Source organism: Aulonocara sp. 'chitande type north' Nkhata Bay, linkage group LG3, assembly GCF_057382095.1.
Source record: "Aulonocara sp. 'chitande type north' Nkhata Bay isolate Kocher_YH1m ecotype deep benthic linkage group LG3, A_spYH_male_GT1.1, whole genome shotgun sequence".
NCBI classification, from domain to species: Eukaryota; Metazoa; Chordata; class Actinopteri; order Cichliformes; family Cichlidae; genus Aulonocara; species Aulonocara sp. 'chitande type north' Nkhata Bay.
In genome coordinates, this window is record NC_141346.1 from 58,992,535 (window position 1) to 59,136,713 (window position 144,179).

The window sequence follows — 144,179 nt, forward strand, 5'->3', positions numbered from 1 at the left end:
GTACACATGTTTTTGTGAAACCATCTCTGGGAACTTGTTCTCGTTTTTAATGTGACTGAGTACATTACACAAACTTTTCTCTTATTGTTGTAATTTTAATATGTGTGTCTGGAACAGGTCTCTCTTGTAAATGAGACATTGAGTCTCAATGAGCCGACCTGTATAAATAAAGCTTCAATTACAAAGTCCTTTGTATAAAAGCTCCTTCAGCTGCCAGTGGGACGTGCTGTGGCACTATCGGTTGCAGAGCCTTTATATTGTTAGTTAGAAACTACAAATATAATGGCTCACTGTATTTCAGAATCAGAGAAACTTTATTAATCCAGGAGGGAAACTGAGTTGTCATAGCAGCAAATATACAAGAAACAACAAGCACTCATATAAAGTGAGTGTAGAAACAGAGTTATGATAAATAAATATTCAGATAAATAATATCAATATATAATATAAATAATCTATAATCCAGTTTTGAGTTCCCTCCCCAGACACCTTAACGCCCACTCACATCCTGGGCCATCTGACCTCAGGAAATCACATGATAGGGTGGGGCCAGGTTTCACAATGAGCTCACCCGAAACCCTGGCTGATTAGGACCCCCACCCGCTTTCACACCTTGGCTCATGTGATTACTTAGAGGATCATCAGGGGGTCCTTTGTCCCTCTTTGGGGGGAAACTCCCACTGGGTTTAAATCTGGGACTCCCCACCAACTGACCCTTAGAACTGAAGAAGCTTCTCAGATGAGAGGTGAAACGTCTTCAAGCAACTCAAAGAAGTCCAGACGCTTTTCTTTGCAAGCTCCTTAGTCTACAATGACCTGGATGACTGAGAACCGTCACAGACAACTCAGTCCCATATTTCAGGTTATTCTGAATAAATCGTTCATGCCCTCTCTTTGGAAAGAAGCTGTTGTGGTTCCTGGTCCTAAATCTAGTCGTCCAAAAGTTCTAAACGACTTCAGGCCTGCTGCCCTCACCTCAGTCTTTGAAAAAATCATCAGAAATGTGATTATGGAAGACACTGAACTTCAGCTTGATTCAATGCAGATTGCACATAAGCCCAATAGAGGAGTGGAGGACGTGCTTTTGATTCTACTTCACCTGATTGTCAAACATGTAGAGAGTAAAGGACTTCAGTTCATCGATTTCTCTGCTTCTTTCAATAACACAGCCCCAGATTTGAATCAAAAGACTTTTAGAACAGTTTGAAATCCGGACAAACCTGAGCAAGTGCAGTCATATAAATATCTTGATGACAAATGCTATTATTTTTCTGTAAAGCAAATTGACCTAAAAGTAAAGTAACCTTGATATGTCAGGATGTAGATGTCCCACCCAACAACGTCACCCAGCCCTGAAACATCGGTACTGTTCAAGGCAGCATTGCTGTCCACACGTCCATCAGAGTGTTTCTTTGGACTTCATGGTGTTGCTGCTCCCAGTATTCTCTGAGACAACCTCTGAGGCCGTCACAGAGCAGCTGTATTTGTACTGACATTACATTACACACAGGTGCACTCTATTTAGTCATTAGCACTCATCAGGCAATGTCTATGGGCAACTGACTGCACTCAGACCAAAGGGGGCTGAATAATAATGCACATAACAATTCTCTTCACTCTGCTGACAAGAGATTCAACCCCCACTATGAGCACCTTCTAAAGAGCACCATTGAAAGTATCCTCACCAACTGCATCACTGTGTGGTATGACTCCTGCACTGGGTCCTGCAGGAAAAATATGACAACGGGTAGTGAGAGCAGTGGAGAGGATTGCAGGGTCCTCTCTTGCCTCCCTCCCCAGGAGATCTACTGTGCCTGCCTCATTCGAAAGGTCCTCTTCATTACAGGTGACTCCACTCATCTCTTCAACAGCGTCTTCAGTTTGCTGCCATCAGGAAGGATACTGAAGAGACCTTTTGACCTTTACATTTTCGTTAATATCTTTAAAACAGAAGCAGCAGAAACGAGAATTTTAGCAGCACAAACCAGCACAAGCGTAGCACAGTTGATTGACACCAGTTTTGTTTGATTTAATTAATGTGGGGGGGCTGGTTGACCTCTGGGGACCTCTAGAAATTTTCTTGAATATCTTTAAAATGATAGCAGCACAAACAAAAATTTTTACAGCACAAACGTAGCATAAACGTTTGATACCACTTTTGTTGGATTTGAAGAAGGTGGGGGGTCGCGGGAAAAACCAGCAAAAGAACTCGAGCAGCCGGGCTATGTAAAAGGTGTAGGGGGGCATGTTTGCGGTCACGTCCAGCGGGTGTGTGGGCTGTTTGAGTCATCTGTTACTAGGCAAACTCCAATGCAGCAGGCTGCTGAACACACACAGGCCTCCTGCATCCTCCTCTTCAGCTCTGCTTGCCCGATATCATGACCTAAGCAGGGTCGGGCCTGGTCAGTACTTGGATGGGAGACCGCCTGGGAAAACCAGGTGCTGTTAGCTTTTGCACTTCCACACACAAACTGCAGAGGGCACTTCTGCTCCTGCTTGTGCTTAGAGGCATGAGAAGTTAACATTTATGGGTGATAAAATCCATTTTCTATATTTTTAACATGAGAATATCAGTTTTCCATCTTGTGTTCCAGAGTAATCGGACAAAAGACAAACGTAGAACAAGGAAAAAAGAGGCCAAGTGTCTCACCTATAAAACAAAATGACTGTTTTCTGAATAGTCTCACACAGATAAACATTTGCAGGGAATACCTTTTCCTTCAAAACAAACGTCACAGACTGTGTTTTTCTTTACTGATTGTATTTGAGTAGAAACTCAGATTAAAATGGCATCAGTGCTCATAAAATGATTTAACTGTAAAAGTAGGTGTAGTGGATCACTTTGCATAGATCTAGATAAAAGTGCTGTAAGCAAAGACTACAGTGGTCATTGAGCAGCTGTTCCTATAATGTGAATCTGGGATAAAGGCACAGATTATTTGTTTGCCTTTGTTTCCTGGTTCTTTCTTTCTTATCCAAATGGAAAAAGAGAGCATAAAAGTACTGTTTACAAGCAGCTTATCTATCTCATTGTGCCCACTATCATAAAATCTTGGTTGACTGAGCACTGAGCCATCTACCACTCGAAACTGAACCTGTGTGGGACAACAACAAAGTCCAGTATACTAAGTTTCAGTAATGTGCAGTTTTTTCTGTGGAAGATGTAAATCTAAATAGATGTCCTATTGTATGCATAATATACCACTGAACTTTATAAAACAACTTCTAAAAGCAAATTTCGATTTATTTTAGATTTTCTCAAATCCAAACAGTGCTAAAAGCATGCACACAGTCAAATATTTTTCATACGAGGTGCTGAAGGTTCTGCAATGTTCTGTCAGTGCGCCCCAGGGCAGCTGTGGCTACAATGTAGCTGCCATCACCAGTGTGTGAATGTGTGAATGATGTATCTGTGGCTTTTTGTCACACTTGGAAACCACGGTGTTGTGCAGCTATTTGCCTTGTTGCAGGGTTTTTAAAAAACTGCAGTTTTGATTTTAGTGAAAGACACCGTCTCATGACTCATTGAATGCCGCGACTGACGAGCCAATCCGTGGCCTGCAGTCTGACGATGTCACATTTCCTGACTGCTTGGAACCCCGACTAAGTCGTCCTGTAGCCCACATCATAATGTTTCCATCTCTCTGCTTGACTGCGGGGATGCTACTTTTTGCATCACACTCCTATTTCAAAAGGTCAGTTAAAGCCACATAATTGGAATTTCGTTTCATCTCCCCACAGCACTTTCTCCAAAGTCTTCCCCGAATCATTTAGATGTTCACTGGCACTTGAGATGGGCCTATACATGTTTCTCCTTGAACAGGTAGCTACCCTATGTTAGCCTAGCTTTCTATCACTGATGCTCTGTGTGTATTGTTATGGTTCAAAATATGGGGATGGAGACAAGAGACAAGAGAAAAAAACCACAATAACAACACTGGTCCGGCCGGGTTAAGTCAAACGATGATTTTAATGATCACACGCGTGGGAGATGGACACTGATGCAGACAGCCTCAGATCTCAAAATGGTGGAGCATTGCTCAAACTCTTATAGCCTCTGGTTCTCCCACCTTATCATAAAAGCCTAAACATTCACATGCTTTTCTCTCACACGGCGCCTAAGCTACGACCTTGGCTCCCTGTTTATCTGCTCCTGCTGAGTTGGGGCAGAAAACTCCAGCATGCTCTGTTCTCTTCTAATCAGACAAATAAGGCGATGACTTTCTGCAGCAGTATAATGCATCATAAAACAATATCATTCATCCACAATAAATCAGCAGTCTACTTTAATGCAAATCAGTTTAACTAATGCAATAGTTATCAGCTTCTTCTAATTCAGGAGAATAATGCAAACTAAAACTACATAATAATTCACAATCTTTAGTTAGGGGTATAACATGGCATAAAATAATATTATAATCTAACAGTATGCTGCTGCCTCTCTCTCATGTTACTTAAAAAATTAACCCCACAGCTTCAATAACCGTATCTAAAAATCTCTCAGTGAAAGTTACGGTTGTAGGTTTGGAAACATTTTGGGGTAGCCAGTGTTAAATAGAGACAGGGCCACATTCTTTATCTAGTCATTGTAATGAAAGAAGCACATTAAAAACTATATGAGAGTTTGCTTTTAACAAGCATGTAATGACTCTACTTAGTTTAGGTAGTCTTAGGGAGTCAAACTGAAAGTAGCATTTTGTGGATGTTTTCCCTGCTGCCCGATCCCATCAGTCTCTTAAAGCATCATTTCTTATGCGCCCTGGTGTGACAGTGGTTTCATGGCGCTACAGGTTACCTGAGCACATCAGGTATATTACGGTTGAAAACCAGTGCCCGGCCTTCCAGTGGGTGTTCGACCCCTCGTGCACAGCTCAGGAGTCTAAACGACCCAGCAGTTATGGACATGTGTGTTTTTGGTGTGCTGTCCCTCGTTCTCCCTGCTTGCAGGTATATCTGTGTGTGTGTGTGGATGCCGGAGTTTCTGAGAGCACCTGTTTACAGGCACCTTCAGGCCTGGTGGGTGTGGCCCTGCCAGGTGGTTGGCCACACTTGAAGACCATCACACAGCTGATCAAGCCTTGTCGGAGGAGCTACTTGAGAATGCGGTGGCGCTCTCTCTGACGCTGGATCATTGCGTGACTTCACGTTAGTCTCTCGGCCAGTCAGTACGGATAGTCTGCCGCATTGTATGTGTCTTACGGCTGCCTGTTTGTTATCTCCCCAGGAGAAGCGTGGAGACGAGAGGGCAGCGAGCACGGGGTGCTCAGACACTGAGGAGCGGAGACAAGGAACACTAGCACTGGGAAGAGGACATTTCACGGGAGTCGGGAACGCACTGCGGATTTATTGTTATTTTCCATTCACTGTAAATAAACGCACTGCTTGCATTCAGAGCTCCGTGCCTGGCTCCTCCTTCCTCACATCCCCACGGTTGACGCTGGCCAACCGTGACAAATAGCTTTTCTTAGATTCATTATTAGTTCAACATTGACAAATAGTAGTTGACTAATATCAGGAGCCAAAAAGAAAACAAAAAACAAACTAAATAAATATTTCAGACACTGAAAATAAATTATTACGGTTGTTTAAATTTGCTGTCAGCAAGTTAGGTCTAATGCATGTAGTCAATCTAATGAATCAATATTACATGTAAAAAGTACAGAACTGAAAATGAAACTAAAATATAACGGTAAATGAACTGGTTCTTGTATAAAACCTTTCTACTCTCTACAACTTGCCTCATTCATGCACTCACTTTTTTCTATGCTTTTTCTCTGTAAGTGCTTTCTATCTAACATTAATACGCATTCATCCTCCCGATGGATGCATCGGAGAGCAACTTGGGGTTAGCGTCTTGCCCAAGGATATTTGGCATGCAGGCTGGAGCAGGCGGGGATTGAACCAGCAACTTTCTGATTAGTAGGTTTCCTGCTCTACCTGAGCTACAGACACCCCAATTTGTGGTGCTCTGGAAACAACACGTTCTCATCCCAACAGGTAACGATGCTATGTGACAAATCATCGGTATGTGTAAATGTGTTTTTTGTTCTAATCATGAATCGCTTTGTAAAACAAGACCTGATAGGGTTAAGGTTAAAGTTATGGTTAGAGTTAATGTTAGGGATAGGGCTGGAATGGACGGCTGGAGCCTCTCCTCCAAGTGTGTGTTACTGCCGCCATCAGCATTCTGTTGTATTCTGTTGTCTGCTTTTCTCTGTAAGCGCTTCGAGCCTGTACTTTTTTGCTTTAGCTGAGTAATGAAGTTGAATCAGTACTTTAACTTTCACTGGAACAATAGTATTTTTACTTCTACTTAAGTGGAGAATGTCTGATCTTTTGCCAACTCTGGCCGTCTCTCAGTCTTGGAATACCCACTTGTTGTCCAGCGGTGTCCTGGGAATATGGGAACTAGACAGACTGGGGAAACAATGGGAGGAGACACAAAGATGGAATCACTTTTACCATCTTTTATGTATTTGCTGGTCGTCTTATTTCTTCTATTTTGCAAGCACAGTGTTGCAATCATTGTCTTTGTGGTACAATGACACAGGTAGAATGCAGGTGTTTTCATGTAACACGATGCCAGAAAGATGAGTAATGTGTTTTGAAGAGAAGATAAAACATCATGTTTGAACAAAGATAAGCAGCAGACACGTCTGTGTGTGAGTTGTTCAGGTTCAGTAAGAAGGTAATATGTCTGCAGAATTTGTAATTCTTATGAAGATATTGCTTGTACAATAAATAAAATCCCTTTAACTTCTTCTGGAGAGTGTCTTTATATATTTAGTCATTTTGGGGCGATCCTTTATTTAGTAGTAACTCTAGTCGGGGATATATATCAGAGTTTACTTTCAGATATGAGCATTGTGTTTCCTGTGGATGAATGAATGAATTATTTATTTATGTAATTTTTGAAAGACTGGCTCATGTAAAATCTCTGAAAGTATGACAAAGCTCTCCTGTTACACTTTATGGACACCTGAGCGTCACCATGAGGGCCTGTCTTTATTCACTTTATTCACTGAAATCCACTTTTATAATGAATTCACAGTAATCACTGACACCTTCAGAGCATTACATTCATTAAAGACGTCTTCTACACCTACTCTTCCAGACGACCGACACATGCTTCAACCACTGCAGGTTAACCAGCCACTCATCAGTAAAGCAAAAACTAAATGTAAATGTCCTCATGTGGAAAAGACTGAAACACAACTCCCATATATCACTAATGTAACAGATCCATTTAGGGAGAGTGAGAACACTAGGCTGGATGTGTTTTAATGCAGGAACATTCATCATGTCTTCAGTTCAACAAATCATTTACATTGAATATGTGAGCTGGATGGCTACACGACACAATGTGATTGTCAACAATAACTGCAATGAACGCTGGTTTGAGGGCGGAGTCAAGGAGGCCATTTACGTGAAAAGGGAAAGACCCTCTCTGAATCAAGGAGGGGGCCTAAGGGTACATCTGTCACCATCTTACAATGCTGTGATTGCAGCCGTTCTCCAACTCTCTGTGAATGGTACTCAGGACCATTGATCAGTGGTTGTTGATCAATGGTCATGAGAATTTGCATAATCATGATTAAGGAACTGACCTCCCAGCCCATTGTTCCTTCAGTCGGCTGGTTTCTCTGACTGAAAACGCTACGTCCAGAAGAACAGAATCAACTTTTGGAGATGATTGAGCACGCATCAAGACCTTTTAATCAGGCCAACAAATATCTTGTACTCAATTTTAGCAGCAGCCATTGTGACACTGATGATAAAACTTGTGTAAAAGTGCGAAGCTGTAAAAAAGTAATTATAAAAAAGCGTTTTTGTAGCTGAATGTTACTGGATAGCTGTTTCATCTGTAACACATCAAAATAACCTGCTAAGGTTTAATAGGCTATAAGGAACACACTCACTTCCTGAGCCCTGGGCAATAAGAGACGTTTTGTGTTTTATGATTTATTGATATGTTTGATCCTTTCTGACCTGCGTTAATGAAGCAGTCATTAGAGCACCATGTCCGCTAGAATAGTTCTGTAGTTTGATGCTTGAGTCGTTGCAGACTTGTTGAAACTCCCTCACCCGTCAAAGCAGCGTCTTTGTTATTCGAGTCCAGCAGATGGCAGTGTTTCACTGTCTGACGGCTGTCTGAAGCTTCAGCTGGATTATCCGTTTTCATGTTTGATTAGAGGTTTGTGTGTGTGTGTGTGTGTGTGTGGGTTTTTAGCCACGAGTTGTCCACGATAAAGCATATTGAATGGCCTGTCTAATATTGTTAGAATTCTCCTTTGGGTTAGTTTCATTACTCAATCGGGACATTTATTTGGAAAAAGAAAAAAAGAGGGAAAAAAAAGAAAAAAAAAAAAAAGAATTAAAAATAAATAAATCCTCATAGTTTACATTTACAAATATCAATACTGAATGTTACGTCCCTCTGCAGCTTCTAATCGTCTCAGTGTTTTCAGCTGGTGCTAATTGGCCACACCTAGTCAGGTGTGGATAAAAGCATACCTGAGGCAAGCTTCCCGGCAGTGCACTAGTCTTTGCCTTGGTGGCACCAGCCATTTTAGCCAACCTGGTTTTCCATTTTAGGATGAAACCTCTTCTCACCCACACTCTGCTATTCATCTCTGTTTTTATGTTGCGGCTTTTGAGCCGGGTCGTAACACTGAAGATTACAAAGATCAACATTAAGACCAGTCTGTGCATTCAAAGCAGTGACAGAAAAGAGTGTGGGGCATTAACCCCCACTCACTTCACAGTTCACGTTCACAGCGAGCTTCGTCGAAATTTACAATGAGACCCTGAGGGACCTTGTGTTCAACGGCAAGTCCAGCAAGAGACCTGAGCATGAGATCCGCAAGACAGCCAGCAACGAATTGACAATCACTAATCTCACCTATGAGCGGGTCTCCAATGAGGATCAGGTACAGCAGACAGACATCTGTAGCTCAGAACAAATTAATTTCAAATCTGCTGACAAATTGTTACCAAACTTTGAAAATACATCAAACTTTATCGATGCTCTATGTTTTAAAACGTTCCCTCGTCCTCTCAGGTTCTCCGTCTGATTGCTTTGGCCAATCAGAATCGCTCCACTGCCCAGACAGCCCAGAATGACCGCTCGTCTCGCTCCCACTCAGTCTTCCAGCTTGATATTGAGGGAGTTAATGCCGGCAGGGATGTCAAGTGCAAATGTATCACACTGGAAGTACCAGCATCAGGAATGTGGTTTCTTCTTTTTGGATCTATAATATTTAGTCTGGTTAGTTATTGTTACTGTAACCAGTGCAAAATCTGCTCTGATGACTCAACGTTAATGTTTGAGCCCCTGAGCGCTAAAAGAAGTGTTTTGTAAAGTATTAAAACTACCTTTAATGGAAGGAAAAACGGATCACTGCTTCCTATAAGAGTTGGTTTTCTCTGTGTGTGTAGCCACTCTGTGCCTGGTGGACTTGGCTGGCAGTGAGCGAATGGTGAAGAGCCAGTCTCAGGGTGACCGTTTCAAAGAGATGACCGCCATCAACAGCTCACTGTCCAACCTGGGCGTCGTTATCGCCGCTCTGGCCAAAAAGGTCTGCAGCTGACTGGTTTTTTAAGGAAGCAAAAGAAGATCAGATCAGATGAGCATGATGTGTCTATTGGAAACAAGTTCAAAGAATTGTCTAATAATGAGTTGCTGTGCATCCACACTGCCTGACATATTTTACCTTTACAAATAAAGCAGGTACAACAGATTCATATACCAAAACAAATGTCAGGAACTTCACCAGATCACAGGGCATTGATCCTTTCTCTCTCTCGCTTTTTTTTTTTTTTACTCATCTCTGGAATTTTTCTTTTGTGTTGATCTTTACTCATACCAAGGCTGCTGGCTTGGGGCTGGCTATGAGCTCTGGATAGCTTTAACTTTAACAACATCTTCTTCTTCCTTACCTTCTTTAAAATATTCAATGTTCAGCTGGGTGAGGGTGATTTAAGGGTCTGTGGAGTTTGATGTTGGAAACACAGTGAGGCGGTTTGCCTCTAACAACAGGTTAGTGTGTGTCTGTGAGTGTGTGTGCCTATATGTCTGTGGCACTGTCCCTGGGACATTCTGAATGTTTTAGACCAATTCTGAATCACTAGAAGGTCAGTAGATGACAACATTAGATTATTAGGGTTAGGAAGAGAGGTGTTTTGGTTTTCTGTCTCTTACAGAGCAAGGAACAGACACCAGACGAGGTCACAGAGATGCGAGGATCCTCCGTAGCAGAGTCAGACACAGTGACTGCCGAGACATCAACTGGGTCCAAGGGTCATGGCGTTTGGGCTCCAGCTAGTCACCACAAAAGGATGGATCCCATAAACACAGCAATAACCATGAAGGGGTTGGCGGAAATCCGGGAACACCAGACCAACGAAGTTCGAGAGGCTTTTGGGCAAAAAGGGGGACGCGTTCCTGATCTTTTTCTGGAGAATACACAGATCGTTGTTTGAAATCGGAGCAGAATAATCCCCTGATCTGTGATACGACTGAAGGGTTGTCTAACCCCTAAGGTTGGAGAATTAAGAGCAGAGGATCACCCAACTGGACGACACTGGTAGCTGCAGCAATAAAATAAAGGTTAAGAGCTCTTCGGACAGAGGTTCTAGTCTACGTCTGAATGGTATAAGGGAACACCAAATAAAGCTGTGGGAGAACAGGGGAGTGTCATCTGGACCTGCTATCCTTGTAGTAATAGTTTGTCTTGCACCTGACTTGCGTAAACAGAGAGGTCATCTTACATATGGTTTGCCCCTCAGGGGGACAAAGGACCTCAGGAGTGAGAAGAGATGAACCCGGCCACACTGGGCTACAGGGTGTTTGTGAGGTCATTATTCTAATGACCTCATCAGGGGGAATTGTAAAATTATGATATTATTTTATGCCATGTTATACCCCTAATTAAAGATGGTGAATTATTATGTAGTTTTAGTTTGCATTATTCTCCTGAATTAGAAGAAGCTGATAACTATTGCATTAGTTAAACTGATTTGCATTACATTAAATTGCTGACTTGTTGTGAATGAATGATATTGTTTTATGATGCATTATATTGCTGAGTTATAAGAAATACTGTTCGCAGAAGGTTATTGTCTAATTTGTCTGAGTAGAAGAGGACAGAGTGTGCTGGAGTTTTCTGCCCCATTTCAGCAGGAGCAGATAAACAGGGAGCCAAGGTCGTAGCTTAGGCGCTGTGTGAGAGAGAGCATGTGAATGTTTAGGCTTTTTATGATAAGGTGGAGGCACCAGAGGTTATAAAAGTTTGAGCAATGCTCCACCATTTTGAGATTTTGAGGCTGTCTGCATCAGTGTCCATCTCCCACGTGTGTGATCATTAAATCATCGTTTGACTCAACCCGGCCGGACCAGTGTTGTTATTGTGGTTTTTTCTCTTGTCTCCATCCCCAATATTTTGAACCTTAACAGCACATATATGAAACTAGCTGGCTTGTAATCAGACATACTGGAAGCTGATCAGCCAGTCACTACTCCATGTCGAGAAGTTGAATATCGTCTGATTCCGATCCCTGGCCAGTTGATTGGTCCATTTGTACTTTGTACTAAGGATCTGACAGATTAAACAACATTTAATGTCGACTTTGAAGGATATTTGAATACTCTTTACGGGGTAATGTGTACAGAAGTTCAGGGTTGCGCTGTATGCATTTAAAAATGTCTTACTTTGTTCATAATCTAGCAGCTATACACAGGTCAGAGGTGGAAGTAGGTGGCACTTAAATTTCATTTAAATGAATGGTCTTTGATTAAACTGTTACTTTTCACATCATCTCTTTTAATCCAAATTACATAAATCTAAAAAAGAAATTTTCAGTGAAAATAATTTCTTTTGTGCATAGCTCAGAAATATGGCCTCACCATTGCCTCCTCATTTAGTTTGCATGGACCTGTGCAAATTAGTCCCCACCTCACCCTTTCAACCATGTGTCCTGCATGACTGAGCAGCTTGGTGCGAGATGCACTAGTAGCACAGCTCATAGCAATGACAAAAATGTAACACCAGCCTCCAATTTATCACTTGTAGCTTACCAGTGCCTGCACTGGTTTCTGGGTTTGATGAGAACATTAATAATACCAACAGCTCTGCTGATTCCTTAGTAGTCTATTAGTTTGCACTTTAGCATGGACACCCAGTCCCCTTTGCAGCATTGCTTATAATCACTAATCGCTTCCTGTGAAGCTCTTCTAATTTTAATTTGCAATCTGACTTGCTTCATCTGCACTATGAGTTAGAACAAAGAAAACACACCTGTGCAGTGTCAGTCACTACTCGTTGTGTGAAACCTTTTGGGATCGAATACCATCTGTGTCACATTATATTCATCCTTCCCCATGTACGTCATTGGGTTTAGACAGAGCTGTATCGGCATGAGACGGCGTTAAGGTGACAGTTGCCACAGTGTGACGTTGTGCTGTATCTGTAGTAATAGCCCTAAAAGACGTCAGGGGATTTACTCAAGCTGACAGGAAGATGGCATAGTCTATTGATGCATTAATTCAACTGCCGTTTCTACTCACAAAGCCTCCAGTGCCTATAAAAATGCTGGGATTCCATTCTGAGTGAGGAATGAATAGCAAATTGTAACTCTATGATGCTGTATTTATCCACTGTTGAACCCCCCCCTTTTTTTTTTTTTTTCCCTGACTGCACTCCTAGACTAGAGGACAGGGTGCCAGATTTTAAACTTTTCCCTTGCCCTTATATTTGTCTGATATTCTTGAACTAATAAGAATATCGGACTTGCTGATGAAAATTATAGTTATGCAGGAGAAAGTAATGCATGCCAAAGCAAGATCCAACACAACAATTTGGATTTCCAATACTCCAGAGTTGACATAAATGATTACCATGATTCAGTCATTCTGCCCCCCAAAGCAATATCATTGCTAACGTGCTGAATAATTTATGTAAGCTGCGATATAGTATCTTCCAGCTTGCAGCTTTGACACCACCCAGGATAAGATGTGCACTGGTGCCAAATGTGTTGCTGTCAGTTGCACGCAATTACGTTACTTTAGTTAACTCAAAATGAGTTTTGTGAGAGAATGCCATCTCTGCAAGTGTGGTTGTTAACTTCAGTAAGCAGGTTTCAGGAAAGTTAGCGAAACGAGCTGGTATGAAGTAAAGTCATGCTGCATAAAACCCAGTTCTTAATGGAAATCGGTGCCTCCGTCTCTCTCAGCTCTTTGCTGTGGTCACAGACAGATTGCTGGGAGGGTGCATTAGCTGCTCAAACCCACAGACCCACACAGACATGCAGAAAGTAACACTAGTTGTGCATCAAAATCTGTCAGTAATGAAGACGTTATGAGCAACTATCAAACACCTGAACTTTGAAACGGACAGAACACAGTTTTGCAGAAATGCAGCATGTGCTATAACTATGGTCAGCTTGTTTTCCTTTCTTGATCCCTAATTCTACGACCCCTTTATTGTACACCCATTACAAACTATGAAATGCCATGTGCATGTAATTTTCGAGTCTAATTAGCTGTGTTTAGCTATCCTTTGAAGCTGTGACTGACTGGCTGCTTCACTGCTAACAGCAGATTCTTGAGCTGTATCTGCAGCAGAGGGCTTTTAAATCTGCAGCAGAGTGATGTTAAATTAAATTGTTACATCGGTGACTATGGCATGCTAGTCTGCTATGTACTTGAGTGGGCGGGTGGAGTGTTTTTGGGAAGGGGGTGTAAAGTACCACTGGTCTACAACATCCCACCCACACTCCTTAATAAAATTGTGCAGGAAGGAAAAGAAAGAACAAAGTCACAGTGCGTCCACAAGTCAGACTGATGCCTGTGATTAATGTTCTCTGTTCTTTGAAGTTTCACTTTGACTCTGATTTCAGAAGCACATTAATTTGGCTTTGTTTTGCATTAAAAGCTCCTTGATGGAATTAGTGAGACTTTGCAATGTCTTAACATTTACAAAACAGCTCCCTCAGAAGGTCCTTCACGAGGGAACTGGACTTGACTGCATGTAGTTGTTTATAAAATAAAAATTCAAATTTTCACTAAGCTTGAATAAATAATTACATATTCTTCTTAGCAAGGTCCTGTAGTTTAGCCAGTCAGATCACGATGACTTTTAATGCCGTGGTCCGAGCAGGGTTTATCGTGACTGCTGCCATGAGAGGACTTCATGTTTGCCCAGGAAACCAGCGCAGGAATCACAGGGTCCAAGATGTGTTTGTTGTATTAATATTAGTGGTGATGCAACGTGCTGCGCCATTATGAAATCCAGATTAGTAGTGTGTGATGCAAACATGGCCAGCTGGCTGGCCGGCTCCAGTCCACTAACAGTGCTGATGTTCCTGTATCCAGCTGCCTGTCATCATGGAGAGTTAGTCCTTTCCTTTGCTTTTAAGATTGTGGTAGGTCGCTGTGTTGGCTCGAGGGGAGATTAAAGGAGTTCTTCTTCTAGAAGAGACACCTGTCTAAACTGAAGGGGTAAAAAAAAAATGTCCATGTTTGGTTTTATATTGTTATTCCTGCTCTTTTGCATTTTCCCCTCCGACTAGTTGTTGCAGTTGCAGTTGCTGTTTGCACTGGATGATTCCAAATCATTCAAACGCTGATTCTTAACAATAACAATACATTACGTTCTATAAATCTGTGCAATATTACTTTCCGAGTTTCACGAGTATAGGAAGACGATCGCTGTAAATATAAAATGAGCTTCTGAGAACTGTTGATAGGGCAATCAGCAAAACCACCAAGCCACTCAAAGCTGAAAGTTCCATTACAGCTCGGTGTCTCACTAGAGATTAAGACGGATAAATGTTCATCGCACATAAAGACCATTACTCAGATATATCTTGTGCCTCTTCCCCTCATTTCACCTCCCTCACTTGCTGAAAATCCCTTCTCTCTCTCTCTCTCTCTCTCTTTTTTTTTTTTTTTTTTTTTTTTTTTTTTAAATTTAAATCTGCTCTCAGCCACCATCACTAGTTCTTCAGAGAATGATGACCGCAGCGGCTCCAGCCTGGAGTGGAGTAAAGATGGCAGCCTAAGAGGCAGCGGTCGCCATGGCCTGGCACAGAGCGTGCGGGCGGACACCTGCTCTCCTGTGGCCGAAGAAGACTCCAGCAGTGCCACAGCAACACCTGCAGACACCCCATCCAGGACAGACCAGCAGCACCCTAACATATCTGCGGGTGCTCCAGGGCCACCACACCCTCCAAGTCACTCACCTGAGGGACCCATTGCGTACCCGCCACAGACATCAGCTTCCCTCATGATGCCGAGGCCAAACTCTGTAGCAGGTAAGACTCCTTGGTTTTTGAGGTCTTGACATCTGGAGCTCAAGAAGTATACAGGAAATGCTCTGTATACTTTTTATCTGTGACTGCATTGTGTTGCCTGTCAAGATCGTAACCGTGAGATACGACCTGTGCCAGAGGCTGACATGTGGCGTGCCAGAGGCTGACATGTGGCATGTCAGTTTAATCCAAGCGAGTGATAGACACCGAAGAGTGAGAGCATCTGTAGTAGGTTTAGAAGAAATAAGAAGTCAATAGTTCAAAGAACGGACTGTGCTTTTCAGAACAGGAGTATCAAGGCAGAAGTTTGGGATTAGACAGCTGCTGTGTGGTGTGGCTCGCCACTGCCTCGCCATGTCAAACCTAAGCACACGCTCCGGTCTGGCTGATCTGTTCTGCATTCCTGCCCTGGAGCCTCCCTGTTGTGGTTCAGCTTACCATATCCACACAGCTGTCACAGTTGTTGATATTTCCCCCTTCACCCCCTTTTCCCTTATGTCTTTTCACCCATACTATTCCCAGGTCTCCTCATACCTTATTGCTTTTGACCTCGGCCTATTTTTGGTGAATCAAACAGCAGTACGTTTAGCATTTTCCTATATATAATTTTGCCTAAATGCAGTTTGTAGCTAAGCTGACAGTATGAGTCATGTACAGCTTTTATCATCCACTCACTCACCCACCTCCCTTCTTTACTCCTTATCCCATTCAGGGTTGGAGGCGTTGCCTGCAGTTTATCCTAGTGGGGTACGCCCTGGACAGGTTTGACTAGAGATGCGCAGGACCCCCCCCAAAAAATTACCTTTCAAATGCAAAATATTATTTTTTATTACAAAAGACATGATCAAACTTTCCCTCAAGCTGCAGTAAGTTGCAAGATCTTCTCACACTTAGTTGAAAATAAAGTGCTCTGCTATTGCAAAGAGGCACAAAGAATTATACCCAGCTTTCCCTGACATACTTCACACTAGCAACATATTAGCATGTAGCTATAAGTTTGATTGCGACTATTTGCCTGCACCGCCGTGTACATGTTCCGCATGGACATAGACTCGGTGCATCTGTATTTTGACATGTAAGTGAATCTTGAACTAATCAGGAGTATATTTTATGGCTCAAATGTTAATGCAAGCTTATGCTAATGATTTTACTCCATAATTAGCAGGGCTGCCCATGCTTGTTGATAGAATGAATGTACACTTGAATAAACGTTGACGGACCAGAGTGGTATGTTAACTGTAAGGCTGTAGAAACAAAAGAGTGAGACTACATTAGAGTCCAACTCAAAGGAGCAAACAGAAAGAGAAGAAAAGACAAACAGTTTAGAGCACAGATGAAATGTTTGTTACATTGAATTTTGAAAGCAGACAATTCTGCCAGTGAGGGAAAATCACAGCAGGGGCAACCTGGGCTGAGCTGTGAAAAGAAGCATAAAAACATGAGTGACTCAGGTCAAACACCTGGCCTAGACAGAGACGACTCAAAGTTTAAAAGACCTCATGAGACTTTTTCCTCTAGAATCTTCCTTGAATATGTTGTTTTGCTTTACCTCTTTAGTCTGTATGTAGCAGCTGCCAATGTTTTGAAGTTCAGATACTTGACTCCTGCCTCCCTTGGGTTTATTCTTGATGAAATATAGTAACAGTTCCCGTGTGTCTACTTCTAGACTGTTTTCTCTCTTTGATAAAATCTAGTCCCAGTTCCTATTCAACATACCAGAGAAATGCAACTGTGTAATGTCCACTCTAGGCCCTTACAATTAGAAGCAGGTAAGCAATTTAACTTGTGAAGGCAGTAATGGAGTAAGATGGGATGAGGACAAGCTATAGAAGAAGTAAGGAGTAGTACATGGTAGGCTCACGGTACTGATATTTCCTTGCATACCATAGCTCATAGCTTGCGCATGTATTTTACACAGTGGCCACTGCTTTGATATTTTCTGCAGCCCACAGTTGGATGTGTTGTTCCCTGATGATTCTATTGTTCCAAGAGTCCGTACCATTTTTACATCTCATCATTATTGTGTGTGACATAAACCTGGACGGTCCAGGCGCACAGTGGCTCATAAAGCTTAACAGACCAGAAAATGTTTGGCTGTTTATGTGTGTTGGTTTGCGTGTGAGCACCGGTGTGCTTGTGTCTGTCTGTCCTCCCAGAGTTTATGGGCTGATGTCATAGTTATGCAGTGTTGCCCTCTGAGACCGGCAGAACACGCACCTTAGATTGGTTCAGGCCATAAATGAAGTTGTCTCATCGCGTCCTTGATGCTCTCTCCCAGGGTTTCGTCACACAGTGTAAAATCTTTCTTGGGGTCACAGCATAGCAGAGACGGCACTTCTGTTCAAGGAAATTGTATTCGGTAAAAACCCCCAAAAAGTAACAAGTCTAAAGAAGCAATGAGAGAAAAGAAGCTACCACGGCGAAACATAATATGTATTCATCATTAGTGCATTCATTCTGTGCCAGAACCTTGGTGACTATTGTTTGTCCTGTGTTTGTGAAACAGCATCTGAGATAATGAGCTGTCTGGTTAATCTATAAATTTCTCTTTATTTTATTGATAGATATTAAATAGGAGCACAGAGATTAAAGGCAGAAGCAAACAAATAATCATGAGTTCATTTAGGGCATAATTGCTTCATGCTACAGTATTGCTATTAGTTTTTAATTTTATCTTATGATTATCTCCACCAAAAAGACAAGGTGCTGGAAACATTCCTCAGAGTGATTGAAATTATGGCATGATATAGTTGCTGCTCATCCATGATGTGAATCTCCTGTTTCACTACATCCCAAAGGTGCTCTATTGGATTGAGATCTGGTGACTGTGGAGGTAGAGTGAGTACTGTAAACTCGTTTTTATAGACAGAAGATGAGTACACTTTGGACACAAGGGATCGACATGGTTAGCAACAATACCCAGGTGGCCTGTGGCATTTAAAACCATGTTCAGTTGGTACTAACAGGCTAAAAAGTGCAGAGAACCACCACCAAGAATGGATCAATGCTTTCATGTTGTTTAAGCTAAATTCTCACCTTAAGCATTCAAGTGTCACAGCAGAAATCAAGACTCACCAGACAGTTGTTTGTAAAATGGCTCGTTGTTGGACAAAGGTCACACTTTCTTAGTGTCAGAGTGTATTTTGGCCATCTGTCTGATGCCGATCAACAGATGCATTGCTGGGCCTCTTGAAGTCTCCGTAATTATGTAGAAGGAATGTCTGCATATTGCTGAGAACTGTCGTTTGCACTGCCTTGATGTTGCATGTAGCGTGGGTGTCCCTAGGTTTTGGTGGGAGCGCCACTTTTTGGTGCCAACATGTCCTGTGACAAATTGCACAAATGTTACAAGAACAACATGAATTCATTTAGATTTGTCTTTAGCAGAGCTTTATATTAGGGATTGTATATTACTGTCCACCTCTTAAAGGAAACTGCTGCTGAGGCAGATTTAAAAGGTTGTTAAAATTGTTACTGATTTTCATCTGGCATCGAAATATTGCATTTAAAGATCTAATACGTGAAATAATCTACGTGTAATCATGTTTACAACAGCTGTTCATTAAATCTAACAAACGTGGCAGGTGCATTGGGTGTAAGATGCACTAAGAGCCTGAAATAAATGGGAACAGCTTTTTCCCGGGCTTCCAGGTGCTTTGTGAACTTCTCTATATCAGTTTCTGTGAAAGTGAAGCCAGTCTGCCCTGTTTCCCCCAAATAGTTCCATCAAACCAAAAAGCAGTGCTGTGGTAAATTAAACTTGATGTCAAATTTCAGCATCAGGATTAGTAATAAGCACTTGTAAATTAACTCTATGCTCTGGTGTTTTCTTTGTTTTATTATTTGCAATCCACTATTTACATCTATCTGTCGCCTCTATTGTAAGATCTTCTGTATAAACTAGAGTTGTTGATGGAATTTCACCTCCTCTCTGAGGTGATATACTCAGTTTATAAGAATCCTAATTTTGAGTAATTGGAGTTGAGCTTTTTTCTTTTTTCCTCTATAAAGGCTTACAGAGTCAAAGGGCCATATTAGTGTTGGCCACTGGAATTCCATGGTTTTGAAATCTTAGCCTGAGCTGCTTGTGGTTGGGTTTCTCAGACAGGGAGATTTGAGTGAGGGTCACCGTGGCGGAGGAATGGTGCTACAATGCTTGTGTGGTGTTTAGCTATTCAGCAGAGCTTTGTGGTTTGAGACAAAGTCAGGTATGGCGCACTCATTGCTCGCTTGTACTCCAAAGTCATACATTCCTCTGGCAAAGCTCGTGCGCCGGGCTCTCTTCACGAATGATAACGGAGCCAAGACTGTGGACTGCTGACAGGCAAATTCGAGGATATGTTGTTTGTCTACTAAAACACTGATGAGGTAACATCTGAATGCTTTTGTGTTTTATTAGAACGACTAAAATCATCTTAACCTTTTCCACATAAATACAACCTATGATTTAAAGATGTTTGCAAAGGTCACACAGTAATTACAAACTCATAAAGTGGCGTAGCCCTTAAATTTAATAATCTCACACTGATTTATCTCATTTGCTCTCATTTGCTGTCTTTCCCGGTAGTTTCTGAGACCATGTGGTCTATTGTATTGTTTTAGGCTGTGTGATCATGTTTAAAGACATGCCAACAGTGTGTGCGATGTCTCCAGGTAGACACGGGAGTCACTTCTGCTTCTGGCTTCATGTATATATTGATCTGTTTAGTGCAGAGTTTAAAATGAAAACAAAAAGAGGAAAGAAAGCCCATTCATTTTCTCGAGCATGAAAAGGTCACAGAGACATCGTCTAACGTGCCCTTTTTTCAGAGAATTGTTTGGTCCAGCTGTCACAGCAGGAGAAAAATAAAATCTGTTACAGATCAATCCGTTTGAAAGCCCCTTTTAAAATTGTGCTCGGCACTCCATTGACAGATTAGGGCTTATCAAATGCCCAATCTTAAAAGGAACAGAGCGTTAGCTAACCACAGAGGCATTTATATATATGAAATAGCTTATGGAGCAGTTACAGTGGTGGTTTGTTTTTTTTAAAGTAAATGTTGTTGATCTTAGCATAAGGCTATGCAATTATTACAATAATAATTATCCCTTAATATTTACCACATCACATTTTGGGTTATTTAGACCAAAATACTCAATTCTGCTCTACAAGGGCCTGATATCCACTTATGAGGACATTATACTGCTACTGTTCTCTCAAAATTTTAAACTAATATCCTCATATGTGGCTCTTATTTTTCAAAAAAAACAAAAATAAGGTTAAAAAGAAAATCTGGTAATTCTTTGTTTTTACATTCATCGGGCCCCAATGTGACCAAATATCAAAGAGAAATTAAAAATGCATGCCGTGGAAGAGTTCGGGTCTTAGGAGTAATAGGCAGACAAATGGACCAAACATCAGTGCGTGCTGATATCAGCCTCTTTGCAAATAAAACAACGTTTATCGATATGAGGGATCAGATTTTCTCATTTGTGTCTGAATGTTCAAACGTTCGTCATGAAAAGCTATTAAGGCGTGTTTATACCAGCAAAATCAAACCAAATAAAAGGAAAATGGGTATTTGCATTGGCTATAAGCCGAGAACAGCCAAGAACTGATTTATTCATACAAAATCACAAAATGGGTAAAGTGTAACTGGCTACTATAAAAACAGGAAGATATGTGAAGGGAGTATTTGACTCCCTTCTCCTCTTTAGTAGATTCACCTTGTAAGGAGGCGAGAGGGAGTCAAGTTGGGGAGGGAGGGTGGGGGTGGTTAGAGCAAAGGAGCTCAGTCCTCTTCTCTGTTCTGTCATGGGAAACACAGAACAGGGGGTTTTCAAAGGGCAGATCTGCCCGAGGAAAAAAGAATCCCATTTTCATCAGAATACAGTCTTGACACATTTGTGCAGCTTCAAAGTGACTGCAAGTGCAGACTTCAAGGTATCATATGTATGTTTTATCAATGAGTAGAGGTGAGGAAGAATAGGAGGGAACTCGGGAGTAAAAAGAGGAGAAGAAATGAAGGGGAGGATTTGAGGGATGAGGAGGAATCGTGTGGGAAATCTTGGCCTTGGGAAAAAATGTTGATAACGACTCAACAAAAGAGAAATGTAGTTATGGTGCTGGGTGCGCTGTCTGCCACGGACGTGAATCAAGGAGTCTATGCAGCTATGCAGCTCCTTTAGCAAGTCAAATTCGGTATTACGTGTCTGTTGAATAAAGCTCTACTGTGCTATTTCTTTTATTCCATGCAAAACAAAGAAGGAAGGGGGGAAATAGACTGACATCTTGCGGCCCTCCTGTGTCAGCATGAGGATTTAGTGGCGATTTGTTGCATAAAGCTGATTTTTCTCTTTATTCTCTTTTGAGTCTTGTCCATACCTCCCACAAAATCCACGTGATACTCTTTGTTGCACTCATTTATGAGTCTGCTGCTTTTTCGCCTTCATTTTTTTCCACATTCCCCTCTTTTAACCCCATCTCTGTGCAGTCTGGATTGTTGATTAATACTGCAGCCGTTGGATAACAAACTTTAATCAACCACTGCGAAGTGAATCTCTTGGTTTTCCGTTTATATTTCCTCTAATATTCTCAATTTCCCCCTCTGCTGCTTGCATACCGAGTTATTTATGTGTGTATGTGTACGTGCAGCATGTGGACAGAGATGATGTACGCATACGTGTTAAAATTGTAGAGAGGGTGATGCTCTGTTGGAAGGCAGCGCGTTCATTTAGCAAGTGCCTAATGCTGTGGGTGCTGTGACTGACTGAACACTAGAGAGGAAGCAGCCAAGCACTCGGCTCGGCTGCCAGAGTGCCGGCATGGGAGCACCGGGGTGGAGGAATCGCTTTTGTGCCCTCGTCCACTGGGAACACTCTCCAGAGATTTAGCTGTGAGTTTACACCCTGCCTACTTGACTGTATGCCTGCCCAAGTATCTCGTCACTGGGGAGATAGAGAGGGCTTTGAGAATTCCCACCATCCTTCCTTGCTTTGGTCTTAGATGTAAGTAGTTGTAGCTGATGAAAAGTGGCATTTGCTTTACAGCAAAAGGTCTTCCAGGTCATGCGCGTTTGCTTTTATTGTTTTCTTTTCTCTTTGTTTGCAATTCCTTAAGCTTTATCCAGTGTAGGTGTTTGTGTATGCACAATGCACTGCAGTAAAAGTAACATCAGGCCCTTCTCCTGTTCCAGTCAAAGTTGCGTTGATGGCAGCTTCCTCAGTTCCCGTTGCCAGCAGACCGTTTTTAATTAGCGGGACATTCCGGAGAGTAAGTTAGCGACCGAGTGAGGGAGTGAAGTGAGCGTTAGTGACAGTCTTTCCCAGCTGATATTGATAAAGAAGAAGAAGAGAGGCTTTGATTCTGCTCTTCACTAAGCCCAGGAGAGCGTGGATCGCAACGGCGATAGCATAGTTGAAAAACGAGCAGCAGTTGGAGGAGAGGCCTCGCCGCACTAATGCACATTTTTACTATGTTAACAGACCGTGTCTTAGACTTCAAATTAAAAGCTGAGTTGTAATCACTGGCTCATCAAGTGGTTTTAATCTGTAGACTAGTAGTTTCAGGAGATATCCTGTGTTTGGGGATAGAAATCATTGCCTGCTTTGAGACTTGTTCTCGCTCTGCTTCAAAATGAAGCTAAATCCTAATGAAATCTCAGTAGATTTGAACTCCATAACAACTCAAGTTGTGATCTGGTTTTAATTAATTTTATTATTTCATTTCACGTCAAATGACTTACAGATATTGTAGTTTGTAGTACACAAAAGTCCTGAGATTACACCTGTGCGTCCTGTAGATTGACAGTGATGAGTGCCAAACCCGCGGTGAAGCATTTCTATAACTCGTTGTAGTTTTATGAAAGGTAAAGGTAATCTGCCCTCTCCGTACAGCCTAGCAGGCGTGCTTGTGGGGATGGACCTCTCATTGCTATATCGTGTCCAGCTGTCAGCTCAAATCAAAGAGAATCGGTGCATATTGCTCTTGACTTTAGAATACTGCTATTCTTCCTGCCACAGTATATGCTGGTAGCTGCTCACACTGCCCCTGCAAATGTCAGAGCGCACTGGCTTTGTTCTTTCCTCACTCATCCACCCTCAGACATGGCATAAGTGCCACAAGGTTTTACTCTAGTGTGTGTTTCTGTCTTTCTCTTTATAGTTGTGATGACAAATGTACTCGGGAGGTACTAGACTGTCAGCTTCACTCTTTGTGTGTGTGTGTGTATGTCTTCTCTCTTGTCTACAGCCACCAGTTCCACAAAGCTTGAAGACCTGAGCTTTCTTGATGAACAGCGCAATACCCCCCTCCGGACATCCATTCGCCTACCCTGGCATAATACAGGAGGAAGGCCCCCTCAGGACGCTAAAGGTGACTGGGCTATTCATACTACTGCTGTAGGCACTCAGGGGAGATATTTGTAAAATAAACGTGTAAAATATCGCAGTACATGTTATGTGGTATGACTCTGAAAAACCCTGAAGTTAATAGGCAGCCAACGGTAGTTCTGAAGTTTCCAAAGTACCACGTCTGAGTGCAGAGCCAACAACAAAACTGTGCAAATACTTGAACACTGCAATGTAAACAATGCAGCACTTATGGGTATTAACATTATCCTCAAAAGCCTTTTTTTGGCTTTTAAATCATGCCTTTTTTCCCAGCTAACTTTTATCTTGGTTATGTGTTTTGAATCCTCTGAGAGATCCTGCAGATTAAATATTTCATGGGAACATGAATTACTGAATAAGTCATCACTGGATATATACTCAGACTATTTAGTCTTCCTTTTGAAAATGTCCTCTTTCATTTTCACTCAGTCTCAAACATGAAGCTGATACATAAGCATATGGTCAGTGGTTCTGAGCAGGTTTTTTCTACATGAATTCGTACATACGCAACAATCTTAAACAATTGGATTCTTTTCTATAAATTTTATGGGAGATTCAGTTCAACTCAATTCAGTATTATTTATGCAGCGCCAAATCACAACAACAGTCGCATCAAGGCACTTTATACTGTAAGGTAGACCCTACAATAACGCATACAGATGAAAACCCAACAATCATATGACCCTCTATGAGCAAGCACTTTGGAAATAGTGGGAAGGAAAAACTCCCTTTTATCAGGAACAAACCTCTGGCAGAACCAGGCTCAGGGAGGGGCGGCCATCTGTAGCAACCGGTTGGAGAGAGAGAAGGAAGACAGGATAACATACATGCTGTTGAAGAGAGCCAGAGATTAATAACAAGTATGATTCAGTGCAGAGAGGTCTATTAACACATCTTGAGGGAGAAAGGTGACTGAAGAAGAAATATTCAATGCATCATGGGAATCCCCCAGCAGCCTACACCTATTGCAGCATACCTAAGGGAGGATTCAGGGTCAGCTGATCCAGCCCTATCTATATGATTTATGGTATTTGTTTTTCAGATTTGGGTGTGATGGCACCACCTTTACCTAAATTTTGCAACAGTAGGTCAACATTTCAGTGCAGTTCATTGCAGTTGTATTCATATATTGCAAAAATCCCAACATGTGCCATCTTAGGAAACTCAACCTAGTACGCTGAGGACCTTACAGTTCTGATTTGAGCAACATTTAGTGACTTCCTTTTTGACTGGGCGAACCCTCCGACAGAACTAGACTCGGGATGAGCAGCACTCGTTTGATTGCCATGAGAGGAGAGTGAAAAGAAAGGGGGAAAAAAAGATGAGAAGGAGAAAAGCTTCAACTGTGGGAGAGAGAATACACAAACTGACATGCATGAACAATGAAATGGAGAAGAGGTGAGGATGTCGGTGCACCATGTGAGGCCTCCTGAAAGCAAAGGCCTGTCGCAGCATAATAAGTAAGGGGTGATTCAGACGTTAGCTGAGCGAGCTTTAACTATAAATCTATGAAAGGTTTTGAGGCTAATCTTAAAATTAGAGATTGGGTTTGGCTCCCAACCCTAAACAGCCAGCTGGTTCCACAGGAGCGAAGCAGCTTTAGCCTCTGCTTGTCATTCCGGCTTAGGATACTGAAAAAGCAAGTCATGGTCATTAGGGGCTTTATATTCAAGAAGATGGATTTGAAATCTAAGGGGATCCAATAAAGAGAGGTTAATAAAAGATAACTCTTTTTCTAGTTCCCGTCGATACTCCTTTTGCTCAAGTTAGAGTTTTTCAAACACTGTACTTATTTTGCTGGTATAGTAGAAGGTGGTGATCATTTCAAGTGTCTCAGAACCAGCTCGTTCGCTTTTTGGTTTCATTGTAGGGCACTAGAAACATAAACAGACCTACACCTGCCAATATAAACACTCTCAACTGCCCCTCCAATTACAATAGGCTTTTGTGAACACAGGCAAACTCGCAAGGTGAAAACACTAGCAGCTAACAGCAGTGATAGTTGTAATGTTGAAAGGTGCATTAGCACTAAAGGTAGCAGTCATTTAGTGATGTTAGTTAACAAGTGTTATGAGATCTAATTAGTGCTGAAGTAGACCAGATAAGAGTCCTCTTTCAGGTCTTCACTCTGATTCCACTTAATTGAAAATGTATCCTCTACAGTGTTCAGGGTTTTTCATGTATGTGGCTCCTTCTGGGAAGAAGAATGCGGGAGATGCTCAAAGCATGTTTGTAGGTTAACTGCAACGGAAAACGATTTATTACAGTAAAGTTTCCAGCATTTAAAAGAAGTAATCATTTGTTAACTTCCCGGAGACATGGGGAAAAAAAATAGAAGTAGTGTAAACAATTTTAATCTGTTTCATTTCTTTTCCCGTTTCCTTCAGCGCGTTTTGCTCCCTACAAACCCGTGGACATCATGCTCAAACCTTTGCTGTTCGAGGTTCCCAGCATCACCACAGATTCTGTGTTTGTGGGCCGAGATTGGCTCTTTCAGCATCTGGAAGATGTCCTGAAGGCCGGCGAGTCCACAGAGAACCACGGTGCTGTGGTGGTGGGCAGCGTGGGGTATGGGAAGACGGCCATCATCTCCCGACTTGTGGCGCTGAGCTGCCATGGAGGACGCATGCGTCAGATCGCCTCCAACAGTCCCAGCGCCTCCCCGAAAAGTAATTAGTTTTAGTATTTGCCTTTGGATGTGAGCACTACATTAACTGCTCGTGTTTAGCTAATGTTATTATAATTTCATTTCAACATTAGCTTGCAAAGTGTGGGAGGGAAGTAATTATATATTCGTTGGCAATATAAAATCAAGTTGACTAATATTACATTTACCTTACAAAAGAATGCCCTCACACACAACTAATGTTATTAATGCTAGCATATACATATATAGAGAGATGTTAGTTTATATTAATGTAATAACTTTATATATTGGTGACCATGTGCATGTCTTCCAGCTGGCCCAGGACAAAGCACAGAACTTCCTCTCAGCCAGCCTCCACAGCCCACTCCACCATCCAGTGCTGCCAACACACTGAGGACCAGCAGTTGCCCAGGAACTCCCGAGATGCAGCGGCACAGGGAGGAGGCTGTCAAACGCCTGGCTGCAAAGGTGCGCCTTTCAACATCTAAGAGAGCTCACAGTAACAAAGAAGCAGGAATCAAAGAAGCTGAAAAAAGATTGCACTAGTTATGGTGGTGTTTACTCAGGGAAAAAATGTTTGGTGTGTGCACTGGATCAAAAAAAGTAATTTTAACAATTTTCAACAGTGAGTAGATTATTTTTTGTTTTTGATGGATGGATTTGTTGTTTCTTCCTTTCTTTTTAAAAAAAAAAAAAAAAAAAAAAAGGAAAAAGAAGGAAAATCGACCAAAAAGCATCTCAGGTTTTACCAAGTACTTCTACAACAGCTTCAGTCTGACTTCTGAAAACTCCTCTTTAATAGTGACCACAGATAATTGTGATATATTCTGTTGAATGATGCATAAAATTATACATAACAATAAGGGTAGGTTGCAGTTTACTAGTCAGTGATTAGAACCTCCTCAGGGAGCAACAACCCACAGCGAGCCCTGTCAGCCATGACCTGAGAGCACAGAATGTAAACACACACCAACGTCAAACAGAGCCAGCTTCATCAATATTAGACGTCATTTAGGAATTTACAAACATCAACACACATTTCAAATAGCAACACCATTTATCTAGGCGGCTATCAGTTATACCGACATGTATGGCACTACTACTGCTTAATTACTGGTTGGTATCCGTTCCTGTGTCAACTTCAAATAGGTGCTTAAATATATTGTAAGGCCGCCTGTTCAAGTGTTGAACTGGGATGTTTGAACATGATAAGGATCCTCAAAATTCCATGAAGCGGAGCAACACTGACTACTGAGGACAGTGCTTACTTTTTTGACAGATGAATATTCCATCTGTTGATTTTTCTGGCGTTACAAGGATCGCAAAATAAAGTCTAAATACTGCCTCTCTGGGAAGTTTACGTGTCAGCGCTGTTGAGCAGAAGATTAAGTTTTCTTGTATAAGCTTGTCAACATTTTTCACAAGATATAAAGTACTGCACGGTAACAGCTTTACATGTGTTCTGTTACTCCCCCACACCGTCAGTAACATTGTTAACCACTTGTCTGTGACCGAACCCCCCCCCCCCCCCCCCCCCAAACATGCATACCAGACACTGAGCATATTTCTGCACATCTTTCTCTTTCAGACTTGTGAAGTGGACAGACAAGTCCTCGATGTTTCACTTTAAAATGTTCCTCTCTCGATGCACGCCGACTAAGCAGTGTGCGGTTTTTGCCTACGACTCTTTTATTTTAGTTTTGGAATTGTTCGCTCTGTTTCCACTGAAATTTCTCTGTCGATTTTTCACTCCCACATCTTTACTCGCACCACCTCTTCTTGTGTTGCTGAGGGTTCAGTCACATAGCAGGTGCACGTTCACTACATTTTGGAAATACTGCTTGCTAAAAGCACCATTTGATGACTTTGGCACTGCTATTGCCTTGTAGCAGGTCTAATAAAGATGATTGGGGGCCACCGGGATTCAGAGAAGATTTGTGATCCACTGTTGTAGTCAGTTGAGTTTGAATAGTGCTGTGATGGTAGGTTGTAAGGTAATTTAATAGGTGGCAGCTTTGTGAAGGACTTTCTCAGTGGATGTGACGTCTCCTACTGATTCTGCTGCGTTTAATGGTACTGATTACAACCTGTTGTCCTTCTAACACCTTTAGAATTTAATACTCTTATCCTGTCAGGGAGGCCTCCTAATTAGTGACCCTGTCAAAGGGGACAGTTCATGCACCAGACAGCTAGGGTAATGCAGTGAGCTTCATGTAAATGTCTGTGAAACTCAAGCAGTATCTCTTGAGCCAATTATGGTGAAAAGTGTTTCCAATAGGCGCCTTCACAGGGGCTCTGTTCCTGTGATGTGTGATGCAACGCTGAGCAGCTTCTGTCAGATTCTGCCAGTGCTTTTTTAATCATTGATTTAAAAGTGGTCTCATAACAGGAGCACTGAGGCTACTACCCTTTCTGCTTTATTCTTATTATCGAGACGTGCCTTTAGGTAACATTTCTGAAAATGCATTTATTGTTTTGCCAGCAGATGAGCTACCGAGGTTTGACTGCAGAGCCTTGCATCATCGTGTGTCGAGATTCGTATTGCTCATTGATGAGGCGGTAGTCTGCGTGACTTGTATGCTAAATTAAATCATCACTGCAGTAGGGGGCTTATTAAGAGTTGTGTTCATGCACACAGCAGGTTACTTGACTTTGTACAATAATAGGCATTCAATATATCAGTTTCCCTCTTTGTTATGTCACATTTGTGATGAAGCTCAAAAAACGCGTGACGCAAAAATGACAGAAAGGAGTGTTCGGACTTCTCTCAGACGTTTGCTGCTTTTAGGGTAAAGCATAACATCAGAGAAAAATTCTGGTGGTCGTGATTTTTGACAGTTTCTGGAGAAGATGTGAATCAGTGGTTGTGTTATTGTTTCAGTTGGTCCATCTTCTGACTGGATGTCACATGTTTTCCTTACTAAAGATGGGTTATATACATCCAGGGAGTTCAGCTATAATTTTTAAAATCTTACCTCCCTCTTTTCTAATTTGCGCTAGCTTTAATTGTGCCTTTATTGGCATGTGAGTTATATGTTATTATTTGAAAAAGAAAGAACCATAAATATGCATTTAGATCTGTGCTGTGGGGAGAAGTTTGGGTCCAAAACATTTATTGATGCTAAATGTTAAAAAAAAAAGTCTCATATCTTGAGGCTTTAGTCATTTTTCTAGAAGCTGGTCATCGGTTTTCTGTGGAGAACTAAACAGCAACAGCTGAGGTTGAGCCATCAGAGGAACCGATCACCTGCTCCTCCTCCTGTGGGCCTGGAAGTGTGTCAGCTCCTCCAGGTTGGACTGTAATTAGTACAGTCATCTTCCTTCTTCTCCACCTCTGTCCCTACATTTTCCTTTTAAATCAGACCTCCTTTGAATGCTGCGGAAACCTGCTCAGGTACAGAAGATTCTACCTTTAGATATCCACCTGGGATCTACTCACTTCTTTTTATAGCTTTTCATCCGTTGCCCAATCTCTTCATCATCCCTTCTGTGTGAAATAATGAAAGGATAAAATCATGTCTTTGACATTGTAGAGATAATATGTAGTTTTATGGAGGCTTGTTGGTATCAAAAGCCTCACTTACTTACTTTGTCATGGTAGTTTTTCAGTCACCAGAGATGTTGGTGTTTGTAAACGCTTTAAAGTTATCAAATGTACCCATCAGTCAGTGAATCATATTTTTAATTCTTCCTGATTCTCAAAAAGCAATGGCTTCACTCGCGTTTGTTCTCGTTCCTTTTGTCTTCCAGGTGGTGGCTTATCATTATTGCCAGGCAGATAACACGTACACTTGCTTGGTCCCAGAATTTGTGCACAGCATCGCAGCCCTTCTGTGCAGAGCTCATCAACTGAGTGCGTACCGGGAGCTGTTGCTGAAAGAGCCCCACCTCCAGAGCATGCTCAGTCTGCGCTCCTGTGTCCAAGACCCCATGGCTGCTTTCCGGAGAGGAGTCCTGGAACCGTTGGCCAACCTTCGGAAAGGTAAAACACTGTAGTTGTATATTGCACTATTTCATTTTCATCGTGTATGAGACCACTAATCTCATTTCATAGTATTTTAATATTAATTTATTTGTAAATGTCTTTGCAGAGCGAAGGATTCCAGAGGAAGATTACATAATCTTAATAGACGGGCTGAATGAAGCGGAGTTCCACAAACCAGACTATGGAGACACCATTGCATCCTTCATCACAAAAATCATTGCCAAGTTCCCCTCCTGGCTAAAACTGGTTGTCACTGTTCGAATCAACTTGGTGGTAAGAAAGCTGTAAAAAAGTAATTATAAAAAAGCGTTTTTGTAGCTGAATGTTACTGGATAGCTGTTTCATCTGTAACACATCAAAATAACCTGCTAAGGTTTAATAGGCTATAAGGAACACACTCACTTCCTGAGCCCTGGGCAATAAGAGACGTTTTGTGTTTTATGATTTATTGATATGTTTGATCCTTTCTGACCTGCGTTAATGAAGCAGTCATTAGAGTACCATGTCCGCTAGAATAGTTCTGTAGTTTGATGCTTGAGTCGTTGCAGACTTGTTGAAACTCCCTCACCCGTCAAAGCAGCGTCTTTGTTATTCGCGTCCAGCAGATGGCAGTGTTTCACTGTCTGACGGCTGTCTGAAGCTTCAGCTGGATTATCCGTTTTCATGTTTGATTAGAGGTTTGTGTGTGTGTGTGTGTGTGTGTGTGGGTTTTTAGCCACGAGTTGTCCACGATAAAGCATATTGAATGGCCTGTCTAATATTGTTAGAATTCTCCTTTGGGTTAGTTTCATTACTCAATCGGGACATTTATTTGGAAAAAGAAAAAAAGAGGGAAAAAAAAGAAAAAAAGAAAAGAATTAAAAATAAATAAATCCTCATAGTTTACATTTACAAATATCAATACTGAATGTTACGTCCCTCTGCAGCTTCTAATCGTCTCAGTGTTTTCAGCTGGTGCTAACTGGCCACACCTAGTCAGGTGTGGATAAAAGCATACCTGAGGCAAGCTTCCCGGCAGTGCACTAGTCTTTGCCTTGGTGGCACCAGCCATTTTAGCCAACCTGGTTTTCCATTTTAGGATGAAACCTCTTCTCACCCACACTCTGCTATTCATCTCTGTTTTTATGTTGTGGCTTTTGAGCCGGGTCGTAACATGAGTATAATCACACTGGAAGTACCAGCATCAGGAATGTGGTTTCTTCTTTTTGGATCTATAATATTTAGTCTGGTTAGTTATTGTTACTGTAACCAGTGCAAAATCTGCTCTGATGACTCAACGTTAATGTTTGAGCCCCTGAGCGCTAAAAGAAGTGTTTTGTAAAGTATTAAAACTACCTTTAATGGAAGGAAAAACGGATCACTGCTTCCTATAAGAGTTGGTTTTCTCTGTGTGTGTAGCCACTCTGTGCCTGGTGGACTTGGCTGGCAGTGAGCGAATGGTGAAGAGCCAGTCTCAGGGTGACCGTTTCAAAGAGATGACCGCCATCAACAGCTCACTGTCCAACCTGGGCGTCGTTATCGCCGCTCTGGCCAAAAAGGTCTGCAGCTGCAGTTTCTGTAGTCTTAGATGTCACACCTGCTTTCTTTACATTTACAGTATTAATGATTTTTTTGGCCTTTGTGTTCCAGGAGACTTACGTAGCTTACAGGAACTCGAAGCTCACGTACCTCCTTCAGGGATGTTTGGGGGGGAAACGGCAAAACGTGAGTTTGTTGACATCACAAATCTTTATAATGACGACACATAAAACTGAAGGAATTTATCCCCAAAAAATATTTAACAGCGTTTGATCTCATCACTTCAGATTGTGACTGTTTATTCTTTGGCACTAATTTTGGATGTCTTTATTTGCAGCTTGATGTTTGTTAACATTGCTCCGGAGCCCGACAGCTTTGGGGAAACTCTGAACTCATTGAGGTTTGCCAGCAAGGTCAGTGCAGTCTTGTTTCCAGTGTTCATTGGACAGAGTACATTAATGATGTCCTTACATCAGCTGTTTATGGTAAACCAAAGCCATACTCCATATCCATTTTAATACCTTGGTGTGTAATTCATACTCACATTTTGTCTGAAGAGTAGGGATGTTCCTGGCGTCTTATTTACTAGTCGACTAATCGAGGGGGAAATAATTAGACTAACCAACTAATGTAAAACTAAGGAACATTCAGATATTGAGTTGATTTTCAGAACTGATTAATAGAAACTGTCAAACTAGACGCAGAGGTATCTTAAACCATTTATCACATTCTGTTAAATACAAATGAAAATGCATTACTACAAAAGATGTTCTATTAAAATATGACAATCATTTGAGAATCTAAAAGTACGTCTAAGTGTGGCGAGAATGATTCAGGTAATACATTATACAGCTGTTTTCTAGTCAGGTTGTGGGGGCAGCAGGAAGGACTACTCCTGACCACAGCTGATAGATGTAAACTGGCTAGCATGACCAAGGATGCTGGGGCCTCCTACTGGTAGGACGTGCCCAGCTGGAACAGCCTCCTGGCCAAGGTGGCTGTCACCTTTTGATGTGAAGGAGTAGTGACTCTACTCTGAGCCCCTCCCCCATTGACTTAACTGCTCTCCTAAAGGAGAGGTTTTCCACCTCTCAGGAAACTAATTTCCTCTGCGTGTATCTGCGATCTCAGTGTTAACAAGAAGATCAGGGTAGATTAATAGATTTATGGCGTTTCTCAACAACAGTGCACCATCTGGTGGTAGATCGCTGCCTAACATTTAGAACACAATGTACCAGCATTGGGCATCAATTAAAATGTTAACAATTAGATTGAACGACTGGTAAGTCTGATACAGACTAGTGACAATTAGTCGACTAGTCACATAAATCCCTGATAGAGCCCACAGAAGTAGCCTGCACCATGTGCGTGGCTTGCTTTGCAGTTTAACCCTCAGTAGGACCTACAGCCATTTTTCATCCCCAGCGTTTTTTAATATTAGGCCATTTTCACTGTGTTGAATAGAATATAGCCAAACCTTCCGACCCTTTTTTTTTTTTTCTTTAGAATTGCAGTCTCCGTTTATTAGATTAGCTTAAAGTGGCTAAGCTACAAACCGCCATCCACATGAGGTCCTAGAGCCATAAATCGCCCCATTGAAACCCATTATAAACGCTATTTTTCACTGCAGAATTATTACCATTAACGTATGGGTGATGGCTTCTGTTTCGGTTCCGTGTTGGACAAGGGGCCTTAGAATTGTAATTTTTTTTATTTGGCCACCGGGTGGCGCCCTTGTTCCACATGTGACGCCTGCTGGAACATAGACCTTTTCCAGCGGGCTGCTCGAGACATACACCCGGGAAAGGCAGACTCATTCCCCGAGTGCAGCAGCAGCTTGGCCCGCTGCTCGTTCGGGACCATTTTCTGCCCTTAGGGCTGTTAGAGGGTGCATTTTGACCTTTATATTTAAAAATAAATAAAATAAAGGTCTCTCTGCCTAAAAGAAAAAAAATTTGTCTGTCTCATTCTAAGTTTAGATAAAAGCCTTCCCTCTTTGAAGTACACCCTGCAATGCAAACAAATCTAACATGAAAACAAGAATAAAAAACAAATTAGACTTTATTTTGTCGCCAACCTCAGCTTGTTTATGCAGGTGCAGGCAGGAGAGGTTATAAGAATAAGCCGTAGCGCGGGAGTAGGCATTTTCACGATGGCACGGTACCGAGGAAGTAGTGGACATCCTGATGCGCTCTGACAGCGAGGATCTCTCCTCTTCATCTGCCGAGAGTGACTCTGATTCCGGGGGTGACACGGATGATTCGTCTCTCGACACTGATCACCAGGAGTCGTCCTCTGATTTTTCTTCTGAAGATGAGAACGAGGGGAGGACGCCGGAGGAAGCAGCGGCGTGGACCTCCAAAGATGGGAAGAAATGGTCCGCAACAAACGCCGAGACGCTGCGCTACGTCGCAGCACCCACGGGGCTTATTCCGGGACCGACCCACTACGCCGTAGCCCGAATTACGGACCCACTCTCCAGCTTCAGGTTGTACATAACTGATGGGATTATACAGCATATAGTTGCAATGACAAACCTTCAGGGCAGACGCTACATCTCATTCTGGAGAGATTTAGATAGCAACGAAATGCTCGCTTATGTGGGGCTGCTAATTTTGTCCGGTGTATACCGGTCAAAGCACGAGGCCATCGCCAGCCTTTGGAGTGAGAAAACGGGAAGGAAGATTTTCCGTGCCTCAGTGGCTGAGAAAAGATTTTGTCACATAACCAGAGCGCTCCGATTTGATGACAAACTCACCCGACCTGCACGACGTGCGGACAAATTGGCTCCCATTCGGCAGATATGGGACATGTGGGCACACCGCCTGGGGATGTTGTTTAGTCCAGACCGGGACCTTACGGTGGATGAGCAGCTGGTACCGTTCAAGGGAAGGTGCAGTTTCCGCCAGTATATCCCCAAAAAGCTTGCGAAATGCGGCATAAAGGTCTGGGCAGCATGCGATGTCAAGACATCATACGCCTGGCGGCTGCAGGTTTACACCGGGAGAGCAGCGGGCAAACCGGCCGAGGTAAACCAGGGGATGAGGGTCGTCCAGCAGATGACTGACGGGCTCCATGGGCATGTCGTCACAGTCGACAATTTTTTTTCACCTCATCTGAACTGGCAGAGGAACTCCTCAAAAATAAAATGGCTCTGGTCGGCACAATCCGCCAGAACAAAAAAGAAATCCCACCCGTTTTGCGCCAGATGAGAGGGAGAGCCGTCTACTCCTCGATCTTTGCCTTTTCAGCGAAACAGACCCTAGTGTCGTACATTCCCCGACGGGGCAGGAATGTGCTTTTATTGAGCACGAAACATCGCAGGCCGGAGGTCAGCGATGACGAGAGAAAAAAGCCAGCGATCATCACAGACTACAATCGATGCAAAGGAGGTGTCGACAACCTTGATAAGGTGGGTGTCATTACGCATCAGTTACGCACACCTTTATTCATTTTTCTTCATATATTCTTGTGTAAAATATACAGAGGTTTTATGTTGTTTATTTTTTGTTAGGTTGTCGGCACCTACTCCTGCAGGAGACGGACCAATCGATGGCCAATGGCCCTTTTTCATCACATCATAGACGTCTCCCTCTACAACGCCTTCATGCTGTGGACCTCCGTGGATCAGGCCTGGCATCAGCAGAAGCCACACAGGAGGAGGATGTTCATTGAAGAGGTGGGAGAAGGCCTGATCACGCCCCATTTGTCACAAAGACAGCGTCTTCCCCGCTCATCAGCCGCTGCTGAGTTAGTAAGAGATGCGCAGGATGGTGCTGCTGCAGGCCCCTCTGGAGTGACAAATCCCAAGGGCAGGAAGCTCTGTGAGCTCTGTGTTGGGAAAAGGAGGCGAGTGGGAAACACATGCAGCAAATGTGGAAAATTCAGCTGCCGAGCCCACAGCAAATTTGTCTGCAGCCACTGCTCTACCTGAGCAAGACATTTACCCCCCAGCCACACACACGCCCCCCACCCTCTCACTGCTTTCTCACTTTCTCACACTCTCTTTCTCTCTCATACATTTCCCCATTCCCAACAACAATATACATAATTACATTTACCATATACATGTTCTTGTTCATTGTTGAAAAATAAATGTTTATTTGGTTCAAACTGATCTTGTATTTTTATTTACATAATGCTTTTTATTTGATTTTAGATGGCAACAAGGTAATATGCATTTATTGGGGCAAGAGTGAAAAACGTTCTCCTGCAAAAAAAACTAACGGCCGATCAAAATGAAGGTCAGTAGTAATTTTTAGACCATCCAAAGGCCTAATTAAAAGTACAATAAAATATAACTTTCAAATGTATTTTATGGAAAATATTTAATTTTTTCATTTTTTTTGCCAAAAAAGGCAGTGTGCTCATGTGACAAAACCGGGATATAAAAGGTTAAAATCGCGAAATATAATTAAAACTTTATATGAATATTTCAAGGAGAAGTAGGTCTAAAATATTGGCTAATTTAAAGTGGAAAAATATTAATGTATAATCTTTTTATAGCACTTTTTATGGCGTGGTCGATTTTTGGCTCTAGGTCTTCATAAGGGGTACTTTTTTTTTTTTTTTTTTTTTTTTTTTTTTTTTAGGACTTACCAAGGGTTAACCACCAAAACACTCGTCTGCAGTGGAATTTCTTTGAGCTAATCGATTCATTTCATCTTCTAATTAATGTGGAAAATGGTGGCAAAGGTGGATGAAATGAGTGATTCCTAGAGTTACATTTTATTGCCTTTTTTCTTTCCTTTTCTTAAAGTTATGAAGGCATCTTGGATGCCATTTCAGTGAGTGGGGGTTAATGCCCCACACTCTTTTCTGTCACTGCTTTGAATGCACAGACTGGTCTTAATGTTGATCTTTGTGATCTTCAGTGTTACGACCCGGCTCAAAAGCCGCAACATAAAAACAGAGATGAATAGCAGAGTGTGGGTGAGAAGAGGTTTCATCCTAAAATGGAAAACCAGGTCGGCTCAAATGTTCTGTGAGTCATAGGAGTCTACTAACATTTCCATGATAGAACAAGGCTGCAACCTTTGTACACTATATAAGGCAAAGAACTAATTGGCCTCATTTTGTTTTCATTCTGAGGCTTGTTTTTTTAGCACATACAAACAACTCTTCTTATGAGAATATTAGGACGCGTCTTGTATATATGATCGGCTCGCACATGGCCCGAAGATTGGTTTACCTTCTGCCATGTTGAGGCCAAAAACCCTGAGGACAGAAAAAAACAAAAAAAACCAAATGGTAGGTTGTCTCTGTGTGAGAGACGTTGGCATTATACCCGATATTTTTTTTAAAAATGCAATGTGTGGATTTCTTTTACAGACAACATCTGCCATGTTGTGGACCGCTCAGAGTCTCCCCCTCCAGCACTGCTAATCCAGATGTTGGATCTGTGTTTCCACAAGCCCCGCGAATTCTAGAGACTTATTCAACATGAAGAAAACAAGACAGTCGATCGATCGATTATTTGCGCAAGGGAGGCCACCATGAAAATGACCTCTAGATCCTCCTCCTGCTGCCTTTATTGAGAGACCGTTCACACAAAACACGTCAGAACAAAGCCACGCCCAGACAAGGGTGGGTGTGTGTGTGTGTGTGTGTGTGTGTGTGTGTGTGTGTGTGTCAGACCTCCTGCTGACCAAAGGGTCATAAACGCAGGAAGGTTACATCAAAAGAAGCACAAGGATGTGTCTGTGATAAAAGACTACAGCCCACCACCTTGATCCTCGAGAATCTGGGGGGAAGGACAGTGGAATTTCTTTCATCAGAGTTAAAACAATGTACAAATGGTAAACATAAAAATGACAAACATTTAACAATTCACTCTAACACCAGACCCCACCGACTCCGCCCCCCTCTCCAGGATGCTCACAGGACTCTGCAGGATCACACCCGTCTGAGGAAACGGAACTCAACATTAAACTCGCAACCTTCCACCTGCTGTCGATGGCACTGAATGAGTATGTGCAGGAGATATGTTATGGATGCCAATCCGGTCACCCCAGCCAGTTACAACACAGTTGCCTGTTTGAGCTGCCTGTGTTTTTCTTCGAGACCTGCTATGATGAGGTGATGGAAAAGCTCCGGACGCCCCGATTCATCCCGGCCATCCGTCTGTTTGTTTGCTCATACAGTGTCAGTGAGGCTGAAGCACAAATCATCAGCACTGCAGAGCGTCTTCTGTGTGAACTGAGATCAGTGCCGCACATTGTTTGCACCACTGATGAGAATGTCGGATACCTGCTAAATACCAATCATCACACCCGCGGAGTTAAATCAGCGCTGCTCCACATGATTGGAAACTACTGGTCTGGGAGACACAAGATTTAATGCACATCTGTTATAAAAACCTTACTGTGCACTACACAGAAAATGAAATAAAAACGTATGCTAACACTTTTTTCTGGTCATTTGTATTTGTGTTTGGTCAAAGTGATTATGGAAAACACGCTGAGAAAAATATATCACAACCCTGCACACCCAGGGGGTTTAGGAAGTGTAAAGAAGCTCCGTATCGCTGTCAGTGAGGCAACAGGCTTAAAGCCGTCATTACCTGACGTGGAGCGTTTTTAAAAGGAGATGACACATATACTCTTCATAAACCTGCAAGGATAGAGGACACAGAAATGCAAGGATACAGAAATGCAAGGATACAGAAATAGTTTTGGTTAACGGGACTGACAAACAGTTTCAAGCTGATTTGGTTGACATGCGTGAATATTCTGCGGATGATGATAATGTTAGGTACTTATTGACATGCATAGATGTGTTTTCTAAGTATGCATGGGTTAGGTGCCTTGAAACCAAGACAGGACAGGCTGTTGCTGAGGCTTTTGGTGATATTCTGAGAGAGGGCCGTGTGCCTGAAAAACTCCAAACAGATTTAGGGAAGGAATTTTATAATAAACATTTAAAAAACTAATGGAGCAGCATAACATCACACATTTTTCAACCTTTAGTGAAATGAAATCATGTGTGGTAGAGCGTTTTAACCGCACCTTAAAGGGGAAAATGTGGAAATACTTAACATCAGTTAACTCGCCAAGATATGTTAATGTGATCCAAGATCTTGTACAGTCCTATAACCTGTCTTATCACAGCTCTATCAAAATGACCCCACCGAGGTGTGCAAAGATAATGAGAAAGCAGTCTTTAACACCCTGTACAAAATGAAACCCCAAAAACCGGTGACTTTTAAATTTAATGTGGGCGATACAGAGAGAATATCTAAACTACGAGGCATATTCTGAAAGGGTTACCATCAGACCTACACAGACGAGTACTTTACCATAAAGGAGCGTTTAGGAAGAGACCCTCCCGTATACAAACTGGAGGATCTCACAGGAGCTGCAGTGAAAGGTGTAATTTACGAACCTGAGATACAGCAGGTGACTATTGACAAAAACAAAAGGTTTCAAATAGAGAAAATACTTGGCAGAAAAAAGAGGACCGAAAAAAGTTAGCGCTGGTCAAATGGCTCGGTTGGCCTTCTCATTTGAAAATCATGGATCCCTGAAAAAGACATCGTTGAAGTGTGATTAACAGAGACGCCGCAGCTCTGCATACTTTCATTCTGCACTAGACAAAGACTGATAAAGGAAGGAAGGAATGGATAAAACGAACAACAACAACGCAGGCTTTTATGTGAGCCTCTTCTCGAATGCTTCAGCACATGTTTATCCAGGCAATAAGAAATCTAATTTTAGAACAAAGCTAGCAAAACCTGTTGTTTTAAATGAACCGTATGAGGTCGGTGTTATAGAATTTCAATACCCAAGACTATGGTTGTCTTTTCCACAATCAGATTCGCGAGTGGAAATTTATGATCCAGTCAAAGATGGAGCATTGTCCATAACCGTGATTGAGCTGTCTGTGGGGCATTATGCATCTGTGGCGCAGATAATAAAACATTAAAACATAACACCGACATTAAAACACAATACAGTGAAGTTAGTAACTATGTTAGTGTTATGGGCCCTAGGGGCACAGTTCTCACATTTAGAGGGAGACTGGCAGGAATCTTAGGATTCAAATCAGAAGACCCGTTTGTACTTCATTATAAAAACACATACGCACCACATCCTGCAGACGTATACGGCGGAAAATAGAACATTTTTATTTATGCAGATATCGTTGATTACCAGCTTGTAGGTGACGCCCATGCGCGGCTATTAAGAGCAATAAATATAACAGACGATGACCGTCGGGGAGCCATTCTTCAATTTGACAGCCCACACTGCACACAGGTCTCGAAATCCTTAATCCATGACATAGAAATTGATTTGATAGACGACCAAAATCAACACATACCCTTTTTCAGGCTGGTGGCGAATTGAATGGTTATATTGGGACCAGCACGCAATGTGGCGCAGGTCTGGGAGGTTTGTTCAGCAGCCTGTTTAGAATTGCTGTACCATTGTTTAAAAAAGGAGTCAGCACAGTCAAACCCCACCTAAAAACAGCAGCATCAGGCATAGTGTCTGATGTGATATCCAACATAACCAAGCCAACATCTACTAAGCAGGATGGCAACGGCTTGTATGTGTATACACCCAAACCTTCTAAGACCCCTCCCACTGCACTTCTTTTTTAGCTGTCTGTACTGTTGATCAGTCATTTTGATCAGTCAGTCTTTACTGAAGAAGTGTTTTAGAATATTTTCCCTAACAGTACTGTTGATCAGTCAGCGGGATAACACCTTTCAAAACATTGAGCGATATCTCACACAGAGCATTAATAAAATCCATGCTTGCATTACAAATAATATTCCTCCGTACGCTGGGTGGGGATTTATACAACAACTCCAACAGTGCAATGTTTCTCTGCATCCGTGAATACGACATCCTTTTTACCGCTTTAGCCGTTTTTTGGGGATATAAACAACTTGACGATCTGACAACAAATTGGTTCTGAGTCTTAAATAGTCAGGCGTCTTAGATTTATAATCGATTAGAAGATACCCGTATGGGGTGGATGTGGCATCATTAAAAGCTTCTAAGAAGTATTTTGTATTACCTGGAAACATCTGTCTACCTAAAACTGAAATTTGATATTTATCTCTGGGGTTGTTAAACAGAGTTAAATAATTAGTGTTCAACGAAATTGTTGCATAAACAAATTCTGAACTAAATACATGCAGCTCAAGTTCCTATGATGAACGTATTGTGTGAACACATTTTGAACTTCTATGCTGTCAGACGCAGTATTCATCACATCGTTCTTATCCGGAGGTAAAAGGACATCGTCACTCAGAGACTCCGGTATACCATTCACAAAGGTGATTTTTCTTATATATATATATATATATATATACGTGCGCAGGACCCTCAAGCTCCCAGGCCTCTGGTAGAGGACCCGAGCTTGAAGGATAAACCGCCCGCAGGGGCGTGCTGGTTTTTTTTTATAAATATATATATATATATCTATATAGATATATAGATATATATATAACTGATTGTATCTGCAGTTTACAGTGAGCACTGAGGGAAGTCAGAAGTGGGTTTAAATTGGGATTCTGGGTAAAAAAGGGGGTGTAGGAAGTAGATTTAGGACATTTCACATTTCACAGGTGCTGTCTTAGAGCTTTATTTATTTGTTGTGGATAGAAGTAATTATGACAAAATAATAATGAAACATTGAAAACATAAAACCCGTTGAGGGGACAGATAGGGTTGGGCAATTGAAAGGTTTCATTTTGTTTAGCATAATCTCTTTTGTTATATTTTAGCCTTTTAACATGCAGGTAAACTTAATGGGATAAATTAGGAATTATGTCGTGTTTCTTAGGAAACACGAAAAGGGAAGAACTGTCATGTAATTAATATATTCTTAGTGCTTATTTTCTAATTATATTGTTTTATGTACTTTAATAATGAAGGTTTGTAAAGCAAGGCCACTTTTGACTCACAAACTAAGTGCTCAGCCAGACTGAAAAACAGGAAGTTAGTGTAGAAATATACAAGCATATTAATAAATACAGGAAGCCAGATAGAAAAAACAAACTTGTACCATATAAGGAGTTGTTGAAACTGTGTGACGTGTAAAGTACCAAAATAACACCTATATGAGACACATTTTTAGCTTCTAATGTTAGAGATCCTACAACTGCCATTGGGCCCATCTGATCTCTTCCGGAAGATGATTGAATAAAGAATTATAAATGTTTTGACCACTATGAGTCGGGTTTTCTCTGTTCTATCATGGGGATCAAAGAATCGGGTTTTAATACCAGTCCACTGCTGCCACCTGTGGCCAAGTGCCATAGCCTACTACTAGATGAACTTGTGACACACATCTGCAGTAGAGGCTGAGTGGCTGCTCTCACACCTGGAGCATCCAAATTGACCCACAAACACGCTGAAAGATGCAATGCCATCAATGTGGATTGTCCAGACTGAGAGACCTCTTCCCTCTGACCCCTCCCCAAACCCTCAAACCCTCCTACCCACCTCGACATACAAACTCTGTGTGGCTTCACGTGTTTTGTTGATGTTTACATGATCGAAATAACTTGAACACAAACACAAACAAACAAAGAGGAAGACCACACCGGAAGGAAACAACTACAAGTCCCAGCATCCTCTGTGTTTAGGGAGGTGCAGTGAAAGTGAAAGTATTGAGCCTCCGTTCAGAGCAGCAGGAGGAGGAAGGTGGAGCTGAGGCAGGTGAGTGTTAACATGAATATGTTTCTTCTTATGACATAAAATAATTCCACGCTGTACACTGACTTCATTTACTGAGGTTATATTTATCGAGTTTTTATTTCCTGATGTTCGTATGTGTCATACGTATTCCAGTCGCCAATTCTGAATTATAACTAACACTAAAAACACATTTAAGGAGGAGAGAGAGCAAAAAATTTTGATTAACATCTGATGTTTGGGTTGTAATTATTACAAATATGGTCGCAGCTGTGGTTCAGGTTAGAGTGAGTGTCCATGGAATAAATGTAAGTCAGTGAACTGGAAACATGACTGTGTTCAAACGTTTTTTCCTTTTTATAATGAGTCTAATCAAAGGTGGACAGAAGTATCTCCACTGTGACTTTTCTGTGTCACCATCAGAGCTTCTGCACAGTGTTTCTGGGGCAGATAACATTGCAGCATTATGGAGACATTATGGAGACAAAAAGAAAAGCGTCTGGACTTCTTTAAGTTAAACTTAAAGAAATCCAGACGCTTTTCTTGGACTGTTCAGTGTTGAGTCTCATTCACACACTCCCTCAGACTCTTCACACACACTGATTTGCTGACATAAACACACTCCTGTGTGCTTCACACACACACTGAGGACCATCTACAGACTGTGAGCTCCGTCTTCTTTGTCTTTGGAGCCGAACTCTGACAAAGTTAGGAACAAAACTTGCTCCAGCGTGTGAACTTTCCTCCTAGACTCAGTCTGAGCAGTCAGACCACATATTTCTAAAGCAGCACATGAAGGTGTGGCTCACACACACACAGGTGAAGGAAACAGCTGCAGTATTAAAAACTGCTTCACTGTCTACAAATATATGAACTGAATGTTTCTTTCAGGCTGTAAAAACCTTATTTATCCTCCATTACAGTCCTGCATTCAGAGCATTACTTCTGTTATATTAGTACATGTATTTTATTCTGATGAACACATGAAACTCTGAGCTGGATTGAATCCATTGAATCAGAGTCCAGGACTCAGACTAAACACACTGAATGTGTCCTGAGCTCGGCCGCTGTTCCACAGTAACTGCTGTCAGAGTCACTGTTACTGAGTTAGCTTAGCTAGCAGAGCAGCTAGCAGTTAGAGTATGAACTCTGTAAGCAGTCAGCTCGGTCCTGGACATGGTTACTGACATAAAGCTGCTCTCTGCAGCCATGTTTGACCTTTGTAGGACTACAGTAATGGAGGATTTGGAGGCTGAACTCGGCTCTTTGACACTTTTTGTAGTGAACTGATGAAAGCTGCGTCTCAGATGGATGTTAGTCCAACACATCAGACACGACCTCTGCAGCTCTCAGTTGATGTGCACATGAATGATTTGTGTTTCCTCTGCAGGTGAAGGTAGAAAGTGTGTGTAAGCTGATGTGAATTGAGCAGCATGGATCAGTGTGAGGACAGAGAGGAGGGAGTCCCTCCCTCTAAAAGCACTCTGTGTGGGGAACATGAGAGCCAGACCAAAGCTCAGAGGTGAGATGACCATCTCTAACTGTCCATGACTCTTCTCCATGTCACAGCTCAGCACTCACATCACTGCTGCATCATTATTCACAGGAACCAGCCTGGACCTCCACCCAGCTCTGTGTCCTCTAAGAGCAAACGGGTGAAGCATTTCTTTCGTAATTTAGGGCAAAAAAAGTCATCTGACAAAAAGTAAGTTCATGTCAGTATTAAAATGTTTTAAATTTTAATCAGCTTTTTACTATTTAACGATTTAAATAATATACTATTTACATAGTTTATACTTTTTATGTAATGTATTGGTCACATTGGATGTGACACATGTTTCATGTTCACTTACTTTTAGCGTCAATCAGAAACCATCCAGCTCTGTGTCCTTAAAGAGTGACTGGTCCAATCATCGATTCATTGATTTTAAATCCCAGCCTGTGTCTGCTGCAGAGAGGTGAGCTGTTAGTAACAAGAACTCTCTGATTTAAATGATTTTGATGTTTCCTGGTTTCTAAAATGCATCTCTGTAGCAGAGCAGTGTCTCCAAGGACACACAGGCTCAGCTGTAACTGTCAGTTTATCTGGTTTAAGACACATTTGGACTCAATTGGCTGTTTTTAACTATGTATTTTAATCAGAGGTGTAAATTTAGACCTCACACATCTGGATCCTAAACTATGATAGAAACAGCTGCTAGCAGTGGGTAGTTTGACTTTGATACGCTGCTCTAGAAAGCAAACAAAGGTTTGTGCAGCTCCTCTTCAGAAAAGTGTTCAGAGAGCAGCTGCTGTATTAGACAAAGGCTCGTCGTGTGAGCCCAGATGTGTGTAACAGCTGGATGAAGGAGAACCATCACAGTCGCGTCTCCATCCCGCCTTTATTAATGAACTTCCTGTTGCTTGCAGATGACAGGAACACAAAGTGTTTGTGCCACGTGATGCTGCAGGATTTGTTAACGTGTCCATGATGGTAACATCTCCTCGTCTAACTGCAAACACATGAGCACTCCTAACGGCAGCTATCACAGCCACACAGGCAGACTGTGTCTCACTGTTGCATTCAGGGACATTTGTTTTCCTGTAAAAAGCTGAACTCTAATCTAAGAGGACTGTTACTGACAGGAAACAGCTGCATTATCTGCAGTCTGTGTGATCACAGCTGCTTCAATCACTTTATCAGAGAATTGATCATTGAATAAAACATGTTTGTGTCTGCAGAGGTCAGAGGTCACAGTCTGCAGGATCCAGCTGTCCGTCTGTGAGGAGTGATGGGTCCAAAGGTTACCCTCCAAACTTCAGTGCTGAACCTGAACCAACGAGGTCAGAGACCTGTGATGACTCCTTTACATGTTTGTGTTTTCCCAAAGAGGCAGCTTTATTTCAGCTGTGAACATGCAAACAGCAGAAATAAGAAAACATAACTGTAGGTTTGCAGTGAATGAAGCCTCAGCTCGACGCTCCACTTTGTCCCTCTTTTCCTTCTCCAAACAGCCACATCAGGAGTCTCTGATGGAGTTTTAAAATATTTAATTACAAATGTCCAAAGATGGGTTCAGGATACCTGAATCCACAATTATTAAAGCTAAAATAGTTCACAGGGTTTGGACTTTGTTAGGTGACGAGAGAACATCAAAGTGTTTTTTATCTTTAAACAGTATTTTTATCACTTCAGTTGCTCTCACAGCCCTGTTTGTTATTTTAGTAAGTAAGTAAGTAAAGTTTATTTATTAAGCGCTTTTCATAGACAGGTAGTCACAAAGTGCTGCACACAGAGATTAAAATAAACAGTATGATAAATAGCAAAATGCACAATATACACAATATAGAGTTTAAATGTGAATTAAAAATATAACAATGTAAACAGCATTGGTCAACAGAAAGCTTGTTTAAACAGTAAAGTTTTTAACTGTTTTTTAAAGGATCCCACAGAGTCAACCAAACGTAGTTGTAGAGGTAGACTGTTCCACAGTCTTGGTGCCACAGACTGAAAGGCTCCGCCCCCTTTCGTCTTCAGACGTGTTCTGGGAGCAACCAACAAACTCTGAGTCTGTGAGCAGAGACAGCGAGCAGCAGTGTGTTTAGTGAGAAGCTTGGATAAATAATCTGGGGCCATTTAGTGCTCTGTACGTTAAAACAATCATTTAAAAAGAATTCTAAAATCTATTGGGAGCCAATGTAAAGAACATAAAATAGGAGTGATGTGAGCTCGCTGGGTAGAGCGAGTTAGTAGTCTGGTTGCTGCGTTTTGTACAGCTTGGAGGCGAGAAAGAGATGATTTATCCAAGCTGGTAAACAGGGAATTACAATAATCTAAACGCAATGACACAAATCCATGGACAATTTTTTCCAGTTCAGCTAAGGAGACCATATGTCGCAGTTTAGAAATATTCCTTAAATGAAAGAAACAGGAACGAGACAGAGACTTTACATGTGAGTCAAGGCCCAAAGAAGAGTCAAATATTATTCCAAGATTTCGAATATTTGGCTCAGCAGAAGAACAGAAAGGGGCAACAACTTGACTGATTTTAGAATATAGATCAGGAGGAGCTATGATCATGGTCTCTGTCTTGTTCTAACAAGGTAGCTGTTAGAAAGCCAGTCAGAGATTTGAGTTAAAGCCTGGACTAGGGTGGACAGCCTATCCAGCTGATGAGGCTTAACCAGAGCTCTTATGTTTCACTCAGTGCTCCCACCAAACACCTTGGAGGACACATTAGTGTGATTTAGATTTCATTGGTGTAAACACCAGTCACACAAGCTAACCCATGGAGGCAGCAGCAGGCTTTGTGTTTGGTAAAGTCTGTTGGCTTAAACTAAGAGAGTTTAGTTTGTTAGTACAAAGAGCTGTCAGCTAAAGCCCCGAATGCACTTTGAATACAGACGAACTGAGAAAAACACTTTAAATACAGCAAACAGTCAAACTGACAACATGTTTTTCTGCTGATCATCCACAGCAGTACGTTTAGCATTCATGCTAGCAGCAGGCTATGACCGTTAGGGTTGCCAACCGTCCCTTAAAAAACGGAATCGTTTTTTTGTAGAAACAAAAGCACACGTCCCGTATTGAGCTAATAAGGGACGCACTTTGTCCCGTAATACAGTGAGAATCAAAAGTGGTCTATAAATGTTTATGGAATTAACGCTTTGTTTGAAAACATAATTCCAGCCCCTCTCCTGATTTGTGACCAATGAGCTGACAGCACACTTATGACAATTCAGATTACCGCTCATCTCATTGGTCGAGGAAAGGTCGCTTGCGGAGAAAATACCGGAAGACAACAGATGACCACAACAAGAAGCATGGCCAACAGGGAAACATACGCCGACACTGCGGTGCAAGTCTCGGACGACAGTACACCTAAAGCTGGGCAGACACTGTGCGATTTTTTCAGTCACGTTATTCAGCTCCTGCTCAAACTGCACGATTGACTCGCAGTTGGTAGGTCACGATGCAGGTCTCACACTATACCGCCCGATGCTCTGATGCGACCTGAGTGCTCACACTGTGCCTCCATAAAATGAAGGTTATAACAGAAAATCTGTCGCTCTCTCTGTCTTTCACTCACACAGACACACAAACCACCACCATCAACTTTGCTAAATTGCTAATGAAAAACATTGATCAGGCAGCTGTGATTGAGCAGCATGTAAATCCAACTATTTTCACGGTTGTTGTGGTCGTGATAATTTTGTGGGGCCACATCGAAAAGGCTCTGATGAGCTTTCCAAAGTTCTACAGTTGTGCCTCCATCGCTTGTGTCCAGATCACACGCTGCACAGCCGTGCTGCTCCGTCTTTTTCACCAACGTTTACGTGTTTGCGCGTGAGCAGTGTGAGCGGCTGTGGTGACACGCTCACGAGCGATTGATGATCGGGAGCTGGTCGTGAGGTGTTAATCGCTTCTCGTTACCCCACGTATACTACACGATGCACGATGAAGGCCAAAATTGGGCCGATCGCCAAATCGGTCGCATGACTCAAAAATCATCTCAAAATGGGCCAAAAATCGCACAGTGTGAGCCCAGCATCAGAGCAGCAATGTTTGTTCGCTCAGAGAAAGAAAAAAAGGCTGCAAAAGTACAGGGAGGAATGGGAAAAGGAAAACACCTGGCTGGGAAAGTGCACGATAACACCTATAAAGCGCACTGCACTGTGTGCCGGCGCACTTTTTCCATAGGCATGCTTCTAATGGTGGGCACATGAAGAACATGAGGGGCGTGAAAGCTCGGGGAACCCTAAACCAATTTGTTGTCCACCAGGCCACGGCAGAAGCAGATATGGTATGTAAACACTGTCTCTTTTTTTAAACCCTCTGGTTAAGGTTAATATGGGCATGTGCAGTGAATATCAGCGCTATGTGGCCAGAAGTGTGATAATATAATTTATTTTGTGTAATAAACAACTGCAAGGATAGATGATTACAACAAATAGATGACTAATACATAAAAGTAATACATAGATGAATAATGATGATGAGTTATGATGCGTAATCATGGGAACAAGTGGGTTTACAAACAGGAGCAGCTGATTAGCATTAGAAAAGCTGAAATAATACCTCAGCTGAAGCCAATTGCACTAAATGCACTATATGTGCACAGTTACAAGAATATTTTTCGTTCTATTGCTTTCTATTAATTTATATAATTTTAAGTTAAGCAGGACAGAGTTCTTTTAAAGAAAGATTTACTTATATTCTCAAAAGTTAAGCATGACAGGCTTCTGTTTAAGAAAGAGACCTGTTTTACTGTGTTAATGTTGTCATTTTGAGCTAAAAATAAATGGCTAAAGGATCATTTGTTTCCCATATGGTCATATCACAAAGAATAGAATATGCATCTGCTTAAATCAAATTCAAGTCAAATGGTTAAAAAAAAATTTCACACACACAAAAAAGAGCTACCACACTGGGAAGGGTGAAGACAACTAGGTTGCCCGGCCCTGGCCACGAGGTGTCCCTTATTTATTTTTCAGGGAGTTGGCAACCCTAATGACTGTCCACTGAGCACCAACACAGGTAGGAGTGAGCAGTGATGAAGCAGGACTGTGGGCAAGTTTGAGCTACAATCCTATTGGCTTCTCAGTTTCTCCAAAGAAAAGGGGAAAAATTCTTGGTGTTGTGAAGATGTGAGTTGGTCTTGTTGTCGTGGGGCTGGAAGGATGCTGGCAGTGAGAGGCTTTTCATACAGTGTTCAGTAACAGAATGAGAAGAAAGCCACTGCACATGAAACAAGGTGCTCGTAGAGTTTGTTTACTGTGTTTGTGCCACAATGTCAGATCAGTTGTAGGTTCACACGCAGACTTGTCCAGTGAAACCAGTGCAAGTACTGCAGTACAGAGCAAAGACTAAGCAAGCCAGGAGAGCTCTCCAACTTTCTGAAAGTATCAGGATATTTGAGTGATAAGAACAAGTGGATCGTGCAACAATGTCCCTCAGCACACAAAACAATCAAAGCAGAATAAATATAGTGTTTTAGATCAAACACTTACAGGGACCTGAAGAGAGAGAACCAACAAAATGTCATGGCTAACAGAGGAACTCAAGCACAGACTGAGTTCTGACAAACAAAAAGGTGACAGTTTATTTACCAAAGGGGTGAACCACAGTGCTCTATATATGCACAGTGAGTTGGGGAGGGGGTCCAGGGCTCCAGGGAAAAGAGGGAAGGGAGTCTGAAGGAAATTGCCGTCCCGGGTTTCCTCCGTGGCGTGAGCGATAAGCAGAGTTTTGTCCTTTCCTTATAAGATTCCTAATTATTTAAAGTAACACTCAGGTATGCCGTTCAGCTGGGTTAGTTACGATATCGGGAGCAGTTAGGAGAACAAAGTGATACAGAAACTGTTCAGATTGCTTTCCCAGAATCAACTCAAAGGTTTATTTGATACACAGCAGTTTATATAGAGAAAAAAAGGTTCGTGTGTCAGCTTTCCCAGTTCAAACCGGTACAGACTAAATAAGGAAACGTCTTCCTGCCTTCTGAGCAAAGTATCCCTTGTGTAGTTTATCAGTTCAGCTATAATTTATGATCATCCCAGCAAAATACACTCCTAGACATAAAATACAGAGTTCTTTCATTAGTGAATTCTGAAACAAACCACCTAGCCTTTAACGAGCCTTTTCCAGGAGATAAAGAAAAAGGGAGGATGGGAGTAAGGAAGTGGTCTCATCTCTGTGGTGTTTTCGACCTTGGGGTACCAGCTTGTGAGTCCTACACATTAATTCTTGGGTCACAGAGAAAGAGAAAAACAACTAGTATATGGGCCTTATTGAGTAACAGTTTTCCTGTATAAAACAATATCCTGTAAATGCTTACCGTGGTATCAAAATATCATAACAGTTCTCCCCTTTTATCATGAAATGATAACATAGTATAAAGACAGAATGTAATAACATAATATAAAGATAAATCATAAATGTGAAACAAATCATAAATGTGAAACAAATCATAAATGTGAAACAAATCATAAATGTAACTAGTCCTTCGAGTGAGCTTAATATCAAAATCTTAAAAAGAAGAAAAGAAAAAGAAGAAAACGTCATTCTCTTCTTGGACAATCGAGTAATGCACAATCTAATGCTCAATACATACATCAGGATCATCATTGATGACATCTGACACATAATCTGGGTCAATTTGTGCCAATTGCAAATACATTGAAGTAGCTGTACTAGTAGCTATACGGGTTATCATTGAACGTACACAGGGTACCACACAACAGACAATAATCATCAAAAACAAAATAATACATGCTACAATGGTTACAAAAGCTACAATTAGTTCCTTCCATTTTCCAAACGTGTCCTGCAGCCACTTGTCTATCCACTGACCGTGACCTGCATTGGCTCTTAGTTCTATCTGCAATTCTTCAAGTTTATTCATAGCTTGTGTGAATGAACCGTTAGGGGCGGTATTATTGGGAATGAAAGTACAACAAACATCTCCGAACATCGCGCAAACACCTCCTTTCTCAGCTAACAGCATGTCTAAGGCCATCCTATTTTGCATGGTCATTAAAGAGGTAGCAGACATCTGTTCTCCTAGGGCCTTAAGGGCCGTATTGGTCAAATTAGTAAGTCTTTGCTGATTGTAATAAACATAATTGATCCAGGCTACATTTTTGTTTACCTGTATATGCGGTATTAGTGAGACAAACCCTGCGGATATGTCCCCTTGTGCCTTCAATTCCCTTGGTATCCCGCGTGGAACCCCTATAGCATCTATGTAAACGTTATGTGAGTAAGTGGAGCGTCTTGTACGTTTGGTAGATACAGGCAGATCTGAGGTTTGTTGTATTAGTAGTTCTTGAGCTAAAGTTACTAGACCGCAGGTACCGGTCCAATTAACAGGTAAAGCCACTCTAAGGGTATTATTGCACATCCAATAAGCATGTGGGATCGGTCTGGTCAGGCGCGAAGCTGTAAAGCCTTTTAATATGCCTCCCCAGTACGAGTCGTTTAGTGTGTTGGGCGAATGCAGGATTGTGGAGTTATCTGAATGCGTACTTATATATGCATATAGATAAAAAAACATATGTTTATGTTGTGTCCTGTCAACACTCGCTGCTAGCCATGTTTCATTACAGCGTGCTCCTGGAGAGTCAGAAAAAAATGTATAGTTTTGCGCGTCATAATTTATGTTTTCAAGTTTTGGTCGGTGTATGCATGTCATCAAGATATTTGGGTGATGGCGCACCTGTTTTGGGGGCGAAAGAGGTTCAGTGCGGTCTTCGGGGCGCTTCATTGGGTTACAGGGGTGGGTAGAGTCGTTAATCATGCTGACATCCTTACTAGAGACTTGTCCTGTGTATATGAGTAAACAATCTAAAGGACTTAGTTCTACTCGCACCGCTTCAATCAGGGTTACTGTTAAGGGCCCCTTTTCATCATTTTTGAATAGCATCTTTGTCAGGGGAAAACCTGAGATTGGGTATCCCACTATAACCTGTTCTGGATTACCCTTTGAACAGACATAACAATTGCTGTTTCCTAAATAAAATGGTTTATTAGTGGCGTCTATGTTGTCATTTACTGATTTTAGGGAACGTGAAGAGTGCATTAAGTAGGTGTCTCGCAAAATAGAGCATGAAGTATCGTCAGCAAAATATGACCTGCAGAAATGTGAACATGGTTGCAGTTTACAATACAAAATAGCAAAGAAAAATCCTAAGGTTAATGCGATAAGTATGATAAATAACCTAAATATATAAGAAAAACAGTTCTTCAGTCGTCTTCTGGCCTGGTCCCAGGTTTGAGAGACATTGAATAAGCGCCGTATGATGACAATGGGCATTTCATTTTCTCCATTATCAGGATGGAGTGAGTCTGGCTTTATCAGGTTAGACATCATGTGGTACTTTTGGCTTTCTATTCCTGCTGGATGTTCGAGTACCTTGCTGTGGCTCTTTCAGACGTTGTGTGTTAATCAGTGATTGCGTGTGTACACTGGATCCGGGCGCTGGCTCGCCTGAGATGTCATCTACCCGTGTGTGTTTATTTGCTCTAGTTCCGGGCGCTGGCTCGCCGGAGATGTCGTCTGCTTGATCCGACGCCTGAGATGGTCCGATTGGGCTGGTCTTAACCCTGCTGGCATGAATCCACTGAGGTTGTCCGTCCGTAAGGATGCTGGTTCTCGTCACTGCCAGTACTGGAAAACGCGGCCTCCCCGAGTGTCCTTGGTTTTAGTGACTTCACTAGTACCGCGTCCCCTGGTCTCCACTTGTGGGTTGGATCTGTGGAGGGGAGAGGCTGGGAGAGACAAACTTTCTGATAGTTATTATTCAGTGTTTCTACCAGATTGTGGACATAGTCGGACAATGCAGTGTCTATGTCCCCTTCCAATAGCGGTGCCCCTCTGGAAGCTGACCATGGTGTTGGAAATGGTCTTCCCATGATTATTTCAAATGGAGATAATTTGGTTGCTGCGGATGGAGTCATTCTAATCTCGCAGAGGATTTGAGGAAGTAGTTTGATCCAGGTCATTCCTGTTTCTATCATTGCTTTAGTCAGGCGATTTTTTATGGTCCTATTCATTCTTTCTACAACTCCTGAACTCTGAGGATGGTATGGCACATGATATTTCCAGTCTATTCCTAGAGTTTTAGTACACTTTTGAATTACTTCTGATGTAAATGAAGGTCCTCTATCACTGTTAATTTGGTGAGGTATTCCGAATCTGGGTATTATTTCATTGCACAACTTTTGACAGACTACTTCTGCAGTTTCTTTTGAGGTTGGATAAGCTTCTACCCATTTACTAAATTGATCCACTATTACCAGTAAGTACTTGATGCTTCCTTGTGCTGGCATGTGTGTGAAATCAATTTGTAATGTATGAAATGGAAAATCTGGTTGTGGTAAATGCTGATGTTTTGCTTTTGATTTTCCTACATTAGTTCGTGCACATGTTAGACAGGTTGCTAATATGCTTTTTACTGCATGTGATGTTTTCTCAATTACAAATCTTGATTTTATTGCCCCTATTACCCCTCTTTGTCCGACATGACTCACACCGTGAAAATGTCGGACAAGGACTGGCAGCAGGGAAGATGGGAGGGCAATCAAACCCTCAAGGTTTTTATATAGGCCATCTCTGTCATCTAAGGTACAGCCATTATTCTCCCAATAAGTGTAATCACATGCAGATGCTTGCTCTTGTATGAATTTTAAATCAACATTTGTTTCTAAATAGTCTGGGAGTGTAACAAGTGGCAACTGTAGGGGCACAGATAATACTTCCTGTGGAGGTGGGAGCTGTGATGCAGCTGCAGCTTTGGCTGTCACGTCTGCTAGAGCATTACCTGTTGCTTCGTCTGTGTCAGCTGTACTGTGTCCTTTCGTTTTTACAACTGCAACGGCCGATGGCAGCTGTATAGCCTGCAAAAGTCTCTGCACAAGATCAGAATTAGCAATCGGTTTTCCATCAGCAGATCTAAATCCTCTTTGTCTCCACAATGTGCCAAAGTCATGTACGACGCCAAACGCATAGCGGCTGTCTGTGTAAATTGTCACACGCTTATCCAAGTGGAGCTCACAGGCGCGTATTAAAGCCATGAGCTCTGCTTTTTGTGCTGAGTGAAATGGTAATGAGTGAGCCTCTAGTATGATGTCAGGCAATGTCACCACCGAATAGCCACAAAGAAATGAGTTGTCATTCGGCCTTGAACAGGACCCGTCCACATAAACCGTGGCTGAGTCTGGGATAGGTGTTTGCTCTAAATCTGGACGTGGTGCCGTGGATTCCTGTATACGTGTCATGCAGTCATGAACATCAAGCCTGTCTGAGCCATCCTGTCGGTCAGAAGAACACAGCATATGGATCAATAAATGTGCTGGCGAATTGGGTGTGCTGCTCGCTTTTATGGTGAGGTTTGCTGTGGAGGTCAGTGTAGCTTCATAACCTGAGCGACGTTGTGCGGTCATGTGTTGTGTAGTTATGTTTGCTAGAATGGTCGTGACCTGGTGATTGGTGTGTAGAATAGTGTCATGTGAGAGTGTAAGCTTCTCGCAGTCCCTTATCATGATAGAGCAAGCTGCTACTGCTCTCAGGCAGGCCGGCATCCCCTGAACTACTGCTGGCAATACCTTTGAATAGAAGGCTACTGGACGGTAGCCACTGCCATGCTCTTGGGCCAGTACACCTGTGCAGGTCGTGCCGTTCTCTGTAACGTACAGATGGAAAGGTAAGTGGTAGTCAGGCAGACCCAAACAAGGGGCGGAGGTCAGCGCTCCCTTCAATGCATTGAAAGAGGCAGTCATTTCTGTGGACCACAGTATTCGAGGAAGCTTGTCTTTTTTGCAGCATTCACGCAGAATGTGGTCATGAAAAGAACAGTCTGGTATCCACTGTCTGCAATAGTTCACCATGCCTAAGAAGGACAGCATTTCCTTCTGTGTAGTAGGCCGAGGGACGGAGGTCACAGCTTTGACCCTGTCTGCAGTCATGGAACGTTTTCCGTGAGACAGTGTAAATCCCAAATATTGAACAGAAGTCTGACAGTACTGCATTTTCTTTGCAGATGCTTTGTGGCCAGTCTTTTGGAGGTGCTGGAGAAGCATGTGTGTAGCAGTTTGACACAATTCCTCACTCGGAGCACAGAGGAGGAGATCGTCCACATACTGGATCAGAGTACAGCCCTCAGGAGGAGTAAAGCTGTCCAGGGTAGCACGGATCACCATTGAGAAAGCAGCAGGGCTGTCTATCATGCCTTGAGGCAGACGAGTCCAAGTGTACTGCTTATTTCTATGTGTAAATGCAAATAACGTCTGTGTATCTTCATGCACAGGCACTGAGAAAAAGGCAGAGCATAAATCCACCACGGTAAAATGTGTGGCTGTGGATGGAATACATGTCAATATGCTGGGGACGTCTGGAACCAGAGGTGGCAAAGGGATAATGACTGCATTAATTTGTCTTAAGTCTTGTGTAAAACGCCATACGCCAGGTTTGTTAGGCTTTGGCACAGGATTGACAGGAGTATTATATGGAGATACTGTAGGCTTTATCACTCCTGTAGTCAATAAATCTCCTATGATGACATCTAGGGCTGAGGCTTTTTCGACAGAAATGGGATACTGCTTGACATATACTGGCGTGTTGTTTTTTAGCTGTGCGTGATAAGGTATACAGTCAATAAATCCTACATCATTCTCACCTTTAGACCACAATGTCATATTCTGGTATTCAGCTGGCAACGTAAGTGCAGAAATAGTACAGTGGATAGGATAGGTTAGATCTATGTGACGACATGGTGTAGTTATGTCATAACCTATGTCTGAGTTATGTGACAAAACCACTGTTTGGCCTTCACTTGTGTGAGCAGTTATCATGTTGTTGAACAGTGTGAGAGAAACAAAAGTGTGGCTCCCAGATATGGGATTACCTGGCAGTGGTTTTTGAACACGTCTTTGGCACAGTGTGTGTCGTGGAATACCAGACAAAAAGGTGTTGAGTTCATTCTCTGCTGAGCCGTCCAGCTGACACAGAGGCTGTTCCTTCTCCATGGTACATAAGGCAGAGAAAACATAGCTGTTATCAGTATCAGCAAACATTTCACCTTTTGTGTTAAATGAAATACACAAATTCATTTTTGCCATTAGATCTCTGCCTAATAAATTCACAGGCGAGTTTGGAATAATTACAAATGGATGATATGTGATTTCATCTGGTTTAGAGCCCCAACGTGTCTTTAGAGAATGAGTTTTAGGGCATTGCACTACAGTTCCATTAATTCCCATAGTGTTGATGCACACAGAGGACACAGGCCCATTATAGAATTTCCCAGACAGTGAACTTTTAGTGGCTCCACTATCCACTAAAAATGGGTATTTCTTACCATCTATTTCTACTTGTAGCATGGGCAAATGTTCTGTGTTAGGGGACAGCTGCAGATGCAGCATCGTGTGTAGTGCTTCACACTGCTGTCCCTCATCCTCACCTGGGCCTCCCTAGTAGCGACCCAGCCGGGGATTATCAGGTGATGGGAAAAGATCATGGTGAGAATTGTAACGCACCCTTTCCCATTCTGATTCATGCTCTGGGTGTCTGCGGTTACTGGAAAACTGAGCTAAATTTGCACCTCTAGCTTGTCTGCCTTGTGGGTTATAATGTGGGTTGTAAGGCTGCGGCCTAGATGTGGGGCCATTATTGCATGTTTCTTGTGGTTGCCAGTTACCTTGACTGGAAGAGCTCTGCTGACGCCTAGTGGCGGGAACTTGTACTGCGTTCTGTGGTCAAGGCGTGTGTGCCCTGTTGGTGGCTGCAAAGCGACATTCTCTGGACCAGTGTCCTACCCTTCCACAGTAAAAACAAACATCTCTATTCTTACCATTCCGTCCTCTGAAACTTCCTTGCTGTGCTGGAGCGGGTGATCCTGCATACATTAATTTCTCACTTTCCTCTGAGCCTTGAACATCAAAATTCAACATCATCTTAACACTGTTAGCTTTTGTGATAGTAGGAAAAAGGTCTGCACTGGCCTTCAGTTGTACAAGCTTTAAGAAAGCATCTTTACTCAATTCGTAGAGATTATCAGTAGCTGTCACTTTTAGCAACTGAGAGCATTCAGGGTGGATATTGTTCAAAAAGGTGGTGATGAAAATCTGATCATTACCATCCTCTGGCATGCATGCCTCATCAGTCCAACAGTGCATAAAGCGTTTTATGAATACTAGGATAGATTCATCAGGCTTCTGTTTACACATAGTTACTGCATTTAAGTCAATTTTGTCTCTGGACATTGTGAGCAGGAATTTCTTTAGATTCTTAAAGAAATCGGCGACTTTGTCATTATTTACCCACAAAAACTCTACAGTTGTGGATGCTTTATCATGCCTTGGGTCTAATTCACCTATCTCTCTTATGAGTTGTGACTCGGTTACTCCAGGAATGCATTGACACAATATGTACCTGTAATCCGGACCACCCAAATGGTGATATCTGGTACTTCTCTGTAGTGCAGAGACAAAGGCTGTAGGATTTTTAAGAGGATTGGGAAGCTCTTTAATAGTTGTCACTAATTCTGAGATTTTAGGGGGCTGAATACAACACTGATCTCCTATTATCATAAAGGGGTAAGCGTCATTGACGTCACTAGATTTTGGGTCTGTTTGTTTACTACCGCGAGTGTTGGCGTGAGGACCTTTGTCATTCCGGCTTTGTTTTTCCTTTTTTTCTTTTAGATAAGTCTTTATTAAAGTTCGGGTAACAGGTATTTCTTTAGCTACCTCTAAACCTCTAGCTACGATATCGTGCCGTTTCATGTGGGTGTCTATTGTGGACACTGCCTGATGCAAAAGTTTTTCTTCATAGACGTCTAAATTGTTTTTCATAAGTTCCTCACATTCTTCTTTCAAAAGTTTTTCTCTCTTTCTATGTTCTGCTAATTCTGCCTCGCGGCGTATATATTGTTTTTCCTGATCTTGTTCAATTAGGTGGCTGAGACCCGTTGCATGTGATTCAGGTTTTGTGTCACTGTCTTTTAAGCTGGTTGGATCAAAGCGCTGACGTTGTTTGCATGCGGCTGCTGCAGCAACTATTAATTCGGTCTCATCTTCGTAAGGCGGCGGGGCTGTAGGCTGAATGGCTGAGCATGCAAGACTAGCTTTTCCCGCGGTAGATTTATTTTCTATGCTGGAGCCTGCACTAGTTTTATTTGATGTAAAAGTATCTACACCTGGTTCCGGTCCCTTTTTCCATAGCGGTAACATTTGATGCATCACGTCGCGGCATTCTATCATATATTTTCTACAGGACTTTTTAAGCAGACTACTTTTCTTATCACAAATGATATTCAACATTTCTACTGACCTGTTTTCTGGCGATAATCGTTCGGGATAAGGCTCCGGAAATAAATTAGAATGCATTGAACTTATAGTCCGTAAGTTGTAAACAAAGTCAGTCACATAAGCACTCCCGCATGTTCTGGATACGTAATCATGGAAGTCTTCGCCGATTCGTGGACGTGGGTTACACGTAACCGGAAATGGGAGTCGTACTGAGCTGTTGTTTGAGACTTTAAATTTAATTTTTTTTGGTTTTACAGGTAATTTTGATTTTTTATCGGACTTGTCTGTGGTTTTTGAATTATTCTGACCCATGTTCAGTGATTTCCAGAGGGGTTTACACGCTTGAAGGATTTATGTTAGTATTTTCGCTGCGGCACAGCTGAGGTCACTTTAAATTTATTGCTAGCAATTTTTTGTTTGTGTGAGCAACTCTCACTTAGCGAGCAACTTCTCGCTTAACGAGCAACTTCTCGTAAAACAACAGGCAACTTCCTGTGTCTTTCTGCTTTTAATTTACTGCTTTTAACCCTTGTATGGTAATCGGGTCTGTGAGACCCGTTTTCAGTTTTCTTTCGTTTTTTTTTTTTTTTTTTTTTTTTTAACAAAATTAAATTTAATTATTTACTAGCTTTCTCTGAGTGAGCAACTTCTCACTTTTTAACGTGCGTTTCAAGACAACAGGCAACTTCCTGTGTCACTTTTTGGTGAGCAACTTCTCACTTAACGAGAAATATTCAAGACAACAGGCAACTTCCTGTGTCACTTTTTCTGAGTGAGCAACTTCTCACTTAACTCTGAGTGAGCAACTTCTCACTTTTTAACGTACGTTTAATTAAACAATTAATTATTATTATTATTATTATTTTTTTTTTTTAAAACAAAATTAAAATATTCAAGACAACAGGCAACTTCCTGTGTCCACCAACACCACACAAGGGTTAATTTACTTTATTCGGGGACTGAGGAAGTCGTCAGTGTATCTCTCTGGATCACTAAGTGAAACTTCGTCAGCATATCCCGTTTTTTTTATGGATCGATCACTGAGAGAGGCATAATACGGTCTTTATATAAATATGAAAGACGTGTATTTACCTTCTGTCAGCCATCCCACTTCTGACACCAAAATTGAAGGAAATTGCCGTCCCGGGTTTCCTCCGTGGCGTGAGCGATAAGCAGAGTTTTGTCCTTTCCTTATAAGATTCCTAATTATTTAAAGTAACACTCAGGTATGCCGTTCAGCTGGGTTAGTTACGATATCGGGAGCAGTTAGGAGAACAAAGTGATACAGAAACTGTTCAGATTGCTTTCCCAGAATCAACTCAAAGGTTTATTTGATACACAGCAGTTTATATAGAGAAAAAAAGGTTCGTGTGTCAGCTTTCCCAGTTCAAACCGGTACAGACTAAATAAGGAAACGTCTTCCTGCCTTCTGAGCAAAGTATCCCTTGTGTAGTTTATCAGTTCAGCTATAATTTATGATCATCCCAGCAAAATACACTCCTAGACATAAAATACAGAGTTCTTTCATTAGTGAATTCTGAAACAAACCACCTAGCCTTTAACGAGCCTTTTCCAGGAGATAAAGAAAAAGGGAGGATGGGAGTAAGGAAGTGGTCTCATCTCTGTGGTGTTTTCGACCTTGGGGTACCAGCTTGTGAGTCCTACACATTAATTCTTGGGTCACAGAGAAAGAGAAAAACAACTAGTATATGGGCCTTATTGAGTAACAGTTTTCCTGTATAAAACAATATCCTGTAAATGCTTACCGTGGTATCAAAATATCATAACAGAGTCCACACTCACTCCTCTTCTGTCACTCTTGTCCTGCTCTCCACTCACACAGCCACACACAGGAATCACAGGTAAGCGTCTGTAACCAGGTCCGGGGAAATATTTACTCAAAGTATACACAAAGTTAACCCAACTGGTGAATTAAAAGAGAGATTTCTTAGCAAGGAGCTGAGATCATGAACACAGGAGGGTCAATGTCCCAGCGACAAACTGCTCCATGCCGCAGCGTTAAATGGTTACCTGTAAGCCCAGGTGAATCAGCAACAGGTGGTGTAATCATCATAACTGTGTGGACCAAGAGCGAGAGGCCATTACAAGCTCCACCCAGGCAGGCAAAACGCTAGCAGGAGAGAGCAAAACATAAAACCTAAAAAGCCATCATGAGCCAGCCAGAGAGACACAGAGTTTATACTAGAAGAGAAACCTGCTCATCTTCATCATGTTTGTTTAAATAGAGAAAATCAGAAGTCTCTGTGTGTCAGACCACGGCTCTACACGGACACTTCTAAGCTGCTTCAGAGTGAACTGACCCAGATAATCTGCACACAGCGGCTGTAAAACAGTGAAAGTCATAACTGTCTCTCTCTGATGGAAAGCTTTTATTGTGAAGTCAGGAAGTCTGCAGGAAGTGTTGAGTTTGTATTCATCGCTCAGTGTTTAATGAGACAGGCAGACAGGAAGAGCAGCTCATTAGTGTTGATGAAATCAAAGGAACTGTGAGGAACTGCAGTTTGGTCACATCTGGATGTTTTTCACTGACAGTAAATGTTTCAGTGATAAAGAAATGTGTTCACAGAGCGAGGAAGAGGAGTGGTGTTTGTGATGAGGAGCAGCTGTCCTGCTGTGCTTTGTGTCAGGACGTCCTGAAGGATCCAGTCTCTACCAGCTGTGGACACTGGTTCTGCAGACAGTGCATCTCCTCATACTGGGACCAGTCTGCTTCATCGGGAGACTCCTCCTGTCCCCAGTGTGGAGAAAGATCCAGAAGCAGAGCTGGACTGCAGACAGCCAGTCAGAGCAGCTGTGTACAAAGTAAGACTGAACATCTGTCTGCTGATGGACTCATTTCTGAAAACTGGACTTCTTGTGTTGTTCAGACATTGAAGAGTTTTCTTTCTCTTTAGTCTCATTGTTTTTCTTTCTTTCAGCAGATGTTGGTCTGCAGGAGGTTTTAGATGAACATAAGATCAGTCTGAGGAGGAGATGTGAACGTGTGACTGAAGGAAGTGATGAAACAGGAAGTAGAACCCTCCTCAACAGGATCTACACTGAGCTCTACATCACAGAGGGACAGAGTGAAGAGGTTCATACCCAACATGAGGTGAGGCAGCTGGAGACAGCTTCCAAGATGGACGCCCTCCATGACGCTCCAATCAGGTGCCAGGACATCTTTAAAGCCTTACCTGACCAACAGAGACCCATCAGAGTGGTTCTGACCAACGGCGTGGCTGGTGTTGGAAAAACCTTCTCAGTGCAGAAGTTCACTCTGGACTGGGCAGAGGGCTTGGAGAACCAACATGTCAGTGTGGTGGTTCTGCTTTCATTCAGGGAGCTGAACCTGATCAGAGATGAGCAGTACAGTCTTCTGGAGCTGCTCCATGTTTTCCATCCAACATTACAGAAGGTCACAGCAGAGAAGCTGGCTGTCTCTCAGCTTTTGTTCATCTTTGACGGCCTGGATGAAAGCAGACTTTCATTGGATTTCACCAACAGGAAGCTGCTGTCTGATGTCACACAGAAGTCATCAGTCAGCCAGCTGCTGACAAACCTCATCCAGGGGAATCTGCTTCCCTCGGCTCTCGTCTGGATAACTTCCCGACCCGCAGCAGCCAATCAGATCCCTCCTACATGTGTTGACAGGCTAACAGAAGTACGAGGCTTCACTGACGCCCAGAAGGAGGAGTACTTCAGGAGGAGATTCAGTGATGAAGAGCTGTCCAGCAGAATCATCTCCCACATGAAGACATCCAGGAGCCTCCACATCATGTGTAGTATCCCAGTCTTCTGCTGGATCACTGCTACAGTTCTGGAGCACATGTTGACTACAGAGCAGAGAGGAGAGCTGCCCAAGACCCTGACTGACATGTATTCACACTTCCTGCTGGTTCAGACAAAGAGGAAGAAGAACAAGTACCGTGAGGGACGTGAGACGAGTCCACAGGAGCTGACGAAGGCTGATAGGAAAGTTCTTCTGAAGCTGGGGAGGCTGGCGTTTGAACATCTGGAGAAAGGAAACATCATGTTCTACCAAGAAGACCTGGAGCAGTGTGGTCTGGATGTGACAGAGGCCTCGGTGTACTCAGGAGTTTGTACAGAGATCTTCAAAAGAGAGTGTGTGATCTTCCAGAAACCAGTCTACTGCTTTGTTCATCTGAGCATTCAGGAGTTTCTGGCTGCAGTCTACATGTTCCACTGTCACACCAACAGGAAGACAAAGGTGCTGAAGAACTTTTTGGGAAAAAAATACAACAAGTCCTCTCTGGATGATTTCCTGAGCAGAGCCATGTATAAATCCCTCCAGAGTGAAAATGGCCACCTGGACCTGTTTGTTCGCTTCCTTCATGGCCTCTGTCTGGAGTCCAACCAGAGACTCTTAGTAGGTCTGCTGGGTCAGACAGAGATCAGTCCAGGAACCATCCAGAGAGTCATCAACAACCTGAAGGAGATGAACAGTGATGAAATCTCTCCTGACAGAAGCATCAACATCTTCCACTGTCTGATGGAGATGAACGACCTCTCAGTACATCAGGAGATCCAAGAGTTCCTGAAGTCAGAGAACAGATCAAAGAAGGAACTCTCTGAGATCCAGTGCTCAGCTCTGGCCTTCATGCTGCAGATGTCAGAGGAGGTTCTGGATGAGTTGGACCTGCAGAAGTACAACACATCAGAGCGGGGACGACAGAGACTGATTCCAGCTGTGAGGAACTGCAGAAAGGCTGGGTGAGTCCAGATGTGATCATTAACATCATTGATCAGTGTAGGTTAGTAGTTTCATTTTGAAAATAAAATCAGATTGTAACCACAAAGTGTTTGTGTCCGTACGCTGCAACCTTCCACACCATTCCTTTATTGTACAGACTCAGCAGCAGCTCCATGGATCCCAAATCCAAGAGTGGAGAACAGATTTGAAGTGTGTCACATCCATGCAGTCACAGCTGTGTCCACCATGTTTCCACTGATATTAATCCTGTTCAATGACACGTTTCATATCAGTGAATATGTTCTTTAGGACGTCCACTGACATGTTTAAGTGTCCTGCTGGAAATCACTCAAATCATCCATGAAATCCATGAAAAATCCTTTTAGTGTTTCTAACTTCACCCTCTGTCCTCTCTCTCTCTCCATCCTCCTCACTGCTTCTTTCACTGATAATCACACAAACATCGTATTCAGCTACAAAATAACACAATAACATCATCTGATGATCATTATTATAAGAGCAGGATCCATATTTGATATCAGAGTAACACACTGCTTGGTTATGTGCAGTCATCATCAGTGACTGTGGGTCAAACAGAAGCTCTCTGATTGGTTGCTGACCTTGGTCACCTGTCCACTCTCACCTGTTTGTGTTTGCTCTCTCTTTGCTGTCTCCATCCTCTCTCTCCTTTCTCTCCCTCTCTGTCTTTGTACGTCACTCAGGTCCAATGGAAACAGTGACATTTACAAACCAATCAAAGACAAACTGATCCATGTCAGGTTATAACAATATTCAAAGTGAATACAGGCTGCTGCTGGACACAGACAGGTAACATCATTTTGACTTGCTGTCACCTGGATCTGGACTCATAAACACTGAAGCCCTGAACAGGAATACAAATCATTTTCTGCCAACTAGCGACACACCGGCAGATAATGGCTCAGAAAGCTCAAATGAGCCAATCATTTCTGTGTTTAGTTCCCCTGAAATCAGATCTGATATCAGCAGCTCTGAGTTCATTCATCATTATTGTCCAGTGATGAGATTTCTGCTCCGTTTGGTAACAGTCAGCAGGTTTTTCCTGCGTGTGGACGTGAACAGTCGTACCTGACAGCAGGTAGCAAACAGAGATCATCTTTCCAGCTGGAACTCTTCACTGAGCTGAACTCATTCAAAATGTTCTGGAGTCAAAACAGGAAACAGTCCAAATGTGTGTCTTCACTCTGACTCTGGATCAGATCTCAGTGACAGACTGTGGACATTATGGAAGCCTAAATGTGACACCATCTTCCTCCTTCATCTGCAGATTAAAGCCAAACAAAGATTCTCATTAAAAGTCTGCAGGTCTGAGAGAGACTCAATCGTTGTGTCATGTCAAACACAGTAAGAGGAGCTGAAGCACAGATGTGAAGAGCAGATTCATCAGATTATGACCTCACTCTGTTTTGTCTTCATATACATTCAGTCTGTGTTTATAATGCAGATTTTCTGCTTTTATAATAACACATTTTATATTTTCTATCATCACAGACTGACTGAGTGTCGACTCTCAGAGTCTCACTGTGAAGTTGTGGCCTCAGCTCTGAAGTCCAGCCCCTCCCATCTGACAGAGCTGGACATGAGTAGAAACTACAAGCTGCAGGATTCAGCAGTGAAGCTTCTGTGTGCTGGACTGGAGAGTCCAAACTGTCGACTGGAGACTCTGAGGTGAGTTCACTGACTGCGGCTGTTGTTGTTTTTCTATATTTCATGTCTTTGATGTTTGAAACTTTCTTTAGTTCCTAAATGTTCAGGATGTGTCTGAAGACAAATGTGAAGAAGTTTGAGTGCTTTCAGAAATGTTGTCTTTCCAAACGACTGAACAACAGTTTTTCCTTTTGGCTCCAAACAGAAGTGACAGACTTGAGCAGGGTTCATTTAAAGGCTGACAGAAGTGGAGTGGTGACGGGGAGATGTTTGACAGGACAGTGTTTCAGCCTCCACAGGTTCATGTTGTGCTCCATCAGTCAGTGAAGATGAAGTCAGTGCTGATGAGGCTGTAGAGTGTGTGAGGGATGTGAATGAGGATGATGAAGATCTGATGATAGCAGATAAAAACAGGCTGCAGAGACTTTGAGCCATACAGGGCACACAGTGTGTGTACAGAACAGCTGAAGTCATTATGGAGGCCTCACTGGGATATGGAAGCATCACAGTACAGCTTCAGTGAAGCATTAAAGTCTCTGATATGAGATGAGAAATGAAGCAGCCAGAGCTTTTTCATGAGTGGAAATCCACTGTGACTGTGAGCTGCTGCTACAGCCTCCAGATTAGCCAGCAGCTCATCCTGCTCAACATTTCCTCACCAACTTTAATGGAAGTGTGATGTTTTCAGCTGGAGTGATGGTCAGGGTGGCCTCCCTCTCCTCTTCTTCTCCTCTTCCTCTTTCATTTGTAAAGCCACTTCTGCTGCTTTCATTCATTTGGAAGTCCTGTAGCTGAGTTTGGGAGAGACTAACAGCCTCGGCAGCAGAGGGGAGAAAGGCTGTAACACCACCACTTTACTCTGTTCTACCTGTCACATCATTTTATCAGGAAACAAATATGCTCATGTTTTTACTATGTTTGTCTTGAAGATGTAAGAAGATCACATGGTGCTTTTATTATTGTGTTGGTTTGTTTGCTGTCTCTTGGATGGAGCCCAGCTGTGCGTGGCCCCTGGGCCTGTGGTCAGAGTGTGTGCTGGATAATCCGGCCCAGGATGAGGCCAAACTGACATGGGATGAAATGTCAGTCACATAATTGAGCTTAGTGTAGTTTCATTTCTGCACAATTTAAAAACAACCAAAACTTTGTTCTGTCTTTTCTATGTTATACTGTAGACTTTCTTTGATACTGTGTCCAAAAGGAGCAGCTTTTACTTTGAAGGGGAGGCGTCTCTGTTTCCTCTTCAGGTTGGATGATGGAAGCAAATTAGTAGCTGTGTCCCAAAACGTCGGCTGCATCCTCCAGAGGCTGCATTTGAAGGCCGATTACATCACAGCCAGGCGATGAAGGCTGTCCGTATTTGTCGACTCCTTCAAATGTGCCCGACAAATGCGTCCTTCATTTCCCCGAATTTGAAGGATTCGTCGGGTGTGTCCTTCGTGGCCCACCATATCCCAGAATTCATATCCCAGCCAAATTTCAGCTGCCAACAATGGCGGCAGCTACTAAGTTTTCAAATTACTCTTATTAATCTTTCTGGGTCACAAAATAAACTTTTAACATATTTTCAGGCGAGAAAGTAGCTGTGTAAACTTCAAATATCTGCTTGGTTTATCAAGACATCACATATTTGCAAAAGTGTGCCGACGTTTTCGGAGACGTCTGTTACCCACCCGCTCGCTAGCAAGCCGGGGGGTTCAATGGTCACTCCAGCCGGCGAGAGCAGCGGACGCCCGGCTTCATCGTTTTCAGACCCCGCTCTTTCGCTACTCAGGTGAAACACGATATATAAGTCACTCGGATAACTTAAAAATGTAATTGTTTGCCTTTTTTCTGTGTTTTATTTGTTCCGGAGTAAATCGGTTTGGCTGAGATCAAAGTTCCTCCGGGATTTTCACACAGCTGAATAAACGTTAAACAGGAAACTGATTAAACAGAAGTGTGAGACGGTCGAGAATTTACGCCAGTGTCCTGTTATATTTTAGATAGCAAGGAGCAGACGGCCGAGTTTATTAAACTCCACCGAGACAGCGGTGACGCAAATCTGAAGGCTAGACCGTCCCATTTCACAGCCTCGCACTTCCAGCCTTTTCAGTCTTTGAAGGACCCGGCCCACGTAGACCGCGAATACCGGGTCCTCCGAAGGATGCAGCCGACGTTTTGGGACAAAGCTAGTGTGTGATGTTCTTTCAGTGTTGCACTTTGTAGACGCTCCCTGAGCACTGGTCTCACAGCCAGCTGCACATAGAGACCAGTGTTGTTAGTCCAGGTCAGAAGATGACTTGTTGGAATGAAAATGAGCTTGTAGTTTGTCTGCTTTAATAATGTGACTGGAAAAAGGTGTTGGACTTCAAATATGTCCATTTCTTTCACACTTCACCTTTAAAAGTGAAGCCTTGTGGTTCCTGGAAGGAAAAACACGACTTTTTCAAGTCTTTGTCCTGTTTTTATGATAAATGTACGACTTTAATGTGAAACATTCAGAGTTTTTTCTCTTGTTGTGTTTGTTTGAAGCTGCTTCCTGTTGGCTTCAGCTGTTTGGAGTTTCCATTTTCTAAACTTCTACATTCTGAACCTTCTTCAGCTCTGAACAGATGATGAAACACTGAATGATTTCAAGCTCACACTTTGTCTAATAAACTTACATCTTTCATTCTTTATACAGATTGTGGGGCTGTGGTTTGTCAGAGATCAGCTGTGATTATCTGGCAGCAGCACTGAAGTCCAACCCCTCCCATCTGAGAGAGCTGGACCTGAGTGACAACAACAAGCTGCAGGATTCAGCAGTGAAGCATCTGTGTGGTTTCCTGGAGAGTCCAGGATGTGGACTTGAAACTCTGAGGTCAGTCAGCATGTTTTAGTTGTGCTGAGATGAATATGATGTGAAAGTTGTGCTGACACTAAACTGCAGACATCAGGCTGATATTATACTGATCCACACTGAGGATCTTCATGGTAAAGTCTGTTTTCTTCTTCTCTGGTTTAGTCCATTGACTGCAGCAGAACAATGTTCACATTTCAAACAGTGAGACTCAACGTATGGCCCGCGGCCCACACGCGGCCTGCCCACCTTTCCTGATTCAGAGAGAGGGGACCCTGATTAACTGTGTAGTGTTCTTCCTCACAGTTCTAAGTATCAGACACAACAATGAATAATCCACAGCTGACTGTCTTTAGCAGGTCAAAGGTCACGGCACACAGCAGACAGTGGGAAATATTATAATTCTGATCATTTATCAGCACATATCCATATGTATAAAAACAAAGCTGACACTGTGAGACTTGATCAGAGGTGTGATCATCACAGCAGAGGCCTTTGTGTCAAAGTCACTGAGGATCAAACAGAAACACATGAAGCAGATTTTCCTGTTCTGGCTTTTTATAGCAGATAACCTTCAAAATATTCTGCAGTCCATCAAAAACTGAAGCAAACCATGAATCAACATGTGAACATGAGCTGATGCTGCTGAAGTGAAGCAAAGTTACAGAGGTTTGATTACAGACACAGCTGAGAGTTTGTAATCTGTCATCATTTTAAAAGGTTTACATTTCTTCAGTATATCCACATTTGCAGCTGGTACCTCAACCTCCACTTGTCCAACACAACTGCTGTCCACTGCCTCCATGACATTGTGATTTTGCTGTTGGTCTTCTGTCAGATCTTCATCAATCACTTCTGCACGGGGCACACCTTCAGACTCTGCAGCTGCATAACGAAAGCCTGTAAGATAAAATTAGACATAAGGTAAATGTACACCAATATTCCAATGACAGGTGTGTGATTCATCTGGAAGTTATGTGCGGATTAGTGTACAGTGATAGCAATTTAGTATGTTTTTAGAGGGGGGGGGGGGGGTTGTTTACCTCCGATGGGTGCTCCTTTTCGCTTCCGTTGCGTACGCCTTGAGTGCCGGTCCGAGTCTGATACAGGTATGTCGTCATGCCCCATGTGCAGTGTTGGTTCCCAGTCTGGATTTGTTACATCCATTTCATATGCTGGTTTGCCTGCAATAATGCCAAATCATAAGCTACTCAGTCGACATGATGTGGTTCTGCAGCATCACACATTAGCATGTTTTATCTCATTATCTATGACCGCAGCACGTTGAAAATCACACTAAAAGCCTTTCAAGAGTGATATGAATTAATTTAGAACTCACCGGAAAGAAAATGCCGTGAGCAAACCAACAAAAAGCTGGGGATTGCAGAGAACTCGATATCCGCTCGTCTCACCGCTGCAATCCAAGCCTGACGTCTTTGTTTAGTAATATCGGATACATGGGATCCCTCACGTTGCCTCCAGGACGGAAAACGATGAAAAGAGAGCCCGTTATCCAGCTTCTTGCCTTCACGATCGTGTGATCTAACGTTGCAACCGACAACACAACACGTACGATCCATAGCTGAAATGGTATCCTTTGGCTGGCCTACTGTCATGGCGGAAGGGGGCATGGCCCATCTCCCGTGACATCACGCTCCAAAGCCCTATAGGTGGGAAAATGTACCATGTCGACCAATCAAAAATGATATGGAAACATGACATTTGGTTGTTTAGCAAAAGGGGGAAGTTTTAGGAGTGACCGGCAAGAGAGAGCGAGTGAGCGAAAGAGAGAGAGAGTTTTGATACGTGAGAGATTTGTGACGTTTACCGTGTTTGGTCTCAAGTTAGTTTGTTGTCTTGTGTATTTAGTGTGTAGCTGTTGTTTTGTTTTGTGTGTCAGTTCTACTAGTGATCGTCACAGTTGCTGCCTTAAAGCCAACAAAGGCAGATTGCAGTGTAAACGCTGAGTGACACACCTGCTGTCAGACCTGCAGGTTTATCCCTGTGCTGTTCTCATATGTGTTAGAGTGACACAAACTATTGTTTGACACCTGATTGTTCTGTAAATAGTTTGAAATGATTATATGAAAAACGTCTGAGCCTTGGCTGCATTTTTTGGTAAATAGTACCATATAACTTTGTTGTTTGCAAAACGTGTGCGTATTTTTAAAAGTGTACAATCTCTATTTGCATTTCAAGTTATGAAGATGATTCGTTAAACATGTGTGTGGTTTTTACAGTCAAAATATCACTTTCTACTTGTATTTTAAATTTTGTCTGAATTTAGATAAATTGTGCTGATACAGTTGGTCAAAATGAGAAAATAACAGATTGGCAAGATAAACTGTTTTTAAAGGTAAAATATAGAGGCCACATCAAAAGTAGTCAAGAAGGGTTAAAGGCTAAAAGCAAAGTTGTCACCAAGTACTGTTTATATTTGTGTGTATTGCTGCAGCTTTTTTGAGTATTAATTTGGTGCCTTTGTGTGAAATAATGGTATTGTGAGTGATCCATATAGTCACAAAGAATAGCCACTTGTTTCTGTGCTACCAAAGTTCCCCGGCTTTCATTCAAAATGTGTTTATCGTCAGCACCTGCACATTAAACTACTTAAACATTATAAATGTCTTCAAGCTCACACTGAGGCCTGTGGGGTACTATCAGCCACTGAGACAGTACACACATTTATATGTGTTTGTATATGAATATTTCATACTTTAAGACTGCCTGTTTATTTAAGGGAGATGAACAAAATACATTGGAATTGTACAAAATAATATCATGGATGATAAATTAAATAGATTTTAAGTAGATGCTTGTGCATTCTTAAAGTCTTATATGTTGAACTGAACTATGTGATCTGTTCAAAGCCTTAATCTTAATTTGAAGTGAAATGTGCATTTTGAGTTTATACACTATGTATATAAGGCGACCGTTTCCTTTTGCAGTATTTTTGTGTGGTGTACTTTTCTATGTCTTAACAAAAGGGGAACAAAGGTGTTTAAGTTCACCTAGGATGATGTGTTTTAATTTTCACATGGTCTTGCTTGAATTTGACCCTGACAAAGGCGTATGAACTCTGTCAGCTGTTTGGAGTTTCCATTTTCTAAACTTCTACATTCTGAACCTTCTTCAGCTCTGAACAGATGATGAAACACTGAATGATTTCAAGCTCACACTTTGTCTAATAAACTTACATCTTTCATTCTTTATACAGATTGGAGAGCTGTGGTTTGTCAGAGATCAGCTGTGATTATCTGGCAGCAGCACTGAAGTCCAACCCCTCCCATCTGAGACAGCTGCACCTGAGCTCCAACAACAAGCTGCAGGATTCAGGAGTGAAGCATCTGTGTGGTTTCCTGGAGAGTCCAGGATGTGGACTTGAAACTCTGAGGTCAGTCAGCATGTTTTAGTTGTGCTGAGATGAATATGATGTGAAAGTTGTGCTGACACTAAACTGCAGACATCAGGCTGATATTATACTGATCCACACTGAGGATCTTCATGGTAAAGTCTGTTTTCTTCTTCTCTGGTTTAGTCCATTGACTGCAGCAGAACAATGTTCACATTTCAAACAGTGAGACTCAACGTATGGCCCGCGGCCCACACGCGGCCTGCCCACCTTCCCTGATTCAGAGAGAGGGGACCCTGATTAACTGTGTAGTGTTCTTCCTCACAGTTCTAAGTATCAGACACAACAATGAATAATCCACAGCTGACTGTCTTTAGCAGGTCAAAGGTCACGGCACACAGCAGGCAGTGGGAAATATTATAATTCTGATCATTTATCAGCACATATCCATATGTATAAAAACAAAGCTGACACTGTGAGACTTGATCAGAGGTGTGATCATCACAGCAGAGGCCTTTGTGTCAAAGTCACTGAGGATCAAACAGAAACACATGAAGCAGATTTTCCTGTTCTGGCTTTTTATAGCAGATAACCTTCAAAATATTCTGCAGTCCATCAAAAACTGAAGCAAACCATGAATCAACATGTGAACATGAGCTGATGCTGCTGAAGTGAAGCAAAGTTACAGAGGTTTGATTACAGACACAGCTGAGAGTTTGTAATCTGTCATCATTTTAAAAGGTTTACATTTCTTCAGTATATCCACATTTGCAGCTGGTACCTCAACCTCCACTTGTCCAGCACAACTGCTGTCCACTGCCTCCATGACATTGTGATTTTGCTGTTGGTCTTCTGTCAGATCTTCATCAATCACTTCTGCACGGGGCACACCTTCAGACTCTGCAGCTGCATAACGAAAGCCTGTAAGATAAAATTAGACATAAGGTAAATGTACACCAATATTCCAATGACAGGTGTGTGATTCATCTGGAAGTTATGTGCGGATTAGTGTACAGTGATAGCAATTTAGTATGTTTTTAGAGGGGGGGGGGTTGTTTACCTCCGATGGGTGCTCTTTTTCGCTTCCGTTGCGTACGCCTTGAGTGCCGGTCCGAGTCTGATACAGGTATGTCGTCATGCCCCATGTGCAGTGTTGGTTCCTAGTCTGGATTTGTTACATCCATTTCATATGCTGGTTTGCCTGCAATAATGCCAAATCATAAGCTACTCAGTCGACATGATGTGGTTCTGCAGCATCACACATTAGCATGTTTTATCTCATTATCTATGACCTCAGCACATTGAAAATAACACTAAAAGCCTTTCAAGAGTGATATGAATTAATTTAGAACTCACCGGAAAGAAAATGCCGTGAGCAAACCAACAAAAAGCTGGGGATTGCAGAGAACTCGATATCCGCTCGTCTCACCGCTGCAATCCAAGCCTGACGTCTTTGTTTAGTAATATCGGATACATGGGATCCCTCACGTTGCCTCCAGGACGGAAAACGATGAAAAGAGAGCCCGTTATCCAGCTTCTTGCCTTCACGATCGTGTGATCTAACGTTGCAACCGACAACACAACACGTACGATCCATAGCTGAAATGGTATCCTTTGGCTGGCCTACTGTCATGGCGGAAGGGGGCATGGCCCATCTCCCGTGACATCACGCTCCAAAGCCCTATAGGTGGGAAAATGTACCATGTCGACCAATCAAAAATGATATGGAAACATGACATTTGGTTGTTTAGCAAAAGGGGGAAGTTTTAGGAGTGACCGGCAAGAGAGAGCGAGTGAGCGAAAGAGAGAGAGAGTTTTGATACGTGAGAGATTTGTGACGTTTACCGTGTTTGGTCTCAAGTTAGTTTGTTGTCTTGTGTATTTAGTGTGTAGCTGTTGTTTTGTTTTGTGTGTCAGTTCTACTAGTGATCGTCACAGTTGCTGCCTTAAAGCCAACAAAGGCAGATTGCAGTGTAAACGCTGAGTGACACACCTGCTGTCAGACCTGCAGGTTTATCCCTGTGCTGTTCTCATATGTGTTAGAGTGACACAAACTATTGTTTGACACCTGATTGTTCTGTAAATAGTTTGAAATGATTATATGAAAAACGTCTGAGCCTTGGCTGCATTTTTTGGTAAATAGTACCATATAACTTTGTTGTTTGCAAAACGTGTGCGTATTTTTAAAAGTGTACAATCTCTATTTGCATTTCAAGTTATGAAGATGATTCGTTAAACATGTGTGTGGTTTTTACAGTCAAAATATCACTTTCTACTTGTATTTTAAATTTTGTCTGAATTTAGATAAATTGTGCTGATACAGTTGGTCAAAATGAGAAAATAACAGATTGGCAAGATAAACTGTTTTTAAAGGTAAAATATAGAGGCCACATCAAAAGTAGTCAAGAAGGGTTAAAGGCTAAAAGCAAAGTTGTCACCAAGTACTGTTTATATTTGTGTGTATTGCTGCAGCTTTTTTGAGTATTAATTTGGTGCCTTTGTGTGAAATAATGGTATTGTGAGTGATCCATATAGTCACAAAGAATAGCCACTTGTTTCTGTGCTACCAAAGTTCCCCGGCTTTCATTCAAAATGTGTTTATCGTCAGCACCTGCACATTAAACTACTTAAACATTATAAATGTCTTCAAGCTCACACTGAGGCCTGTGGGGTACTATCAGCCACTGAGACAGTACACACATTTATATGTGTTTGTATATGAATATTTCATACTTTAAGACTGCCTGTTTATTTAAGGGAGATGAACAAAATACATTGGAATTGTACAAAATAATATCATGGATGATAAATTAAATAGATTTTAAGTAGATGCTTGTGCATTCTTAAAGTCTTATATGTTGAACTGAACTATGTGATCTGTTCAAAGCCTTAATCTTAATTTGAAGTGAAATGTGCATTTTGAGTTTATACACTATGTATATAAGGCGACCGTTTCCTTTTGCAGTATTTTTGTGTGGTGTACTTTTCTATGTCTTAACAAAAGGGGAACAAAGGTGTTTAAGTTCACCTAGGATGATGTGTTTTAATTTTCACATGGTCTTGCTTGAATTTGACCCTGACAAAGGCGTATGAACTCTGTCAGCTGTTTGGAGTTTCCATTTTCTAAACTTCTACATTCTGAACCTTCTTCAGCTCTGAACAGATGATGAAACACTGAATGATTTCAAGCTCACACTTTGTCTAATAAACTTACATCTTTCATTCTTTATACAGATTGTGGGACTGTGGTTTGTCAGAGATCAGCTGTGATTATCTGGCAGCAGCACTGAAGTCCAACCCCTCCCATCTGAGACAGCTGGACCTGACCAGGAACAACAACCTGCAGGATTCAGGAGTGAAGCATCTGTGTGGTTTCCTGGAGAGTCCAGGATGTGGACTTGAAACTCTGAGGTCAGTCAGCATGTTTTAGTTGTGCTGAGATGAATATGATGTGAAAGTTGTGCTGACACTAAACTGCAGACATCAGGCTGATATTATACTGATCCACACTGAGGATCTTCATGGTAAAGTCTGTTTTCTTCTTCTCTGGTTTAGTCCATTGACTGCAGCAGAACAATGTTCACATTTCAAACCTTCAAAGAAGAAGAAAAATCCTCCACTGGATAATTCACTGTGAAACTCTTCAACTCTTCATTCCACCTTAAAGTCTGTCTGACACTGAAATCCAAAGCAAAATGTGCGTTTGCTTTACAGACAGCAGTCCAACACAAACATACACACATCATCCAAAACACAGTCCAACATCCAAATCTCCTCCACTGCCAGCATGAATGATGGGAAAGAGAAGGAGGAACACTCTGACATTCAGGGTTAGAATGAGTTTCATGAAGCAGACTGTGAAGATCAAAGCTGCATTAGAAAGCTTACATGAATGAATGAGTGGACAGAAGTGGACAGAGATCATCTGAAGCACTTCAAAGGCTTTAAATCAGCACATTTCTCTTTATTCTTTATCAACTCTGTTAGTTTCTCTCAGTTTTCTGTGGAATGAAGCTAACAGCAGGCTAATAAGATGCTGACCAATAGGTTTCTATTAAAGGTTGTAATTTGTATATGAAAAAGTGCTTTGGCTCAGCAGGGATCAGCTTACAGGTAGAATACAGCTGCTGGATGGGATTAGCATGTCATAGCTATCTACCAAACTGCTAACTGGGGGATTTCAGGCCATCTATGGATCATTTTTGCTAACTGTTTATTCAGCTTAGGCTCACAGGGCTGCAGCCTGTGCCCTAGCTGTCATAGGGCAAGAGGCGTGGTCCACCTGCACAGGTGAGCAGTCCATCACAGGGCCAACAGAGAGAGACAGAGAAGCACTCTCTCACATCCACACCTACAGCCAATTTAGAAGCACCAATGAACCTAAGCAGCATTTCATTGGACTGTGGGAGAACATCCAACCTCCACAGAAAGGCCAACAAGCTTCAACCTACAACCTTCTTGCTTTAAGGCACTAGTGCGAACCACTTTTCCCCATTTCAGCCCAAATCCTGCATCTTCCTGTTTCTGACTCCAGGCCAGCTCCACTAACACTTTCTCATCAGACACTGCCACCTAGTGGAGGAAGTCTTAGTTCCATTTGAAGCTTCAGATTACAGTTAGTTCCTTTACAAAGAGGTGGAGGTGGTGGGGCCACAGCACCATCATCACTGAGTGCCATAGGACACTTAACCTTTGTTTCCATATGCTGGGAACTTCCTGTTGTTCCAAGGAGGACTGGAAAATGTGTGAAAATCTCCCAGTCAGTTCCTCACAGCACACTTCAATCATTCCCCTCCCACAGCATCAGGACCAGGGCTTTTTCTCTCTTTGGTCCCACTAAGAGATTTCCACACAAACACCTCATCAGTGGGACTCTCAGAGCTACCAGCCCTTTGCTACAATCACAAAGCTCTTCATTGAAATCAATGATATCAAAGCTGGAATCAAATGAGTCCAAGTCTTCTGCTGATTCAGCATCACATTCATCTTTGCTCCTTGTTCTGCATCCCCACCATGGACTTCATTCCTTTCCAAGCCAGCCTTGAGTGTCCTTTATTCAGCTCATCCTCTGCTTTACTTTTACACCTGATTTTAGCTGCTTTATCTCTCTTTCAACAAGTTTCTGTGCCTCAATCTTTTTCTTCTCTCCCTCATAACAAGACAGCTTCTTCTGCCTGAGAACATGTTGGAGTGATTTACTAATCCAGGGCTGCTTATTGGGGAAAATACTTCCTGTTTTAAAAGTAATCCCCATTTTTCCCAGAAAGAGATGTAAGTAGAAATCGATGATCTAAGTGAGAACATCAGCCTTTAAAAAGTCCCAGTGGGTGCAGTCAAAGCAGTCCCTCAGTCCCAGTATATAGTCTTTGGTCCAGACTGGAACAACTGTGTGCCCAGTTTGAGCTCTCTTCAGTCCTGTGACCTGACAGACCCAGAGGGGCCATCACATCACATTTAGAAGCTCCCCTAATGGAGCCACAACACATGTCCAATACTTAGTCTGTCTTGTTGGACCAACTGGAAGAAATGATTCAAGGACTTAGTCACAGAACAGAGATTCAAATCTCCAAAATCCAACTGGCTGCATCAGGACATATAGTCTGAAACTCTGCACAGTTTCCTGTTTGAAGCTGCTTCCTGTTGGCTTCAGCTGTTTGGAGTTTCCATTTTCTAAACTTCTACATTCTGAACCTTCTTCAGCTCTGAACAGATGATGAAACACTGAATGATTTCAAGCTCACACTTTGTCTAATAAACTTACATCTTTCATTCTTTATACAGATTGTGGAGCTGTGGTTTGTCAGAGATCAGCTGTGATTATCTGGCAGCAGCACTGAAGTCCAACCCCTCCCATCTGAGACAGCTGGACCTGAGTGACAACTACAAGCTGCAGGATTCAGGAGTGAAGCATCTGTGTGGTTTCCTGGAGAGTCCAGGATGTGGACTTGAAACTCTGAGGTCAGTCAGCATGTTTTAGTTGTGCTGAGATGAATATGATGTGAAAGTTGTGCTGACACTAAACTGCAGACATCAGGCTGATATTATACTGATCCACACTGAGGATCTTCATGGTAAAGTCTGTTTTCTTCTTCTCTGGTTTAGTCCATTGACTGCAGCAGAACAATGTTCACATTTCAAACAGTGAGACTCAACGTATGGCCCGCGGCCCACACGCGGCCTGCCCACCTTTCCTGATTCAGAGAGAGGGGACCCTGATTAACTGTGTAGTGTTCTTCCTCACAGTTCTAAGTATCAGACACAACAATGAATAATCCACAGCTGACTGTCTTTAGCAGGTCAAAGGTCACGGCACACAGCAGACAGTGGGAAATATTATAACTCTGATCATTTATCAGCACATATCCATATGTATAAAAACAAAGCTGACACTGTGAGACTTGATCAGAGGTGTGATCATCACAGCAGAGGCCTTTGTGTCAAAGTCACTGAGGATCAAACAGAAACACATGAAGCAGATTTTCCTGTTCTGGCTTTTTATAGCAGATAACCTTCAAAATATTCTGCAGTCCATCAAAAACTGAAGCAAACCATGAATCAACATGTGAACATGAGCTGATGCTGCTGAAGGGAAGCAAAGTTACAGAGGTTTGATTACAGACACAGCTGAGAGTTTGTAATCTGTCATCATTTTAAAAGGTTTACATTTCTTCAGTATTGAACAGCAGAAATGAGGCTTTGTTTTCGGACGCCGACAGCAGTGAACACAACAGCAGACTGGTGCGTAATAAGCAGTGAATAATGCAGGAAACAGATTTTTGAAGGTAAACTGTTCTTGAAGTACACTGAGAGAGAGAGAGCTGTGCAGGAAGTAAACGTCAAAGTCAGAGAGAATTCATGACGATGTTCATCAAACGTAAAGCGTAGTTTAGATCTTCTTTTGCTGCTGGTTCAGTCAGTTTTGGTTGGAGACAGATTGTTATGGCCCGTCTAGGCGAGGCCAAACCACAACATAAAGGGTGATCCATCCCCGTCCAACCCCAAGCAGCACGTCACACACTTAATACTTTGTAACAGTGATTCATTTACAATGAGTGCAGTTAAACAAAGGAAGGGAGCACATTGTAACTTCAGGGTGAACCTAAGGCCAAAACAAGAGACATAAGGTAGCCTATCTCAGGAATAAATACAACTTACCTACGCAAAAGAACTAACTCAAACGACAATCACTTTCCTCCCTGCCTAAAAAAAACAGGAGAAAACTGATCAAACAAAAAGGCGGTCCACCCCTACATGCTCTTACATTAACCAACATAGTGACACAGTTAACGGTCTGCCGGTTGGGTTGGGCCAAGGATGAATGACATGGCAGTCCCTGGCGGTATCTGCTTATCTGCTGCCAGCCATCCACCCTGGATGCACCAATCATGGAGGAGCACCTGCACACTCAAATTTACATATAATTACGACAACAGTCGTAACACTGATGAAACCTGAAGCTTCAGGATCTGTGAACTGTCCACTTTCAGCCCCGACGGCGTGTCCGTGTCCGTGCCGTCGAGTGAACGATCCACGCTCTGTGTTTCCATCTTTGTGTGTTTAGCTGCTCTCATTTACTGTTTTATCCTCTAATGCTGGGTAATGTCAGCTGGTCCATGTGCAGCTGGCTGTGAGGCTCAGGGAGCGTCTACAAAGTGCAACACTGAAAGAACATCATCCATAAATATTGAGTAATAACTGGACTCTCATACAGCGAGACTCAAATGCCTTTAAACATCAGCTTATCCTGCTGATCCAAGTCCAACACTGAGTTTGTAAAAACATCTTTGTCAATCATTTTGTTTGGTTTCTGAGGAAAATGATTCAATAACTTGCTGCTAATACACAACATTTCATCATATTTCCTCATAACCCTCTTTTGTCTGACCATTTGATCCCATTTGAATTTGCAATAAAGGATCCACAGAGTTTGGTGACAATAATGACAGTAGATGTTTGTGTGAAAGTGCTGGAAGCAAATGAGTGTGTGATGTTCTTTCAGTGTTGCACTTTGTAGACGCTCCCTGAGCACTGGTCTCACAGCCAGCTGCACATAGAGACCAGTGTTGTTAGTCCAGGTCAGAAGATGACTTGTTGGAATGAAAATGAGCTTGTAGTTTGTCTGCTTTAATAATGTGACTGGAAAAAGGTGTTGGACTTCAAATATGTCCATTTCTTTCACACTTCACCTTTAAAAGTGAAGCCTTGTGGTTCCTGGAAGGAAAAACACGACTTTTTCAAGTCTTTGTCCTGTTTTTATGATAAATGTACGACTTTAATGTGAAACATTCAGAGTTTTTTCTCTTGTTGTGTTTGTTTGAAGCTGCTTCCTGTTGGCTTCAGCTGTTTGGAGTTTCCATTTTCTAAACTTCTACATTCTGAACCTTCTTCAGCTCTGAACAGATGATGAAACACTGAATGATTTCAAGCTCACACTTTGTCTAATAAACTTACATCTTTCATTCTTTATACAGATTGATGGACTGTGGTTTGTCAGAGATCAGCTGTGATTATCTGGCAGCAGCACTGAAGTCCAACCCCTCCCATCTGAGAGAGCTGGACCTGAGTAACAACTACAAGCTGCAGGATTCAGGAGTGAAGCATCTGTGTGGTTTCCTGGAGAGTCCAGGATGTGGACTTGAAACTCTGAGGTCAGTCAGCATGTTTTAGTTGTGCTGAGATGAATATGATGTGAAAGTTGTGCTGACACTAAACTGCAGACATCAGGCTGATATTATACTGATCCACACTGAGGATCTTCATGGTAAAGTCTGTTTTCTTCTTCTCTGGTTTAGTCCATTGACTGCAGCAGAACAATGTTCACATTTCAAACCTTCAAAGAAGAAGAAAAATCCTCCACTGGATAATTCACTGTGAAACTCTTCAACTCTTCATTCCACCTTAAAGTCTGTCTGACACTGAAATCCAAAGCAAAATGTGCGTTTGCTTTACAGACAGCAGTCCAACACAAACATACACACATCATCCAAAACACAGTCCAACATCCAAATCTCCTCCACTGCCAGCATGAATGATGGGAAAGAGAAGGAGGAACACTCTGACATTCAGGGTTAGAATGAGTTTCATGAAGCAGACTGTGAAGATCAAAGCTGCATTAGAAAGCTTACATGAATGAATGAGTGGACAGAAGTGGACAGAGATCATCTGAAGCACTTCAAAGGCTGTAAATCAGCACATTTCTCTTTATTCTTTATCAACTCTGTTAGTTTCTCTCAGTTTTCTGTGGAATGAAGCTAACAGCAGGCTAATAAGATGCTGACCAATAGGTTTCTATTAAAGGTTGTAATTTGTATATGAAAAAGTGCTTTGGCTCAGCAGGGATCAGCTTACAGGTAGAATACAGCTGCTGGATGGGATTAGCATGTCATAGCTATCTACCAAACTGCTAACTGGGGGATTTCAGGCCATCTATGGATCATTTTTGCTAACTGTTTATTCAGCTTAGGCTCACAGGGCTGCAGCCTGTGCCCTAGCTGTCATAGGGCAAGAGGCGTGGTCCACCTGCACAGGTGAGCAGTCCATCACAGGGCCAACAGAGAGAGACAGAGAAGCACTCTCTCACATCCACACCTACAGCCAATTTAGAAGCACCAATGAACCTAAGCAGCATTTCATTGGACTGTGGGAGAACATCCAACCTCCACAGAAAGGCCAACAAGCTTCAACCTACAACCTTCTTGCTTTAAGGCACTAGTGCGAACCACTTTTCCCCATTTCAGCCCAAATCCTGCATCTTCCTGTTTTTGACTCCAGGCCAGCTCCACTAACACTTTCTCATCAGACACTGCCACCTAGTGGAGGAAGTCTTAGTCCCATTTGAAGCTTCAGATTACAGTTAGTTCCTTTACAAAGAGGTGGAGGTGGTGGGGCCACAGCACCATCATCACTGAGTGCCATAGGACACTTAACCTTTGTTTCCATATGCTGGGAACTTCCTGTTGTTCCAAGGAGGACTGGAAAATGTGTGAAGATCTCCCAGTCAGTTCCTCACAGCACACTTCAATCATTTCCCTCCCACAGCATCAGGACCAGGGCTTTTTCTCTCTTTGGTCCCACTAAGAGATTTCCACACAAACACCTCATCAGTGGGACTCTCAGAGCTACCAGCCCTTTGCTACAATCACAAAGCTCTTCATTGAAATCAATGATATCAAAGCTGGAATCAAATGAGTCCAAGTCTTCTGCTGATTCAGCATCACATTCATCTTTGCTCCTTGTTCTGCATCCCCACCATGGACTTCATTCCTTTCCAAGCCAGCCTTGAGTGTCCTTTATTCAGCTCATCCTCTGCTTTACTTTTACACCTGATTTTAGCTGCTTTATCTGTCTTTCAACAAGTTTCTGTGCCTCAATCTTTTTCTTCTCTCCCTCATAACAAGACAGCTTCTTCTGCCTGAGAACATGTTGGAGTGATTTACTAATCCAGGGCTGCTTATTGGGGAAAATACTTCCTGTTTTCAAAGTAATCCCCATTTTTCCCAGAAAGAAATGTAAGTAGAAATCGATGATCTAAGTGAGAACATGAGCCTTTAAAAAGTCCCAGTGGGTGCAGTCAAAGCAGTCCCTCAGTCCCAGTATAGAGTCTTTGGTCCAGACTGGAACAACTGTGTGCCCAGTTTGAGCTCTCTTCAGTCCTGTGACCTGACAGACCCAGAGGGGCCATCACATCACATTTAGAAGCTCCCCTAATGGAGCCACAACACATGTCCAACACTTAGTCTGTCTTGTTGGACCAACTGGAAGAAATGATTCAAGGACTTAGTCACAGAACAGAGATTCAAATCTCCAAAATCCAACTGGCTGCATCAGGACATATAGTCTGAAACTCTGCAGTTTCCTGTTTGAAGCTGCTTCCTGTTGGCTTCAGCTGTTTGGAGTTTCCATTTTCTAAACTTCTACATTCTGAACCTTCTTCAGCTCTGAACAGATGATGAAACACTGAATGATTTCAAGCTCACACTTTGTCTAATAAACTTACATCTTTCATTCTTTATACAGATTGATCGACTGTGGTTTGTCAGAGATCAGCTGTGATTATCTGGCAGCAGCACTGAAGTCCAACCCCTCCCATCTGAGACAGCTGGACCTGTGGGGAAACAACCTGAAGTATCCAGATGTGAAGCAGCTGTCTGATCTTCAGCAGAGTCCAGACTACAGACTGGAGACTCTGGAGTAAGTAGAGTGATGGAGTGAGTGGGTGGTGCTGTCAGCAGTATTGTACTAAACACAGTCAGTATGAAGCAAAGATCCAGTGTTTCCTGTAAAGCTGCAGCTTCTCAGTGAAGCTGTGAGAGGAGAACGGTGACAGGCTTCAGGATTGGACACAAACACTTCCTGTTTCTGACCTTTATGGTCACCATGGTAACGGCTGACACGCTCTGATCAAACACTGTCAACAGCCAATCAGCTCTCTGAACAAAGCAGCACGCAGACCAATGACTGCATTCGTTTCCAAGTTTAAAGCAGTGAAGAACACAGTCTGTAGGTGAGGAAGAATTTAGTGAGAGCAGATGTTTGGATGGAATTCCTCCAGTTAACAGCTGGAACCGTCCATCTGGATTGTTGGGCTTGTTGTTGGGGTTCCTACAGAGCTCAGAGTGGACACACCAAGGTTCTTCTAATGAATGAAAGTCCAAACTCAAACTAGGAGGGAAAAACATTTTCATCAACTTCAATAAAAATCCAAAGATTAGAAAAAGTGAAGCAACAATGAGTCCTAGTACAGTCCCAGCACTGAAGTCCCTGCTGCTCTTTATACTGGATGTGCTGCATCACTGACTGACAGCTGATGAAGAGTCTCTGGAAACACTCGTTTATCTCCTCTGCTCTTCCTTCTTCTCTCTGCAGGTGGAGGCGATGGTAAACAGGACGGTGTGTGTGCTGAGAGAGGAGGAGCTGTGTCCTGATGATCCAGAGAGGTTGAAGCAGCAGCAGCTTGTGTGTAGAGATGCTCTGACTGGGCCATGTTACTGGGAGGTGGAGAGGAGAGCTTCATCCAGCAGTGACTGACAGAGGAATGAGAAGAAGTGCAGATGACTGTCAGTGCTGCAGAGTGAACTGCTCTGAGAACAGCTCCACTGTCAGACACAATGTAGAGTCCAGCATCATCCCTGTGTGTCCCTCTGGATCTGACAGAGGATCATCAGTGTATCTGGACTGCTCTGCTGCTGCTCTGTCCTTCTACAGTCTCTGCACAGTCTCTGTCTGACTCTGGCTTCAGACCCTCCTGGATCAAACTCACCTGGAAAGACTTTCAAACATCACTCAATAGATTTGAATACAGAATATATTTGATATATACTGTAGATGTACTGTAGAGTTGCAGTTTGTCACTTGTAAATACAGTCTGTGAGCAGCTGTGAGCTGAAAGATCTTTCTAGAAACAGGAAATGTTTTCACTCTTCTGTTGCTTTTTCATATATTTCCACAACATTAATATTGATCCCACCTGTCTCACCTGTTTCATGCTTTTATACATAATAACAGGACACGTGTGATCTGAGCGCTGCTGTGGTTGCTGTGCTGCACGTCTTCATTTAGATAACAGAGACATCTAGTGGTTCAGAGGGAGAACTGCAGGAGGTGGAGCTGTGTTTTACCATGGAAAACTTTTTATCTTTTAGACGCAGATACAAATATGACAAGTATCAGTGTGAGATACAAAAGGTCACATCAGTCAGCAGAGGGAACAGTGATCACACAGCAATGTAAGAATAGAAACATAACAGTGAATCTGGACATGTATACAGATGGAAGCAAACAAACAGGATGTAACACTACATTAAAGCCACAAATGTGAAGAAAACAAACACAAAGGAAAATATATTTGATCTCAGGAATCCAAATCAGATGCTTTAGAGCAGGGGTCGGCAACCCTGGGCACGCGTGTCACAGCTGCCACGTGAAGGGTTAACTGATGGCACGACCATAGCTGGACTGGCCATCGGGCATACCGATGGTGATTTTTCATTTTTATGGGCTGATGATGTTTTTTTATTTTTTTGTAACGGTATAAACGATGAAAGGTGGTGGATTGTCCGGATGCTGGTCGATGTGTAAAAATAAGTCAGTTGTTTGGTGGTGGCTATGGCGGAGCTTCCACAGAGGCAGCAGGTGGATGAGGGAAAGGGGAGGCGGGAGGAGCAGAGACCCGAGGCGGCCGCCGGTCCGAGTGTCAGGTGAACTGAACTTCAGGTAAGAAGTTATGACCTGCAGTCTGTCTGGGTCAGATATAAACCAAGTTTAGGTGGAGTTTATTTTCATGTTGCTGACTTTTTACAGTCAGTTACAATAACTCATACTGTGTACTAGCTAGCATGACGGAGTTTCTATACAGCTGGGTGGTGCTATGATGTTACTGATAGTGAACTTTACAGTGGCTTGCAAAAGTATTCGGCCCCCTTGAACTTTCCCACATTTTGTCACATTACAGCACAAACATGAATCAGTTTTATTGGAATTCCACGTGAAAGACCAACACAAAGTGGAACAAAAATCATACATGATTCCAAACATTTTTTACAATAAATAACTGCAAAGTGGGGTGTGTGTAATTATTCTGTCATGGAAAAACACACTGCCATCAACTGTTTTGTTTTTGTCAAAATCACTGTAATATAATCACTGTACCTTTATATACATGTGACTTATATTAATGCTGCTGCCCTCTTGTGGCTAAAGTGTAATTATGTTCTTGTTATTAGGGAAAACATTTGAGAGTAACATGAAGAGAAGTAACATGAAGCTTAAGAAATCCTCATTTTTATGTCATCAGTTATAGTTGCATGTATTCATTATCATAATTTAACCTTTAATATTGATGTTTTAAATAGATTTTGAGTAAATTAGCAATTTTATGGTATTTTATGGTTGTATTAAATTAATACATCACTAATGAATTAATTATTTCAGTAATTAATTTAAAAATGTACATAGTCAATTAAAGAAATATATTAATAATGAATTATCCATTAATTTCATTTAAAATGTTTCATTATTTGTTTATATACAATTCAAATTAGTTAATTACATATTTAATCAATTATTGGTTTGTTTTCTATTTTAATTATTTTACTGACACATTTAATTATTTAATGATGTATTTATTTAATTCACGTTGCTACTCCTGGCCCTGCATCACTGTTCATAAATACATTTTATTTGTCAGCTTCACCCATCAAAGTCAGGGGGCGGGGTTAATGCTGATCAAGTCAAAACCATTGCTTTGGTCTGGTGGGCGTTCTTTTAGTGGGCTTTTCTGTCACGGCCTGCGTGGCAGACTATGATGAGGGGAAGGACGACCCAAATGCTGGACTCTTTGATGAGGTCAGTGCGTTTATTTACAGTGATGCAAAATAATCCAAACAACAATAAATCCCCAGTGCGTTCCCGACTCTGACATGTCCTCTTGCCAGTGTTAGTGTTCTTTGTCTCCACTCCTCAGTGTCTGAGCACCCCGTGCTCGCTGCCCTCTCGTCTCCACACTCCTCCTGGGGAACAACAAAGAGGCAGCCGTCAGCAACGCCACAATGCAGCAGACTAACCTTAACTAACTCGCCAAGAGACTAACGTGAAGTTACGCAATGATCCAGCATCGGAGAGAGCTCCACCACACTCCTAAGTAGCTCCTCTGACGAGGCTTGATCAGCTGCAGGTGTGAGTAATTCTCCTCCGCAGGTGTGGCCAGGCTCCTGGCTGACACACCCACACACACACCTAGATACACAAACATGGAAACAGGAGACAGCAGCACCAAAAACACACATGTCCATAACTTCTTACAGGCCCTGGGTCACCCAGACCCCGGTCCCATGACAATTCCTCAAAACTAAGTAGGCCTACACACCAGGGTTTGGACATGTGTGGACCCAAACTATACTTAAACTTTACCCTTTTTTGTGTGTCACCAAATACACTTTAATATCTTCTAGACAAGAATGTAGTGGCACAATCTTTAACCTCCTAAGACCCAAACTCCTCCGTGGCATTCATTTTTAATTTCTCTTTGATATTTGGGCTGATTGGGACCTGATGAATGTAAAAACAAAGAATTACCACATTTTTTGTTTCTGAGAAAAATGAGAGCCACATATGAGGATATTTGTCTAAAATTTTGATAGCACAGTGGCAGTGTAACATCCTTGTAAGTGGATATCAGGCCCTTGTAGAGCAAAATGTAGTATTTTGGTCTAAACAACCCAAAATGTGATGTCCACATATGTGGACGCCAGGTCCTAGGAGGTTAAATATCTGCTCACTTTGTCAAAATGAACCTAATCATCTCTGATGAGTTCAGTGATGTCTGCCAGCTCACCTTGCAAGTGGTCGAGCTCATACCGCCGACAACGCGGCACACAACTTGTAAACCCCCTGCTGACTATCAGCTCTGGAGTTATTTGTTTATGTTAGTTTCAACTGTTCCTGCAAAAAGTAAGCACGTGTTACTGATAAAAAGTCCAATAGAAGCAAAGTCTAAACTTTGAAAACAAAAACCTGTCTGATTAAGATCTGATCTTTGGGGGGTTTCAATAAGCAGTGTGACCCGTGTATATGCATCAGGGGTGGTTTTGATTATCGATTTATCGATTAAAATCGATTCTCGCTTGGATAACGTGATATCGATTCATTAAAATCCTGAATCAATTTTTAATATAAATTTATTTTGGCCAAAACGCCAGAATCTCAGGTTAAACCTCCCAAAGTTTCAACAACCACCAAACAGCTAAAACAGTAAATGAGAGCAGGAACACGGATTCTGCACAAAGACGTAAACACAAAGCGCGGAGCCGCCGACGCATCAGAATCAGTGAGATGTGACTTTCTCACCTGACTGCAGGGACACGAGCTGAAAGCCGACAGCTCGCTGATTCTGATGTTTCGGCGGCTCCGCGCTTTGTGTTTACGCCCTTTTTGAGCTGATTCTGAAGCTGCAGGTTTGATGTCTCTCCAAACAATATTGAGTAAACCAGCAGCAAAAGAAGATCCAAACTACGCTTCACATAAACATCGTCATGAATTCCCTCTGATTGTTTTGCTGCCACCAGGATAAAATCACACTTCATGCACAGCTCTCTCTCTCTCTCTCTCTCTCTGTACTTCAAGAACAGTTTCCTGTTTTCTGCATTATTCGCTTGCTTGTTACGCACAAGTCTACCGTTCTTACAGCCTGTCGGCCGCTGTTTTTTTTTCTTTTGCTTACTTCTGAAAACAAAGCCTCGTTTCTGCCGTTCAATACTGAACAAATTTAAACTTTTTAAAATGATGCAAAATTGCAAAACGCTCAGCTGTGTCTGTAATCAAACCTCTGTAACTTTGCTCTGCTTCACATCAGCAGCATCAGGTAATGTTCATATGTTCATTAATGGTTTTCTTTTGTTTTTGATGTACTGCAGAATATTTGTATAACATCCCAGGCCAGGAAAACCTTCATGTTTTTCTGTTTGATCCTCAGCTACTTTGACACAAAGGCATCTGCTGTGACGCTCACAGCTTTGATAAAGTCTCGCAAGTGTCAGATTTCTTTTTATAGATATAAAAATATAGAAATGTACTGATGCATGTAGTAACTGTTAGCTTTAACTGTACAAGGCTTGTTAGACATAATGAAACACATCGTGCAGATTTCTGGATGTTAGACTATAATTTTTATAATGATTATTAATCTTGAGTCTAAAAAGTCAGTCAAGTATATCCAGGATATCTTTCTGTTAACTGGATTCACTGACCCTAACACTGGGACCAGGATAAGCGGTCGCATGAAGCTGGTTATCAGCTGACAATCTTATGATTTAATTAATTTAATTAAGTTATTTAATTTTTCTAATTTTTCCTCTACATTTCCCCTGAAATGAAGGGATTGTGTTAAACATGCTTTAGTTCCTCACATTCTTCTGCATCTCTTTGTTCAACCCCCTGAATTAAAGCTGAAAGTCTGCACTTCAAACACATCTGAGTTGTTGCATTTAAAATAGATTTTAGTGTATGTACAGAACCAAAATCAGAAACTAAGTTCTCTCTGTCCAGATATTTATGGACCTAACTGTATAATCTATACAGCACGTAAAAAAATGCTGTAAATAAAGAAGTCTGTGAAAATGTGGCGCTTAAGGTCAATTTAAACTGAAGTGATATAATCTTCTCCCCACAGTTTGAGTTTGTATTGTCTCAGCTGCAGACAGACTATGATATTAATATTATTAGTTATTAATATTATTAGTTATAAAGGACACCTTCCTGCCTTTAGTCTTATTCATGATGATTATTAGTCGTCTTCTAATGTCCACAAGTCTGTATGATGTGTTTCATAGGTTCTAACAAGCCTTTTAAACTTAAGTTACTGCATTGCTGAAACACCAACATCTGCTTATTGAACAAAACAAAAACAACCAAAAGACCACACATCTGATTTCATTTTTATTTTAATAGACTTCCAAAGATTATACCAGATAACTGGCCTCAGAATATAATTGAATAAACATGTTTAAAAACGATAACCTAATCCTGTCTTGACAGGCTGAGCTCTTCAGTATCCACCAACAGCATCGTCATGCTGAGTCAGACGTTTCTGCTCCTGCTGGAAATACTCTTCCTCTTTCCACTTTGTACCAAATGTTTTTAAATGTTAGTTTCAATTTAAAATTAAAGATTAAAAAAGTGTAACACATATAAACATCAGATAATTAAGACAAGCGAATGGTTCAGTTCCACATGTGCTCCGCTGACACATTAAACTTCAGTAAAATGATGCAGTTATGAAACAACTTTAATCTAAAACAAACTGATTTGCTCAGGAGCAAAAACAGTGAAGTCAGTGACTGTAAGTGAGTGAGCTGTGCTGGTGACTGGATATCAGATTTCCAGTCATTAGAGCAGATAAGTGGCAGAACTATATTACTGATTTAATTTAAATGCAAATAGCCCAAATCCTGATTAAAGCATCAGGTTCACTTATAAAGTATTCTGTAGTTATCTTAGTGTCCATCGCCCTTCCCAACATGGGAATAAAGCAGCTGTGAGAGAATTAAACATGAATGAATCAATGGTACGGAAGTGGAGGAAGCAAGAAGAATGAGCTGAGTAAAGTTTGACTCATGCGACATTTTTGTTTCGCTTAATGCGCCTTATAATCCAGTGAGCCTCATGGTCTGTAAAATATGGTGCATTTGCAAATTATGTGCACAATATTGGAACTAAACTATTTTATATTGACAAACAGCGGCCCGCATTAAACTGTGACTGTCACCAGGTAATGTGGGCGTGTTTGCTGAATAAGCAGCAGGTGTTAAACAGCTGACAGGTGAACAGGATGCATGCAGGTAAACTCGAGGGCCCTTCGAGCTGATCGGTGATGTCGTGAGGAGAATTTCAGCTCATTATTCATGTTACAGAAACACAGAGGTACGAGACCAGGCAGAAGACTTTCTGATTATTTGTTTTTAGTTAAAATAATTCCATTGTTGTCTAGTGATGGTGTGGTAAAGCTCTGTGAATGTGTCCAATTTTTCCGGCTTTGTTGCTTCACCCAAAGGCAGATCACACAAAGTTTAACTGCTTATTATGAAGAACTGACATCTGCTGGTCATTTAATGTTCAGCAGCACTGCTGTGAGAATACCTGTAGGACACATACCAGTGGATATGTGAGCACATGCACAGCTGCAGGGCTAGAAGGGCCCAAATGAATTAAATAAATAGATTCTTAAATAATTAATTAAATGTGTTATTAATTGATTAATTACATTTATTTAAAAATCATTAAATTTTTAATTAATTTATTGTAAATGTTGGAAATGAAATTATTTGGCATTAAATCAATGATGTATATATTTAATAAGTATTTTGAACTTAGATTCCTGTCAACTCACAATCGACACAAACACAGTGAACACAAAGCTCCAACTGTCTGACAACAACAGGAAGGTGACACATGTGGAGGAGCTTCAGTCACATCCTGATCATCCAGACAGATTTGATGTTTGTGAACAGCTGCTGTGTAGAGATGGTCTGACTGGTCGCTGTTACTGGGAGGTCGAGTGGACGAGGAGGGCTTGGATATCAGTGAGTTACAGAGGAATCAAAAGGAAAGGAAGGAGTGATGAGTGTGTGTTTGGTGGAAATGATCAGTCCTGGAGTCTTTGCTGCTCTGATCATTATTCCTCTGTGTGGCACAATAACAGAGAAACACCCATCTCCTCCTCCTCCTCCTCCTCTGTCTCTAACAGAGTAGCAGTGTGTGTGGACTGTCCTGCTGGCACTCTGTCCTTCTACAGAGTCTCCTCTGACTCTCTGATCCACCTCCACACCTTCCACACCACATTCACTGAACCTCTTTATCCTGGATTTGGGTTCTGGGATCCATCGACTGGTTTCATGAAGGGTATTTCAGACTTTTTTGGCACACTTAGGTATGAATTGACTCTGTGTAGTTAGTCTTACCTGTTAGAGAAACAGTTCAGTCTGTACATGTCTGTGTCTTTCACTCAGAAACACATGATGAGATTCATGGATTCAGTCAGTTGATGTTTTAAACTAAATGATTCACAAATTATTATTCAACACAAGTTTGGTGAGCAGCAGGGCTCATCCTGCTTTTTGTTTTTGTGCATTATAATGATGAAATAACTTTGTCATGTCTGTGGTGGCCTTTGGAGAATTAAACCATCCTGTAGAAACTAGATATAAATGTCATATTTTCCAACATTGATATTTTTCTGTGTTTCAGACGACAATGAAAAGATAAAGAACAGTCTGTAAATCACAAGTTATCAATTCAAATGATTATTAAAGCCACAAGAGAAGCTTCCTGTTATTTGTACCACTCACCTGGTCATGTGATCCAGCTGTGCAGCCAATCATAACTGCCATCACTTTCTACTTTGATATTTCCATGGTGAATGGACTGATTCTTGTTTAACACGTTCATACTCTGATGGATGCATCGGAGAGGGTTAGTGTCTTGCTCAAGGATACTTTGTGTGCCAGCTGGAGCAGTCAGGGATTGAACCACCAACCTTCTGATCATTAGATGCCTTGCTCTGTCTCCTGAGCTACAGCCATCATCAAAGCTCTTTCTTAAATCCTCTCTGAGAGGAGCTCAAACACGAGGAAGAGACGAAAGTGAGGGAAGAGAGTGGACTCATTAGTAAAATGAAAAACAGCCAGCGTTGATGTTTAAGACAAGTGAGGTAACAGAAACACTATATATAGCAGCGGTCACCATGGCAACATCAATGTCGGTTGCTACGTATTGTACTGATCCTGATCTGTGAGCCTCATATCAGGATATGCTGTTGTTTGTATTTGTTTGCATTGTTACCATTTTTGTGTCTTTTTTAACAAACTACTTTTATCTTGCCATCGTTTGTCAGAGAGTCAAACTACATTTGGTTCATCTTTCTACAATAAAAACATTTCTTCATCTTAATTATTGTATGTGCAGAGTTGTAGTTACTCACAGTGACCACTGGAGGCGTGTGATCCTGATAGTTTCCCTGGAACCGTCCAGTTCATCCACATGAATGAAGCTGTTGGTGATTAACGCTCATCTGTACAACTTTAACAACAATATCAAACATTTAATCGCTCTGCAAACAGCTTGTCTGATGTATAAACTGTGTCTTAAAGGATCAAAGTAAATGTCACATTGAAAGCAGATTTCACTGTAATGTCCTCTGTTTGAAATATTCCAAATATAATCTGGCTTGGTAATGATTTACTCATATATTGTCCACGCAGACTAAAGCAGTAGGAGATGAGATGAAAACAATTAGAAGAATCTTTACTCTTTAATGTCACAAATTCCTCTTTGTATGTAACATAACAACATACATGATACAGCTGCAGCAACTGAGGCGAGGAGAGAGGCAGCAACAAGAAAACTGGAAGAAGGAGACCAACAACACCACCTGTGGAAATCTTTCCCCAATCAAGCGTCATCATATCAGCATTTCATCAAAAGCACACATGCTCCGACCTGACAATGCAGAGCTGTGGCAAAATCATTGAAATCATTTATGAAACAAATGAGTGCATCAAAAATAAGAGTGGAGCTGCAATGAAAGAGAAGTGAACTTTCTTCAGTCAACACAAAGTTTTCCCTGACAGGTGACATTTAATCAAAGTGACTTTATCACCACACACACATTCAGAGGCAGTCTACAGGAGCAGAGCTGCAGCTATTCAGCAAATGTCTCCCTGCAATCCTCACTGCAACACCTACATGTGAAAATGAAACCACCTCTACTGTTCACACATGAAACGTCGTGTGAAGAACCAGTTTTCCTCAGATCTCTGTTTTAGTAACTCTGAAGTCTGAACTTTTGATATTTGCATCCTGTTTGTACTGATAACTGTCAGTGGATGATTTTGATCCCAAAGAAATCTTTAACACACATGTAGTGATGGGACGTGTGCACTGAAACAATGGTTAGGAAACAGAAATCGCCTGAGAATCTGCTCATGTTTAAGATTTCTTCTTTACAAACATTTTCTATGGCTGTTCCCAGTATGACCAGTGATACAAAGCATGGGAAATGGGGATTAGTTCATTCAGACAAATACACTTTTTAAAATGTAAAAATAAAGAAATGAATCAATAAAATAAAAAGTCAAAGAAATAAAAAATAAGGGTCTGAGGCGTCTGTCTCACTGTATCCATGGCAACAATTTACTTCCTGTTCCTTCATATCAGAACCACATCTTTGAAATCAAAACATTTAAGATTCAAATTCAATCACAGATGTGTTCAATTAGATATTAAATGAAGCAGTGCAATGTTTTTATCACTATCCAAGTTTGAACTCTAAGTAGAAGATTTAAAAAAGCAACACACACACACACAGTGAGCCTTATGGTCTGTAAAATATGGTGCATTTGCAATACCAATGTGCACAATATTGGAACTAAACTATTTTATATTGACAAACAGCGGCCCGCATTAAACTGTGACTGTCACCAGGTAATGTGGGCATGTTTCCTGAATAAGCAGCAGGTGTTAAACAGCTGACAGGTGAACAGGATGCATGCAGGTAAACTCGAGGGCCCTTCGAGCTGATCGGTGGTGTCGTGAGGAGAATTTCAGCTCATTATTCATGTTACAGAAACACAGAGGTACGAGACCAGGCAGAAGACTTTCTGATTATTTGTTTTTAGTTAAAATAATTCCATTGTTGTCTAGTGATGGTGTGGTAAAGCTCTGTGAATGTGTCCAATTTTTCCGGCTTTGTTGCTTCACCCAAAGGCAGATCACACAAAGTTTAACTGCTTATTATGAAGAACTGACATCTGCTGGTCATTTAATGTTCAGCAGCACTGCTGTGAGAATACCTGTAGGACACATACCAGTGGATATGTGAGCACATGCACAGCTGCAGGGCTAGAAGGGCCCAAATGAATTAAATAAATAGATTCTTAAATAATTAATTAAATGTGTTATTAATTGATTAATTACATTTATTTAAGAATCATTAAATTTTTAATTAATTTATTGTAAATGTTGGAAATGAAATTATTTGGCATTAAATCAATGATGTATATATTTAATAAGTATTTTGAACTTAGATTCCTGTCAACTCACAATCGACACAAACACAGTGAACACAAAGCTCCAACTGTCTGACAACAACAGGAAGGTGACACATGTGGAGGAGCTTCAGTCACATCCTGATCATCCAGACAGATTTGATGTTTGTGAACAGCTGCTGTGTAGAGATGGTCTGACTGGTCGCTGTTACTGGGAGGTCGAGTGGACGAGGAGGGCTCGGATATCAGTGAGTTACAGAGGAATCAAAAGGAAAGGAAGGAGTGATGAGTGTGTGTTTGGTGGAAATGATCAGTCCTGGAGTCTTTGCTGCTCTGATCATGATTCCTCTGTGTGGCACAATAACAGACAAACACCCATCTCCTCCTCCTCCCCCTCTGTCTCTAACAGAGCAGCAGTGTATGTGGACTGTCCTGCTGGCACTCTGTCCTTCTACAGAGTCTCCTCTGACTCTCTGATCCACCTCCACACCTTCCACACCACATTCACTGAACCTCTTTATCCTGGATTTGGGTTCTGGGATCCATCGACTGGTTTCATGAAGGGTATTTCAGACTTTTTTGGCACACTTAGGTATGAATTGACTCTTTGTAGTTAGTCTTACCTGTTAGAGAAACAGTTCAGTCTGTTCATGTCTGTGTCTTTCACTCAGAAACACATGATGAGATTCATGGATTCAGTCAGTTGATGTTTTAAACTAAATGATTCACAAATTATTATTCAACACAAGTTTGGTGAGCAGCAGGGCTCATCCTGCTTTTTGTTTTTGTGCATTATAATGATGAAATAACTTTGTCATGTCTGTGGTGGCCTTTGGAGAATTAAACCATCCTGTAGAAACTAGATATAAATGTCATATTTTCCAACATTGATATTTTTCTGTGTTTCAGACGACAATGAAAAGATAAAGAACAGTCTGTAAATCACAAGTTATCAATTCAAATGATTATTAAAGCCACAAGAGAAGCTTCCTGTTATTTGTACCACTCACCTGGTCATGTGATCCAGCTGTGCAGCCAATCATAACTGCCATCACTTTCTACTTTGATATTTCCATGGTGAATGGACTGATTCTTGTTTAACACGTTCATACTCTGATGGATGCATCGGAGAGGGTTAGTGTCTTGCTCAAGGATACTTTGCGTGCCAGCTGGAGCAGTCAGGGATTGAACCACCAACCTTCTGATCATTAGATGCCTTGCTCTGTCTCCTGAGCTACAGCCATCATCAAAGCTCTTTCTTAAATCCTCTCTGAGAGGAGCTCAAACACGAGGAAGAGACGAAAGTGAGGGAAGAGAGTGGACTCATTAGTAAAATGAAAAACAGCCAGCGTTGATGTTTAAGACAAGTGAGGTAACAGAAACACTATATATAGCAGCGGTCACCATGGCAACATCAATGTCGGTTGCTACGTATTGTACTGATCCTGATCTGTGAGCCTCATATCAGGATATGCTGTTGTTTGTATTTGTTTGCATTGTTACCATTTTTGTGTCTTTTTTAACAAACTACTTTTATCTTGCCATCGTTTGTCAGAGAGTCAAACTACATTTGGTTCATCTTTCTACAATAAAAACATTTCTTCATCTTAATTATTGTATGTGCAGAGTTGTAGTTACTCACAGTGACCACTGGAGGCGTGTGATCCTGATAGTTTCCCTGGAACCGTCCAGTTCATCCACATGAATGAAGCTGTTGGTGATTAACGCTCATCTGTACAACTTTAACAACAATATCAAACATTTAATCGCTCTGCAAACAGCTTGTCTGATGTATAAACTGTGTCTTAAAGGATCAAAGTAAATGTCACATTGAAAGCAGATTTCACTGTAATGTCCTCTGTTTGAAATATTCCAAATATAATCTGGCTTGGTAATGATTTACTCATATATTGTCCACGCAGACTAAAGCAGTAGGAGATGAGATGGAAAACAATTAGAAGAATCTTTACTCTTTAATGTCACAAATTCCTCTTTGTATGTAACATAACAACATACATGATACAGCTGCAGCAACTGAGGCGAGGAGAGAGGCAGCAACAAGAAAACTGGAAGAAGGAGACCAACAACACCACCTGTGGAAATCTTTCCCCAATCAAGCGTCATCATATCAGCATTTCATCAAAAGCACACATGCTCCGACCTGACAATGCAGAGCTGTGGCAAAATCATTGAAATCATTTATGAAACAAATGAGTGCATCAAAAATAAGAGTGGAGCTGCAATGAAAGAGAAGTGAACTTTCTTCAGTCAACACAAAGTTTTCCCTGACAGGTGACATTTAATTAAAGTGACTTTATCACCACACACACATTCAGAGGCAGTCTACAGGAGCAGAGCTGCAGCTATTCAGCAAATGTCTCCCTGCAATCCTCACTGCAACACCTACATGTGAAAATGAAACCACCTCTACTGTTCACACATGAAACGTCGTGTGAAGAACCAGTTTTCCTCACATCTCTGTTTTAGTAACTCTGAAGTCTGAACTTTGGATTTTTGCATCCTGTTTGTACTGATAACTGTCAGTGGATGATTTTGATCCCAAAGAAATCTTTAACACACATGTAGTGATGGGACGTGTGCACTGAAACAATGGTTAGGAAACAGAAATCGCCTGAGAATCTGCTCATGTTTAAGATTTCTTCTTTACAAACATTTTCTATGGCTGTTCCCAGTATGACCAGTGATACAAAGCATGGGAAATGGGGATTAGTTCATTCAGACAAATACACTTTTTAAAATGTAAAAATAAAGAAATGAATCAATAAAATAAAAAGTCAAAGAAATAAAAAATAAGGGTCTGAGGCGTCTGTCTCACTGTATCCATGGCAACAATTTACTTTCTTTCCTTCATATCAGAACCACATCTTTGAAATCAAAACATTTAAGATTCAAATTCAATCACAGATGTGTTCAATTAGATATTAAATGAAGCAGTGCAATGTTTTTATCACTATCCAAGTTTGAACTCTAAGTAGAAGATTTAAAAAAGCAACACACACACACACACACACACACACATACGTGTTTTCGTGATATATCAGTACGTATGACAAAAATGTGACAAATGGGAACGTGCCTTTCCGAAGGTCCTAGAGGCATGGGGATCTCAAAAAATTTGACCCATGCTTCCAGGAACACACCCATCTGTTGAGATTTTGGCTAGGGCTAAATTTTGGTCAAACCTGAATTTAATGCTACTTGTGAGGACACTGTCAGGTTTATGTGACTTATGAGTACCATAAGGTCACACACAGATATTTCATGTTTAGGTGAATTGTGAAGCCCATGGAAACACATAATTTTCAAGTATACATGACTTATAAGGACCAGGTAACGGTAGGTTCTGCATTTTTAGCTTGGCTCCTTTTGAGATTACAATATAATAGACATGGATGCACAATAGTAATGCTCATCAGTTGGGTAACTTCTGACAGAAATATCAGACATTTATGTGTTAATAAAACAGTAAATCTGAGCTGTGTAAAGACTTTTAAAAAAAAAAAAAGACATGGGTCAAATGTGGTCAGTCTACTTTTTAAGTCTTGATATTGTAATGCATTAATTCATTTTGTAGTGAATGTTCATGTGAATAAAAACGTGGAACATTATCTGCCTTTTTTATCATTTAATTGCAAAAAGCACCCAGCATAAACCACAGATTTATGAGTAAGAACAATGCAATACAGAAAACTGCAATACTGACATAACTGTGGAAGTAACAAAGTATCTCTCTTGCTTGTTTCTTTTTTTCTTGCATCTTTCTTTTAATGCTATGATCCTGTTGTGGCTGTAGTACCTTATGACAACCCAGTCTCTGCCTTTCAGAGCTGCCGGCTCTGCTTGGAGGCAGCAGTCACATTCCTTTTTACCTGGTACTTTGCAGCTTTTTATGAAGTGAAACATGCCGCTCAGCAACCTTCACTTCATCATTTGTCCACTTGCTTCTCACCGTCCCAGCTGTCATAAATGGAAACAAAAGAAAATATCTTAATGTGAATGCAAGAAAAGATAGAAAATATTCTAGTTTATAATGTGAATACAAAATGTTCTTAAACCTTGCTTTCTACTGGAGCACTTTAAAGGAGCAATAAGCACAATTCATCATACTTAGGTTGAAGGAATTAAAAATGACTATGTGAAGAACTAGAGGTGTAATTACATCTGGAGTACAGCATGAAGTCACAATCCCTCTCTCTGTGTTGATCTCCAGCCATAGACTTTGGTTTGGTTCACAGGCAGTGCAAAACAGCACACCTAGCAGTGAAAAGATATTGCTTATTGCTCCTTTAAGGATGCTTGGAATGAACCATTTGAAGTGCTGTGTTCTGCTGGGAATCAAATAAGATGAAATGATTTATGATAAAAGCTCTGAATAGTGTCATGTCTGAAAACAAACTTGTTCTTTGATCACAAGTATATTAACCTAAAACATTTTGTATTTGGGTGCCTTTACCCCTTCTTGGTGAAGTGTTGCTAATGTTTTTGTTGTCCAGGGTGATTGAGGCAGAGGTGCCCTTCATGTTGTCCAGGGCAGCTGAGTAAAGCGTGTGGCTTGGAACCCCCGGAATACTTGGTCCTTGAGCCTTTGAAAAGTAACAGTGAAATATGAGAATCAATGCATGCAATAGGTCTGTTTGCTTTTTTCTCTGCATTGTAGGCAAAGTCAGCGTTGGGCAGTGTGTAATTCTACATTAAGGGGCTAAGGGGCGATCGTGGCTCAAGAGTTGTAATCAGAAGGTTGCCGGTTCGAGCCCCAGCTCCGACAGTCTCGGTCGTTGTGTCCTTGGGAAAGACACTTCACCTGTTGCCTACTGGTGGTGGTCAGAGGGCCCGGTGGCGCCAGTGTCCGGCAGCCTCGCCTCTGTCAGTGCGCCCCAGGGTGGCTGTGGCTACAATGTAGCTGCCATCACCAGTGTGTGAATGTCTGTGTGAATGGGTGGATGACTGGATGTGTAAAGCGCTTTGGGGTCCTTAGGGACTAGTAAAGCGCTATATAAATATAGGATATTTACCATTTGATATGAATATTTTACATGTGAACATAATCTACTAATAATACTCATCACAGTGTGATTGTTTGAAATCGGATAGAGTGTTATTATCTTCATGACAAACATCCCTGCTGTTCAGTTTCAATGTAACACAAACTAGAGTTGTTGGTTCTACCAATTGAGAAAGGCTAAAAACAAAAAAACAAATTCATGTCCTTCACAGCTTAAAACAATCTGAGGACAATGTAACACAGAAATATCAAATTTAGTAGGAATAAAGATCAAGCTGATGCTTTAAAGGGAAAGTTAGGACTAACAAATGATATGCCAATTTCTTTCTCCTAAGATGTTCACAAACAAGTAATGCTAATGTTGAATATGGGAAACTTTCAATCAAACTGATTATTTTAATATAATCAAAGGGCACTTAATTTATGCACTAGGCCCAACTGACACATATACTTGATGCCAAATACAAAAAAATAATGTGTAACCTGTTGGAAGAATGAAGTGGGTGTGTCACTCACCAATTGGTCTGAAGGAGGTTGAGACAGGACCTCGGCACTTGGTGTCTGCAACAAAAGACAACAATATAACGTCAGAAACATTCTCTAGTATAAATCCCGACTATTTAATTAACTACAGATCATATTTGTATCAGTGAATATTATTACAGAAGGATCTGACTTCCTTATACCAGATTCTATAGAAACTTAACACTGTACGGTTCTGCTACCCAACGATATGAGGACATTGTAACACACACTAGAGTTGTTGGTCCTACCACATGAGGAAGGCAACTGAAACACACTCCTGTCCTTCACAGCTTAAAACAATATGAGGACAGTGTAATACACACACTACAATCACTGGTCCTACCATATGAGGACTTCTACTTAAACACACTCCTGTCCTTCAATGCTTAAAACAATATGAGGACATGACGACTGAACACATGTAGAGTTCACATTCCTGACCTCTAACTTCTCCTGCTGTTGTCAATAAAAGCTCTAAACCCAACACTGATGTACAGCCATCTATTTCCCCAGAAATTAAATCATGTAAACTGATCAGCGGGAGCTTATTTTGACAAAAACATGTGTAAAACGACAAAAATATCAAATTTTGTCAGAATAAAGATCAAGCTGATGCTTTAAGGGAAAGTTTGGACTAACAAATGGTATAGACAATTACTTTATCCTAATGCTAATGTTGGTTTTGGTTAACTTCGACTAAAACTGATTGTTTTAGTACAATTAAAGTGCATTTCATTTATGCACTAGGCCCAACTGACACATATACTTGATGCCAAATACAAAAAAATAATGTGTAACCTGTTGGAAGAATGAAGTGGGTGTGTCACTCACCAATTGGTCTGAAGGAGGTTGAGGCAGGACCTCGGCACTTGGTGTCTGCAACAAAAGACAACAATATAACGTCAGAAACATTCTCTAGTATAAATCCCGACTATTTAATTAACTACAGATCATATTTGTATCAGTGAATATTATTACAGAAGGATCTGACTTCCTTATACCAGATTCTATAGAAACTTAACACTGTACGGTTCTGCTACCCAACGATATGAGGACAGTGTAACACACACACTACAATCACTGGTCCTACCATATGAGGACTTCTACTTAAACACACTCCTGTCCTTCACAGCTTAAAACAATATGAGGACATGACGACTGAACACATGTAGAGTTCACATTCCTGACCTCTAACTTCTCCTGCTGTTGTCAATAAAAGCTCTAAACCCAACACTGATGTACAGCCATCTATTTCCCCAGAAATTAAATCATGTAAACTGATCAGCGGGAGCTTATTTTGACAAAAACATGTGTAAAACGACAAAAATATCAAATTTTGTCAGAATAAAGATCAAGCTGATGCTTTAAGGGAAAGTTTGGACTAACAAATGGTATAGACAATTACTTTATCCTAATGCTAATGTTGGTTTTGGTTAACTTCGACTAAAACTGATTGTTTTAGTACAATTAAAGTGCATTTCATTTATGCACTAGGCCCAACTGACACATATACTTGATGCCAAATACAAAAAAATAATGTGTAACCTGTTGGAAGAATGAAGTGGGTGTGTCACTCACCAATTGGTCTGAAGGAGGTTGAGGCAGGACCTCGGCACCTGGTGTCTGCAACAAAAGACAACAATATAACGTCAGAAACATTCTCTAGTATAAATCCCGACTATTTAATTAACTACAGATCATATTTGTATCAGTGAATATTATTACAGAAGGATCTGACTTCCTTATACCAGATTCTATAGAAACTTAACACTGTACGGTTCTGCTACCCAACGATATGAGGACAGTGTAACACACACTAGAGTTGTTGGTCCTACCACATGAGGAAGGCAACTGAAACACACTCCTGTCCTTCACAGCTTAAAACAATATGAGGACAGTGTAACACACACACTACAATCACTGGTCCTACCATATGAGGACTTCTACTTAAACACACTCCTGTCCTTCACAGCTTAAAACAATATGAGGACATGACGACTGAACACATGTAGAGTTCACATTCCTGACTTCTAACTTCTCCTGCTGTTGTCAATAAAAGCTCTAAACCCAACACTGATGTACAGCCATCTATTTCCCCAGAAATTAAATCATGTAAACTGATCAGCGGGAGCTTATTTTGACAAAAACATGTGTAAAACGACAAAAATATCAAATTTTGTCAGAATAAAGATCAAGCTGATGCTTTAAGGGAAAGTTTGGACTAACAAATGGTATAGACAATTACTTTATCCTAATGCTAATGTTGGTTTTGGTTAACTTCGACTAAAACTGATTGTTTTAGTACAATTAAAGTGCATTTCATTTATGCACTAGGCCCAACTGACACATATACTTGATGCCAAATACAAAAAAATAATGTGTAACCTGTTGGAAGAATGAAGTGGGTGTGTCACTCACCAATTGGTCTGAAGGAGGTTGAGGCAGGACCTCGGCACCTGGTGTCTGCAACAAAAGACAACAATATAACGTCAGAAACATTCTCTAGTATAAATCCCGACTATTTAATTAACTACAGATCATATTTGTATCAGTGAATATTATTACAGAAGGATCTGACTTCCTTATACCAGATTCTATAGAACCTTAACACTGTACGGTTCTGCTACCCAACGATATGAGGACAGTGTAACACACACTAGAGTTGTTGGTCCTACCACATGAGGAAGGCAACTGAAACACACTCCTGTCCTTCACAGCTTAAAACAATATGAGGACAGTGTAATACACACACTACAATCACTGGTCCTACCATATGAGGACTTCTACTTAAACACACTCCTGTCCTTCAATGCTTAAAACAATATGAGGACATGACGACTGAACACATGTAGAGTTCACATTCCTGACCTCTAACTTCTCCTGCTGTTGTCAATAAAAGCTCTAAACCCAACACTGATGTACAGCCATCTATTTCCCCAGAAATTAAATCATGTAAACTGATCAGCGGGAGCTTATTTTGACAAAAACATGTGTAAAACGACAAAAATATCAAATTTTGTCAGAATAAAGATCAAGCTGATGCTTTAAGGGAAAGTTTGGACTAACAAATGGTATAGACAATTACTTTATCCTAATGCTAATGTTGGTTTTGGTTAACTTCGACTAAAACTGATTGTTTTAGTACAATTAAAGTGCATTTCATTTATGCACTAGGCCCAACTGACACATATACTTGATGCCAAATACAAAAAAATAATGTGTAACCTGTTGGAAGAATGAAGTGGGTGTGTCACTCACCAATTGGTCTGAAGGAGGTTGAGGCAGGACCTCGGCACCTGGTGTCTGCAACAAAAGACAACAATATAACGTCAGAAACATTCTCTAGTATAAATCCCGACTATTTAATTAACTACAGATCATATTTGTATCAGTGAATATTATTACAGAAGGATCTGACTTCCTTATACCAGATTCTATAGAAACTTAACACTGTACGGTTCTGCTACCCAACGATATGAGGACAGTGTAACACACACTAGAGTTGTTGGTCCTACCACATGAGGAAGGCAACTGAAACACACTCCTGTCCTTCACAGCTTAAAACAATATGAGGACAGTGTAACACACACACTACAATCACTGGTCCTACCATATGAGGACTTCTACTTAAACACACTCCTGTCCTTCACAGCTTAAAACAATATGAGGACAGTGTAACACACACACTACAATCACTGGTCCTACCATATGAGGACTTCTACTTAAACACACTCCTGTCCTTCACAGCTTAAAACAATATGAGGACATGACGACTGAACACATGTAGAGTTCACATTCCTGACTTCTAACTTCTCCTGCTGTTGTCAATAAAAGCTCTAAACCCAACACTGATGTACAGCCATCTATTTCCCCAGAAATTAAATCATGTAAACTGATCAGCGGGAGCTTATTTTGACAAAAACATGTGTAAAACGACAAAAATATCAAATTTTGTCAGAATAAAGATCAAGCTGATGCTTTAAGGGAAAGTTTGGACTAACAAATGGTATAGACAATTACTTTATCCTAATGCTAATGTTGGTTTTGGTTAACTTCGACTAAAACTGATTGTTTTAGTACAATTAAAGTGCATTTCATTTATGCACTAGGCCCAACTGACACATATACTTGATGCCAAATACAAAAAAATAATGTGTAACCTGTTGGAAGAATGAAGTGGGTGTGTCACTCACCAACTGGTCTGAAGGAGGTTGAGGCAGGACCTCGGCACCTGGTGTCTGCAACAAAAGACAACAATATAACGTCAGAAACATTCTCTAGTATAAATCCCGACTATTTAACCCTCGTTTTACCCTAGCGAAAAAAGGGACCCGCTTGGGTAACTTTGGATTTTTGATTCTCAATATATCAGTCATTTTAAAGACTAGTTGCATGAAACTTGGCCAGGATGTGTGTTTTAGGATTATTTTTGAAATTCAATGATCCCCTCTATGGTGTGGTGTATAGTAAAGAAGATTCACATATGTACTACCTCCTTTTACCCTTGTATCCGTTTGGGCCCCATTGACTCCCATTATAATCACATATTTTCGATATACTGTAATCCTGACATGCGATAATGCCTTTCTCGTGAATACCTAATGGATCTAAGCCTCAGCCTTCAAAATAAAGGAAAAATAGGTTTTGGATCAAATGAGCACAATATTAGGTACAGCACCACCATAGACATTTTCAGTGCTTTTGAATGGAGGACATGGTTATCTTACTATGCAAAATACATGACAATAAAACAGCTGACCACCATAAAATAGTCTTGATGTAGTGGAACTGATATAAGAGAGTGGTGTGAATGTGATTGAGAATATATATATATATATATATATACTGTGTGTGTCGGTCACAAACAAAACGGCCCGTAGAGCCGCCTCCTTGAAGTGAACAACGGGAGCCTGCTCCGTTTTTTTCCTCCTTTCTCTGAACCTCTGTCAATGTTATTTTGCTTCACTTTGCACATGAGCCTTGTTTTTGCCCTCAGCAGAGAGGGGAGGGGTGCAAAAGCAGCCACGTGTTTGTTGAGCAGAGGGGGGAGGGGTGCAAAAACAGCCACCTGTTTGCTGAGCAGAGGGGGGGAGGGGCAGTCGTTACTCTCCCAGTGGCATCTCAACAGAGCCGGAGGGAGAGAGAGAGATCGTTTTGGATTCAAGTGCACACTTGAAGTCTGTGAGAATAGTTTGCAGCCTTGTCTTACTAGTCATTTCTGCACAGACGCCACTAAATGCACAGACTCGCGCGCACACAACACGAAGCGCACGGTCAATTTAGGGGAGCTTGGAAGCTGTGCTCATCGTGCAAACAGCGCGTTATTATCGTAACGGCTGCAAAAGTTAGGATATGTCCTGTCTGCAACATCCATCTTCACCTGTTGGAAGAATGAAGTGGGTGTGTCACTCACCAATTGGTCTGAAGGAGGTTGAGACAGGACCTCGGCACTTGGTGTCTGCAACAAAAGACAACAATATAACGTCAGAAACATTCTCTAGTATAAATCCCGACTATTTAATTAACTACAGATCATATTTGTATCAGTGAATATTATTACAGAAGGATCTGACTTCCTTATACCAGATTCTATAGAAACTTAACACTGTACGGTTCTGCTACCCAACGATATGAGGACAGTGTAACACACACTAGAGTTGTTGGTCCTACCACATGAGGAAGGCAACTGAAACACACTCCTGTCCTTCACAGCTTAAAACAATATGAGGACAGTGTAACACACACACTACAATCACTGGTCCTACCATATGAGGACTTCTACTTAAACACACTCCTGTCCTTCACAGCTTAAAACAATATGAGGACATGACGACTGAACACATGTAGAGTTCACATTCCTGACCTCTAACTTCTCCTGCTGTTGTCAATAAAAGCTCTAAACCCAACACTGATGTACAGCCATCTATTTCCCCAGAAATTAAATCATGTAAACTGATCAGCGGGAGCTTATTTTGACAAAAACATGTGTAAAACGACAAAAATATCAAATTTTGTCAGAATAAAGATCAAGCTGATGCTTTAAGGGAAAGTTTGGACTAACAAATGGTATAGACAATTACTTTATCCTAATGCTAATGTTGGTTTTGGTTAACTTCGACTAAAACTGATTGTTTTAGTACAATTAAAGTGCATTTCATTTATGCACTAGGCCCAACTGACACATATACTTGATGCCAAATACAAAAAAATAATGTGTAACCTGTTGGAAGAATGAAGTGGGTGTGTCACTCACCAACTGGTCTGAAGGAGGTTGAGGCAGGACCTCGGCACCTGGTGTCTGCAACAAAAGACAACAATATAACGTCAGAAACATTCTCTAGTATAAATCCCGACTATTTAACCCTCGTTTTACCCTAGCGAAAAAAGGGACCCGCTTGGGTAACTTTGGATTTTTGATTCTCAATATATCAGTCATTTTAAAGACTAGTTGCATGAAACTTGGCCAGGATGTGTGTTTTAGGATTATTTTTGAAATTCAATGATCCCCTCTATGGTGTGGTGTATAGTAAAGAAGATTCACATATGTACTACCTCCTTTTACCCTTGTATCCGTTTGGGCCCCATTGACTCCCATTATAATCACATATTTTCGATATACTGTAATCCTGACATGCGATAATGCCTTTCTCGTGAATACCTAATGGATCTAAGCCTCAGCCTTCAAAATAAAGGAAAAATAGGTTTTGGATCAAATGAGCACAATATTAGGTACAGCACCACCATAGACATTTTCAGTGCTTTTGAATGGAGGACATGGTTATCTTACTATGCAAAATACATGACAATAAAACAGCTGACCACCATAAAATAGTCTTGATGTAGTGGAACTGATATAAGAGAGTGGTGTGAATGTGATTGAGAATATATATATATATACTGTGTGTGTCGGTCACAAACAAAACGGCCCGTAGAGCCGCCTCCTTGAAGTGAACAACGGGAGCCTGCTCCGTTTTTTCCTCCTTTCTCTGAACCTCTGTCAATGTTATTTTGCTTCACTTTGCACATGAGCCTTGTTTTTGCCCTCAGCAGAGAGGGGAGGGGTGCAAAAGCAGCCACGTGTTTGTTGAGCAGAGGGGGGAGGGGTGCAAAAGCAGCCACGTGTTTGCAGAGCAGAGGGGGAGGGGTGCAAAAACAGCCACGTGTTTGCAGAGCAGAGGGGGAGGGGTGCAAAAGCAGCCACGTGTTTGTTGAGCAGAGGGGGGAGGGGTGCAAAAGCAGCCACGTGTTTGCAGAGCAGAGGGGGAGGGGTGCAAAAACAGCCACCTGTTTGCTGAGCAGAGGGGGGGAGGGGCAGTCGTTACTCTCCCAGTGGCATCTCAACAGAGCCGGAGGGAGAGAGAGAGATCGTTTTGGATTCAAGTGCACACTTGAAGTCTGTGAGAATAGTTTGCAGCCTTGTCTTACTAGTCATTTCTGCACAGACGCCACTAAATGCACAGACTCACGCACACACAACACGAAGCGCACGGTCAATTTAGGGGAGCTTGGAAGCTGTGCTCATCGTGCAAACAGCGCGTTATTATCGTAACGGCTGCAAAAGTTAGGATATGTCCTGTCTGCAACATCCATCTTCACCTGTTGGAAGAATGAAGTGGGTGTGTCACTCACCAATTGGTCTGAAGGAGGTTGAGGCAGGACCTCGGCACTTGGTGTCTGCAACAAAAGACAACAATATAACGTCAGAAACATTCTCTAGTATAAATCCCGACTATTTAATTAACTACAGATCATATTTGTATCAGTGAATATTATTACAGAAGGATCTGACTTCCTTATACCAGATTCTATAGAAACTTAACACTGTACGGTTCTGCTACCCAACGATATGAGGACATTGTAACACACACTAGAGTTGTTGGTCCTACCACATGAGGAAGGCAACTGAAACACACTCCTGTCCTTCACAGCTTAAAACAATATGAGGACATGACGACTGAACACATGTAGAGTTCACATTCCTGACCTCTAACTTCTCCTGCTGTTGTCAATAAAAGCTCTAAACCCAACACTGATGTACAGCCATCTATTTCCCCAGAAATTAAATCATGTAAACTGATCAGCGGGAGCTTATTTTGACAAAAACATGTGTAAAACGACAAAAATATCAAATTTTGTCAGAATAAAGATCAAGCTGATGCTTTAAGGGAAAGTTTGGACTAACAAATGGTATAGACAATTACTTTATCCTAATGCTAATGTTGGTTTTGGTTAACTTCGACTAAAACTGATTGTTTTAGTACAATTAAAGTGCATTTCATTTATGCACTAGGCCCAACTGACACATATACTTGATGCCAAATACAAAAAAATAATGTGTAACCTGTTGGAAGAATGAAGTGGGTGTGTCACTCACCAACTGGTCTGAAGGAGGTTGAGGCAGGACCTCGGCACCTGGTGTCTGCAACAAAAGACAACAATATAACGTCAGAAACATTCTCTAGTATAAATCCCGACTATTTAACCCTCGTTTTACCCTAGCGAAAAAAGGGACCCGCTTGGGTAACTTTGGATTTTTGATTCTCAATATATCAGTCATTTTAAAGACTAGTTGCATGAAACTTGGCCAGGATGTGTGTTTTAGGATTATTTTTGAAATTCAATGATCCCCTCTATGGTGTGGTGTATAGTAAAGAAGATTCACATATGTACTACCTCCTTTTACCCTTGTATCCGTTTGGGCCCCATTGACTCCCATTATAATCACATATTTTCGATATACTGTAATCCTGACATGCGATAATGCCTTTCTCGTGAATACCTAATGGATCTAAGCCTCAGCCTTCAAAATAAAGGAAAAATAGGTTTTGGATCAAATGAGCACAATATTAGGTACAGCACCACCATAGACATTTTCAGTGCTTTTGAATGGAGGACATGGTTATCTTACTATGCAAAATACATGACAATAAAACAGCTGACCACCATAAAATAGTCTTGATGTAGTGGAACTGATATAAGAGAGTGGTGTGAATGTGATTGAGAATATATATATATATATACTGTGTGTGTCGGTCACAAACAAAACGGCCCGTAGAGCCGCCTCCTTGAAGTGAACAACGGGAGCCTGCTCCGTTTTTTTCCTCCTTTCTCTGAACCTCTGTCAATGTTATTTTGCTTCACTTTGCACATGAGCCTTGTTTTTGCCCTCAGCAGAGAGGGGAGGGGTGCAAAAGCAGCCACGTGTTTGTTGAGCAGAGGGGGGAGGGGTGCAAAAGCAGCCACGTGTTTGCAGAGCAGAGGGGGAGGGGTGCAAAAACAGCCACCTGTTTGCTGAGCAGAGGGGGGGAGGGGCAGTCGTTACTCTCCCAGTGGCATCTCAACAGAGCCGGAGGGAGAGAGAGAGATCGTTTTGGATTCAAGTGCACACTTGAAGTCTGTGAGAATAGTTTGCAGCCTTGTCTTACTAGTCATTTCTGCACAGACGCCACTAAATGCACAGACTCACGCACACACAACACGAAGCGCACGGTCAATTTAGGGGAGCTTGGAAGCTGTGCTCATCGTGCAAACAGCGCGTTATTATCGTAACGGCTGCAAAAGTTAGGATATGTCCTGTCTGCAACATCCATCTTCACCTGTTGGAAGAATGAAGTGGGTGTGTCACTCACCAATTGGTCTGAAGGAGGTTGAGGCAGGACCTCGGCACTTGGTGTCTGCAACAAAAGACAACAATATAACGTCAGAAACATTCTCTAGTATAAATCCCGACTATTTAATTAACTACAGATCATATTTGTATCAGTGAATATTATTACAGAAGGATCTGACTTCCTTATACCAGATTCTATAGAAACTTAACACTGTACGGTTCTGCTACCCAACGATATGAGGACATTGTAACACACACTAGAGTTGTTGGTCCTACCACATGAGGAAGGCAACTGAAACACACTCCTGTCCTTCACAGCTTAAAACAATATGAGGACATGACGACTGAACACATGTAGAGTTCACATTCCTGACCTCTAACTTCTCCTGCTGTTGTCAATAAAAGCTCTAAACCCAACACTGATGTACAGCCATCTATTTCCCCAGAAATTAAATCATGTAAACTGATCAGCGGGAGCTTATTTTGACAAAAACATGTGTAAAACGACAAAAATATCAAATTTTGTCAGAATAAAGATCAAGCTGATGCTTTAAGGGAAAGTTTGGACTAACAAATGGTATAGACAATTACTTTATCCTAATGCTAATGTTGGTTTTGGTTAACTTCGACTAAAACTGATTGTTTTAGTACAATTAAAGTGCATTTCATTTATGCACTAGGCCCAACTGACACATATACTTGATGCCAAATACAAAAAAATAATGTGTAACCTGTTGGAAGAATGAAGTGGGTGTGTCACTCACCAATTGGTCTGAAGGAGGTTGAGACAGGACCTCGGCACCTGGTGTCTGCAACAAAAGACAACAATATAACGTCAGAAACATTCTCTAGTATAAATCCCGACTATTTAATTAACTACAGATCATATTTGTATCAGTGAATATTATTACAGAAGGATCTGACTTCCTTATACCAGATTCTATAGAAACTTAACACTGTACGGTTCTGCTACCCAACGATATGAGGACAGTGTAACACACACTAGAGTTGTTGGTCCTACCACATGAGGAAGGCAACTGAAACACACTCCTGTCCTTCACAGCTTAAAACAATATGAGGACAGTGTAACACACACTACAATCACTGGTCCTACCATATGAGGACTTCTACTTTCCTGTTGGAGGTTGAGACACGACAGAGGGACAGCAGGGTAGTAGCTTGCACAAATGATTCTATTGACACAACAGGGAAGTGAGATTAATGAACTGAACGCAACAGACTCTTTCAAAATAAAACAGGAAACATGGCATGAAAATACAAACGTGGTAATATACAGCCCTAACATAAACTCCTTAAAACGATATTAATAACGTTAAGCCAAACTCAACTAACCCGCCATTAAACATAAGAAACTCAAAAACCTTAGAATAACATCAGAAACGCTGGGCCAGAGACCCAGACCGTGAGCAAATAACTATAATATTATTGATTTGTGCTGAATAAGAAAACATTAATATTATCATTTAAATCCCCCCAAGCATATCTTGTGTTGAAAAAAAAAGTGTGTTGCAGTTAGCTACACTGAGCTTAGACTGACTGTCTCTGCAGTTGAAGATGCAGAGCACATGCAAGGCCGCAGGTCCCTTTAACTCCGGTGGGAATTTAAAAACAGTTAAATTTAACTTCTAATATCTATTGTTAAAGATAAATCTTAAGTAATTTTTTAGCATTTATCATCATTCACCACTTTCAATTTGTTCAAATCGGTTGTGTATTGTTTTAATTCCGTTTAACTAACCTTAATTAGCTTGTTAAACATACAACTTTACCTCGCGGAGCTTTCGTCGACGCATGGATATCAAAGGTAAATACATACCTCAAGATAAATCTCTCCTGAGTGCTGAAGGTCCCGGATGTGCCGTTCACGCAGAGCTCCGGCGAGTTTGTATCTTGCCGTGACCAGCAGCTCTTTGGTTGACGCTTTCGAACAATCAGATGCATCTTTACTCACTTTTTGACCAATCAGAGACGTCGTTCTATGCTCCACTGACGAAATGCTGCATCCTCTCACCAGCCACGGTCTCTCCTCGTCCATTTAACAACAAAAACACAGCAACACGTGCTGGATTTGAGGTAGGAACACTTGAGAACTGTCACAATGTTTTGCAAACTGCTGTTACAGTTAATTTCGTTCCGTTAATTTGTTTGGTTCCTATTCTGAAGTAACACTTAATACACATGGGGTTAGCTTGCTGGTCTAGTTTAAGTTAGCATGGGCATGCTGTTCACTGATAGAGTAAGGCTAAAATTGTCCTGATATTGTCAGTGTGTTATCATAAACATGCAGCACCCCTAGACCCCCAAGTTAAAATACAGATAATAGATAAGCAATTTAAGAAAATAAGTATAATGTGTATAATAAATGATTTTACTGTCACTTTCCTGGGTCTGTTGACCCAGCGTTTTAAGTTTTAGTTTGTTTAGATGTCGATGTTTATTTATAAGTTCTTTAGGTTTGCTAAGTTCATTTGTTTATTAGATTACCCTTGTGATGTCTGTTTTATTGGGAAAGTCTTTGTCCTAAATGCAGTGAGTCTAGTTTTGTTTCCCCTTGTCCCAGCTGTTCCTCATCCCCTCATTATCTCTCTGTGTACTTGCAGTGGCTTGCAAAAGTATTCGTCCCTCTTTTCCACATTTTGTCACATTACTGCCACAAACACAAATTGTCATGGTCCTGGGTCGGTGACCCAGCGCTTTTAGTTTATTATTATGATGATGATGATGATGATTATTATTGTTTGAGTTCTATGTGTTATATTTGGTCTGCCTCTGAGTCTGTGTCTCTGTCTATGCTGTCACCCCGTCTGTTTGTGAATCTGTCTGTTTAGTTCTGTGTCTTGTTTGGTTCCCCGTGTCTGAGTTTCCTGTTTTATTGTGAAGGTCTCTGTCTGATGTGAGTGTGTTCAGTTTACGTTTCCCCTGTCCCGTCAGCTCTGATTCCTCCCAGCCGTGTTGCCCTCCTGTCTCTCATCCCCTGATTACTGGTGTGTGTATTTAAGCCCTGTGTGTTCTCCTGCCTGTTACTCGGTGTCCTGCTCGGCGGCTGCCGCGCATCCCTTTGTCGTATGCACCCAGGTCTGTTATTTTAGTTCTTCCCAGTTTAGGTGTCTTCAGTTATTTGTCATGCCCCACTGCTTGTTTGCCACTACACCTTGTAAATAAACTTCACTACCATTTTCATCCACTGCTTGCATCTTGGGTCCTCCTTCCTCCACACCACACGGCTCGCCTTCCCAGCCGTGACACAAATCAATTTTAATGGAATCCAATTGCAGCAAAAGGTGGTTCTACAAAGTATTGACTCAGGGGGCTGAATAATTGCGCACACCCCACTTTTCAGTTATTTATTTGTAAAAAATGTTTGGAATCATGTATGATTTTTGTTCCACTTCTCACGTGTACACCACTTTGTATTGGTCTTTCACGTGGAATTCCAATAAAATTGATTCATGTTTGTGGCTGTAATGTGCCAAAATGTGGGAAAGTTAAAGGGGGCCGAATACTTTTGCAAGCCACTGTAAGTCCTGTCCTCATTTGTTCAGTGTCAGGTCATCTGTTGTCTTTGGTGCCACGTTTCCATGTTCCAGGTATCTTTGTATCCATGTCAGGTTTCATGGTTTGTTTGTTTTTTTTTTTTAATAAAAAATATTTTCCCCAGGTTAGGTTATTGTTTAGCTTCACCTCTGCCTTTTGTTTTGTAATCTTTTAATTTCAATTCAATTTTATTTATATAGCGCCAAATCACAACAACAATCGCCTGAAGGCGCTTTATATTGTACAGTAGATCGCACAATAATAGATACAGAGAAAAACCCAACAATCATAGGACCACCTATGAGCAAGCGCTTTGGCGACAGTGGGAAGGAAAAACTCCCTTTTAACAGGAAGAAACCTCCAGCAGAACCAGGCTCAGGGAGCGGCGGGCATCTGCTGTGACCAGTTGGGGTGAGAAAAGGAAGACAGGACAAAGACATGCTGTGGATTAATAACAAGTATGATTCAGTGCAGAGAGGTCTATTAACACACAGTGAGTGAGAAAGGTGACTGGAAAGGAAAAAACTCAGTGCTTCATGGGAATCCCCCGGCTGCCTACGTCTATTGCAGCACAACTAAGGGAGGATCCAGGGTCACCTGATCCAGCCCTAACTATATGCTTTAGCAAAAAGGAAAGTTTGAAGCCTAATCTTAAAAGTAGAGATTAATAAACGGCTTGCTTTCTGTTAATATTCAAATTTTCTTTCACGTTCCTTTGTGTCAGCATTTTGGGTCCACTCCTCAAATTCATACATATGTCTAACCGTTTTTCCCCACTCGGCGACACACCCGTCGGGGGTCAAACTCTGGTAATTGGCAATTCTGTTCTCAGACATGTGAAGCTAGAGACACCGGAAACCATAGTCAATTGTCTTCCAGGGGCCAGAGCAGGCGACATTGAAGGAAATTTAAAACTGCTGGCTAAGGGTAAACGTAAATTCAGTAAAATCATAATTCACGTCGGCAGTAATGACACCCGGTTACGCCAATCGGAGGTCACTAAAATCAATATTGAATCGGTGTGTAACTTTGCCAAAACAATGTGGGACTCTGTAGTTTTCTCTGGTCCCCTCCCCAATCAGACCAAGAGTGACATGTTTAGCCGCATGTTCTCCTTAAATTGCTGGCTGTCTGAGTGGTGTCCCAGAAACGATGTGGGCTTCATAGATAATTGGCAAACCTTCTGGAGGAAACCTGGTCTTATAAGGAGAGACGGCAGCTCTCATTTCTAGAAATATGGACAAATTAATTAAACCCCCCATAATATGACTATCCAGAGTTGGGACCAGGAAGCAGAGTTGCAGTCTTACACGCCTCTCTGCAGCTTCTCTCCTCCTGCTACCCCCCCAAAAACCCATCTCCATAGAGACTGTGTCAGCTTCCAAAAAGACAAAAAACAAACTAAAAACCAGCAACAAACAACTTAAACATAAACAATTACAAAGAAAGAACAATACAGTATCCACATCCTAACTAAAGAGTAAAACAGTGAAATGTGGATTATTAAATATTAGGTCTCTCTCCTCCAAGTCTCTGTTAGTACATGACTTAATAATTGATCAACAAATCGATTTATTCTGCCTTACAGAAACCTGGTTTTAGCAGGATGATTATGTTAGTTTAAATGAATCAACACCCCCGAGTCATTCTAACTACCAGAAACCTCGAAGCACAGGCCGAGGGGGCGGTGTGGCAGCAATTTTTCACACCAGCCTATTAATTAATGAAAGACCAAGACAGACTTTTAATTCATTTGAAAGCCTGATGCTTAGCATTGTCCACTCCAGCTGAAAAATTTTAGAAACCAGTCTTATTTGTTATCATCTAATTGTCCACCTGGGCCTTACACAGAGTTTCTCTCTGATTTCTCAGACTTTTTATCTGATTTAGTGCTCAGCTCAGATAAAATAATTATTGTGGGTGATTTTAACATCCATGTAGATGCTAAGAATGACAGCCTCAACATGGCATTTAATCTGTTATTAGACTCAATTGGTTTCTCTCAAAATGTAAAAGAACCCACCCACCACTTTAATCACACTCTAGATCTTGTTTTTAACATATGGCATAGAAACTGAACATTTAACAGTGTTTCCTGAAAACCCTCTCCTGTCTGATCATTTCCTGATAACATTTACATTTACAATAATTGATTACACAGCAGTGGAGAGTAGACTTTATCACAGATGTCTTTCTGAAAGCGCTGTAACTATGTTTAAGAATGTAATCCACCCACTGTTATCATCTTCAATGACCTGTACCAACACAGAGCAGAGCAGCTATCTGAACGCTGCTCCAACAGAGGTCGATCATCTTGTTAATAATTTCACCTCCTCACTACATATGACTCTGGATACTGTAGCTCCTGTGAAAACTAAGGTCTCAGATCAGAAGTACCTGACTCTGTGGTATAATTCTCAAACACGTAGCCTAAAGCAGATGACTCGTAATCTGGAGAGGAAATGGCGTGTCACAAATTTAGAGGATCATCATAATTGGAGAAATATTTTGCTGATTTATAAGAAAGCCCCCCGCAAAGCCAGAACATCTTACTATTTGTCACTGATTGAAGACAATAAGAACAACCCCAGGTTTCTCTTCAGCACTGTAGCCAGGCTGACAAACAGTCAGAGCTCTTTTGAGCCAACCATCGTTAACTAGTAATGACTTCATGAACTTCTTCACAAATAAAATTCTTATCATTAGAGAAAAAAATTACCAATAATCATCCCACAGATGTAACATTATCTACAGCTACTTTTAGTACCGTTGATGTTAAGTTAGACTCTTTTTCTCCAATTGATCTTTCTGAGTTAACTTCTATAATTACTTCCTCCAATCCTCCGTGTCTTTTAGACCCCATTCCTACAAAACTGCTCAAAGAAGTCCTGCCATTAATTAATGCTTCAATCTTAAATATGATCAACCTATCTCTAATAATCGGCTATGTACCACAGGCCTTCAAGCTGGCTGTAGTTAAACCTTTACTCAAAAAGCCATCTCTAGACCCAGCAGTCTTAGCTAATTATAGGCCAATCTCCAACCTTCCTTTCATATCAAAAATCCTTGAAAGAGTAGTTGTCAAACAGCTAACAGATCATCTGCAGAGGAATGGCTTATTTGAAGAGTTTCAGTCAGGTTTCAGAGCTCATCACAGCACAGAAACAGCTTTAGCGAAGGTTACAAATGATCTTCTTATGGCCTCTGACAGTGGACTCATCTCTGTGCTTGTCCTGCTAGGCCTTAGTGCAGCGTTCGATACTGTTGACCATAATATCCTATTAGAGCGATTAGAGCATGCTGTAGATATTACAGGTACTGCACTCCAGTGGTTTGTATCATATCTGTCTAATAGACTACAATTTGTTCATGTAAATGGAGAGTCCTCTTCACCCACTAAGGTCAATTATGGAGTTCCACAGGGTTCAGTGCTAGGACCAATTCTGTTTACATTATACATGCTTCCCCTAGGCAGTATCATTAGAAGACATAGCATACATTTTCACTGCTATGCAGATGACACCCAGCTCTATCTGTCCATGAAGCCAGATAACACACACCAATTAGTTAAAGTGCAGGAATGTCTTAAAGACATAAAGACCTGGATGGCCGCTAACTTTCTGCTTCTTAATTCAGATCAAACTGAGGTTATTGTACTCGGCCCTGAAAATCTTAGAAATATGGTATCTAACCAGATTCTTACTCTGGATGGCATTACCTTGGCCTCCAGTTATACTGTGAGGAACCTTGGAGTCATTTTTGACCAAGACATGTCCTTCAATGCACATATTAAACAAATATGTAAGACTGCTTTCTTTCATTTGTGCAACATCTCTAAAGTTAGAAATATCCTGTCTCTTAGTGACGCTGAAAAACTAGTTCATGCATTTGTTACTTCCAGGCTGGACTACTGTAATTCATTATTATCAGAATGTCCTAAAAACTCCCTGAAAAGCCTTCAGCTAATCCAAAATGCTGCAGCAAGAGTACTGACAGGGACTAGAAAGAGAGCAGATTTCTCCTGTTTTGGCTTCCCTTCATTGGCTTCCTGTTAAATCCAGAATTAAATTCAAAATTCTACTCCTCACATACAAGGTCTTAAATAATCAGGCCCCATCTTATCTTAATGACCTTGTAGTACCATATCACCCTATTAGAGCACGTCGCTCTCACACTGCAGGCTTACTTGTTGTTCCTAGAGTATTTAAAAGTAGAATGGGAGGCAGAGCCTTCAGTTTTCAGGCCCCTTTTCTGTGGAACCAGCTTCCAGTTTGGATTCGGGAGACAGACACTATCTCTACTTTCAAGATTAGGCTTAAAACGTTCCTTTTAGCTGAAGCATATAGTTAGGGCTGGACCAGGTGACCCTGAATCCTCCCTTAGTTATGCTGCAATAGACGTAGGCAGCCGGGGATTCCCATGATGCATTGAGTTTTTCCTTTCCAGTCACCTTTCTCACTCAGTATGTGTTAATAGACCTCTCTGCATTGAATCATATCTGTTATTAACCTCTGTCTCTCTTCCACAGCATGTCTTTCATCCTGTTTTCCTTCTCTCACCCCAACCAGTCGCAACAGATGGCCGCCCCTCCCTGAGCCTGGTTCTGCCAGAGGTTTCTTCCTGTTAAAAGGGAGTTTTTCCTTCCCACTGTCGCCAAAGCGCTTGCTCATAGGTGGTCATATGATTGTTGGGTTTTTCTCTGTATCTATGAAGCGCCTTGAGGTGACTTTTGTTGTGATTTGGTGCTATATAAATAAAATTGAATTGAAATTGAATTGTACTTCTGTGACATTTACAGTTGCTTAGTTAATTAAGTGACTTAATTACTCACTTTTATTTACTAATTGAATTACTAAATGAAGCTGGAATTGTGCATTCTGCAGTTTTTAATAGTGTGTTATTAGTTTTTAAAGAAACAATATGCATTTTATACTATATTGTAAAAAGTATAAGGTAAGTTGAATTTAAAATATAATTAATAAAGTGTTGACTTTTTTCATCAATTCTTGTAGATACACAGAGTCGAGACTGAGCCTGATGATCATACTGAATCAGATGACAGCGGCAGGAATCTCCAAGTTCAACTGCAGATTGCAGATGCAATTATATTAATGTAGATTAATATAAACTCTTCAAGGGTCAAAATCTGCACACACATCATTCTGCATAGTGAAGGTCAGACAATTTGTGCATTGATCTTGAGAAGTAAGACTCATTAATTAATAGTAATATAATTAGACAAATGTTGAAACTTTATATTTCGATACATTTTGTCAACAACAAAAGAAACCAAGCTGTGCAGGTACTGATAACTGAATCTAAAGACCTTCATTTTTGTCAAGATTTGCCTGATTTAACTGTTGTTACCCTTGCTTATAGCTCACCTTAATATGTATAAAAATGTGAAAAGTTTTTGATGTGTGTTAGAATGATTGTTTAATTGGCAAGGTTTGAACGAACAATTTTCAGAAGCCTCAAAATTCATCTGTTACTATTCCACGAATGATTGAAATAAAGTTCACCTCCATTTCAACATTGAATACGACTTTGGACATAAGAACTAAAAGGTGCTGTCCACGCATGTGTCCGCTAAGCCCCAGAAGGGTATAACCTGGGTCAAATGTGTTATTGTGTCTGACACACCTACAATATGAGGACTCGCAGAGTGACGTCACTGAAAGTGTGTTTAAAGTGTGTTAAGTTCCAAAACTGGCCAGTAGGCGGCGAAACTGAAAGTGAGCAAAAACGCTAAACACACTTAAACACACTTTTTCATAAAATTGTGATGTTTCAGGACTTTCGAGATTTTTGGTTTGGGAGCATGTTGGGAGCCTCTAGAACACTTTAGAAAGCTCAGAAAAATGAGGACCTCAAAAATGTCCTCATTTTTCTGAGCGTCCTCATTTTGTGAGTGTGTTATCATAAAATTGTCCTAAGATGTCATGAAAACAAGTACACACACACACACACACACACACACACACACACACACACACACACACAGTATGCAGACATGATTTAGCTGATGATAATATAACGACTGCACAGACCCGTGGGATGATTCATGTCCTTTTTCTTACTCTATGCAATGATGAACTTCTTGCTTCAGGACCTTCTTGATGAATTTGTTTTCTAATCCACAGTTTTCTACCTGATCTGTGTGTTTGAAGTAAAATGTGTTGCTTCAAATGTAAAAGTTAAACAGACAGAAAGCATCAACGTGGACTTCAATCAGTGTTTTGTGTTCATACAGGTCAGCTGTTGCACACAGAGGTCCTGGATTTACACTGTGCCCTGGTTCCTGTGTTTCTGTATGTAGTTTAGTCTAAAGTGGATCCTCCTCATGTACAGACTGAATTATCTGTTCAACAATCAGCATTTCTGATTCATGGATTTCATTTGTTTTTGCTAGTTTTGACTGAGATTTCAACATATCTGTGGTGGCATCTGTTCAGTGTTATGGAAGTTTTACAGCACTAATCTCACTTCACTCTGTAACATAACAGTGAACAATATTACTATTAGAAAGATTATTAGAGAAGCCACAATCAGATGATCCCCTATGAGGTGTCCTTGGTTATAGTGTGAAGTCATCTGAGGGGAGAGAGAAGAAAGAAACACTTCAGTGTTAATGAAAAAGTCATCAGTCTTCTTATGGGAAGAGACCTCCACCAGACCAAGACAGATAACCATCCAACACGTTCTCATCCCAAAACCTAACAGACCGATGCCATGTGACAAACCGATGCCATGTGACAAATCGATGCCATGTGACAAACCGATGCCATGTGACAAATCGATGCCATGTGACAAACCGATGCCATATGACAAACCGATGCCATGTGACAAATCGATACCTTTCGGTCTCCCTCTCTCTCTCTTGTGCTCCTGCTCCTGCCAAAAGCAAAGCAAAGCATCCACCCTTTTCTTACCGGCGTCGTGAATTGTTTGTCAGCATCTACTCATCCTAACGTTGGTCCAGTCTTTGTCTCAGTGTCAAGTCAGTCAACACTTTAGTCCACATGGTCAGTCCAGTCACAGTCCAGTCACACATCATGCACACACATTCACACTAGATCTTGCTGATAGTGGAGCCTCACGCACAAAGCATCAGAGTCTCCACCCTCATCAATATGAGCTCATTTATTTGTTCTTTCTTTTGTTTTTAGAAAAATAGTTCTTTATGATCTTGGACTGGATTGACTCGCTGCAATCCTTTTAGACAGGAACTGGCAGGTTCCCACAGGTGACCTTTTCCTCAGCCCATTGTAATCTGGAAAAGCTCACCTTATATTTGCTCTCACAACAATGTTTTACAGCGCTGTTAATTCAATCTTGCAGGCCTGCTTAGAACAAAGAAGGAGGAAAAGAGAGCTGATTATTAGCTCATCAGAGCACAAAACATCATCACCAAAGGGGGCGACACCTGACAGTTTTCTCTAAGTGCACTGTTACAGAAATAATGAGCCGCTCCTCGACATGTCCATGTTTAGTAAAACTCCCTCTATTGAAATAAGAAAACAAGCCAAAGCTAACTGACAGAATGAACCCATCACTAAAACAACAACCCCAAAAATCTTCATCACAGAAAAGTTTTGCTTATTAATCCAACAATATGTTGTGGGAATTAGAACTTTCCGGGTCATAAAGCTTTTGCCCGACTCTTGGCTTAACTAATACTGACATAGTCTGAAATCAGACTTAAAGTCACTCCCTCTGTTCATTTAGGATAAATGTATCTATATCTGATTTAGGCTAAGTGCCTTTTGTTTAGATGAACTGCTGGACTTCCAGACCAGCAGGTTTAGGGAAGTCTTTATGGGGTCACACTCTGACCCCCCCCCCCCCCCCCCCCCCCCCCACACACACACACACACACACACGCACGCACAGGCAGGCAAGGTACTCTTTGTTTGTATGTAGACGTCATATGTTAATGAACGTCATATGTATATTCATGTAACCTCAATAAAAGAGCAGTGTTACGGGGGAGCGGACGAGAGCAACTGGGGTGAAGCGAAGGAACGGCGTTTGTCCGGTTCTCTCCCGTGCACGGGAAACATGAAGAACTTTGCCTACTCGTGTCTTGCTTTGCTATGTAATTAAATTGTCCTTAACGTTCCAACGAATAGGTTTATGCTACAAACCTATCACTGAGGTTAACTACACAACCCCTCGCCACCTCCTTATACACAGGAGTGAGTACAAAAGGGTTCGTACGGACGCATCAGCCGGCCGTCCTTCTGCTCGACACTGTTAGCTGAAAGATGATCGGATCATCCTCTGTCCTGTATTTAAGGCTGAGAGTCTTTGTCCAGTCTCTTTTCCACAGCTACTGTCCACAGCACTGATCCACCTGCAGCACAGCCCCACTCAGTTGTTTTATGATTTACATTGTGCACGTTTCCCTTCCACTGAGCTTACAAAACCTCTGACAGGAGAAGTCAGGCATGTATTTCCCCCACCTCCCCTTTTAGGCAGTAATAAAATAGAAAACAAACAATCAAACAGGCTAAAGCTAGAGCACAAGCAAAGACAGCACCGGTGACTAAGTTCTCCCATACTGGACGTACGCTACCACGTGGGCTCAAACAGCAGCACATCAGCTCAGTTTACATACTGTTGACATCTTCATCAGAGGGTCAGCAGGGAGCGCTGCTGAGCTGCAGTGGTCTCCACCAGAGTGACGGAGCAGGAATCACAAACAGCACAAACCCACCGTGTTGTTTCTACCCTGTTCAGGAGATCTGAGCCCCCATCCCTTTTTTTCATGTTGCAGCTCTGCACTGCAGGCCCTGAACGCCTCCCGGTTACCCTCAGTGTGCTTAGAGTTTAATTTACAACCGACGAGCTCACAGATCATCTGCAGGCAGGTGAACGAACCCTTAATGTGAGGATAATAGCAGAGCTGAGCTGAGGTCAGAAATAGTCAGGAACGGTGTCGACACAGTGAAGTCAGGTGTTTGGGAATTTGTCTGATTATCAGTTTGGGGGGGGTCGGTGTTAAATAACAAAGGCGGTGTAGGATGGAGAGAGGAGGAGGGAGGGAGCAGTGATGATATGAAGTCAGAATACACATGTGGCAGACATAAGGGGGTCAGACAGGAGCAGCATCAGTCTCTGCTCTGTTTTGTTAATAACGTAGAAAAATAATTTTGTACAATCAAGCTACATCGACGGACGCTTTACCTCACGTACCCTAAAATGAAAAAGTAGTGACAGTAAGACGGAGGCTGCACATGACACCATGACTGAGTTCACAGCTGTTGCTTTGATTCTAACGTTTAAGACTTTTGGCATCGACTCCGTTTTAATAAATGAGTGCTGGGAGGCGTCATTTGACTTCAGGAGCTCCTGCGATGCTCCTGCGATGCTCTTACTCTGCGGGAGAAAACCAAAAACCAAAAGTAGCAAACATGGAGCGATATGACTCGTTTAGATTTTGGGAAACGTGCATCGACAGGTACAGTGTCCTTTTCCCCGCGTCTTTAAAAATAATTCATGCATAGATCCCCCACTGAGAAAACCCTTTTATATACTTTCTCCTTTGTACACATTTTATATAGAACTATATATAATATCATTTCTCTATATCTATATTTTCAGAAAAATTCTTTCCACACAATAAAAAACAACAATTTAACAAATGCTTCAAACAAAACAACAAAAAAAGAGAGAAGATGGAAGAAAGAAAATCACGACTGAGGCCAGTTTGGCACTTTGTCATGAGAACATGACAGAACTCTGTTAGTTGACGGTAAATAGCGAAACTCTATTTTTCTTTGGTTTTTCTTCTCCCTCGATGAGAAATGAAACACAGCAGTACTTACTTGGCACCTAAAAATGCTGGTCGAATGAAAGATATCAGTGTTTTCATAGTTATATGTTTAGTGTACGCCTCCCGCCTCCAAACTGCTCAGCAGATCGGGAATTTTTAGAGAAGAGCAGGAGGGAGGCGTGTCAAATGAGAGGAAGAGAGCAGTAATAAAACACGGATGTAGAAAAGAGAAGCATAATGTGCACATAACACACAGGAGATGGAAAAAGAGATGACGCCAACGTAAAAAAGAGAAAACAGCGAGGAGCGAGAGAGCATTCGTCCCTTTGACAAATGTTGGAGGTCTTGAGCCTGGAAACAGCAGACCGTCTTTGAAAACAGTATCTTTGAAAGATCTGAGTCACCCACCCCAAACTGCTCATCTGCTGCTGGACACTTCAGTTGCACCTCCACATGCCACCAGTGGAGGGAGCTGCCAAGTTTCACAGCACATGACGCAGCAGGTGTAGTTGCTTTTGGAGAAAGAAGAGAATAAGAGGACAGAACGAAGGCCCACGTCTAGAGGCCTCCCTTCCAGAGCGGTAGCAGAGCCAGTGTTCCTGGTCCCTAGGTGGCGCTGTGTCGGGCCTGTCCCTACTATACCCTGGTGGTGGAGTGGGGGTGGGGCAGGGTGTTGTTATGGCCGGTGGAGGGGAATGTGTTGAAGGCGTGAAGAGGCTGCATGCTGGTGATGGTGCTGGGGATCACGGTGATGGTGTATGGCGTCATCAGCGGCACGTTGTCGGGGGCGCGGCGCAGCGCCAGGGTGTAGTCGGGAGGGCAGGCGGGCCGCAGGATGTCGTGGGGTCGCAGGGGCTCCATGTCGTGGTGAGCGTCGTGCTCCCAGTCCTTCATCTGCAGGGACATGATCTCCTCCTCCTGGCTGTGAGCCAGGTCGTTGGCGGGGCCGCCCCGCTGAGGGGACAGCCGGTGCCGGCGCATCTCGTGCCGCTTGTCACGCTTGTAGTAAAGGGCGGCGAAGGCCAGGATGTTGAGGAAGAAGAGCGACGCTCCAACTGCAACTGTCACGCTCAGTTCGGTGGAGTAGTCGCGGGTGTGTCTGGGAAAGAGGTCCTGGGGCGGGCGCTCTGAGCCCTCGGGCTCAGGATCTGATGGGAAGGTAGGGTAAGGATGACGAGTGGTTCGAGGAACGTTGTTTCTGGGCCTCATGGTGCCGGGGTCACGGCCTGCGGGGGAGCGCGTAGTGGTGGGAAAGAGCACGTCGTGCAGGCTGTGAAGATGAGGGACTAATTCCAGCCAAAAGGCCACTTTGTTAGCTCTGTAGTTGTCTCTGACACGAGGTTTCAAACCGATGTGAAGGTACTGCTTGTCCTTCCAGTTGAACTTGGTCCAGATGACCTCCTCGAAGCGGTTGGGCTTGGTATGAATGAACTTGGTGTCCTGAGGGACGGGCAGGTTGGGGTCCCTGGTGGAGCATAAAGGTTAAACGTTTCAGTTCAAAGTTATATTCAGTCTCCATTATAAGTAACATGTGGCATCAATACACTGAATACAGACAGGAGGCCCATTCTCTGTGCAACCTTTAAACTATCTAAGACCAACCGGCTGCTCTGGGATCTGGATGCTTTTGGTGAACCAGTATGTTCAATTCTTCAAAGCCACACGGGAATTAAACTAGCAACCCAGATTCAAGTATTCAAGATGACTAGAAGGCTATCAGAGAACATACAGTAACGTGTACAGTTTACACTACTGTGACATGAGGCCTACCCAGTCTTTGCGAAGTTAGTCCAGTAAGTCATGACCACAGCGCTCAGCATCACATCGTTCTTGGAGAAGTTGCACGGGAGCAGGTCCGTGGCACCGATCATCGGTACGCCGAACACGTAAGGTATCTCGTCTCCGTGCGCGGCGTCGGCCCACTCGGGCCGCGTCTCGGTGTGGCAGTGGTGGTAGAACGTGTAAAAGTAAACTGGGGACTGAAACTCAGCATGGAGTTTGGCAGTGGCCACAGCTGGTGCCACCCACTGGTGGTCCGTAAACAGGAAGTGAGTGAGAAATCTAGAGAGGAAAAAAAACTCTTTCTGATAACAGAAGGAGTGACAGGCAGCAGAGAGGAAGCATGACTGCATTATCCAAACATGTCTGTACTGTGACTGTGGTCCGGCTGTGAGGGGTTCGCAGGCCGATCTGTCAGAAACACCGACACTGAGATTGGGAGCCCACTACCTGGGGGATGATAGCATTACTGCCCACAGAGCCTCAAAGGTTAAGGCGCAGACACGCCGTGATGTGGATGAGTGGCTCTCTTTAGCACGCTTGTCTTGTTTGATGCACTTCACTGGGCTCACATGTTACTGATTCCATTCTTTACTCGCATGTTTTAAACGCTTAAAGCACTTTCACAGCTTTTTATATTCTTTTGAAAATTCATGTGAACTCAAGCTGTCAGAATTGTAATGTAAGCTTTGATAATTGTCCACATTTGTCATTTTGACGATTATCCGTTTATTTTAATGAATACAGCAAACAGAAAAAAACTAACAGATCAACAAACGCGGCTCCTAATGAGACAAAACCTGATGATGCTGCAAAATGCAGTTAAGTGAGAGGAGGCTGTAAAATGGAATAACTGAAAAAGTGGCAGTGTACAGAGGTGGCGTCCTCACCCTCTGGGTAGCCGTAGAGGTTGTCAACAAAGCTGGAGATGGTGTAGTCGAACGCCGCAGCTGAGATGCCGTCGTTGTCCTCACTGTCGTCCACAAACTTCAGCCCCTCTCCCTGGTTCACTCCTATCAGGATGTCATAGTTTAGGAGCTCCCCCTGGTGGAGCAAATAAGGAAGAACATGCTGAGTGCTGGAACAGAGCCTGTGTGCATCACAAGTCTACAACAGGAAGTGCAGCTGAAGCACAGCTTTGTGAATTGGCAGCATTTCATTTCCCAGTAAACAAAATAAAGATTAGCTGTTGCCATGAAATTCCTACTATAAAATGTAAATACTGCAATATATGCAGGGTTCATACACATTTTTAGGGTCAAATTCAAGCACTTTTTAAGCACATTCAAGGTCAATTTTCAAGCTTTTCCAGCACATTACCAAAAAAGAAGCATGTTTCACTTTGCATCACCTCAGTAAGACCTTGTAAAAATTTAAACAAATCATCTGAGGTCGATTTAAATGTCTTTTGTTCCCCTTTTGTTAAAAGAGCAGCACACAAAAATACAGAAAAAGGAAACGGTTGCCTTACATGCATATAGTGTACAAACTCAAAAAACACATTCCTCTTAAAAATGCGCAAATGTGAACAAATCAACTTGTTAGAGATCTTCATCTCCACTGTAAATAAACAACAAGCCAGAAAACAAGAAAACTGCACCAAACACCACAAACACCAACAAATTAATGTCTTCTCATCAGACATTGAAGCTTCTTTCCTGTGTGACATAAAAAATAAGAGACAGATGTTTGTTTGTTTTTTTAACTAGTTAAGCACCCACGTTCAGTCATCCACCCATTCACGCACACATTCACACACTGGTGATGTAGCTACAGCCACCCTGGGGCGCCACCAGGCCCTCTGACCACCACCAGTAGGCAACGGGTGAAGTGTCTTGCCGGGTGAAGTGTCTTGCCCAAGGACACAACGACCGAGACTGTCCAAGCCGGGGCTCGATTACAAGGCGAACTCCTAACTCTTGAGCCACGATCGCCCAGTGGGGACATGGGGACATTTCAATTTCCAGCAGGAAGCTCCCCCTTTTTGTTAAACCCTTTAGATCAGGGGTCGGCAACCTGCGGCTCTTTAGTCCTTATAGTGCGGCTCCGCGTGGTTTGTGAAAATAAATTAGCTGAAGTGTATTTTATTTATGTTAGTTCTTTTTTTAACTTGTAGTTCTAAATTGGAAGATTATTGTGATTTTGCAATATACAAATAAAATTATATTTTGTTATTTTTTCATCGCTCAAAATAAGCGTCACACTCGCGTAAGCCGGTGTACCCGGCGAAACGCCGTGCATTTATCGAGCCTTTCAACCCCAGATAGGCCAATTATGGCTCTTTGGGTCTTAAAGGTTGCTGACCCCTGCTTTAGATGAACAGAGTTTTTTAATTAAATACATAATCTTTAATAAATGTTCTCTTTTATAAAAAGTAGGATAATTAAAAAAACTTTTATTATACCTCTATTGCGTAGAAAAAAAACTCGTGTTTTCTGTCGTCTGTTATATAATATTAGTGATGTTTGTGACAATTAATTTCTTAATCGGCTGGACTAACCAATAGTCCACAACCAGGAAACACTGAAATTTTAAGTTAAGTTTGAAAACAGTTTAAAAAAATACCCCATTCCAAAATGTCTTGTGACAATCTCATTGGCTTAGGGAGTGATGATGTCATAGATCTTAAGAATCTTAAGTCCTTTGATGTTTTTCCTTAAGTAGGGGTGAGAAACAGCAAGTTTTAGTTCGTTTCAGCAGCATCTGTGTTTGCAGCCTACAAAACGTTCACCACAAGCTCTTCAAAGTCATCGTATAGAAACTCCAACATGTTTCCAAGAAAAAAACAACCAATTCAAAAAGATTACGCCGCCTCTCCTTCCTGGCGTGGCCGGCCAATTTCCCCAAATGGCTCCTCATCCTTCCAAAGGGCGTTAGAGGAGAGTAGGAAGGAAAACTACCTTCTCCAGAAAAAAATGCAACAAATTGAAGAAGAGAAACTTCAACTGGAGGACAAATGTAGACGAATGGAAGCCCAAAATAAAGAGCTGGAAGAAAGACAACAGCGCCAGCCGGACATAAAAATTATTAATGAGGGCTGGGGAATCAAGTTTGCTCAGAGCCGAGAGCAGATTGTGCACCTCATTAAAGAAAACAGGCAAAAGAGTGCAGAACTAAAAGAAATGACCAACCAGCTCCAAGACAAGAAAACGATGACTGATAAGATACAACGGGATCTCCAATACATGGACCGAAAAAATCGGCTCCTCCAAAGACAGCTCCATGAAGCTGTGGAAGAAAAGAAAGAATTCCTCCAACAGAAGGAAGAGCAGGACAAAAAGCAACGAGACATGCAGCACGAACTGAAGAGCATGCAGGAAAAATACCGCATGCTGAGAGAAAGCCTGGATGAAACACTGCGCCAAAATAAAGACCTTCTTCAACAGAAAGAGCAACAGCAGGAAAGACTGAAAGAAGGAAAACGTGTCGTCCAGGACTTTGAGTCTAAAAATCTAAAACTGCAAGAGTTTTGTAATCAGCTGGAGGACAAAGCAACTAAAGTGGAAGAAGAAAAGGACAAACTGGAGAAACGCTGCTCACAGATGCAGAGAAGGATCGATCAGATAGCGAGAAACAACTCCGAGCTCGTTAAGGGGATTTTGGTGGAATTCAATAACTTGAAGCGTGAAAACACTCAAATGCAGGCGCAAAAACAACAAGAAGACAAAATACATGAAGACCTGCAGCTCACGCTCCATAAATCCAGAAAAGAAACGAGCAGTTAGAAGACAAGCACAAAGAGGTCCAACAGAGAAATGCAGACATGCACAAGGACAAGCTGATACAGGAGGCAACATCCAAACAACTCAAAGACAAGCTTGAAGAACAACAAGCAACATTGGAAGAGGTGGAACAAAGATGTGAGAAACTTGAAGAACAAAACGCAGAAACCATCGATGAGCTGAGAAATCTCATCCTGGAGAAAAAAGCGCTCGTGGAAAAGTGCATGAAAAAAAAGAAAAAATGGTTCCACTTGTTCCGGAGGAGAGACGCTACTGCTTCCTCACCTGATGTAGCCTCGTCTTGCTCCACCTCTGTTAACCCCCCCAACCAGCCATTGACTGTCCCCTCCTGAGCCTGGTTCTGCCGGAGGTTCCTGCCCATTTAAAGGCAGTTTTTCCTCCCCACTGTCGCCAACTGCTTGCTCAGATGGGATTGTTGGGCTTTTCTCTCCTCTGCCTTGTTTCTTCATTTACTTGTTTAACTTTTTTCATTATTACTTCATTTTACCTTGTTTCTTCATTTACTTGCTTGTTTAACTTTTTTCAACTTATCTAAATAATAAACCAATTAAATTTATCCTTTGAGTATTTTTCATCTCATCTTTACAGAATCTTTCCAAAACATTTTCAAACATTCACATCTGTCTTTTATTTTCTTCTTGAAGCCTCATAAATGGTGAACTAAAAACCCGGAACATGGTTTGAAACATAGTTTCAGCTGAAACTGGCATAACATGCTGTGTGTGTGTGTGTGTGTGTGTGTGTGTGTGTGCGTGTGTGTGTGTGTGTGTGTGTGTGTGTGTGTGTGTGTGTGTGTGTGTGTGTGTGTCAGGATATCACTAGTTAGGTCATCATGTTTAGACTCATTCACTCCAAAATTATTTAGGCCAAATCTTTAAAACAGTGTCATTTCATACACATTTTCAATTCACTTCAATCGCACAAATGCAGAAATAATTATTTGCAGTATCTTATTTATTATGAGAATGTCATGCCTGATCATTTGTACCTACACCACCAAAAATGGGGGCAAAAGGGAGGAGATCATGTTTAATCGGTTATAAGAAAAGGTCAGAAATATAAGTGCCGACATGAGCAGTGTCCACAGAAACCTCTGACTCTCAGCTCAAAGCTCATATAAACCATTTCTACAACCAGCAAACAAACAAAGACACCGAACAGTTAAAAGAGCAGTGACGTCACCACGAATCTGTGGTCAGGTAATATCCATGTTTTGATTGATGATTTTCTGGAGTTAAATGTGAACCGAAGCATATTTTGGGTGTTATATGCTATTAAATACTTTTTAATTTATTTAAAAGTATTTAATAGCATATAACACCCAAAACATGCTGGGTGTGGAAAGAAAAAAATCAGAATTTCCTCTGTTTGAGTCACAGTAACTTTGACATAGTAACATTTGCAGTAAGTCCTAAATGTTCACCTTTAAAATCCCTCCCTCTGTTCATTTTGCCCACATCATGTTTCAGTGGTTGGCCTCAGGTTCTTCAGCTTCCTGACAGTCTGAAGTCAGCTGACAGAGTTTCACCTGCTAAATACACAGAAAATCTTGTTAAAGCCGCACAGTTTGCCCAACAGTAATATTCCTATTAAGCCCTTTCTAAACACTTTATAACAATGTGTCATCACTAAATTATAAACTTCTTCTCCAGATCTGCACGACTGCACTTAGTCACAGACTTTATTTAATTGTCCTGCGGCTGCTATCATATATTTTACCAAACAGTTCTTCTCACACAGTCACAGATATATTTCTCTCAATGCAAACTTCACTCATGTCTCAGACAGGAAACTTGAGTTTTTCTTTTTTTTCTGTCCCCACTCATTCAACTAATTTGCATATTGAGTCACATCTCGAGAAGTTGCCCTGACAACAGAAATGCATATTCAAAAGATTGCTGCATAATTCAATTATTATTATTTTATTTTTATTTCTACAGTCGTCACTTCTTTTGCTCAATCAGCTGGAAACCACTTCTAATTCACTATTTTAAACCTGCTTTAAGCTTCTAATCCCTGGTTGGTCCTCCCAGTCTCTTTTTCCTTGTCACAAAAGTCGCTCTATTGTCCTGCAACTTCCTGAGTTATTCCTCAGCTTCAGCCTTTAAGTGTGTTAAATCTACACCATTCAGCATTTATGTCATGTATTCACATTCATGAGTGTAAGCATGTCTTCATTGCGTGTATGTTGTGTGTTCATATTAATATTGAGTGTAAGCTGGTCTTCGTTGCCTCGATGTGTTTTTATAATCAGATTTAATTCCTGCATCTTTGCGCTGAACTGTGGATTCAAACTGTCTCACTTCTGATTCTCTCCAAAAACAATTTCACATGTGACAATTTCTACATGTGTGTTTTATATTTTTCTATTCATTTATGTATTATTAGTTTATTTATTTCTTTATCTCTCTTTTCCTTTTTTTCTTTACCTTTCTGTTGTGATGCTCTGGATGTTTCTAAACCCACAAATTCAGCCTCAATGTTCAACCCAACTTTCTTATGCTGTCACTTTAACACGTCCAACCTTCACCTCTCACCGGTCCTCGTCCCCTCTTCTCTCAACTTCCTGTGTGGCCTCCCAAATCAAACACAGGCCCAAATCAGCTGTTTCTTCTTCTCTCTTCATTCTCTCTTCCTCTTTTCAGTCTTTTCTTGGCGCTTAACTCCCAGCATGGCAAATATGAACTCAGACAGTCCCATCCAGTGGTTTCACACAGTCATGTCACTGGTACACTTTCCAGCTTGTAATTCAGAGCGCATGTTTCCATCAACATACATGCTGCTGGACCCTTCAGTGTTTTAGGTCAGGTGCACTGTCTTTTTGCCTGCTGTTAATTCTTCAAGTCCACGGTGTTGTTCTGTCTGTCTTCTGTCTTCATCAGGAGATTAACTGTCCTTTAAGCTTCTTCTCAGGATAAGGACAGGATGAGAGGTGAAGCTGTGACATTTTAAATCAAAGCCTGTTTTCCTCCCAATTCTGTTAATCTATCATTTTTCTGCTGTATTCTTCCAGGAGGTTGAGCAAGTCCATGGGCACCTGTATTAACACACTAAGACATTTATTTAATATCATTTTCATTACTATTACTTTGCACTTTCATTCTCTAATTCCTCTGTTTTCATTTTGAAACGTCTCTCACAAGCTCACAAGCTATATTCAGACTTCCTGCTTCACTTCCTGCCAGACACACACTGCGATTGGTTTATAAAGGCCTCTCTTATTAAAATACATAAAACAATCTAATCAGAAAATAAGCACTAAGAATATATATTTATCTTGTAACATTGTTTAAGTTAATGAACAATAGAATAGAATAGAATAGAATAGAATAGAATCCAACTTTATTGTCTTTGCACATGCACAGGTACAGGGCAACGAAATGCAGTTTGCATCCATCCAGAAGTGCTTTAGTGATATAGATATATTACAATATATATTAGCAATAATATAGATATGTGAGTATATTACAGAAATGGGTCTATTATGTTATAATGTACACAGTATGAAGTATGTTGTGAATATTGTATAACTATAAGTATGTACAGGCTGTAGTGAGCACAAGCTATGTACAGGCTATGAACAGGATATAAATATGAAAAACTATGCAGAATATGAAATAAATAACTTTACAGGAATCTGAGATATACAGCTATACAGAAATGGGAACTATGCAAGTTGTAAACAGTTGTAGGGTTAAAAATTATCGAATGTACAGAATGATTATTTACACAGAGCTATACAGTAGTGCAGTTAAGATAAGTGAGGGTGTAGATAGTTTCTACAGAGGCTATATAAAGTGCTGGTGGTTGTGAGTGGTGGTTCAGTCCATGTTATTATTGTGTTTGAGGGTACAGTTGTCCGTTGTGGGTGTGTGTATGTGGTTGTGGGTGTGTGTATGTTCAGTCCATGTGTTAACGTGGGTCAGATGTCAGGAGGCAGAGTTCAGGAGTCTGACAGCTGTGGGGAAGAAGCTGTTCCGGTACCTGGTGGTCTTAGTCCGGAGGCTCCTGTGGCGCCTCCCAGAGGGCAGGAGGGTGAAGAGTCCATGTGATGGGTGACTGGGGTCTTTGATGATTTTCCCAGCCCTTTTCAGACACCGCTTCCTGTAGATGTCTTTTATGGCAGGAAGTGGTGATCCGGCGATGCGCTGGGCAGTTTTCACGACCCTCTGCAACGCCTTCCGGTCCGAGGCAGAGCAGTTCCCGTACCAGACTGTTATACAGTTGGTCAGGATGCTCTCGATGGTGCAGCGATAGAAGTTCACCAGGATGTCTGAGGACAGGTGGTTCTTCCTCAGAGTCCTCAAGAAGAAGAGGCGCTGGTGAGCCTTCTTGACCAGCTTGGAGCAGTTGGTCGTCCAGGTGAGATCCTCGGAGTGTTGAATTGTGTTGAAAACTGAGATTACAATATCAATCAAGATAATTATAATGATGGTTTTTGCTGTAATTAAACAGTCATGTGGAAATGTGGCAACCACAGAACTTTAGAGGCCTTTTGTTCAATTATGTGTGGACTGTTTCTTTAGTCTCATACACAAATTGTTCTCAGTGTCTATGAGACTGATGAAATATCCATGTGTGCTGAAAGAGACTGTGCTGGTCTGACGCCCTCAACCGAGGTATTGTGGGTAATGAAAGAGCAGATAGGTTGGCTAAAGCAGCTGTTAAAAAAGTAGACATAGATGTGCAGATACCATTGTTGAAATCTGAGGGAAAAGAATAGTTTGGACACAAAGTAAGAACTTCTGGAGAATGGCATGGGATAATGGAACAAAAGGGAGACATGGGGTACAAAACACAATAGAAGTTAAGAGGAGTAGTGGGTTAAATAGGCAGCAGGAGAATACAAACAGGTCACTGCTTTCTGAATGGTTCTCTTTTTATGATGGGGAAACATCCGACTGGGTTATGTGATGGTGTAATGCTATGGAGACGGTTGAACGTGTGGTTATTAGTTGCAGGAAGTATAGAAGTCAAAGGAGAGTGTTGAGGGTGGGAACTGGTGGTGAAATGAAACTTACGTTTGAAAAAGTGGTTAATCAGTTAAGTCCTGATGAGGTGAAAGGAGTGGTTTTTCATTTTTGAGAAATACTGATGTCATCAAGAGGATCTGAGGATCTGGAAGAGAAGTAAGAGTAAAAGCCAGGAGATGGCAGTAGTGCAACATCTTTGGATGCAAGCTGCTGTTAAAAATGACAGAAGAAGAAGTTTGCTTGATCGTTCCTCAGCTCGTCTGTGTGAAGCTGAGTGTAAAGAGGCTCCTGCTGTCAGAGAAACACTCTGACTGTTTCACAGAGTCAGACATGTTCAGACTCAATCTCAGTCAGAAACTCAGCATCACATTGATGAAGCTGCAGATTAATTGTGGTTAATTTCTGATTAATTTCTTTGCTGCCAGCTGAAATTTAAATGTAATTTAAAAGAAGGATTCAAGGTTATTGTGTTTTTGAACCCAAAGATATCACATGAACGTGTATGAATTGTATGATATGTCTCTTCTATTTTTCCATCCATCCGTTCGCTTCCACGTCTCCTTTTCAGGGTCGTGGGCGGTGCTGGAGCTGTCATCTTCTTCTTCTATTTTTCTATGATCATATTTTGATGTTGATTGTGATTGGTTTTATTTGTTTCTTCGGAGGTTGTAGTGTTTTAATATTTAGTCTTTTTTCCATTATTGTAATTGTGTATAAAGTTTGATTTGAATGAAATTTACACTCAAATGCTTTCAGTGTTGCTGTGTTAAGTGTTTGCATGTCTAACGTTTGTATGGAAGACTGGTGGGGGAGGCTGTTGCATCTTGCAGGAGGTCTCCTCTCTCCAGGAACTCACTCTGCAGGTGGGGGAGATACAGGAGAGGTGGAGGAAGAACTCAGCCTGGGTGTCTATGTCTTGTGTAGTCTGGAGGATGAGTGGATGACAGGGTGCGTGAAGTTTTCTCTGTGGTGGGATCGGGTGGGCCGTCCTGGGCTCTGTGGGGCCGGGCGATGCTGCTTGCCCCTCCTTTCCTTTCCTTCCCTCCCCATCTCCAGCTGCCTCCCTCTTCCCGCTCCACCACAATCACCCACACATGCAGGGCCTTGGGGTAAAGGTGTGTCACCAGGGTGCAGGGGAGGCATCCCCCCTCTGTCCCCTTTTGGCTGCCTGTGCCTCAATTTTATCCCACAACTTAGACATTCACATTACTCACACTCTCATAACACATACATATAGGACCTTGGGGGTGGGCACGATACACGGAGTCCAAGTTACCATCAGGGTGTACACCTCACCCCTGGCGCTGTTGCCCACCTCTCAATTTTAAATCCACGTAGACATTGAGGGCTATCAGGAGGGACTATGCGCTTACCTGCTGCTGAGTAATTGCATATGAGAGCATGAGGGTGGGAATGGATGTTTGTATCTGTGTGTGCCTGTTTGTCTGTGTCCATATGTCAGGTCGGGTATCAGACGCCACCTCTCTGGGGACATCTCAGGCCCTCCAAGGTATGGAGGCCTATCTCCCCCCACCACTCCCCCTGCCAGTGGCAGACGCCCTCAGACATCGGTGCATTGGTGGTTCTTTGTGTCTGGGGATGGGCGTCCAGGTACTGCTTGTCGGGGCCTGGAGCCTGGGGCTCGCTCGGGCTCCTTCGGGGGTGGGGTGCCTTTGGCCTCTCAGCCTGGGGCTCGGTCACTCTGTCGATCTTACGTGCTGCACAATAATATTCAATATTTACAGTTATATTCACATAGATCATCGCGGTGATGTTGTTTATTATATTGCTCTCTTTTGTTTGCTTGTTTTCTCTTTTTTCTTTCTCAACAGGTGATCCAGGTGATTGATAGATGGATTTTTTGTCTGTTTGTTTTGTTGGCTTGGACAACTTCCTACCAGACCCGTGGAAGTGGAAGCTTCAGTGAAGAAAGATTCCTGCTCCCAGCCGTTCATTGGCTCGGCATTTTAAACCCCTAAAGGGTCACCTGGCCTGTAACTAAACAGGGCCAATAAAAAAAAAATCTCAAGAATAATACAAAAATTTCAGCCAGTTTAACTTAATACATTAACTTATTCTTGTGTACACAGTAATTCATAAATAAATAATGTATATTATCAATAAAGATTGATCTAAACAGTTTAACTGCTATGTGCAGATAAAGGTTGCATAGCTTTAAAACATTTGCTATCCAGCAAATATCAGTCAAACTCAACACAAAAGGAAACACAACAATGGTTCAAATTGTTTGGACCGGTGATCCAAATCAACTGGCGTTGGTCAAACAGATGTGTGGTAGACTTACTTTGAAGGAGCTGCTACCGACAAACCAGCAAATAAACACCAAATATTTCATCTGTGACATTTGTGAGGTTTCCTCAAACACACTCCGTCAGTCTTGTTGCTGTTGAACGACAAACTATTTAAAAATGTCGCGGGTTTACCTGGTCATATTCTCATTCACGGGGCGATCGCCAAAACAAAAGCAAACCATTAACACCACGCCGATGCTGTTCACAGGACAGCAAGAGTAACGATCAGGAGCATCTGGTCTTCGTTATCGTTCCCCTCGTGCGTGTTATTACTGCGATTTCAGCGTTTTCGCTTCACAACTAAAGTGTGCAGTTTACTTTGTGTGGACTCAGATGTGTCAGTTGGTTTGTCTTTGTTTTTGAGTGTGGAGGAGAGTTAGCTTTAAAACCAACCCAATCTAAGTTAAGAATATTCTGAATTTCAATTCAATTTTATTTATATAGCACCAAATCACAACAACAGTCGCCTCAAGGCGCTTTATATTGTACAGTTTAATTTCCAAAACTTGCATATGATCTTCAGTTTGCAGCTGGACTATCACATAGCAGCTGGAGCAGTCTCACATGGAGGCCAGTCCACTGCTGCCACCTGTGGCCAAGTGCCATAGCCTACTACTAGATGAACTTTTTTTTTTTTTTTTTAATTTTAACTTTATTTACAAACAACAGTATAACATACACAGCACCGTCATTAAACCGATTATGTTACATCCTCGGCTGAGCATTATAGCAAGAAAAAAACAAACAAACAAACAAACAAACAAAAAAAAAAACAATAAGCACAAAGCTAAAAGAGTTAGCACAAAAAGAAAGAACAGTCATTGAAGGATTTGAACCAAAGGCAAAAAATAACATGAGCAAAAAAGGGCAGTCATGCTTATAAAATAGGGAGGTTTTTATTTTTTTATTTAACATAGATTAAACTCTTTAAATGGTAAATGGTAAATGGCCAGCTCCACATGTCAGTCCAGAAGGAGTGCACTGATTCACAGTAGAAAAACAAGTGATCCAGACTTTCAATATCATTTTCACAAAATGTGCAGGCGTTCACATCTAAGTTAAATTTCCGTCTTAAGAATTCATTGGTTGGATAAACCTCATTAATGATTTTAAAGTGAACCTCTTTTACTTTAGGGGAAAGAGGAAGTGAAATATACTTTTTTCTTATCGCCTTAACCTCTCAAATTCTTTCAGAATATAATTTCTTTTAACCGGATTTGGGCAAATTTCGTTTATCAAAATATTCCTGATCACTTTGTTTGTAAACCTGCTGTCACCAAATTCAACTCCAGCTATGCAGAGCTGCCTCAGTCCAGGAGAAATTTTAGAGTGCACAATATCTTCTTTTATCATTGATCTCAAAGGGACTGGGATGGCTTTCACTGGGGATTTATATCTCTTAGCAGTACATCTTACATCAAATTTCTCACAAAACGTCTCATGTTTTAGTAAGACCCCATTATCATCCATAAAATGAGCTACAGCCCAAATCCCTTTAGATCTCCATTCATCCACGTACACAGATTTCCTACACAAACGGATATACCTGTTGTTCCATATAGGGGTATTGTGAGGAGTAAAGCTATGTTTATAGATTAATTTCCAGTAGAGACGGACCTGCTGATGGAAAGCTGAGAGTTTAACAGGTAACGAACTGCAATCAAAGTCACAACGTAACAAAAAGTCTATTCCACCCATTTTGCCAAAAATCACATTGGGAATAATGTTCCAAAAGGAATTTTTGTTCCTAATGAAAGATCTTAACCATTTCAATTTTAGTACACCATTCATAACATCAAAGTCAGTGGCATTAGCCCCACCCTCTTCATAATTCTTAATCACATCATTTTTCTTTATATAATGACATTTGTTCCTCCATATGAACCTAAAATTAAGAGTATTTATAGATTTAATTAGTTTTGGAGGTATGGGCAGAGAAAAGGCTGGATAGATGAGTCTGGACAGACTGTCCATGTTGGTTAGCAAGATTCTCCCAAACAGAGTTATGTCCCTTTGCAGCCACATGTTTAAAATTGACTTACACTTTTCTATATTGGTACAGATATTCTTATTTTCTGTTGATGTCTTATCCTTGCAAATTACAATGCCCAGATACTTCACCTCTTTTTTGATCTGCATATTATTTATTGCTTGCAGGGGACACTCATGCAGAGCTAGAATTTTGCATTTATTAATATTCAGCTGTAGGCCAGAAGCTTTGGAGAAATGGTTGATCGCCTGCAAGGCTAAAGGAATCTGGTCCTCATTTTTTAGAAACAGGGTGGTATCATCTGCCAGCTGACTGATTATTATCTGTTCACCCATCACAGTTAACCCCTTAATGTGACTGTTTTTAATCAAAATAATTCCTCTGACACAGAAGACCTACATTCCTGGTTTAATTCTTGCTGTCAAAAAATCATGGACTCTGTGGCTCCTTTAAAAACCAGGCAGCTTAAGGCTAAACCTGAGCCTTGGTTTAATGAGAGCAGTCGTGCTGTTAAGAGGGAATGTCGTCGAGCAGAACGGAGGTGGAAAAAGGATAAACTGCATGTATCATTTCAAATTCTCAAAGACTGCTGGCATCGCTACCAGAACACTGTTAAAGAGGCAAAAAGGGAATATTTTGCAAATATTATTTCTTCCAACTGTCATAACCCACGTGTGTTATTTAGGACCATTGACACTGTTCTTAATACTCCTTTGAATGTCTGTTTGGAAGTTTCTCCTGAGATTTGCAATGATTTTCTGAACTTTTTTATTGAAAAGGTTGTCACCATCAGGGCTCTTATCACAGCTCCTGACTCTGACCCCTCTGTCTCTGTCCCTTGCGCTGCTGTTTTCACTCAGTTTGAGCTTGTGACGCTCTCCTCTTTAGAGGATGTGGTTCGCCATATTAAGCCCACAGGTTCCCCACGGGATCCTGTCCCTCCACAATTCTTTAAAGAAATTTTTCCTAGTATACAACAGTATGTCCTTGACATTATTAACAGCAGTCTGTCTTCTGGTGTGGTTCCTGCAAATTTCAAACATGCAGTAGTACAGCCACTGCTTAAGAAACCTGGCCTTGATCACACAGTTTTAGCGAACTATAGGCCTATTTCCAAGCTGCCTTTAGTCTCCAAGGTTTTAGAGAAAATTGTTTTTAGTCAACTGAAAGATTTTCTAGATGAAAATGGAATCTTTGAGGTTTTTCAGTCAGGTTTTAAAACCCTTCACAGCACAGAATCTGCATTACTAAGGGTTTTTAATGACATCCTTCTGGCATGTGATTCTGGTAACCATGTTGTTCTTGTCTTGCTTGACCTAACTGCTGCCTTTGACACAGTAGACCACAATATTTTAATTTCTCGATTACATGATGTAGTGGGTATTGGTGGCACTGCACTCAATTGGTTTAGGTCTTATTTGTCAGATAGAACTTTCTCTGTCAGCCTTCTCGGTTACGAATCGTCTTCTGCTCCTCTGTCATGTGGTGTCCCACAGGGCTCAATTTTAGGGCCACTGCTCTTTTCTCTGTATCTACTGCCTCTGGGTTCTATCCTTAGAAGGCATGGGATCTCATTTCACTGTTATGCCGATGACTGCCAAATTTATTTGACACTAAAACGCAAGGATGCCATCTCCATAAAACCTCTCTTGACATGTCTAGATGACATTAAAGCTTGGTTGGCTCGAAACTTTTTAAATTTTAATAAAAAGAAAACAGAAGTGTTGGTGTTTGGACCCAGTGGTCCCTGTGAGTCCTCCTCTGTTGTTTTAGGATCCCTGGAAGTCTATTTTAAATCTGTTGTTACTGACCTTGGTTTTAAGTTGGACAGTGATTTTAAATTGGACAACCAAATCAGAGCAGTGGTGAAGTCCAGTTTTTATCATTTAAGGCGACTGGCAAGACTAAAATCTTTTCTTTCGAGGCAGCACCTTGAAACAGTGATCCATGCTTTTATTTCTTCCCGCCTGGACTACTGTAACTCACTTTATGTGGGGGTCAGTCAGTCATTGCTCTCACGTCTGCAGCTGGTTCAAAATGCGGCTGCACGACTCCTAACAGGAACTCGAAAAAGAGAGCATATAACCCCCGTGCTGGCCTCTCTGCACTGGCTGCCTGTGTCTTTTAGAGTTAATTTTAAAATTCTTATGTTTGTTTTTAAATGTCTACACAGTCTTGCCCCGCCTTACCTCTCTGAGCTTCTTCATCCCCACATACCCTGTCGGTCTCTCAGGTCAGCTGACCAGCTGCTCCTGGAGGTACCGAGATCCAGGAGGAAGCTCAGAGGGGACAGGGCCTTCTCTATTGTGGCTCCAAAATTATGGAATAATTTGCCCATGCATGTTAGAGGGGCCCCTTCACTGTCCACTTTTAAATCACGTCTTAAAACCCACTTTTATTCCTTGGCTTTTAACCTCAGTGAGACTTAGTTTCTTTTTTAATGCAGTAGTTATTTAATTAATGATTTCACTCTTCTTTTATTTGTTTTTTATTTATATCTCATGTAATTTTATTTTACAGTTCCAATGTACAGCACTTTGTGTCAGCTGTGGTTGTTTTAAAGTGCTTTATAAATAAAGTTGATGATGATGATGATGAAAATAGACAACAGCTCAGCAACCATGATGAACAGAAGTGGTGAGCTGCTACATCCCTGCCTTATCCCTCTATTAACCTCAAACCTTGAACATGTACCATGTTCTAGCAAAACAGAGCTGTTAATGTCATTATATAGCATCTCTATAACATTGATAAATTCCTCTCCAAAACCAAAAGACTGCAGAGTTTTTAATATGAACGTATGTTCAACTGAGTCAAATGCTTTGTAAAAATCCAAGAACAGGATGTACCTTGTCTCTTGGATTAATTCACTGTATTCAAGGAGATCCAAAACCAGCCTAATATTGTTATGAATTAGTCTTCCTTTCAAAAAACCTGATTGTGTTTCACTGATAATGTTTGAGATGCCTTTCTTTAGCCTCTCAGCTACAGCTCCAGACAGGATCTTATAGTCAGTGTTTAGTAAGGTGATGGGTCTTAAATTGTCTAAAATTCTTTTATCCTTACCCGATTTAGGGATCAGGGTTATCAGCCCTTGTTTCGTGCTCGGCATCACTTCTTTTTTCTCTATCGATTCCTTTAATGCATCAAACAATAAAGTTCTTAGGTCCTTCCAGAAGAATTGATAAAAATTAGTAGTGAGTCCATCTGTCCCTGGGGACTTGTTTAATGCCATTTTCATGACCACCAAATCCAGTTCCTCAATTTTAAGCTCTGAATCACACAGATCTTTGAACGGCTTGTCAATACATGGGATGAGATTATGAATCTTATCAAAGAAACTATCAGAATCAGCTGCTGAATATTCTGAGGAGTACAATTTGGAATAAAAAGTGAAGACTTCTTTTCCAATCTTTCTGAAATCTTTACATTCAGTCCCATTTATCAACAAGCTTGAGATTAGATTTCTCTGCTGTCTGCACTTTTCCAGCTTACTAAAATATGATGAGTTCTTTTCACCTGCCTCAATCCACTTGGCTCTCGATCTTATAAAGGCACCCTGGGCTTTCTCTAGGTAAAGATCGTCTAATTTAGTTTGTAACTCCATCAATTTATTCTTTTCTTGCACGTTTAGTTTTTCTTTACTACAGCACTGAGTTATTTCACGAAGTAAATTACTTTCATATTCCCGTTTTTCCCTGTTCAGTTCTTTGCAGAATTTTATAGTGAATTCTCTGATTTTGAATTTAATAAGTTCCCATTTCTGTATATTACCCACTACTGAGTCATCATTTTTTATATCTGTAATTTTATGTCTAATTTTATCACAATACTTGTCCTTATTTAAAAGGCTGGCATTAAATTTCCAATATCCCCTGCTACTACGTTTCATCCTTGTTGGTTCTAAGACAAGATCAATGAAACAGTGATCAGATAGGGGTGCTTTGGAGATTTTAGATTGTGAAGTACACCTCAAAATGTCATCGCTCACTAACCAATAATCAATTCTTGACCTGCTTTCTCCATTAGGTTTAAACCATGAATAATTCTTAACTCCAGGATTCAAACTTCTCCAAATGTCTGTAAAATTATTATCACTAGAAAAGTTCTCAATAATGTTATTCTGTTGCCTCCTTCCTAAGCGAGGAGGCCATCTGTCCATCCATTCATCTGAGGTCATGTTCCAGTCTCCTCCTATTAGGATGTAATCTGTGGGGTACATAACTTTAAACTCTGAAATAACATTTGTTAGATTTTCCAATAGACGTTTATTTTGACCTTCGTTATTATGTCCATAAAGATTTGTAACAATTAGAAATATACCTTCGCTCTTCAAGCTGCAGTTGACCAATGACCCTCACTATCAGCTTTATATGTTATAATCTCCCCTGGGAACTTATTAAAACAAATCGCCACACCTCCAGATCTGTTAGATCCACGACTGAAAAGAATCTTGTCTCCCCACTGATTAGCCCAAAAGGTAACATCGGCATCCACAGAGTGAGTCTCTTGTAAAAACAGACAGTGACATTTTTGCCCCTTGCAAAATAAAAAAAGTGCCTTTCTCTTAACAATTTCCTTCAAACCCCGAACGTTTAATGAACCAAAAGAAATTTTTGAGTGAACCATAATAAGAGTATGCTAAGAAAATAACTTTTTTTTTTAAAAAAGAAAAGAAAAATATATAAACATGAGTTTAAATTGTAACACTTGTCACCAACTCAGTGACTAATAACCTTTAACTTTAAGTAGAACTCTTTTGTCCCATTAATAATATTCCACTGTATACAGTCTTACATCAAGTCTTTCATTCAACGTCGACGATCCTCCGTCCTTCGATGTATCCATGAGGACCCCGGAAAAAGGCCCGTTTCCCAGCCCGTCTGGCTTGTTCAATTTGCGGCCACAGCCGCCTCCTCTCTTCCCAGTCCTCCCGCGGCAGTACCTCAGCGAAGTGGAAACCGCCGTTCTTACAGACAGCCGAATCTTTGGTGCGACGCCAAATCTCCTCTTTCACGTGTCTCAGAGCAAACAGAATGATGATATGTCGGACCTTGTTCTCAATCTTCTTCCCAACTCTATGCACCACATCCACAGATTCTTCAAGCTTTGATATCATATCAGGTGCGATCTTGCCAAGAATTCCAATAACCAGCGATCTGACACCTTCATCTCTTTTCTCTTCTAATCCTTTAATCCGGAGGCACCACCTCATTTTGTACCTTTCTTGCTCTCACACTCTCTCCTTGAGATCGTAGTTATCTTTGGTCAACTGCTCGTTTCGTCTCTCCAACTCTTTAACCTTTTGTTTACATTCTTTCACCTCCTCCGAGTTGAACTGAACCGCTTTGGCTAGGCTGGCTAGCATCGTACTAGCTTGCTTGCATTGCACACTCAGGTCAGCTAGCTGCTCGTCCACTCTTTTTTCAAGGTTTTTTCTACGTAGTCATGATCCGTTCCTTCTCTGCTGTCTTCCTTTCCATCACATGGCGATGTTGTTTCTTGTTTTTTGAGGTCGAGTTTGAATTTAGCAGGCTTAACTATACTTGGGGCAGTCATTTTACTACTTTCGAGTGGAAACAATAACGAACACAAAGTAAATTCTGGGACAAGTTCAACGAGCTCCTAATTCGTGCGACTGCTCAACTCGCCATCTTGCGCCACCGTCTCACTACTAGATGAACTTGTGACACACATCTGCAGCAGAGGCTGAGTGGCTGCTCTCACACCTGGAGCATCCAAATCGACCCACAAACACGTTGAAAGATGCAATGCCATCAATGTGGATTGTCAAGGCTGAGAGACCTCTTCCCTCTGACCCCTCCCCAAACCCTCAAACCCTCCTACCCACCTCGACATACAAACTCTGTGTGGCTTCACGTGTTCTGTTGATGTTTACATGATCGAAATAACTTGAACACAAACACAAACAAACAAAGAGGAAGACCGCACCGGAAGGAAACAACTACAAGTCCCAGCATCCTCTGTGTTTAGGGAGCAGCAGTGAAAGTGAAAGCAGGAGGAGGAAGGTGGAGCTGAGGCAGGTGAGTGTTAACATGAATATGTTTCTTCTTATGACATAAAATAATTCCACGCTGTTCGTGTCTGTGGGTGAAATGTGAGGCCGGTCGGCTCCTCTGAGCGCTGGTTTCCTGTAAGTAGAGAGGAAGTGAGTTTAGCTGAGCCTCCGTTTAGTGTGAGAGAGCAGGAGGAGAGTGAGAGCTGTGCTGAGGCAGGGTGAGTGTTAACACCGCTCTGACATTACTGTGTCTCTGTGGCGGGAACAACAGGCTCCGTCAGTGGAGGCAAAAATAATCAGACTTTGGTTTTTCAAAGGAAACAACTTTATGTCGGAAGTTCCCGCACGCTCATTGGATAACGATGTGTCAATCTCGAGCTATTAGCCAATGAGCGTGCGGATTCACAGAAAGACCCGCCTTTATCACGGGACTTTAAAAACTACAATGGCGACAGAAACTCCGTGAGTGGAGTTCAGGGTGACGTTATGAAACTGTGACGTTTGAGCCACTTCCCGTTGAACGTGAAACTGATGGTTTCTGGTGTTTGGGTCTGTTTTTCTGTATTTATGCAGATAAAGTGTAAACTCAGATGAATTATACCATCAAATGTTAAAGGAAAATATCAGGATGAGTGTCTGTGAGCTGACAAGGACGTGAAGCGAGCAGTTTATCCCAGAGCTGAAGCTGCTCTGTGTGCAGAGATGAGCTCAGATTCCTGCTGTGATTGATCAACAGTCACAGAAATGTAGACTTGTAGTTATTACTGCAGTATGGTCACAGCAGATACTGATAAACATGTATTATGAGGATGGATGATCAACTTTCTCACTCTCTCCTTTAAATCTCAGTTTTTTCTTCTTCACAGTTTATCTGTTAATTTATTAATGAATAACACTGAAAGAGTTTCTGTTATATTTCCCCTTGAACATCAGCTTATTAGGGCGGCATTAGGAAATAGCCCCCCTCCAAAGAATGAATAAATGAATGATGATAATAATAAAATGATTCAAAAGCAGAGCTCAGAGTGGTAGAATGGTCAAACATGGATCCACGGGTGGTTCAACTGCATTTGGTGACGTGACTAAAGCAAATCTTTCAAATAATCCCACCATCAACGGGATGTTGTCTCCTTTACTACGGTTACTTTACTTGGTCACCGTGTGAATTTCTTTGAAATGAACCAAATTCTTTTATTTGTCGGTTGTTGCATATTTAACCTCTACAGTCAGGAAAGGAGGAGATGAGGCCTCAACAATGTTGGGTTGTAGCTGTGGTTCAGGTTAGAGTGAGTGTCCATGGAATAAATGTAAGTCAGTGAACTGGAAACATGACTGTGTTCAAACTTTGTTTCCTTTTTATAATGAGTCTAATCAAAGGTGGACAGAAGTATCTCCACTGTGACTTTTCTGTGTCACCATCAGAGCTTCTGCACAGTGTTTCTGGGGCAGATAACATTGCAGCATTATGGAGACATTATGGAGACAAAAAGAAAAGCGTCTGGATT

General features: G+C 41.6%; 7 protein-coding genes and 1 pseudogene across 7 annotated transcripts; 6 read left to right on the forward strand and 2 right to left on the reverse strand.

Annotated features, from left to right (window-relative positions):
* Positions 1-6,003: 6,003 nt before the first annotated feature.
* LOC147336330 (carboxy-terminal kinesin 2-like) lies at positions 6,004-33,167 on the forward strand. Its single transcript, XM_086286178.1, has 6 exons — positions 6,004-6,024; positions 8,766-8,930; positions 9,062-9,200; positions 9,439-9,578; positions 31,941-32,023; positions 32,167-33,167. The coding sequence occupies exons 1-6, from the start codon at positions 6,004-6,006 to the stop codon at positions 32,345-32,347; spliced, it is 729 nt and encodes a 242-aa protein (XP_086142304.1). The 3' UTR covers positions 32,348-33,167.
* Positions 15,152-30,599, forward strand: LOC147336331 (protein TANC1-like). The gene is made up of 6 exons (XM_086285324.1): positions 15,152-15,312; positions 23,540-23,662; positions 26,067-26,348; positions 26,640-26,794; positions 30,077-30,308; positions 30,418-30,599. Exons 1-6 carry the CDS (start codon positions 15,285-15,287, stop codon positions 30,597-30,599), a joined length of 1,002 nt encoding a protein of 333 aa, XP_086141450.1. The 5' UTR covers positions 15,152-15,284.
* Positions 33,168-43,882: 10,715 nt separating the features above from the next.
* Positions 43,883-70,893, forward strand: LOC147336332 (protein NLRC3-like). The gene is made up of 9 exons (XM_086285354.1): positions 43,883-44,000; positions 44,085-44,183; positions 44,338-44,436; positions 45,200-45,301; positions 60,850-61,085; positions 61,202-62,993; positions 64,504-64,680; positions 67,325-67,501; positions 70,698-70,893. The coding sequence occupies exons 1-9, from the start codon at positions 43,912-43,914 to the stop codon at positions 70,891-70,893; spliced, it is 2,967 nt and encodes a 988-aa protein (XP_086141480.1). The 5' UTR covers positions 43,883-43,911.
* An 18,781-nt stretch (positions 70,894-89,674) lies between these two features.
* Positions 89,675-91,897, forward strand: LOC147336333 (stonustoxin subunit beta-like; the record flags this gene model as incomplete). Its single annotated transcript, XM_086285349.1, has 1 exon — positions 89,675-91,897. A coding segment is annotated over one exon (603 nt), but the record flags the coding sequence as incomplete, so codon positions are not given.
* A 1,487-nt stretch (positions 91,898-93,384) lies between these two features.
* On the forward strand, positions 93,385-95,833 carry LOC147336334 (neoverrucotoxin subunit alpha-like; the record flags this gene model as incomplete). The annotated part of the gene is made up of 1 exon (XM_086285351.1): positions 93,385-95,833. A coding segment is annotated over one exon (600 nt), but the record flags the coding sequence as incomplete, so codon positions are not given.
* Positions 95,352-111,705, reverse strand: LOC147336335 (uncharacterized). The gene is made up of 15 exons (XM_086285342.1): positions 110,363-111,705; positions 109,640-109,718; positions 109,290-109,334; positions 107,290-107,334; positions 106,545-106,589; positions 105,169-105,213; positions 103,109-103,153; positions 102,719-102,724; positions 102,174-102,218; positions 101,334-101,378; positions 100,494-100,538; positions 98,907-98,951; positions 97,842-97,971; positions 97,548-97,642; positions 95,352-97,345 (listed from the first exon to the last, which is right to left on the reverse strand). The coding sequence occupies exons 1-15, from the start codon at positions 110,485-110,487 to the stop codon at positions 97,334-97,336; spliced, it is 852 nt and encodes a 283-aa protein (XP_086141468.1). The 5' UTR covers positions 110,488-111,705; the 3' UTR covers positions 95,352-97,333.
* A 9,741-nt stretch (positions 111,706-121,446) lies between these two features.
* Positions 121,447-126,407, reverse strand: LOC147336336 (neuroligin-2-like). The gene is made up of 4 exons (XM_086286179.1): positions 126,369-126,407; positions 124,511-124,681; positions 123,629-123,942; positions 121,447-123,323 (listed from the first exon to the last, which is right to left on the reverse strand). Exons 1-4 carry the CDS (start codon positions 126,405-126,407, stop codon positions 122,495-122,497), a joined length of 1,353 nt encoding a protein of 450 aa, XP_086142305.1. The 3' UTR covers positions 121,447-122,494.
* LOC147336337 (uncharacterized) lies at positions 126,330-127,712 on the forward strand (annotated as a pseudogene).
* The last annotated feature ends 16,467 nt before the right edge of the window (positions 127,713-144,179 follow it).

What these genes read in the sequence shown, in the direction of transcription:
- LOC147336330 (XM_086286178.1), top strand. Translation starts at nt 6,004, where the DNA reads ATGCTATGTGACAAATCATCG. An exon ending in TGCTATGTGACAAATCATCG is followed by an intron (nt 6,025 to 8,765) that starts GTATGTGTAAAT and finishes CTCACTTCACAG; the next exon opens with TTCACGTTCACAGCGAGCTT. An exon ending in TCGCCGCTCTGGCCAAAAAG is followed by an intron (nt 9,579 to 31,940) that starts GTCTGCAGCTGA and finishes TTTGTGTTCCAG; the next exon opens with GAGACTTACGTAGCTTACAG.
- LOC147336331 (XM_086285324.1), top strand. Translation starts at nt 15,285, where the DNA reads ATGATGCCGAGGCCAAACTCTGTAGCAG. An exon ending in TCCCAGCGCCTCCCCGAAAA is followed by an intron (nt 26,349 to 26,639) that starts GTAATTAGTTTT and finishes CATGTCTTCCAG; the next exon opens with CTGGCCCAGGACAAAGCACA. An exon ending in TCAAACGCCTGGCTGCAAAG is followed by an intron (nt 26,795 to 30,076) that starts GTGCGCCTTTCA and finishes TTTGTCTTCCAG; the next exon opens with GTGGTGGCTTATCATTATTG.
- LOC147336332 (XM_086285354.1), top strand. Translation starts at nt 43,912, where the DNA reads ATGGATCAGTGTGAGGACAGAGAGGAGGGAGTCCCTCCCTCTAAAAGC. An exon ending in AGCCAGACCAAAGCTCAGAG is followed by an intron (nt 44,001 to 44,084) that starts GTGAGATGACCA and finishes CATTATTCACAG; the next exon opens with GAACCAGCCTGGACCTCCAC. An exon ending in CCTGTGTCTGCTGCAGAGAG is followed by an intron (nt 44,437 to 45,199) that starts GTGAGCTGTTAG and finishes TTGTGTCTGCAG; the next exon opens with AGGTCAGAGGTCACAGTCTG.
- LOC147336335 (XM_086285342.1), bottom strand. Translation starts at nt 110,487, where the DNA reads ATGCATCTGATTGTTCGAAAGCGTCAACCAAAGAGCTGCTGGTCACGG. An exon ending in AACCTCCTTCAGACCAGTTG is followed by an intron (nt 103,154 to 105,168) that starts GTGAGTGACACA and finishes CTTTTGTTGCAG; the next exon opens with ACACCAGGTGCCGAGGTCCT. An exon ending in AACCTCCTTCAGACCAATTG is followed by an intron (nt 98,952 to 100,493) that starts GTGAGTGACACA and finishes CTTTTGTTGCAG; the next exon opens with ACACCAAGTGCCGAGGTCCT.
- LOC147336336 (XM_086286179.1), bottom strand. Translation starts at nt 126,407, where the DNA reads ATGTTGGAGTTTCTATACGATGACTTTGAAGAGCTTGTG. An exon ending in AGGGTGAGGACGCCACCTCT is followed by an intron (nt 123,943 to 124,510) that starts GTACACTGCCAC and finishes TTCTGTTATCAG; the next exon opens with AAAGAGTTTTTTTTCCTCTC. An exon ending in ACTAACTTCGCAAAGACTGG is followed by an intron (nt 123,324 to 123,628) that starts GTAGGCCTCATG and finishes ATGCTCCACCAG; the next exon opens with GGACCCCAACCTGCCCGTCC.